The sequence below is a fragment of the Schistosoma haematobium genome, chromosome 3 (assembly GCF_000699445.3).
Source record: "Schistosoma haematobium chromosome 3, whole genome shotgun sequence".
Taxonomy (NCBI): domain Eukaryota; kingdom Metazoa; phylum Platyhelminthes; class Trematoda; order Strigeidida; family Schistosomatidae; genus Schistosoma; species Schistosoma haematobium.
Window position 1 is genome coordinate 48166659 of NC_067198.1, and position 144179 is coordinate 48310837.

Consider the following 144179-nt stretch of genomic DNA (forward strand, 5'->3'; position numbering starts at 1 on the left):
AACTGATTCATACGCCATTTGTTCCCTCAGGATATTGGAGCCCACGTGCACCATTGATTTGGAATCCGATTAAAGCGCCGGACATTCGCTTTTCGTCCTCTAATTTTCGTAAACAACACCTCCGCTGAGAGAAGGCAGTGAGTAGGACTTCCCTGGCAGAGGCTGTATACGCGTGGCCGTGTGAGAGTATTTCGAGAGGGAGGGCGGGCCCACCCCACTCTCGGCCATACCAGGGCATTCGGGGGCATGAACTCATATGTGTTTGTGAGAATATTTCATATATATATGATAACACTTCATGTCGTTAGCTCATTTTTTTTACCGGTAATAATCCAAATTTATACACAACTTTATCATTTAATTTGATTTTTCTTTACTGAAAGAAATTTACTTACGATGCCCTAACTTTTAAGTTTACATCCCAATTGTGTTATTGAGTTTGAATATGATTAGACCATTGGTTTAAGAAAATGACATTAAATAGCCTTAATATAAGTTTACTAACTTAAATCAATTACATAATATCCATATCTTCTCCATAATATAGATATATAGGTCAGAATGAGGAAAAGTAGGTAATTACAAGAAATATTGTATTAAAGAAAGATATTTGATTCCTTACACTTTGATTGAAAGTAGATAAGATTACAGAGTTTGTACAATAGTGTATCCAGGGGGAATTTCTAGCTGAAACAATGTGCATAAGAGTAATTGATGTGTAATTCTATTCCATTCAAAATGTATTTCATTAAGAATCAAGCAGTATCTGCGACTAGACTACATAAATATGACAATAGTCATCATTTAATTATCAATCAATTACAAATATCTAAGTCCTGAAGCGGGCTAGTCGCGATCTGAATAACTCAAGTTATGAAACACAATGACATGAGTTCAGATCCACTAAAGAGCATCAGTTCACTCGAAATTACAAGTACACCTCGTTGTGGATGAATGCCAACCAGTGAAACACTGTAAACCAAGGTTTTCTTTCATCTGCTTCAACTTTTTTGACTAAACGTGTTGCATAAACCTTAATAACCCAGTATGAAACATTAGATTCCGTTTCTTTTTGCTTTTGAAATAACATGATCGTTAACAGACCTATAGATTTTTAGTTGACTCCCTGTAAAATTTGTCCGTGTGTACTACTCTGAATTCCAATACGAGAATCAAATAACTATTCAGAGCTCACTATTCATCAGTCATTTATTAGTTTTAAAAATATTTCAAAGTATAGTGTAAATGATTTTCAATGGACGTTGTAATCCTTCTGTAAGCAAAATATCTAACTATATCAAACTAGAAAATTTCGACTCAGATCTTAATTGAATACTTCATGAAAATAATTACTTACTTACTTACTTACTTACTTACGCCTGTTACTCACAATGGAGCATAGGACGCCGACCAGCATTCTACAACCCACTCTGTCCTCCGCCTTCTTTTCTAGTTCTATCCAATTCTTGTTCATTCTTCTCATGTCTATCTCCATTTCCCGGAGTAATGTGTTCTTTACTCTTCCCTCTCCTCCTTTGTTTAGCCTTGAGGATTTCATTTGAGGTCTTGTCTTGTGGTGCAGTTGGGTGCTTTCTTCAATGTGTGTCCTATCCACTTCCAGCGATTCTTCCTAATTTCTTCCTCCGCTGGGATGTGGTTTGTTCTTTCCCACAGTTGGTTGTTGCTAATAGTGTCTGGTCAACGGATCCGAAGTATTTTGCATAGACGACAGTTAACAAACACTTATATCTTCTGGATGATGGCTTTCGTAGTTCTCCAACTTTCCGCTCCACACAATAGAACCGTTTTGATATTTGTATTGAAAACCTTGACCTTGGTGTTGGTTGACAGTTGTTTTGAGTTCCAGATGTTTTTAATTGTAAATTTACTGCTTTTGCTTTACCGATCTGCGCTTTCACATCTGCATCAGACCCACCATGTTCATCAATGATACTGCCCAGATATGTAAAGGTGTTTACATCTTCCAAATCTTCTCCGTCAATTGTGATTGGATTGGTGCATGCTGTGTTGTATCGGAGAATCTTGCTTTTCCCTTTGTGTATATTGAGACCTACTGCTGCTGAGGCTGCTGTTGCACTGGCATGAAAACATTATCGTAGTCTTATTAGTTCTATTCGATTATTAGAAGTATCCATGATATACAGTTTCTTATGTATAAACCATCATTGTTTCATATAAGTTAACCTTAAACTTTACACTAGTAGTTTTCATAAAATACAAAACGAGTTTTTCGTGTATTTCACTAAGAAAACTTTCCTGTCTTATCTAAACAGATTTAAGATTCATTCAATAAACTGAATTGCTAATCTATGTACTTTCATTATTCTGTCAGATTGTTGCTGTAAATGAATAAATTACTACTTTATATATGTAATATGTATTGTATAAGATGATTGTGATTAGAATAAAAGTCGTACAAAGTCAACTAGTAAATGACGGTTGATTTGTCTAGTTGATTCTCGAGTTTATGCTAGAAAAAAATGTTGTTTTTGTTTTCTCTCTCTCTCTCCTTTTCTTGCTGATTGTTGTTGATTGTAGACTAACTCATTTAAATAATTAATGATATCCTGATTAGATATACAACTCAAAAGTTGTTGTTGTTGATCACAGTTATCATTATTCATTTTCGAGTCAATTACATTATCCAATCAGAGTGTCCACATTGTTGCACACAAACGATTGTGGACTCTAAATAATATCACTGATCAAAATATATGTGTACATGTTTATGTATGTGTGTGTGTATGCTTAAGTCTGCAAGTGTGCACATATCATAAACACATTCTGAGTACACACATAGTGCTGGAAATTAGTAATATATATAAACATTAATTCTGTTATTATGATTAATATTTTTGTTATCCTAGTAACAGTGCCCGGCGATTATCAGCATTAAATATACTGATAATTTACATTTTCTTCATAGAGAAATCTATATTCATCAAATACCAAAACTTACGTATCTTTTAATCATCGAAATTGTATTCCAACATGACATCCACTGAGACCAAATCCATTTCACCAACGAATTCTTTAAATCTTGGACAAAATTTTAAATATCAAGTATTTAGTGATAACACCGAAGGTATTTCTATTGTCAATACACCTCAAACAACCATGGATAAAAAACATTATCTATGGGAACGTGTAAATAATATGAAAACATCATTGGTTGATTCAGTACAACGTAAAATACCCGTACATCATAGTAATCAACTAAATGATATATTTAAACGTTTTCAATATTTCTTTTCAATTATTGGACCAATCTTATTACTTATTATGTTCATATTAGTATTAGTTTATTGGAAACGTGAACAGAATGAATTATGGAAAAGTCGAAATCAATGCTACACAAAAGAATGTTTAATATCTTCCAGTTCAATTGTTGCACATATGAATAAAACAATATCACCATGTGAAAATTTTTTTCAATTTGCATGCGGTTCTTATTATTCTCCATTTCATCCAGATCAAGATGCTGAACAACCAGCTGTACAAGCTCATCGTGTTGTTGCAAGCGCTTTTGGTAAAGATACCATACAAGATTATTTTAAAAGTGGTCGAAGTCGACGAATGTTAAGATTTGACAGACCTATGATTGAACATTTAACTGAAATTAATGTACATGCAATTATTAACTCATTACGTAATATTTATAGTAATTCATATGGACAATATAATTCGGCCAAATATAAGGTTGCCCAATTTTATGATTCATGTTCTTCTACTTCATTAAGAAATTGGCTTGGTGCACATCCATTAATGAGAAAAGTAGCACCACTTCTAAATGGTATATGGCTACTAGATAGAAATGCATCGAATGAAACCGGTGCTAATATAGTTAATCAAACATCAGCATGGCCAAAACGTTTATTTTCGGATTCATATTTAACCCAACAATTTTATATGGCAAAAAACTGGTCATGGATGGATTCGATCAAACATTTACAAGTTCAACTTAATGTGCCGACATTTGCTGATTTTTACATATACACAAGTCCAATTAATAAACCACGATTATATGTAAGTTTAAAGAGTACAGTTTTATCATTGAAAATATGATATAAATATATCCGAATCGGTTTTGTGGAGATTTTAAGAAATTTCACTGGTTGAAATCATGAGTCAATTGAAGCTAGACCACCAAGAAAAACCTGGAAGCACTGGAAGCCGTTTCGTCTTAGTATGGGACTCCTCAGCAGTGCGCATCCATGATACCGTACTCCGCGAGATTCGAACCCAGGACCTACTGGTTTCGTGCGCGAGCACTTCACCACTAGACCACTGAGCCAGCATCCAATGATGTTAATATCTAACTTCAACCAATCCACGGGTTGCGAGATCGTGGATGCGCACTGCTGAGGAGTCCCATACTAAGACGAAACTGCCGTCCAGTGCTTCCAGGTTTTCCATGATGGTCTAGCTTCAACTGACTCATGATTTCAATCTGTGATATAAATATATTATTTAAAATAGCGTACCCGTTATGTTGACTCTATCAAATCAACAGCTGGCATATTTTAAAGAATGTTTATTAGAAAAAAACGTTTGATTTCCAGAGCATTTATTGATTCCCTCGTTTCAATCATCTTACCCTAAAGTTCTTATTAATTGACATAAGTATATTATGGAATTGAAAACTGATAGAATCACATATTTCTTTTATTATTGATAATTCTGTCACCCGCTAGCTTCATTGTACAAGTCTGTATTCCAGTTTTTTTACTGACTTTATTTGTATAGAAGAAATTTCCTCTCAAATGACTATAGAATTAGATTCCGTGTTTGTTTGGCATTAAATTACACCTACTTTTGTGATGTATCACACTTTGAAAATCGAATCCAATTGTTTTGTCTGTTCAATCCTTATTTGCTTCTAAACACTTGATAAACGTTTTTTAGAAGTAACCGTAGTGGATTTGTTTTACCGGAATCACAAATATTGTGTTGTAGACAAACATTGATAAACTGATTAGTATTAGTGAACTAAATAATCATCATCTAACCTAATTACAAGCAAATGAAATCTGCCCTCGGGAAAAAAGAATCCAAAATCTTCACAATAATTAATCTGAAATAAGAAATTGGCGATAAAACATTAGTGGGGGAGGGGGTGAGATTAAACTAGAGACATTGAAATTACCATTTTTTTATAACTGTCAAGACATGTTATATTTTATGGTAACATTTCACTCATATGAATCGATCATATGGTATTGCATAGTATGATAACGACTGTTCATATAAATCCACATTGATTAGAGATCAGATCATGATGCAATTCACAATGAGTAAAATCTCAGATAAAATTGTTTTCAGTTTCATAGCCAATCTTAGATTAAATTGTAAATATGACAATGAAATAGACAATCAAAATGAGTAGAGGATCACTGAACAGTAGGGTTAGCGAGGTCATGGATGTTCACTGCTGAGGAGTCCTACAATAGGGCGAAACAGCCATCCAGTGCTTCCAGGTTTTCCATGGTGGTCTAACTTCAATTGACACATGATCTTAACCATTGAAATAAATTTTATTGTTAAGTTGACATATGCATAAAATTTAAATAAATAAATAAATCCTAAATCACATGTTAAAATGAAATATGAATGTGTAACGGCATCAAAATAGATGGAAATACATTCAGTTACATTAGAAATTACATTAGGTTAGAGGATATTTGTAGAAATTTTAGGAAAAAACTCTCCGACTAATATGTTAATGTGTAATTGAGTTAAAACTGATATCAATAATTTCGGTAGTTCGTTCTGAGTAGATGATGAATATCCACTCAAAGATAATCAGAAGAGTGGCATATATAGAGTTGAATTCATAAGTTGATCTAAGCTAGATCATCATAGACTGATCAACTCCGTGTGAAGTTAATGAGTTCTACTGACTAACTCAATTGTTTCTTATCTTTGATAAAATCTTACTGATTTGTTCTAGATGTTCACAAATTTGTCAAAAATGATACATAAAAAAGTTATAGGCTACTGGAATTATTAATTGTGGAAATTTAGTTTTGATCGATTAGTAAATTATCTACACTTATTCGAATCTAGCTTATATGCAATGCTTATATACAGCCTGTTATCTCGGCGAATCTTTCCTCCTAGTATGGTAATTCCCATCAATGCTGATATTCAATGTCTTATACTTCAAATTTAAGTCATGATTTCTCATCAGAAACTTGGAAATTCTTCTTGAAGTTCTTTACATAATTATTGTTCAACATCACTTTAATTTTGTGAATAAACTTTAAATTAGTGTTTACTTCTTGTGAATTGAATTGATCACAAAAACGATATTCATTAACTATTCTTTTCTTACTTAGTTACTTACTTACGCCTGTTACTCCTCGTGAATGAGCATAGGCCGCTCACCAGCATTCTCCATACAACCCTGTCCTGGGCAATCCTTTCTAGCTCCTTCCAGTTGTCAGACATCCTTTTCATATCTGCTTCTAGTTCACAACGTAATGTGTTCTATGGCCTTCCTCTTTTCCTCTTCCATTCGGGATTCCAAGTTAGGGCTTGTCTCGTGATGCAGTTTGATGATTTGAGTAATGTATGTCCTATCCATTTCCATCGTCTTTTCCTAATTTCTTCTTCAGCTGGATTCTGGTTTGTTCTCTCCCACAGTAGGTTGTTTCTGATGGTATCCGGCCAATGGATGTTGAGTATCTTGCGTAGACAGCTATTTATAAATACTTGTACCTTCTTGATGATGGTTGTTGTATTTCTCCAAGTTTCAGCTCCATACAGTAGAACTGCCTTGACGTTGGTAATTGGAAACAACATACTAATATAAATAATTCACTCACACCATGAGAACTACTGAACCGATCAACTAAACACATGTTGCTGATGATATATTTGACAAAAAACTTTTTTAAGAAAAGATAACTAAAATACAATAATTCACATGTGAACATCCTATACAGATAATAATCATGATACATTTATGGTGAATTAACCTTATTCATTTAACTAAAAGTACATTATACAATCGTCTAACAAAGAGTATGTTATTTTAATTAGTCAAATTCAGAAAATTCTTTCTGATATGCTTACTTACTTACTTACTTACTTACTTACTTACTTACTTACTTACTTACTCACTTCCTTCCTTACTTACTTACTTGCACTTGTTACTCCCAATGGAGCATAGACGCCGACCAGCATTCTCCAGTATTCTAAGTAGCAATACCAAGGTCCGACTTGATAGTTTCAAATAAATTGAGACTTGGTTAGAAAGTTAATAATAGTCATTGGGATACCACAAACATATATATTAGTAATATTATAAGTTGGTTGATGTAGTAATATCAAGAGTTGAACAACATATCCTATTCAAATAACTACACTGTATCCAAATCTATGTAAGCAGTTTCATTAAGGAATTATATATTTTTTTAATAAGCTTAGTCTTGTTATCTGATGTTCAGATGAATGATAACTACAAAATATGAATGTATTAACTAATTAAATAGATTATCATCATATACTTTACAAGTCCTATGATCATATTCATTGAAATACCTCTGAGGCTTATATCAATTAAATATGAAATGAAAACGTTTCAATGGGTAAAACCTGCATAAAGACATATGTAGCAAAATCTAATGTAATGCCGATGAATATACCATTTGATGTACACTATGATTTATCTTATTCACATTTTAGTTTCATTATTCGCATGAGAAGTTCCTTTTAATTGTGTACTGTGCGGATGAATATAACTTTCAGCTACCTACATTTTAATTTTAGTCACTAATGACAAAAATCACAGACGAATGGAATGTTTAAATCTAAGTTGATTTTAACGTATCATTACCCTGTCTGGCAGAGTAACGAACATTAAGCCCTAAGTATTTCGACAAGTATCTTCAGTTCATTAATTAAATTTCAAAGTGCATCTGTACACAAATCAAAACAAAAAATCTTTATCAGAAGGGGTTTCTGGAGGTTTTAGAAATTTCACAGATTGAAATCATGAGTCAATTGAAGCTAGACCACCATAGAAAACCTGAAAGCACTGGATGGCCGTTTCGTCCTAGTATGAGACTCCTCAGCAGTGCGCATCCATGATCCCCCACCCCGCGAGATTCGAACCCAGGACCTACCAGTTTCGCGCCAGGAACTTAACCAACTAGACTACTGAGCTGGCCGGCGTCCGATTGTGTTAATGTCTAACTTCAACTAATCCACAAAGTTGCGCCACCGTACACCATTGTCTTCAGTGAGTTCCCATTCCACAACAGACCTGGTTGAGCTCCACTGGTAACGGCTTCTTACTAGAACTCGAGGAGTATCTCTTGAAGTCAGTCACTAGTGAGCAGATGATTATTATCAGAAGGGGTTTGTGGAGATTTTAGAAATTTCACAGATTGTAAAACTTTTCACAGTAATTATTAATTTTCTATTTTTGATCACAAACGTTTATGGTTAATCATGCTCCTACATCATTTTTATAGCATAATGTGTTATAAATTAGGGACTATGAAAAAATTTACATCAAAATACAGATATCGGGATCATAATCGTGTAAGATGAATGCCCCGGTAATTTACATAAATATTAAGAATTTTTTATGATCTAAACCGAGATGAAGAACCTATTTATCAGTATCCATATTTATTCAGTGGTCAATAGAAAAGCTTGGCATTGGTGCCTTTCAGAGTGAAACTAAGTGATATGGTTTCGAATCAGTGAATAACTATACACTGGAGTAAAGAACGTCAGACCGGTGCTTACAAGGATGAACTGTTGGCTCAAGAAGTTGGCACTGAATGAAATTCTATGTCTAAAAATCCTATCTTAAATCAATTATTAATGTAGTGTTTGATTACAAATCTCCAATCAGCACTGTGATGTTTTCTATGTAGCCGTTAGTTAAAAAACGCAACTTATCTGGATAACGTGTTGCCATATTTACATAAAGTAGTGTAAAGGTGGCTTCAATGTCAGATTTATATATTTAAATGTAAATGTTCAGGATGCAAAATCCCTAAATGCAACTTAAGAGGGATAAAGTCAGATTAAGGATTTGTTTATTGTGAATTCTGTTCCTGAAATTTCAATATATTTTTTAATATAATTTGTGTTAATTGAGAACTAACCGGTTCCTACACTGTGATATTTTGCATACTGCTGGATTCTGTTAATAAAGCTTCTATACAACAACTAAACTTACTACTCTGGTTAGCTGGATAACAATGATGACGTTAGCAGTAGTCTCTTGAATCGTAGTGAAGTTAAAGGAGAGCAAAAGTAAATTAGCTTATGATCATATCAATAAATGACAATAAAGTACCCTATTCATGGAGCGCTTAGCAAAATAATTTCCTTAATCAATAGTTATAACATTTAAAGAGATATTTCTTATTGTGTTATCAGGTATAAAACTGAATGTCTTATTGCATTTCCATAGCTTATTACCCTTCTAATCTTATAAAACTGTGTTCAGTTGAACACGATTATATTTAGAACTAGTATTTTTATATATTTTCACCTTATTAATTTCTTAGTTCACAATGATGAAGTGATGTATGGCATCGTTGATTCATATCGATTGTCATCAAGTCCTACAGGAGTAACTTACAACTGATTAATAGACATTGTATAATAATTCACTTGGTATTGTTTTACTTGAATCTTCCCATTGATGTTTTAGGACTGAAATTGATCAGTCTCTTATTGGCATATGTGCATACTGTGCGTATGCCTCGATATTCCCTTAATTTACAAGCATTACAAGCAAAGATGGATAGTGGCTAGCAGTGGAATCCAGGACGAGCGTTTCGTCCTGGATGTATCTGCATCTCAGAGAGTTGATGTTCACTCTGGGACAGTAAGAACTCGTTAAAAGTAATAATTTACTATACATTACTTTACGCATTTACAAGTTATAAATACTTAATCGCGCTTAACTTTACTGTCTCAACAAATTATGTAATGTACTATGTTTACCAACATCAAACTTACGTTTAACTAGTTCGAATAATTAACCACACACACATATAGAGAGGTGTTAATATCATTAGATAAATGTGTAAATAGGTAAATTTGCATAAAATTTACTATCAACCATTGCTCATACCAATGAATAACATTATCATAATCATTATTATTATCATCATCATCATCATCTACAAACTTAATTACTAAGTAATTATTATGTTTAAGTAAAATTCCTTACTTCTCTTCTTTCTCTGTCTCTCTCACTCTCTCACTCTCTCTAATTTTACCTTTTTCATTGAATCATGTTCATGTCGTTTTGATCTATTTTGAATAGTAAACTATACTAATCATCATAGACAAACAACAACAAAAAATACTAATTATGTATTCAGAATTTGTGTGTGGTGTATGTCGAGTCCATTTGTTTCTATGTTGGGGTTTTCATTTGTTTAATTCTGTTTTGTTTTTTTATCTTCTTCTGTTTATTTGTTCGTAAATACAACTAACTATCTGGAGTGAATTATATATTTACTGAGAAATAAATGTTCATCATGAAATAAACACAAACATATTTCATAGCAAATGTTCTACATGTATACAATGCTGTTTTGATTGTGTATATGTGTACATTTGCACACCCATATATACATGTAAATGTGTTTAAGTATTCTATACTTAACACTAAGCAATCATTACAAGACCGATAAGTATTTGGTGCATAATATTTAGCATAAATTTAGAAATTCATGAATTATTTTGTTGTTTTCTTACTGAGTTCTATTTATGTCCAGATGTATATACATCTGCTTGTGATAAAATAGTAGTGTACTCATGGTATGGACGTTTGTCAACAAAGACTAGTGCAAATTCAGTTCTGAATATCAGCAATCAGACACTTCAAGTTTGAACTAATAGCGATATAAACATCATATTTGTTGAATAAGTCAAAGGCTGTCTGCATTCAAAACATCACTAAATAGCGCGTTCGGTGTCTTAAACATAAGGTACTGGATTGACGTTCTAGTGTGAACATAAACACGTATCCAGGTATATCCATCTGACCAGCTCGACGCATGGTAAAACGTGAGTCCAGGATTCCACTGCTAACCGTCACTCATCTATTCTATAAAACTCGTTACAATATAGCCATATTAAGACTATCCATACAGTATACACAGGCCAACAAAAAGCGACCAAAATTTAATATTAAATATCCGCAACACGCTATTTTAAACACTTACTATAAAGTATATTAGTTAGGTGCTTATTTTCAGCTTAAGAACGTTCCAGCTCTTACGAAATTTAGTGGGAAATCAATCAGCATCTTAACCATGACGCTAGTCCTTTGTCCTAAACCAATTCACTAGTTATTTCTTCAGGTACCTTTATCATTCACCAAGATTGACTTTTCATTTAGAAACTTTGAATGCCAAATCACAGCTTACATTCAGTAGACTGAAATTCACATCTAATTGCTGAGCATATAATAAGGAATATTTTATTGGAATAAACATAATAAGAGTAGTCGATTTCTCCCCTTGGTACCATTTGAAGTTCTCCGGACTTATAATTAATGAATATCCTTTGCCTACAAGGCATATTTTAAAAAAAACATGATAATTTAGCACATTACCAGTATTTCTACTTGGATTCATTTTAGTTACAACTGTTATAAACATGATTTTATATCAAACTTTTGAACTCAAATTCAAAATACAAGAGAATTAGCTACTCATATCATGTTTTATGTGGCTGATAAGCATACAATAGAATACAATTTATTCGTTGTATCCTACAAACGCTGTTATTCTTTACTTAAACCTATGAAGGGAAACAATGATAGAAGAAGAAAAAAAGGAATTCATTTATTGTTTAGGTTTTGATCAGTTTTCAAAATAGAGTTATTATACTTGACCCACTAATATCCTTCATGATTGTTTCCGTTCACTGTTCCTCTTTTAATTCATTCATTTTCTTTCAATCTCTACTTATTGAATTTGTGTATGTTGAATGTGAATTCCTAAAAGTTCCCATTTACCAGTTTGTATAAAGTGAAATATGAACTAAGTTAAGTTGTAGTCGAAATTCTGATGTGTATAATTGAGTTTTAAGTGAAAAAAAGAAGCGAATCAGTCAAAACAATTAATCATAATTAATTGACCATTAACACAGCAACCAAAAATAGAAATGAGGTTTTACCAGGTCATTAACATTTTTCATTGTGATTTGTTTGTTTGTTTATATAAAGAAAGAAAGAAGGAAAAAAAGACCGAAACCTATCTTAATTCAATAAAGATAATTCAACGTTGACCTTAAGAAAATCTAGTTCTTTATTTTTTTCCTCAAATGGAATTTCTGAATTTTGGATTTCTGTTCCCCCCCCCGTAGGTACTATGCCAAAATACTTAGGTTTAATTACATTGTTTTTCAATTGTGAGAACAAAAATACAACAATGTGTCGGTAAATAAACGAACAAGCATAAAATAATAAAATAATTCAATTAGGTATTGGTTAAAAAGTAGTATGAAGCTTTCAATTTTGGATTCATCATTAATCCCAATAGATTGATTGAAAATATCACTACTAATTTATATAGATTTCACAGATTGAAATCATGAGTCAATTGAAGCTAGACTACCATGAAAACCTTGAAGCACTAAACAGCCGTATCGTCCTATTGTGGGACTCCTCAGCAGTGCGCATCCACGATCCTCCACCTCGCGACATTCGAACCCAGGACATATCAGTTTCGTGCCAGGAGCTTAACCAATTAAACCACTGAGTTGGCCGGCATCCAACGGTGTTAATGTCTAACTTCAACCAATCCACGAAGTTGGGCTACCGTATACCATTGTCTTTAGTGAGCTGATATCTCACAACAGACCTGGTTGAACTCCAGTGGTAACGGCTTCTCACTAGAACTGCAGGAGTATCTCTTGAAGTCAGTCACTAGTGAGCAGATTATATATATTTATCAAGAAATGGATATCTAATTGTCTGAGAATAATAAAAAACAAACTTGGAAATAGTTAAAGCAAATTTATACTCATGCCATCGATTCAACAATGAATCATTATAGGTCAACATTTTACAGAAGAATCTTTAAAAAAAATCGGGAATTAACGAACCAGTAAGTCAGTGGTCTTGTTTGCTGTTAGAGGTATGAGGGCGGTTATCACTTCCCGGTTGCCCACACTGTGGAAGAGTTCTTCTGGAGGTGCCTGAAAAGGAAATTGGATTAAAGGTGGTCTTAGTGACCTGGGAACATGACCGCAGTGCTCAAGGGACAACTACTTGAGGTCGGTCAAACACGACATTTTTATGGGTAATTATTGTGTTAGCTCCGTACTTGTTGAGACCTCACCGCCGGAGACGGATATCCGTGGGATAAGGCAAGGTGTGAATTTTTAAGGTCGACCTTTTCTAACCCCACCCCTCCTTGTGGGAAGGCAGCATCGCTGTCATGCTGGTTGTCTGAAGGAAACACCTTACTGCTGTCACAGCTCTGTACAGTCAGCAGTACGACTTCGCTTTCGGACCTTTGGTTTGTTGCTTTTAGTCTTACCGCTCTTCAACCGACCTGTCAGACATGGTAGGACCTTGAGGAACGGTTGTTCCAGCCAGTATAGCTCGGTTGCTTCATTACGATAGGCAACCCCGACCACCACGTCAAGGTAGCAACAACGGTCGGGTAAATATAACATTTAATACAACTACCTAGGGGGTTGAAAATAAAAATTGTCTATTAAATCCCAGATTAGATTTCATCACAAACTAATACCAGAAATATAAGAAGAACAACAACAATCGAAACCAGTCACCGCTAGTTAGTTGTTCCGAACTAGTTTGTAAATCCACAGCAATGATTACCTTCTGTCTAGATAAAACTAAAACTAGGGCATTCATATCTGAGCAAATAGTTTTAGGTTAGTTATTAAGGTTCAAGAGGAATCAGTTTTCAATGTTAGTTAACTTAAAATATAATGCCATTATCATTTAAAGTTACTGGTGAAATCTGTCTCCATTCGGTCATGGTTAAATTTCGTCCATCATGATCTATCAATAAAATGTTGAAAATTCCTCTTGTAGCTTATTATTAATGAACACATTATTGTTATTTAGAGTAAGATTTATGAAGCTTGTTCAGTATGACTGTTGTTTAGGCTTTGTAACCAAAGTAACAAGTCTGTTTTATAACTTTATTATACATTCGCCTCGAAATGCATAAGGAGGCACACTTAAATTCATTCTAAATCTGCAAGATCCTAATTAAATAATAAATAAATACTCTTTAATTAACTGAACACTGATTTTCCTTAAGCTCCATAATGACTCAGTCTTATTCTATTCATTTTAAAGTGTGGTACAATTCTGATGGTCATATTTAAAGTTTACTTATCTAAGCACTAAGGTGAACTATTTCATTTGTCATGCCTCTATTCCATGCTTACACGAATATTCTACCTAGCAAAAGTATGTAAAACAAATAAGCAATTCATTATTCAGGGACACCTGCTATGAGTTGAGTAATGTGAAAATATTCATTAAAGGTCATTATTTGATGATATATTAGTGCAAAATGACAAATATTCCTAGACTTTCAGTCTAGTTTTATCTACCGCCTGTATGCTTCACAACTGTGCCTTACAATTTCAAACTTCACATTGTCTATTAAACGGTAAATCAACACTGTACAGTTTATTAAATGATCTGAAGTACTAGAGAATTCATTAGATAAATTATTATCATAAACTAGGAGATTTCATTCATCAATAACATTTCACAACTAAAGAACGTCTAGTGTAATAATTAATTCATAAAAAAATTCAATAATTTGATAAGATTATATAAACTTTTATTATCCACCAACTGAGTTCGATCTAAACCTTCTCAGATTTTGAAATTGTTAGCTCGAATGAGTTCAAATCTACTAAGACAACATACAATTAGTTAGTAGATTTGAAAGTGTTTTCAGAAAAGTTGATATTATTAAAATTAACACATATGAAAACTGGATTAAAGTTTCGATATTTGAGTTAGGGAGCGAATTTGAAAAAAAAACATTAAATCACTATGTATTCCTGAAAAATTTGGAGATCTAACTATTCGATAACTACAAATCGATTCATATAAAGAACACTAGATAAAAGTAAATCTCAGTATAGTGGTTAGGGAGATTATTAAGTTTTTGATTAAGATCATGAACCGATTGATGTTAGACCACCATTGAAAACTTGGAAGCACTGGACAGCCGTTTCGTCCTATTGTGAGATTCGTCAGCACTGCGCATCCACAATCCCGCTCACGGGATTGGAACCAAGGGCCTTCAGTCTCGCGCGCGAACGCTTAACCTACTGAACGACTAAGCCAGCATTCAATGTTGTTGATGTCTAACCTCAATTAATCCACGAAATTGCGCGACCATCTTCCATTGTAGACACCTGTTTCTACCCGACACGGATTAGCTCCACTGGTCACGGCTTCCCACCAGAACTCTGAGAATTTTCTCACGAAGCAAGTCACTATTGAGTAAATCTATTGAAAATTTGAAATTATGCATTTTCATAAACGAATCTATGGTATAATTCATGTTTTTAGAAGTGTATTTTTTTATAGTTTATCATCAAACCACAACCATCTAATTTCTACCATAATTTCAAACAATATACAAGTTGATCTAGTGAACAATCAAATAACTAATGATAAACTACCTACATTAATTAAATAGAATTTTAACTTCTTATGACCCAAACATTTCAACAATCTCAGATGGGTTTTGTGGATATTATAGTAATTTCAATGATTAAGATCATGAGTCAGTTGAAGCTAGACTCTGTGAGATTCGAACCCAGGACCTACTGGTTAGACCACCATGGAATAATTGTCAATTAGACCAGTTACATGTGTTCAATGAACATTACTGACCAGTTTAACTAACTAATAGCTTATAAACATTCATGCTCAATAGTTGACTAGAAATAAATCATTTGGTTTATTTACATAAAAAATCTTTGCATTTATCCATTCTATTACTATATATCTCTAATGTTTAAAATCAACAAAACATTCCTATCTGACACTTGACAGTTATGAAAAAAGAATTTTTAGTTTTATAAACAACTACTAACTGATAGACGGATACAATCCTATTATGTATGACTGGATACAAAATATCATGATCGATAAGTGGGAATTTGGATGAAATTGAATTTAGTTCAACTATAAATAATTAAAACAAAAGAAAGAAGTTGAAATTGAAAACTGAAATGACTAAATTAACCATTTATTAAACTGCTATTCATTTTTTATGGCATTTCAATAAAGCGTTATCGATATATACATATGGGTGGATGAAGCAGATAAGAGACTGATCAATCGCAGTCCTAAACAGCGGTAGGAAGATACAAGTAAACAACACTAAGTGAATTTAAGATGAATGGTTTACATATAATTCCAGTAATGAAAAAAAATGACAAGATGGGTTGAGTAACAAATGAACAGGTTCTGAAAAGTTTAAATAAGTGAAGAGAATTGAATGAATGAAGGAGTGGTTTTAGTGCAGAGAAAATAAGAGTTCGGTAAGCGAAGACCACATAACAACACGAACACTAACAAAATAAAGATGATGACAAAAATGATCTACCAGTGTATTGATAGGTTTATGACCGTCCCTTTTTGGATACATAAATCAGGTTTGAGTTTTTTTATCGCTACTGCTTCAGCAAACGATTACTGGTTTAAGTCATCCTACATCTCAGTTCACTTTTAATTCCATATTAAATGGTTGAAGCGGAGTAAGCAGAAACCTTTAGACTTGGGGTTTACGTTGGTTACTACAAACCAATTGTCTTGCCTACTCGCCTCAAGCATTTTTTAAATTAAATGAAGTACTCATTACTTTCAAACCACTTATAGTAGGATTTACATTAAAGATGATTCATTCATTACATTCTATAACTGAACACTTTATATTTCCATCACTTACTTAGTTACGCCTGTTATTCCTAATGGAGCATAGGCCGCCGACCAGCATTCTCCAACCCACTCTGTCCTCCGCCTTCTTTTCTAATTCCATCCAATTCTTGTTCATTTTTCGCATGTTCATCTCCATTTCCCGGAGTAATGTGTTCTTGGTCTTCCTCTTCACCCCCAATGGCCTTGAGGATTCCATGTGAGGGCTTGTCTTGTGACACAGTTGGGTGCTTTTCTCAATGTGTGTCCTATCCACTTCCAGCACTTCTTCCTGATTTCTTCCTCCGCTGGGATGTGGTTTGTTCTTTCCCACAGTCGGTTGTTGCTATTAGTGTCCGGCCAACGGATCCGAAGTATTTTGTGTAGACAACTGTTAATAAACACCTGTATGTTTTGTATGATGGCTTTCGTAGGTCTGCAGATTTCCGCCCCAGTAGACAGTATAACTGTCTTGACATTTGTATTGAAAATCCTGACTTTGGTGTTGGTTGACAGTTGTTTTGGGTTTCAGATGTTCTTCAATTGTAAATATTCTGCTCTTGCTTTACCAATCCGCTCTTTCACATCAACATCTCAATAATTTATTTCGAAAAATCTTTCAGGCACAAATTTGAGTACTGTACACAAGCATTGGCATAAAATCAAATTTCTGGTCAAATTCACCGAAATATAGTTTAGGTTTCTCATTCTACTCTATTTAATTATTGATTCACTTAAATTAGCATTAGTTGTCAAATTTAACCTAACTTTGCTATGTATCAATACATTACAATAATCAATGATGTATACTCGTAATGTGAGTATTGTGTTTTCTGTTTGGTGTATATCACCGGGACATAGACTACTTTTAGTCACAGCAAATTTGTTACTGTGGTTTGTAGTGGAATTTATTGGACGTATTTCGGTCTGTTTGAGATCCTACAGTTGTATATACTTGGATCACACTTGTGATATTTACATCGGGACTCGAACTATGCACCTTTCACTTCGAATGCCAACAATAATATCCACTGAGCTGCTAAATCATTAACTTTTTCACCGGATTTTCTTATTTGTAATTGTTAAGATTTTGCAGTTGTCGATATTCAAAACTGAATAGAGACTGACTAAAACTCACTTGTAAAAACCAACAACTGGAAATTACAATTACTTGTGAACACATTAAAACTGTTCTGAATATTTGACAGTGATTAAATCAACTTTACCGGATTTTTATTAACTGACTAGAGATTCTTTTGCTTTTACTACTTGTTCAATTAAAATTTTTGTTGTTAAGTTTCTAAAACCTAGACATTGAAATATTTTTTCAACTGGATGAGCACCCTGTGGAATTGTGTTAGAATTTAACATATGTCATCTTAGGGATAAATCACGGGTTGTATGATTTCCTAAAAGGTGTTCAACTGTCTCCACTGAGTTAAACAATTATCAGTGACTCCTGTCACACATTTATTTGACATCTCTTAACTTTCACCTTGAAGCATAACTTGTGATTCAATCATCTCCGCCGTTACATGGTCAAGAATACGCAAAGTGACCTGTTTTATTCTTGATTATACTTTTAAACTCAGCACTCACACTGCTGTTCTGATGTCATTTACAGAAACTATGCAAACATCCATAAACTACTTATGTCCACAAGTTTCAAAAACTTAAGTGAACAACTGTGGACCACTGGTTTGCATGATCTCATGTTTTTATCGTAAATCTTACTATCATCTTTGATGTTATACATTGGCGTAATCCACACCAGTGATCATTCTTTTATCATTAACAAAAAGGCTTATGGAATTTGTCAAATATATGAAGTGACGTACTAGTTCAGTTGACTCAACTTTTTCTAAATACGGATAATCCAAACGTATTGTCACATAAATGTTAAGTGTCGATAAAATATTAACGACAGTTTGTTTGAAAGAAGCTTCATTTTAGTCAGCAAAAAATTTTTTGAACAGAACTGCGCTGTTTATATCCACATGGTCAATCACAAGAAACTTAATCGGGAGAACGAACTAAGGAAATCAGAGGTTAAACAGTATCGTGGTTATCAGTACACACATGATCATACCAGATATCATTATCAGAGGTCATTTAATGTGACTACAATTTCTATTAAAATATTTTCTTATGAGAAAATCTTTTCAATCATTTGGAAATGAATGAACTTTCAGAAAGGGAGTTTAATTGGAAGCATGTGATATCTTATGATATGCAATACATGGTAATAAGGCATTCTGTAGAAAGATATATGGTTGAATAAAATCTTGTAAACCAATCAAGATTATTGAAAAATACAATAATAATAATAATAATAATAATAATAATAATGATAAACATAAATAAATCAATAAACAGAGTAAAGATAATAATGTTCATTGATGAACATAGTCAATGATAAACTGATTAACAAGATAAATACCATGGTACATGTTTCATTTGAGAGATTTTTAGTTTTATTGAATTGTATTCTAAACAATGTCAAACTTATTGATTTACAAAATAACAACATGATTGGTTTATCTAATTGAATTCACATTTTGAGATGGTAGAGAAGATTTGTAGCTCAGATGGATGAGTTGGGTGGAGTTTTGTTCTTTGAGCTGGATTGTTGGGTTGTGTTTCACTAGCTTGTTTAAAATCTTTGAGATTTGGTTGTCTAATTTTTTGACGGGATTTGTATCCATCAGTTTGTATGTGCTCTTATCTTTAAGTAGTTCTTCAGCTTTTTCGACGTATTCTTCTTTGTTCATGACTACTGTGGTGCGTCCTGGTATTATGACAATATCCTTTCTATTTTTGAGTTCCTTCAAAGCCTTTTGTTCTTGTGGAGTCAGTTGGTTGTTTTCCTTCACCTGTTGAGTTAGGTGTACTATAGTTTGTCTTATTTCCTGTTGTGTTTCTCCACTGATTACGGAAGTTTTGAGTGATGACTCTAGTGCTGCAAAGAATTCCAGCTTTGTGGCGTCGCTTGTATTGTAGTTTAATCTTTTTTGGAGTAGGTGTTCTTCCGTATTTGTTAGTGGTTGTTTTGACAGATTGATCACGCAGTTGTTTGTATTTTCTTCCATGGGTGATTTTGAGATCTTGATTAGTTTTTTCTTTAGCTCAGAGAACAAAACTCCACCTAAATCCACATTTTTAAAATGAATATTTGAATATAAAGAATTTCTGTGAAAGGATCATTATTTTCAGCTACTTGTTCTTCAAGTCCCATAGTTAAAAAGTCATAAATATTGTACTTCAAACCGGTTAGTGTTACTCAAACACAATGGAAAATTTTCCAAATGGCTCTCACTTGGTTACCTGTAAAGTATGTGAATGACAATCATTAAAAGTAAATTAAAGAATGAATGTGTTAAGAGATTATAAATTAGGGATTCAATTCATTAGATGTTTCAAAACTTTGACAAATCTTTACGTATCTGTGTCTGTTAGGTTAGTTAAGCTTGGATGATACTACTGATTCGGCTTATTCGGAACGGAATGAAGGCTGAGAATTCACAGACTCAATAGGCTATTCTGGTCTGCTGTCCCCAACTCAGCTAACTCGATCAAGAAGTCTTGGTAAGGCGTAGAAAGTATATTCTACAGGCAACCAACAGAGTGTCACAAAAGAATAAGATAATCCATTATTCAGTCAGGAATTAACATTATGATGATGATAATAATAATAATGAGTTCAACTGAGTTGTGAACTATGGGTACTTTTAGTTACCTTAAAACTATCCAAAACGATATGACCTGTTTGTCATGATTTTTATATCTGAAGTAGTTTAATCAATAGTTTTATAATTTCTGATTTAAATTTGTGGTGACTATCTCGATAACCACTACAATTTATAAAACTTGAGTATTATTTTAAAAAGGATATGTAATTACACTTTGACGATTTCGCTTATTTTCTTTTTTGATATTTTGTTTTTCAGTTGTTCCCTGACTCAGGAGCTATGGGACATTTATCTGATTATAAGGTGAGTTATTGTTAAACGATGAAACAAAATAAAACTAATTCACTTGGTATTGTTTGGCTTGTATTTTCCATTGAGGTTTAAGACTGCAATTGATCAATCTGTTATTGGCATATGTGCATACTGTGCGTATGCAAGTTGGCTATCAGGACTCAGTAGCTGAGTGGCTAACGTGATGGCGTTTGAAGCGAATGGTACTGGGTTCGAGTTTCAGAGTGAACATCAACTCTGAGATGTAGGTACATCCAGCTGACGAGTCCCAAATAGGACGAAACGTGCGTCCTGGATTCCACTGCTAGCGACTATCCATCATTGCTTAAAAATAAAACAAAGTTCTACTTCTAACTTGTACCACATATCTGCTAATACTAATCGACTATAGAATACGAAGAATAATGATGAGCAGTATTTGTTTAAATCCAGTGTAAATCTGATACAATCTGTATGACACTTCAAAAATTAGAGTTATTACCATTGAGTTATTTGAAACATGGCCAACCTCTCATAGGATGTTTTAATTTGTAAACTTAAATAAGACAAGAATAATAGTATGTACACGATGTGATAAATTCATTATACCACATTGTTGTCTGATAAACTGATTACAAGATAACTATAATGTAAATAAATTTCAGCAGAAAAGAATGATAATGTTTATCTAGCACTATGAATGCACTTATTTTATCCTGCTCATATTTAGTAAGGAGAGTGTAGTCGCCATACTACATTGTTCACTGAGGAAGTATAGTACGTCATATGAATGTGCTTTAAAATATATGCATATAAATATCTTCAGGGCTGGTGGAGAGAATCTGTAGCACAGAAACTGCTGACATATGAATAGAGTGATAATTAAAGATCTAAAACTACATTTTACAATGCATAGGACATAACACCTTCAAAAACCAATTCGTCCGGTCCTAAAGCTTTAAAGATTTCTTGATAGGTTTTAAGCTCCATAACATTCGAATTATCTGGTGATGATATGTTCTCTGAGCCGGATGGTTTAATTAAAGAGCTTTCACCGTTATTCTGAATAACATCTTCGCAGTCCCATTCATGCAGAAGTGGGTTTGCTAGGTATTAAACAAACGTTATTTTAGTTGTTTCGGACGGTCTTCTTTCCTAATAGCTGTCTTTGTATATTTTGTGGTTTACCTCAGCCCTTCAAATATATGCCGTACTATCCAATAATTTGAAAACCTCTTATTATGCAATACTGATGGTTTTTGACGAATATTATTTCAGTGTCTATTTTTACAGTCGTTGACACACTTCCTATTAAGAATCATTTGTTCAAGCCTTTACTACTCTTATCATAACTAGAACACCGGTTATCATACTATCAATTTGAAGCTTTCACTTATTGTTTATTTATGTAATTTATTCCATTGTTATCACTGACTTATAAGCAACTTTAATTGATTGAGTATTTTCATTTATGTATATACATATTACTGCATATTAGAGTAGAGACTGATGAGGATCTGGTTAAAAACATAGTTGTATATACCTTGTTTTCATTTGTCCTTAAACTCACGATGAATGTCTTTGTCTGGTGACCTCTGGCCATATGACTGATTCACTGCTTCCAAATGGGTTTATAGTTTGGGTCATCGTTGATGTGCTTGTTTATTTCTAATTGGTGTGAGTGCCTTTCTCCTATAAATTCTCTCGGACTCTGAGAATCTTCTTGTTGTGGATGCGGAGGAATAGACCAATAATTATCATGTTAAGTCCAATGGTGTCCTTGGACTTTAAATGGATATTTTCTATTGGTCGATATCTGTTCACTTGTTGTATATTGTACAAAATGTTGTTTTCCATTTTATGGTGCGATGTGGTGTGCTTGATTGGTATATAAACAAAGTATGTTTGAAATATAATGATTCATATCTCCGAGGCTGTGACTTGTGTTCTGGACTCAACTGACTGGGCTAGACAGGGAAGCGAGACCAATCGAGACTCTAGGCCGTCCGTTCGTGTATACGTGTCACTGTAATCGATCGCAACCTAAAGCCATAACACTTCTTTATTCAGAATCCCACTGTATTTCCAATCGAACTTACGTTCATAGTTGTCTGCATTCATAAATATACCATATTATATCGCTTCACTTGTAATCTATATCCGTGTGTGCGTAGGTAAGAAGGTCTCTAATTTTTCCTGTGTAACATTCCTCGCAGCTGATGCAACGTATTATGTAGATGATGTTAGATCTGTCTTCGTTTGCTGTTGCATCTTTTCATTTCTATTGAATGCAATGGTGTGATTGTATTGGTTTGTAAGAGACGCCGATTCTAAATGGCATCAAGATCCTTGTATTTTGCTTTTTGAGGTGTTTTCACGTGGGATAGGATGATTTGTTCCTTAGTTTCTAGAGTTACCTTTCTAATAATATGTTTATTCACTGAACATCTCTTGATGAATTTGTCAGGATAACCGTTCTTACGTGAGATAAACTGAAAACCCATTTCTTCAATTTTCCATGTGATGATTGTATTACAGTGGCTTTTGGCTATTGTGAGTAATTTCTGAGGGCAAGTCTTTTCATTATTCTGAGTTGTTACTACTGTAGTTAAATATTTTATTCATGTGATGCGGTTTCTTGTTTACTCATATTTTAAAGTTGTCAATCAACGTTTGAGTGTTTTTGAGTTCATCTCACTTCAAGATAACGAATGTGTCATTTACATAACGTATCCAAATCTTTGACTATTGATAGAGCCGTAGCCTTTAGTCTTCGCATTACATCTTCTTTGACTAATCCTGATATGAGGGGTCACATTGAGGTTCTGTCAGTCTCTTTATAAATCTAACTGTTGAGTTGTATATATATCGACTTTTCCTGATTTTAAACTAGTTAGTTTAGATGAAATACTACCTTGAATTCTAGCTATAATTTGTTCTAGTTCATGAAACCGACAAGACATATTCACTAGATATACGCAACTAACAAATAAATAATATAGAAGTAACTGATAGGTCTTCATAAACATCAAGGTATTATGTCATAAATAACTCGTGAAACATGCATTCATCAATAATCGCATAAATTTTGCACAAGATATACATTTGGATGTTAATGCAATTTACAGTTCGCTGTATAAAACCTCAGGGTGAGACTATAATATATGGAAGACCATTGAGCAACGCTAAAGTGACCTTGAGAGTGTATATCTACTCACTAGGGTTTTAAAGCAGTTTTAAGAATAAAGATTATGATTTATGGTTGATGGTTAGGGTTAGGAATTAGATTTAGGGTTTTCATCACGAACTGACATCAACTATAATGCCAAGACTCTATTTAACCCAATGGGTGAATGAATTCCACTCTAAAATCTAAGACCTGTTATCTTAAATCTGATTGTCTCATCCATATATTATAGTCTCGTCAACCTCAGATTACGTAGAGTTTTAAAATGGATATAGGAGAAACCGACTAAGTTGTGAATCTTTTGAAGTATACTTCTATGCTAGGTCTTAAATCTATCTCTGTGTTTGTGCAGAGTTACTATTACTTTATTATATAATAATGTATAAACTTACCATTCGTTCATCAGTACAAAGATATACACTAATTATCATCACAATTAATTGATCACTGGGTGGTGATCAATGTCATGCTTGTCAAGTCCTTATTTAGTCCAGATAGCTCAGTGGTAACGTCTCTGACTGTGAAGCTGGGTGAAGCCGGGCTCGAATCCTCCAGGGAGCACCAGTTCCTTCAAAGATTACAGGTACACCTTGCTGACAAGTGCCAAATAGCACAAAACCCGGGTCCAGGGTCTCCTGTCGACTACCTCCAACCACTATGTAAACTAATTATCATGTTTTACAAAAAAAATTCATCCATTCACCATTTGGTTTGACATTCAAAAATGAATAAAAAGAGAAACAGTTAAACTTAATTTATTGTAACGTACAAAGTTCAAACTAAGGACATTAGTTACACAGATTTGTTTTAAATAAAAAAAGCAGTATATAAAACTAACATGCATTTCTCAACTGATCTATCCGCATGATAACATCATTTCAATCATTTTTACTTCCACAATAATCATATTCACTCATTCATTCATTCATTCATTCACTCCATATAGCCATGGATACTGTTTTCTTACTGATTTATCTCAATATAAAATACAAGTCAACATGAATTATATTTAGTTAATTCAATTAGTACAATTACAATTTAATTCAATAAATGAGTGAATTTCTGTCATTCAATAGCATATACTAGTTTACACAATTGGTTTACTTGACTGAATTTCCACATTAGCACAAAACAATTTAATTTAAATCATGTAAAAGTTGAATGTCATTTCCATCTATTTTGTTGATCTAATTGTTTTGTTCAAATATATATCATCAGAATATTTTATCGAAGTTAGGGGGATGTTGCGAAGTCAAACTTTAGCTTATCCATGTTATTTTCTAATCAATAAAAAGATAAATTGATTGAATTCCTTGTTTGAATGAGATAAAATTATCGTTTTGACTTATTTAGACTAATCGTCAACAAGTTCAATATTGTTGAAGAAATAAGAACCAAGATTTTAACAGAATAATATATTTTCAATGGTTAAGACCATGAGTCAGTCGATGATAGATCACCATGAAAAACCTGAAAGCACTGTATGACCGTTTCGTCCAATTGTGGGACTCCTCAGCAGTGCGCATCCATGACCTCGCCTCTTCCGAGATTCGAACCCATGACCTACTGGTTTTGGCCGCGAGCACTTAACCAACTAGACCACTGAGTTGGCCGACATCCAACGGTGTTAATGTCTAACTTCAACTAATCCATCAAATTGAGCGACACAATAGGACGAAACAGCCGCCCAGTGCTTCCTGGTTTACAAAGGTGTTGGTCTAACACCAATCGGTTCATGATCTCAATCAAAAACAATAATTCATGTGCATAGTATCGATTTATGATAAATTCAATGTGACCGGATTGATTATAAAATGATTGCTAATAGGGGTATATATATTAACCGTACTGAAATAACTCAATTTTCTTTTCTAGATGTATGAGATAACATTCCCCGAATTTATTGTTACAGTTTCTGTTTCACCTATAGGACAAAATTCTATACTTTATGATTCATATTTTAGAAAATAACGTCAAGCTGGAAATGTTACACACCCCGAGTCTTCGACCTACAGGTCTGACCCAAAAGGCAGTAGATCATCGTAAGGAGGTGCAATCTTGTGGTAGCCCGTGACCAACAATTGGTTCATACGCCATTTTTTCCCGCAGGATACTGGAGCCCATGTGCACCATTGGTTTGGGATCCGGTTAAAGCTCCGGACATTCGCTTTCTGTGTTCTCAATTTCGTGAACAACACCCGTGGTTTGAGAAGGCAGTGAGTAGGACTTCCCTGACGTAGGCTATATACGCGTGGTCATGTGAGAGCATTTGGAGAGAGAGAGAGAGCGGACTCTACCCACTCTCGGCCGTACCAGGGCAACTGTAAGGGACTGAAATATTATAACTTAACGCTGATTATTTCTATGACCGTTATTGAACATGTTTATGAAAGTATGGTTAAAACAACAGTAAAATTATTCGAATTTTGTCTTTAGATTTATTATATTGAAGTAGATTTTTAAAGATAAACGATTGTTTAATCATATTGAGAATAGACGTTTAAGTACAATTGATATTAAATAAATTATGTTTATGTTGATAAAATGTCACGTAGAAATTCTTCTTCTAATAATCACAATCAGAATTAGGATGCATTGAACATCATGTGATTTCACTGTTTTCAAGCGAAAATGTCACACAACCTACAATAACCGAGATTTGTAGCAATGAATGAGCATGAATTTCATTTGATGTTCTTAGGGCTTTGATATTTCAATTTGGACATTTCATCACAATGGTTAAAAGTCTGTTTATCCTTGACCTCTTAAAAATGTGAGAAGTGCTGAAATGATACATATGTTTGGACGATGATTCTTTCTTCCGACTTCTAAAATTATTAAACTGTAATTGTTAGACATGGATTTTGCACAAATCAACCTTTTATACACATAGATCCCTCTGTCATCTTGAAGAGATAAAGAACAAAGATTTAAACAAAATAACATGGTGATTTATTTTATGTTAGATTTGAATCAGCTCCTTATAACGTTTAATATTTTAAAGTCAAAATTATGGAGTAGTTTGAAAACGTCTACACAAATGAATGTTGTTGGAATTTGTTGGGACCACACGTCAGCACAGTGGATGTCAATAGATAAAAAGTTTAAAGTATATATGAAATACATAAGAGAACATTTTACAATTTCCGTAGTATGAAAAGAAGATCAATGGATGGGTTATAAAAATTTGGTTACTTAATGAGTAAAGGCAAATGATAAGTAATAATAAAATGTGAAACATTCAGTTAGAAATTATCATTATTAATTCAGAAAAAGTATCAATAAAACGTACCTCGATAATTGCCCGTGAGTGGGTAGAGTCCGCTCTCTCTCTCTCTCCAAATGCTCTCACATGACCACGCGTATATAGCCTACGTCAGGGAAGTCCTACTCACTGCCTTCTCAAACCACGGGTGTTGTTTACGAAATTGAGAACACAGAAAGCGAATGTCCGGAGCTTTAACCGGATCCCAAACCAATGGTGCACATGGGCTCCAGTATCCTGCGGGAAAAAATGGCGTATGAACCAATTGTTGGTCACGGGCTACCACAAGATTGCACCTCCTTACGATGATCTACTGCCTTTTGGGTCAGACCTGTAGGTCGAAGACTCGGGGTGTGTAACATTTCCAGCTTGACGTTATTTTCTAAAATATGAATCATAAAGTATAGAATTTTGTCCTATAGGTGAAACAGAAACTGTAACAATAAATTCGGGGAATGTTATCTCATACATCTAGAAAAGAAAATTGAGTTATTTCAGTACGGTTAATATATATACCCCTATTAGCAATCATTTTATAATCAATCCGGTCACATTGAATTTATCATAAATCGATACTATGCACATGAATTATTGTTTTTGATTGAGATCATGAACCGATTGGTGTTAGACCAACACCTTTGTAAACCAGGAAGCACTGGGCGGCTGTTTCTTCCTATTGTAGGATTCCTCAGTAGTGCGCATCCACGATCCCGCTCACAGGATTCGAACCCGGGGCTTTCGGTCTCCCGGGTGAACGCCTAACCTGCTGCACCACTGAGCCGGCATCCAATGGTGATAATGTCTAACATCAACCAATCCACGAAATTGCACGACCAAATTTCGTTTTACTGAGGTAGATACCTGTCTCTACCCGACATGAATTAGCTCCACTGGTCACGGCTTCTCACTAGAACTAGAATTATTGTTATTTTACCAATAGATTATCGATAACGTTTTAAATAGACATTCGTATTTCACATCGTGTATTGATTTTGCACTATATCTCTATTAATTCGATCAATGAAAACAAACTAATGATTTGTTTTGCTAATTACAACTTCTGACCTTAGAAAAACATTAGCTCGAGCCCAAAAACTAACTCACACACATAAATATGATCATTTTTATTTTGTACTGATGTAACACTGTAGCAGTATTCACAGCTCATTTTTAAGTAGCTTTAAATCAGAAGAATAAAAGGCACTGATTAGTTTAATCCCACTAAACTATTAAATTTTACTAAAATCTCCATAAAACCCTCTTCTGATAAATATGTTAGTGTTTAAGCGATTCGAACTAATTATTGAGAAAATTGTTTCAAATAACTAGTCATTCACAAAGTAAGCAGGGTAATATATGACAACATTTATTTCTACTCTTTGTAAAACCTTATTTGAAAAGAACAACAACATATTACTACAGCTAAACTTACAACGGTCCTACATGTTTTTACTGGAGATTGTCAACGACGAAATACACATTAAGTATCTTTCGCCTATGTATGACTTGTTAAATTGACGTTCTCATATCCTAATCAATGCTGATATTCTCATATACTTTTATCCATGTGATGAGCGCAAATCGATATTACAATATAGAAACATATTCATGTTGTGTACGAGTGAGTTAAAATTAAAATTTACCATGGCGTAAATAAATCCAATTAACAAGAGTTGAGTTAAAAAGCGGAAATCCAAATATTTTACTATCATTCACTTCCTAGTAAAACAACGAAAATATAATCAGTGTTAATATTCAATAAAACCATTATATGAACCAAATTCAAATCCATTTACTACTACACATTACAAATCTTACTTCTTCTTGCAACATCACTTACTGGTAAATGCTGTTTCCATACTGTAGTGAACAAGAACACGAGGTCATCCATTTTTTTAATGAATGTAAAAGTACAGTTACTTGTTAAAATAGAAAACCATATAGTGAATCGTTATTTTGCAAAATATTAATCCATCATATCAAACCGGACTGTTCTTGTTGTAATCATCAATCCATTATCTCACATTTCATTGTTCATGCGGTTTCTTACAAATTGCATTGTGTTTTTGCGCTTCCTTTCTTGATCTTCTCCCATCTTTTGCTGCCAGACATTACGTTCGTCAACTCACGTTGTATACTACTGATATCAATATAAGTAGCACGCACCACAATACTACTTATAGAAGGTTCCAAAACAAAAACGTTTTTAATGATAAAGCCTGTAACGGATTAGATGACTGATATATCCGAATATTCAAAACTTGAAAACCATTTCTTCTCCTTTTTTTATTTATTTCATAAAATGTTTTTCTTTTTTGAAACCAGTAAAGAAACAGAAATTTAAAAAGTATGGTAACCATTGGAAGTAACTTCCGTTTTATTTTGTAAAAAATAAATGTCTTCAAATCATATCGAATGTTGAATACAAAAAAAAAAGTTTTGTTGTTGTTGTTGTTGTTGATGTTACCAACCAATATCGATCAAGTAAAATATATATGATAAGGATAAAATAACATATACAGTCTAGATACATAAAGCCTCCCCCTCCGCCATAAAAGTGAATGGCACATTTATAGTGTTAAGCCTGATATTTTTTTAGTGATCAGCGTATCTATGAAGCTGTTTAAAAATTACACAATACTAACTACTCATAATTAAATAATCACTAAACTTGATATATCTTATTGTCAACTTTTAAATACACATTTTTTATAGATAGAAGCAATTTTTCTATTTGAATGAAAGAGATTACTTCCTGTCAGATGTTGTTTGAGCCCATGTTCTAATGTTGTTTTTAATGACTTTTCTTCATTGAAAAGATCAAACAAATTTGAGGTAAAGTAATCTACAATATGATTCTAAAATGACTTATCCATTCATTAACAGAAAAGTGAGGAACAGTATTATAGAAACAACTGTTCCCTAGTGACAAAGAAATAAGAAAAGAGTGATAAAAGCCAAGATCTTTCATCAGTAGTAAAGCAAATAGATGGATAACAACATACTAAAAATGTATCAATGAATTTTGGCTTTAGGGGACAAAACACATTGTACAGTTTCATAGAACGCTACCTGATGAACAAGTAACACTGTTTAAATAAAATTAAATCATTGGTAAGTAACAATAATCTTGCCTAATGAAAATTCACATAGCACAACTCATAATCTTAACTCTGTATTCAAAAAGAGCCACCATTTAATTACCTTGGTAATTGAAATCAATCCAATTTTTATTCTTGTTCAAAATGAATGTTTGCTTCCTAATTTATCTTTCAAAATTAATCATAAATCTTTTTCTTATTCTTGTTATAACACCATTGGATGCCGGCTCAGTGGTTCAGTAGGTTAGGCGTTCGCGCGCGAGACTGAAAGCCCTCGGTTCGAATCCCGTGAGCGGGATCGTGGGTGCGCACTGTTGAGGAGCCCCACAATAGGACGAAACGGCCGTTCAGTGTTTCCAGGTTTTCAATGGTGGTCTAACACCAATCGGTTCATGATCTCAATCAAAAACGTAACAATCTCCACAACCATTATACTGATATAACATTATTATTTGCTAATATTCTAGAAATATCAGTCATAATCCATCGAAAAGTCATTAGAGCTTTAGTTTCAAAATCCATTAGTTTTATCCATCATTGAGATTACTGTTTGTTTTTTTTCACTGATAGTTAATTTGATAATATAAACTATGCTAATACTTTGAATAAAGTATTATATTGTTTAGATGGTGGTTGGAGGTAGTCAACAAGAAACCCTGGACCCGGACTTCGTGCTACTTGGCACTCGTCAGCATGGTGTACCTTTAATCTTGAGGGAACTGGTGCTCCCTGGCCGAATCGATCTCGTGTCACCCAGCTTCACAGTCAGAGACGTTACCACTGACCTATCCGAGCCGCGACTAACCTCCTGTCGGACTGAGATGTAATCACAATTGACTGATCACTGGGTGGTGATCAATGTCATGCATTCGATCTGCACTAATAAGGACTAGACACACATGACATTGATCACCACCCAGTGATCAATCAATTGTGAGTATTGCATTCTGCTTAACTGAACAGAAAAGCATAAAATCACAGTGAATTCATTGAATTTCACAAACATTGACATTCATACTAAATTTCAATAGTATAGTATTGTGAAATGTACTTTACATATATATTTTTCCTATATGTTTCTTTATTCAAGATTAAAACATATGTGAGTGGTGTGCTAGAAGTATTAGCTAGAGACGCTGGTATCCCATATGGAAATGAAGAGTACAAAGAACGAACAAGAATATTTACAAATGATCTCAAACTAGTAACTAGTGAGTTACAAAAGGTATGTAACATGTTAGTCTAATTTTGTAAAGATATTCTTATATATTGAGATTTCCATTCTTTATATAAGATAGAATTAGCCCCATTCGTAACAATCTTTTTTAAAAATCAATAACAATAAACTGTATAGGATGGAGTTACTTCCTTAGTTTGACATCACAGACTATCCTCAGTTAGACAACGATTGAAGACCAAGAAACAATCGATAGCTGTTTCAATTTAGTACAGGAATGCTCAGCAATATGTATCCACACCCATAGTAGATATTGAGCCTAAGTGAATGGTTAAGCTTAAGACCTTACATCTAGTGATTTACATTTCTAACAAGAGTCATTTAGCGATATTGTACTAGTATCATTCATTGACATCTGTCTAACAACATTTCACAAGAAATGAATTCATTTTCTTATTTCGTAGCCTCTAAAGTTCCCATATACACATTAATTATGTAAATAAAATTCCATAGTGTTAAGTAATAATAACCCTAATTCTGACAGTAAAAATAAAGTGGAAATTGAAACTTGACAAAGATAAACAGTGTGAACCTTCGTACAATAAAAATCAAAGATGATAAGAAAAAATGAAGAATCATTAGAACAGTTATAGGTCAGAAAATGTAATGAAAACAGGGTCGAAAGTAACAGTAAACCGAATGGAAGTGAAAATTGTGATTAAGAACAAGTCACTTCTTTTTTTTAAATTGAAATAATTAATTTGTTGTTCCTTTTATGTACTTATTACACAAAATATAAATTACTTACTTACTTACTTACTTACTTACTTACTTACTTACTTACTTACTTACTTACTTACTTACTTACTTACTTACGCCTGTTACTCCTCGTGAAGGAGCATAGGCCGCTCACCAGTATTCTTTATACAACCCTGCCCTGGGCAATCCTTTCCAGCTCCTCACAGTTGTTATTCATCCTTTTCATATCTCTTTCTATTTTCCGACGTAATGTGTTCTTTGACCTTCCTCTTTTCCGCTTCCCTTCAGGATTCCAAGTTAGGGCTTGTCTCGTGATGCAGTTTGACGATATGCGTAATGTATGTCCTATTCATTTCCATCGTCTTTTCCTAATTTCCTCTTCAGCTAGAAGCTGGTTTGTTCTCTCCCAGAGGAGGTTGTTGCTGATGGTATCCGGCCAATAGTTGTTGAGTATCTTGCGTAGTGTAAATGGATCTACTAAATTATCTAGGCTCATAATATATCTGCATGTGAAACTGTCGGGTAATCTAGCGTTATTAACTCACATATTACTTCGTACGTACTCGTGAATTCTTTTAGATAAAATCTTATGAGTATTAGTTCGTCCTCCAATCAAGTGATTCGGATTTAATAATGAAAATGAGTAATCAACTTCAGCGTTTCAGTAGTTACATAAAATTCTTCTAACTTGTGATGTAATATGGTTTGATATACTTTTTATTATGTTATACTAGTCGACATAAATAATTATAAAGAAGAAGAATAAGAAGAATGAACTCATGTTATCAAGTTGATTTCAAAGTATTACACCAGAAAATATTAAATGTTTACACAATAAACTCTAAACAATTAACTAAAATGATGTGTTTCATATCAGAAAGGTTTTGTGGATATTATAGTAATCTCAATAGTTGAGATCATGAGTCAACCAGATCTGTTGTGAGATAGTAACTCACTGAAGACATTGTATCTCTCAATTTCGTGGATTGGTCGAAGTTAGGCATTAACACCGTTGGATGTCGGACAACTCAGTGGTCTAGTGGTGAAGCGCTCGCACGCGAGACTGATAGGTCCTGGGTTCGAATCTCGCAGGGGGCGAAGTCGTGGATGCACACTGCTGAGGAGTCCCACAATATGATTAAACGGCCGTCCGGTTCTTCCAGGTTTCCCATAGTTATCTAGCTTCAGTTAACTCATGATCTCAACCATTGAAATTAAAATTATGCATATTTGTTAAGATAAAAAAAGAACGATATTCAACTGAAAAGGTAGGTGTATATTACATAGATGAGGAACATATTTGTCTGATTTATGATCTTTTTTTAAAATAATGACAATAAATGTTTATTTCTATCAAGTTATATGATACCTGTCCAAATATGATCTAATCTATATATTACGTCAAATTTAACTATGTAATTTAAGAATAACTTATATATTAAAACGTTGTATAATAATGAAATGCAATATTTTCAACCAATTTCAAACATACTTTATTGATATATATATATAATGAGCTAATACTAAAATTCTGTCTGTAGCTCTTCTAGGGCTATTACCGGTCCCAAACCCGGGTAAAGGAGGAGGGTTGAGTGTGAGTTCCATAACCGCATCTTGCTAAAAAAACACCGACCAGAATAAACAAATTAAACCACTTAAACTCTCTCCTTTGAGTTGAAGAGAGTATTATGATGCCTCAGGATAAAAGCCCCTTCTAACAACTAGGGCAAAAACTTTTATACGTAAGTGGAACATCCGGACAATCTAGGAGACTGGAAGGACCAGTCGAATAGCTAACGAAATGAGGAGATAAAGCTTGGCAGCATTCGCAATCAGCGAAACTCATTTAACCTAAGATGGACAGAAAAGGTTAGGTAGGGCAGAGATGCTGCAGTACACCGGTCACGAAGAGGAAAATGCTCCACAGACTCGAAGAGTTTCTCTGATGCTGTCCAAAGAAGCACGAAATGCACTTATAGGATGGGAATCTCATGGATCTAAGATCATCAAAGCACCACTCAAAACAAAGACAGAGGCAATTACAATGAGTTTTACCCAATGTAATGCACCCACCAGTTATAGCAATGACGACAATGAAGATCAGTTCTGTTTGTAGCTACAATCAATAATCGCGAATTGCTCATGAATTCACATGTCAAGGAAAAAGAAGGCAAGACGATCAGTGAGATTCAAGGACAGAGGAACAGATCAGTGGAACAGTTCGAAGATCTCTTGAATAAATCACCTTGATCGAATCACCTGGACATCGAAGCCGTACACATAGACCTTCCTATGGATATCAATCAACCAACGATTAAACAAATCAGGATGGTCATCAGACAAATAAAGAGTGAGAAAGCAGAAGGACCTGACAGAATACCAACTGAAGCATTCAAGTCGGACATAGAAAAAAATGTAAACATATTCCACGTTCTATTCAAGAAGATCTAGGAGGAAGAACAAGTGGCGATGAACTGGAAAGAATGATACCTCATCAAGATACCAAAGAAAGGAGATCTGAGCAGATGTGAGAACTACAGAAGCCAGGGGCATCACACTACTGTCAGTATCAGGAAAGGTTTTCGACAGAGTGTTTCTCAACCGGATGAAAGATCAAGTAGACGCCCAAGATCCAGATCAACACACCGGAGTTCGTAAACATCAGTCGTGTACAGACCAAATCACGACACTACGAATAATTGTTGAGCAATGAATTGAATGAAACTCATCACTATACATCAACTTCATTGACTATGAGAAGCATTTGACGGTGTGGACAGTGAGGACTTTATGTAACCTTATTCGATACTATCATATAGATGAGAAGATTGCCAAAATCATCCGGAATTCATACGACGGATTACAGTGCTAGGTGGTGCATGGAGGACAGGTGATGGATGAATTGCAATTGAGGACCGGAGTCAGACAAGGCTGCTTACTCTCTCCCTACCTCTTTCATCTGATGATCGACTGGATTATGAAAACCTCGACATCTGAGAGAAAGCGCAGAATACAGTAGACATCTTGGAAACAATTAGAAGATTTGGACTTCGCAGATGACCTGGCCGTTCTATCCCATACACATCAACAAATTCAGGTCTATACAACCAGTGTAGCAGAAGACTGCAGCAGTGGGGCTCAACCTGCACAAGGAAAGAATCAAGATTCTCAAATACAACACAAAGAACATACTTGATGAATAAACTCTGGAAGAGATGGAAGCACTCACGTACCTCGACAGCATCGCTGATAAACATGGAGGATCTGATGCAGATTTGAAGGCGGAGATTGACAAAGCTATGGCCACATTCCTACGGTTGAAGGACATATGGATCTCAAAACAACTATCAATCAATAACGAAGTCAGAATCTTCAATACAAACTCAAAGACAGTTAATTCTATTGTATGGAGATAAAACTTGGAGAACTATCACAACCATAATCGAAAATGTACAGATATTTTAAAACAATTGTATACGAAAGATACCCAATTTCTGTTGACCGGGTACCATCAACAGTCTACTGTAGGAGAGAACAAACGGGCTCCTAGTTGAAGAGATTCTGGAATGGATAAAACATAAATGAGGAAATCATCAAACTGCATCACGAAGCAAGCGCTAACTTGGAATCCTGAAGGAAAACGGAAGAGATGAACATCAAAGAATACACCGTATGGGGAATTTAAAGCAGATATCAAAAGAATGAATAGAATTTGGAAAGGATTGGAAAGGATTTCTCAGGAAAGAGTTGGATAGGGAATGCTGGTGGCCTGCCTGTGCTCCTCCATAAGGAGTAACCGGTGTTAGTAAGTCAATAAGTTCCACCCCCGTACATCCATGAAGAACACCACTCAGATACACATAGGCGACGGATGACTTGGGACAAATAAGCATCACACAAGTTGGCGTATTCTACATCACTGCAGTGAGAAAGACAGTTTACAATACAAGAAGTGAAACAGAAAAATCTAATACCGTTTGAAGTGTGAAAATCGAAAAAAAACGTCAAATAGATCTCTAGAAGAATGGATCAAGTTAGACAATGAAAAGTAAAAGAAGCCCTACGATAGACAAAACAACAGAAATTTGGCTAAAATCTAACTTGAATTTGGTTATAAGAGAAATACTATGACTTTTCGCTATGTACCATTCAAAATAGATTTTTTCTTAATCAAATAATTTGCTTTATTACATACAATACATGTCGAGTATCACAAAATAATTGAACTCGATACACTTTCAAATGTAACAGAATAATCTGACTGCATTAAGACACCATGAGAAAAAAATTAATAACCAAACACCTGTTATGTTCTTACAAAATGTTGTTCACATATTTGTCTTTCCCTTTTGCAAACTAACAACTACCTAGAAGAATTACTTCACTTCCATTCATTGAACAGTACCATTAGACCAGTTTCTAGACAATCTAGCAAAAGTTCTCCGGAGGAAATAAAATCAATAAGCATGTTATAATATAATCTATTATATTCATCAATTACAAATATTGGTCGTGAACAAAGACCCTAGTTACAATAATATTCCTCTAACTAAAGTATTTCACAGAATACTAATGTTGACTTAATATTGTTTGATGAGATCATACTGGATGATAAAAGTTTGGAAGCTTCACATCTACTCAGAGTTCGCTTTGGTAATACGTTTAGAAGGGAAACTAAGATATTTACTATCAGACTACCTATGTTATCGAATTGCTAGCTCTTAGATCCAAGTGCATATACATTAGTTACTAAATGATTTTGAAAACCTACAAAAGATTATTTCCGTCATTGAGTAAATTGGACAATATATTCCGTTATTTTTCCTTAAATTCTGTTTTTACTCTTAGATTTATCGACGTACAACTCCGTCAAAATGGTCACAAAAATCTAAGCTTGGTGATTTAAATATCAATGGAAATGCTTACGATTGGTCAGGCTTGTTAGGTGCCTATTTTGATGAGACTTATGTGGTTTTTGATTCGGACTATCCAATTTATACCCGATATTTAGACTATTTACAAAAATTCCCAATACTTATTGGCACATTGGAAAGAAATTTCACAAAATCTGTAGCTGATCGGTAAGTAAATATTTGTTAGATATTAACACCGTTGGATGTCGGCCAACTCAGTGGTCTAGTGGTAAAGCGCTCGCACGCGAGACTGATAGGTCCTGGGTTCGAATCTCGCAGGGGGCGAAGTCGTGGATGGGCACTGCTGAGGAGTCCCACAATGGGACGAAACGGCCGTCCAGTGCTTCCAGGTTTTCCATGGTGGTCTAGCTTCAACTGACCCATGATCTTAACCATTGATTTTTATTTCGAATTAGTCAGATGAGACATTTTAAAACCATAAAGAGAAACATTTTTATCAAAAGACTTATTAATACTAATTCTAATGTTGCTGAATACTTTTCATTGATCTTAATATGGTTTGAAACATAATAAACTGAGGTAACCATTTATATTTCTTCCTTCTAATATAATATCTTCGTTAATCAATTTGTTCCATACAAACGATGTATGGTATTTAGAATGTTTTTTATAAGGTATCTTTTCAATTGTATATTGACCTATTAAATGTGGAAAAGATTATTTTTAGGTATCCTTTGCATTCCTTTCAGGGTGAATTCAGTAGTTGTTCAGTTAGTGAACATAATCAATTTGATGGAAAACCATTCAATTTAGAATTTCAGTGTATATGCACAATAGTGTTTTTTTTGTGGTATTTACCGTAGTATAACAAAACCCCCCAAAATCAACATAGAAGTAAACAAACCATAGCAAAAGGGGAGAAATGATTTGGAAATACAAATAGTTTATTAATGGAAATTTATTAATGGAAATGTAGATGAAATATTTAACACTTGATATATGATTATACATATATATGTATTAGCAAATAAAAAGGTTATTGCTAAAGGAAATGTTACTAACACCAAGTAGAATATGTTTTTTATTTGTTAGTTGGTACATTTTAGATGAACATCTATTTGACCTATGTACGTAATGATTATGATTGACTTATAAACTTAGAAATGTTGAGTTTGTTTGATGAGTGCACTGTTGTTGTAACTGTGGACTGCAGATTAGACGGCAGCAATTTATCGATCGGACCAAAGACGTGTAAAACACGTAAGAACGACCTAGAGTCCTGATTCGTCCTGCTTTCTGCCTAGCCTAACCAACCAAGCCCAGAACACAAGTCTCAGCCTCTGAGATATGAATCATTATATTTCAAACATACTGAGTTTATATACCAATCAAACCGACCACAACGTACCAATGAAATATGAAACAACATTTGTACAAGAATTAGCCAGATGCGGCTGTGAATGAAGGAGGTAGCGATTAACAAACAGGGAATTGTTCATGAATGGTAAATCGTATAATACTAGTTCATAGATCAAAATAAAGCTCATAATAAGAGGGAGATGAATATGAATAGTTTAGTTATTTAACAATTACACGATAAAAACATACTCATAATATTGGTCCATAAATGGATCCCAAAAATTACCATTCATTATTCCTATCGGGATACAACAACTGTCATAAATAAATATGATCTTGCGTCATTGTTAATGAAGCATATCGAAAGCCATTATGTAAGAAAAGTCTCTTATTTTCATATTTTTCTAATGAAAAAGTAGCCAAATTTCTATGTCTTTTTGATGATTTTACATTTTCTGAGCTGAATAGTTCAATAAAGGAACATTGTTTAGCCAGCATCTTCCTCTCGGGCTATAAATAGTCTCCTCTTGAGCTTACACATTTATAGGCTACAATTACCTTCCATATTATGTGAGACACCTGGTAAAATAAAGAATACACATGTAATACAATCATGCATAGTAATTCCATGCTCACAAAGTTTCAATGTTTCCGCACATATTGTTATTTTTAACAAAAACTCAAAATCGTTTGAAGATAAGCGTCTCATCACATAGTCACTTAACAATTATTTCTAGTTTAGTCTCTTGTTCAAGGCATATGGAATGATTTAAAAACACTAATTACCGTGTAGAAAATAAATAAATAGGTCAGTTTGACAAGGTAACAACATAGGATTTTGTAAGTTGTTTAATAAAATAAAGAATAATAATCCATGTTTATATTTCCCTCTGTTGTGACTTCAAAGACAAACCTACAGCATATGTAAACTGATTACTATATAAGATCACTTCAACCAAGACGCCAATTATTGTTAAGTCTGAACACTTAATGTGGTGACAACATCACTCTTTATTTACTGATTTTAGTCCCGTAAATAGTTTATTCATGTTTCTAAACAAATGTGTTAATATCAGAAGGGGTTTCTGGAGATCTTAGAAATTTCACAGATTGAAATTATGAGTCAATCTATGAAATTTCTAAAATCTCCACAAACCCCTTCTGATAATAATCATCTGCTCACTAGTGACTGACTTTGAGAGATATTCCTGGAGTTCTAGTAGGAAGCCGTTACCAGTGGAGTTCAACCAGGTCTATTGTGAGATATCAGCTCATTGAAGACAATGATGTACAGTGGCGCAACTTTGTGGATTGGTTGAAGTTAGACATTAACATCCATTGGATGCCGACTCAGTGGTCCAGTTGGTTAAGCGTCCGGCGCGAAACCAGTAGGTCCTGGGTTCGGATCCCACGGGGTGCGGGATCGCAGATGCGCACTGCTGATGAGTCCTACAAAATGATGAAACGGCCATCCAGATTTTCCATGGTGGTCTAGCTTCAATTGACTCATGATTTCAATCTGTCAAATGTGTTAATAACTAACATTTAAACGAAACACAAATTGTCATCACACTTTTATTGAAATAAATATCCGTGATTGTTTTATAGATTAAAAACGATATGATAAACATCTGATTAAAAAGTCAGTTAAATTATTTTTATTCAATTCATGAGACACTATTCTGTGTATTTCACATTGAACCCATCGATATTTTTCGGTTTTATAAAAAGCTATATTGATTTCATATAACAAATAGCGTGTTATGTAAATCATTGTCCAGATTGTTAGTTTCATAGAGCTCATATCATTAGCAATTAAATTTCCGCTATGATGTGTACATATATGACTGCTTATGTTTCCTTCGGTTGATAGGAAGATTGTATATTGATAAATGAGATTTGAAGAAATACATGAGTTTACGTTAAACACAAATATTTCTGGGATACTCATATAACTGTTCATCTACAAATCTGTTAAGTCTTGCTGACTGGACGCTATATTCGTTCCTAAGCTATTCTGATAACCCTCACGCTAGAACTATACAGTGACCTGAACACCAGAAAGAAGACGCAACGTATGAGAGAGACACTTTACGCCAAGGTTCGTTTTTGTACAGAAAACATGGGTATTTTTAGATGTTAACGTTTGTTAAATCGACATCATATTTCGGCTAATCCGTTAACGACGTATTATGCTACTGACCAATAGTAGCACGCCACGTTGGAATTCTAGAATGCTCCATCATGCTCTGATTAGCTAGGACTCTTCGGCTCCCTCTGGGCTTCTGGAGGCTCCGTAGGAGTACTCCGAAAGCCGACTCGACAAAATCGTATCAAAATTTCACAATCAGACCCTATACAAAAAAACACTATCGTTGAAGAAAGAGAAAGTTTCATCCAAAATACTCATATTTAATAATTAAAGGTCCCACAGAAAGCGCTAATCTGTTGTGAAGTGCATACAGCTTTGAACTAATAATAAACCAAATGTTTTCATCATTCGATGTAAAATTATCCTTTTAACAATGATTCATTGAGTAATTTTCGAAAGTTAGTTACTCAGATATTCAAGGAACGAATAATCTATGAAAAATAAAACTAACTACTAGTTAGTTCCTACAGTGTTGTCAACATCATGCCAATCGATCTTCAGTCCTGAATAATGTCAGTAATAAGTTAATAATCAATCGTAATAATTATGCTGTAGAAGACTTTGAAATCTTCTTGAGTTTTTTAGATATATTTTAATTCAACCTAACAAACCACGGATTTATTCAAGCTTCTCACATACTAAACAAATGTAAAGCTGTTATTTGGTATTCCTCCTTTTCTAAAGACCAAATGTTACTAACGTAAAATAAAACTTCAATATAAATTTTACTACTCATTATTAGTTCATTCATATGTGTTTTCAGGAAAAAAATTACTTTGGACAAGCTATAATTCGCCAAACATCAACACCCAACTTAAAAATGATTAATTATAGATTTTAAAATAATTTTTAGTTTCAGACATTTCCTTCCGTATATTGACGGCCAAAACTTTCAGCTTTCGGTAAACACTATAGTTAGCTCCCAAATGCCCTGGTATGGCCGAGAGTGAGGAGACTCCGCTCTCCCTCTCGAAATGCTCTTACACGGCCACGCGTATACACCCTCTACCAGGGAAATCCTATTCACTGCCTTCTCTCAGCGGAGGTGTTGTTTACGAAATCGAGAGAACGAAAAGCAAATGTACGGTGCTTTAACCGTATTCCAAACCAATGGTGCACATGGGCTCCAGTATCCTACGGGATCAAATGGCGTATGAACCAATTGTCGGTCACTGGCTTCCATGGGACTACATCTCCTTACGATGTTCCACTGCCTTGTGGATCAGACCTGTCGGTCGAAGGCTTGGGGTGTGGCCCCCTAATGAAAACCACCTGCTTCGGTTTGGGCACCCGGGGCAGTATCACAGCTCTAACACATATCGAATGAGATTTGTGTGGCGCATATGTATTTCGTGCCCCCATGTACCAACATCTATGTGTTAAATAAATAAATATTTTGAAATGATTAACTTCAAATCCAACAGTTTAGACATTCCCTTTTTATTGATTCAATTTTCATAAGCTACTCTGTTTAACCAAATCATTTAGATAAAGATCAGTTGTTTAGTTGGTTATCAATGTCTATTAAATTAGAACAAAAAGAATTTCAAATAATCAGTATGATAGTTTATTCAGTTACTAAAAAGTACTGAGTTTAACCAAAGGTGAATTAAATGGCAATTGTGACGACGGATCACGTGTGAACTCGAGGAGACTGTAAGAGGCTCAGAAGGAGCCGAAGACGTTCCATCCAATCACCTTGCGAAAAAATATTCTAGAATTCCTACGTGTAGCTTCCCGATTGGATAATGCTAATACCCCCCTGTATGCGGATCGGAGGAATGTAATGATGATTTCGTTCTCACTAATAACTATAAATACCTGACAATTTTGTACTATGATTGACACTGTTTGGAATAATATTCCTTTCATCAGTCTTCTGTCTTCTTATTGCGACTTGGAAGGGTTTTGGTGTTTTAGTGCTCTGTTATACGCGGTTTATCAATAAATCAATTTTCAAGATATAACAGTAATAAATAAGTGCTTTAGAACGCTAATAAAAGTAAATATTTCAATTTGCTGTATCGGTAAAATAACTCTATTTTCAAGAGTCTTAGGATAATGTGGCTGCCATTCAGGCCCCTGCCCCTGTGCTATATAGTACAACAAATTAGTTGACAAAATAATGATCTACCTTAATAAATAATTCGGTAAAACAATTCAGTTTAAATGTTTGTAATTCACAATATACATCCCTGAATGACCTTAGTTAAATGATCACTGTATTCTAGTAATTGATGGACAGTTGTTTCAGTTCTAATATGGGATTTTTCAATAGTGTAAATCCTGGATTGCATGATGGACTGAACACAGGACCTTAAGGTTACTGGGGAAAAACCCACTAGTGTATGTACATATCCTCAACCAGTTCGCGATATAAGACAGCTATTTTCCATTATCTTAGGTATTTGTAAGGACTGTTGAATGTTCCTGATTTCAATAACATCCCATAGTCTCCACCCCCAATACCAGTGGTTCTGGATAGGACTAATAGAGACGAAATCATCTGTCGTTAGAAAACATACTTCTGTAGAGTTATAAACATTTTTCCCAAATTTATTCCTTTCATCAAGCATGTGGCTGTGTGGTTGCAAACAGTGAATAACATGTACCCTAAGGTACTTGAAGCTACCACCAACCTTTTACAAGTGGTTTATTATGTGTGTTTTAAATAGTGATTAACCAGAAAACCGCACAATTTTGTCTAATTTAAATTAACTACTATAACAATATAAACAATATAAGACGATAATACCAAGTGAATTACTATAACAATAATTAAGTAGTATATTAAATTTTGCAACAATCGTTGGGCTCATTCTCGGCATGATTTTACGTCATATCGTTTTCATGATATTGTCGTGACTTTTACCTCAAGTACTGATTTTGACCTATCAATTAAACGGACCTCATTTCGATTATGAGCCAGTTATTTTAATGGTCACATCAAGATCATTTACGACAATACGCGGTTAACAAAAGTCATTGGAAAATACGATGTTGTTTAAACTCTGATAACTGATTTACAACAAAACAACCATCGAAGCTACAAAATTTCCTAGATTATTTTTGTCTATATGATACAATTATGACACCACTATGCATCTTATTAAACATGGTCATAAGCCATGTCTACCTTACGAATTCTACAGATACAAACTGAATCATCCAAGTGAAATAGTTGTTTGTGTGATGAGAGTTTTGGAGCGATGAGTTTCAGTTCTTGACTCTAGTAAACAACAATTCGACAATAAATCATGCTAACAGTTACCAGTGTATGTTTCATTTTATCCATGAATATAAATATTATTCTATTTCTCATCTTCAATTTACCAAAATCTTGTTTATCTTCACCATTTGACGACACCTGTTACAGAAATTTCAGATAAATTATTCACATCAACAATAAATGCCTATGTGTTTTCATCCAGTATAAACAATAAACATTTATTATTATTTATTTATTCAAACACATAGATACTGATACAAGAAGGCACGAAATACATATGCGCCACACAAATCTCATTCGATATGTGTTAGGGCTGTGATACTGCCCCGGGTGCCCAAACCGAAGCAGGTGGTTTTCATTAGGGGGCCACACCCCAAGCCTTCGACCGACAGGTCTGATCCACAAGGCAGTGGAACATCGTAAGGAGATGTAGTCCCATGGAAGCCAGTGACCGACAATTGGTTCATATGCCATTTGATCCCGTAGGATACTGGAGCCCATGTGCACCATTGGTTTGGAATACGGTTAAAGCACCGTACATTTGCTTTTCGTTCTCTCGATTTCGTAAACAACACCTTCGCTGAGAGAAGGCATTGAGTAAGACTTCCGTGGCAGAGGCTATATACGCGTGGTCATGTGAGAGGATTTCGAGAGGGAGAGCGGACTCTGCCCACTCTCGGCCGTACCAAGGCATTTGGGGGCATTAATTGGAACGATTATAATAAGAAAAATAATGTTCTTATATAATATTTATTTTCATCGTAATGATGAGGTGTAGTGAAAATCGTAAAGAAGGCTGTTAAGTACATTTTTCGTACTTATAATATTTTATCCTGTAGCTCAAATGCTTTACCAGTATTCTTTCAAAGTCTACATATCCTACAATATCCTTATCAAGAAATTGCATTGAAATATTGGTGATTATATATGCAAATAAATGATCAATAATAGAGTAAATATCTACCATATATTCATCATAACGGTTATATTATATAGCTTGACAACATAAAAAATAATCGATTTACTTATAGTCATCTCAAAATGTATAACTTTTTGAGTTTTGTATTACAAATACAGAAAACTGATGCAAGTAAAATACATTTTAGATATTTGATTCTTATTTGACTGATAATGTAACTATAAACTGTCACAGTTAACCTTAAATAGTATAAATTTACATAAATATGTATGTTCAAACAACTCAAATCTTACTTTCAATTGATAATATATATTCTATACTCATTGTCTAATCTCAGTATGATCTGATTGTTAATGATGTAGATGAAATATAGATCCTAATAATTCATAGGTTCTGTCGATGGAGCCGGTTGATAACAAGTTGGATTTGAAAAAGTAAAATACTGATGTTTCGGATGTTTATCATCTCATATACCTATTTTGGCAAGTAAACGAAGAAATAAGAAGTGTGGATGTGTCTACTCAAAATATTACCAATATAATATTAATTAGAATAGATAATCCATAGTACGATAAAGGGGCAGTCACTGAATAAAATAATAGATGTACAACAACCAAGAATACATTAGAAGTATAAGTGTAAATGTGTAAGGACATGAATATAAGAGGTATATATGTACTGAAGGTCACAATTTCCAATCAAGAGAATAGAGTCATTAGGATGGCAAAAACGACTCAATAGTTAGATGTTGTCAGATTTGCCTAAGTCTGTTCAAAAATTTGGTTAATTCGTGTAATTTTGTAATAATAAGAAAGCTAACACAACACTATAACATTTTTTCCTACTGTTAATTTTATTTTAACTGAGTCTTATTTCATTTGATTATTGGCATCTGTGCATTAAGTAACTACTTGCCGAATCTGTGACCTGGAGATTAAGCGTTCAAACACGAGATTAAAGATTACCGGTTCGATCTCCTTTGGCGAAACCGTGAATACGAACTCCCAAAGAATCAAGTATTGGAAAGAACAGGTCTTCAATGCTTCTTGATTTTTACTGGGAGTCTAGATGAGATTAGCATGTGATTTATGTCAAAAAATTTCTACAATCTCCACAAACCCCCTTTGCTGATGAAAATAACCATACTCATGTTATCCAAACCTTTTTCACCCAGTATCGTAGTTTCAGAAATTAACATTGAAACAGTCAACTAGTGACTGACGTCTTATATACGTGAATAATTTACATTGGCTAACTAATTAATGTTAACTTATGCCATGTTATATTTTCCTCAGTTGATTCGTATTTCGGTCCCTTCATGACTTCATGTACACCTTGAGAACAAGTGGAGATTAGTAAAGAAACTAGACTCTTTTAGGTAGATTACTACATCCTAACACTGATTCATCAGTCAACTAATCAGGTTTCCTTAACTGACTTGTTTTATTTTTATTAATTTTTTGTAAAATGTATTCATAGTTAACATCAGAATATAAAAACCACATTATTCAAAAGAGTTTACATGATATCTTTTGTTTAATTTACAGAATCATGAATAACTACATGTTGTGGAATGTTCTAGATACGTACACATGGCATTTGTCATATGAATATTACATGTTACATTTATCATACAATTATCAAACTGAACATATCATGGATCTGGAGTGTTTTTTTGTAACACATGAACTATTTGATACTGTATTAGGAGCAATTTATGCTGAAAAACATGTACATAACGAAACAGAAAACGAGGTAAACATAACATTGTGAATTCATTAGTTTTTTTTTTAATTTTCATTTGAGCATATTGAAATCATTATTCATTATGAGTAATATGAGTAATTGGATCAGATCACTCTAACACTTCATTCAGATTACTGAGAAATTCTAAGTTGCTTCAATATTCAACACTTATCTTATAAACCAAGATAAATGAACCACGATATTTACAAAGTGAGCAATAGTTAGACGAAACTACATTTAAAATACTTACATCTTGTAATACACTGAATTCCCGAACAGAAACTTACCTGTTATGTTGTTCACTTTGGTATAGAGTTATACCATGAATAATCAATAAAAGTGAATTGAGTGTATCACTTCTAAACTTCAGTTTTTCTATTCTCTTAAATTTGAAATTCACAATGACACATGCAAGTCAATATAGGCGCATTCCTCCTAAGGAATAATTTTTTACCATAATATTAAATCTCTTTGTATGAATAAACTGATCTTGAGTTTTTATGACAATCCACCATCCTTTGGTGTTTCAATAGTAATTAAATGTTAAAATATATTTCATATTATTATTAACCTATAGACCTATATCAGAAGGGGTTTTGTAGATATTATAGTAATTTCAGCAGTTGAGATCATGGGTCAGTTGAAGCTAGACCACCATGGAAAACCTGAAAGCACTGGACGGCCGTTTCGTCCTATTGTGGCACTCATCACCAGTGCGCATCCACGACTTTGCCCACTGCGAGATTCGAACCCAGGACCTACTGGTTTCGCGCGCTAGCACTTAACCAACTAGACCACTGAGTTGGCCGACATTCAACGGTGTTAATGTCTAACTTTAACTAATCCACGAAATTGAGCGACATACTCACCATTGTCTTCAGTGAGTTACTATCTCACAACAGATCTGGTTGAACTCCACTGGTCACTAATTCTCACTAGAACTCAAGGATATATCTCTTGAAGTCAGTCACTAGTGAGCATATGTTAATTAGTATCAGAAGGGGTTTTGTGGAGATTTTGGTAATTTCAACAGTTGAGATCATGAGCCAATTGAAGCTAGACCACCATGGGAAACCTGGAAACCTGTCTCGAAACTGATAGGTCCTGGGTTCAAATCCCGCGAGGTGGGGTCGTAGATGCGTACTGCTACTGAGGAGTCCCACAATAGGATGAAACGGCCGTCCAATGCTTCCATCTTTTCCATGGTGGTCTAGCTTCAATTGGCCCATAGACAATTGTCATCATTTTCAAATGAATGAAGTTATCTAGTAGTGTTTTGGTGAGTTTTAAAACTCACATACATGTACAAATGTTTTGTTTGTTTGTTTTCAGGTTAAACAAATGACAACATATTTAAGAACTAGTTTAAAAAATCATTTAAAACAAATACAATGGATGGATGAACAGACTAAAAAAGATGTGAATGAAAGAGTAAGCAAGTTATTCTTTTTGATTTTAAACCCCTTTATTATATTTCATAAAATGAGGGATGTTTTGAAGTATTAATAAAATGAATACCACAATTGATTGATCACTGGGCGGCGATCAATGTCATGAGTGTCTAGTCCTTATTAGTTCGGATCGACTGCTATCGATCACTAATAAGGACTAGACACGCATGACATTGATCACCAACCAGTGATCAGTCAATTGTGATCACATCTCATTCCGACAGGAGGTCGGTCGCGGCTCGGATAGGTCAGTGGTAACGTCTCTGACTGTGCAGCTGGGTGACACGAGATCGAATCGGCCAGGGAGCACCAGTTCCCTCAAGATTACAGGTACACCTTGCTGACGAGTGCCAAGTAGCACGAAACCGAGGTTCAGGGTTTCCTGTCGACTACCTCCAACCACCATCTAATCTCAAAATGAATACCATATTGCCATTTGAAGATTTAAACTACAAAATATTTCAATTAATTAAATTATATTAATAATTACAGGAATTTTGTGAAGATTCTTACAATTTATTCTTTACACCATGAATTGATATCAGTGAAACAACCACTGAAAAGCAGAAAGTGCTGCATATCTATTCTGTCTCAGTACGGGACTTCTGAGTAGTACACATGAACGGCTTTAACCGGAACGTTCGTTAGGGTTATAGAAGTATCCTATACAAAACTTAAATAGCTTTCTGATGCTTCCCGGTTTTCAAATGTTGTTAAACTGGGGTTAGTCAAAAATATAATCCATAAAATTAACATATATGCCAAAATATAAATAGATCTCTGTTTTTACACACATTAGTTAACCATACCTTGATTTTACCAGATACACGAGGATAGATCATGATTATTATTATTCAAATTCAGTAGTTTACCACCTTGTTCAAAACTCATTTCTCATTGGGGATGAGATAACTTTTTTTCTAAAAATCATTATCCAAACATTTGGTAAAAAAAAACTACTTCAGTTTGTGAACCAAGGGAAGGGATTGTAAACGTACAAATTTTCGACTGAATAATTACTTTATAACTGTAAAGTGAGGTTGAGATGTCGAAAGTATTTCATTAGAATAGAAGAGCTGAATGTGGAACGGGTTCCTTTCTAATAAACCATTCACTTAACTACTAATAGTCTGTTTACCAATTACACTTTTATTTTACAACCCAATCAACATTTCTCAAAATAAAAAAATGTAAACCCAACATAGTATTTACTTTATAAATAACTTTGTGAAGGATATCTTTATTCATACCAATCAGTTTGTTACTTTGAGTGGCGGGCTAACGTATCTTAATAAACGGTTCTGTAAGGTCTCTAGAAATCAAAATCAAACTTCTCTAGATCCATGTTCATTTTGTATACTTCTTCGAATACTCCCATTTCATAATGAAATACATCTGACTATACGAAATCAAAATATCCGATACGAAGTGCTTTGGAGATGAATGTTTTTAGACACACTATATCACAGTAGACTAAATACTTAAGATAAAACGAGTGTAGTATGTGAATACGTGAATTATATGAACATATGTTTACAATGAAATATTCAAACAGACACACAAGCAGTCATGTGTATGTAAAATATGTACATACATAAAAGTTGTTAATTAGTCAGGCCTTAAGCGTCCACGTATGAGACTGAATGTTCTTGACTTAATTCCCAGACGCAGCGTTCTGGATGCATACTGATGAGAAGACCCATACTAGGTTTCCAATATTGGTCTAGTTAAGGTTACTTCATGATTCGATCTTTAAAAAAATATAGAATAACTAAAATGCTGAAAAGTATCACATTGAATCATTATGTTTTTGTTTAACTTTTAATCTGTTTTACATCAAAAAAGGCTGGCACAAACTGCTCATTCAAATTTATTTACAATATACTGGTAAGTTTAATTTTAGGGAGATGCTCAAAAAGAATAAGATGGATCTGTTTCGAACTTAAATCACTTAAAATTCAGTTGGTATTGTTTGGCTTGCATCTTACAATTGAGGTTTAAGACTGCAATTGATCAGTCTGTTATTGGCATATGTGGCATGCTGTGTGTATGCCTCGATATTACCTTAATTCACAAACTATTTGTAAGCAATGATGGATAGTGGGTTCGAGTCCTGGAGTGAACACCAACTCTCTGAGATGCAGGTACATCCAGCTGACGAAACGTGCGTCTTGGATTCCACTGCTAGCCACTATACATTAAATCACTTAAGATTAAAAGAATACATTTTTATAATACAGTGAATATAACATAGTATCCAAGTAAATTACATGAAACGTTTACTCTTTCTGAAGTAGATTCTATCTGATACAAAATTTTCCCATTTTTTCATAGTCAATATCAAATTATATGATTACAGACATACGGAATAAACTGGACAACAACAAGTACTAAGATAAATAGAATGTGAAAAGTAGTATTCATTTTTATTATAATTATATATTAAAATAATATGCCAGAAATTCTTTGAAAGTGTCTATTCCTACCTTAATAACTATGCTAAAATTGAATTCATCAATGTTTATCTTTATCTAGATTAATAAAATGAAAATTTTATTCAAAGTTCCGGAAATTATGCGCGATAATAAGAAATTAAATTATGCCTATCGAACGGTAAGCTTAATATAATCTTCTAATGAAGATTACTTGAAATGTATGAACTAGTTTAATGCAAAATAAACTGTGTTGATCTAGAAAAGATTCATAACAAATGTGGTCATTGATAACAGGAATGAAATAAATATTATAGAAGATATTACATAAACGTCTCGCTCTCTTGAGAATGAACTGAAACTAAAAATTTCTGTGTCCAAAACACTAACTGTAACTAATATATTTCCATATAGGCACCCAAATGCCTTGGTACGACCGAGAGTGGGCAGAGTCCGCTCTCCCTCTCGAAATCCTCTCACATGACCACGCGTATATAGCCTCTGCCATGGAAGTCTTACTCAATGCCTTCTCTCAGCGAAGGTGTTGTTTACAAAAATGGGAGGACGAAAAGTGAATGTCCGGCACTTTAACCGTATTCCAAACTAATGGTGCAAATGGGCTTCAGTATCCTACGGGAACAAATGGCGTATGAACCAATTGTTGGTCACTGGCTTCCATGGGCCTGAATCTCTTTACGATGCTCCACTGCCTTGTGGATCAGACCTGTAGATCGAAGGCTTAGGGAGTGGCCCCCTAATTAAACCACTTGCTTCGGTTTGGGCACCCGTGCAGTATCACAACCCTCACACATATCGAATGAGATTTGTGTGGCGCATATGTATTTGGTGCCTCTTTGTACCAATATCTATTTGCTGAAATAAATAAGTAAAAACAGACATTGTTATTACTCAAGCTCAGTAGTCAAACTATACTGCACTGACTACGAGATATTAGAGATCTTTCTACATTTCATTTCAACTTGAATAATTTCCATGCATGCATTAAAAAATTGTTTATTATTTCTTATTCATCAGTGGCTCTTCATATGATGTCTATCTGTACTTTAAACTATCTTTCACACACAAAGCTGTAACAGACTGAAAACTCCTAAATGTTTATGAGAGGTGCATTCGGAATTCAATCATTCTTACTTTTGACTTAAGTAATTTAGGCACAGTAATTATTAATGATAAGATTACTATATATTATAGGCAGGTTAGTCTATTAAAATGCATAAAATAATATTGTAGATGGTTGCGTTGATTAATTACTGATTATCAACCAATGTTGTGTTCGTCTAGTCCTTAGTGCTAATAGAATTCAAGAGCTCATTTTTGCAGTGTCGTCAACGGGATAAGTGATTCAAAATGCATTATCTTTCGGGTAGAGGTAGTCTGCAGGATGAGTCTCCTCAAGACTCCAGTCATGTCTTGCTTGAGGGCGCCGACTAAAATGGAACCTGGGTCAAGAGAAGTTTTCTGTTTATCATTTAGAATCACCTAACAATTTTGATAGTGCACAGTTCTTTAAGTTGTATAGTTTAGTTGAAAAGCTGCAAATATCTTCCTGAAGTTCATCGTAATCATCTGCTTAGAATAGAAGAGAAATTCTTGTTGAGTTATTCCATAAGAAAAATCGTGTATAATTAGTTTTGTTCATAGCTCCGCTTTACCCATACCTGTGAACTTCGTAGACTGTCTAGTTGACCCATAATCATGTTATGAATTAGATCAACATCTAGTAACTGACCGAAATATGGTGGTTCTAGAAGTTCTACCGTCTTTTTAGTTATTTTCTAAAATCTTGTTATTTCTCATTGTGAAGCTTTCCATCCACATTTAAATTATTGAGCTCGGATAGTGGAACGCTAGCCGAAATAATAACTTCAAATGTCAAGGTTCCATTTGTTTCAAGTTAGAATAATTGAAATGCCTAATACACAGACGTTTACCATTCGGAAAAAACTGAATTCAACGAGTTAACAATCTCTCCATAGTTTGAATATTTCATCATTATATCTTCATATAACCTAACTAGTCATTCATTATCATACCATTTATGGTATTCGCACAGTACTTCGTTGATTCTCTATTTCAAACATATACTTTAAGGACTAAGTATAAGTAGCAATTCTATTATGTATCCTAACTATTATTACAAATATCTTTGGATTTTACCATTTAATCACTTCGAAACACTAACTAGATGGAATACTTAGATTTACTGAATAAAGTGTTACATGTCTCATTCCAAATAAACAGAACTATTTCATAAAATTCAGAGGCAAATAATTTCCATTAAATTAGTGTTAAAAGTGATGTAACAAACTTACTTACGTCTGTTACCTCTTGTGGAGGAGTACAGGCAGCCCAACAGCATTCTCCATCCAAATCTGTTCTGAGCGATCCTTTCCAGTTGTTTCCAAATTCTGTTCATTTGTTTGATGTCTGCTTCCAATTCCCGACATAGTGTGTTCTTTAGTCTTCCTCTCTACCGATCCCCCATAGGATTCCAAGTTACCGCTTGCCTCGTGATGCAGCTTGATAATTTTCTCAATGTGTGTCTTATCCAAACTCGGCCTGTGACTCTTCTAGTTACTGCCGGTCCCAAGACCGGAAAAAGGAGAAGGGCTGAGCATGGAGCCTGCAACCCCATCCCGTGGAAAAAAATCTTGCTTCCCCTCACGTGTCAAGGTCTTTGCAATACAGTCAACCACCAAAAGAAAGAGGAAGGGAGAGATTAAGCAGCCTTGTCTGACTCCGGTCCTCAATTGCAATTCATCCATCACCTGTCCTCCATGCACCACCTAGCACTGTAATCCATCGTATGAATTCCGGATGATTTTGGCAATCTTCTCATCTATATGATAATGTCGAATAAGGTTACATAAAGTCCTCACTGTCCACACCGTCAAATGCTTCTCATAGTCAATGAAGTTGATGTATAGTGATGAGTTTCATTCAATTCATTGCTCAACAATTATTCGTAGTGTCGTGATTTGGTCTGTACACGACTGATGTTTACGAACTCCGGTGTGTTGATCTGGATCTTGGGCGTCTACTTGATCTTTCATCCGGTTGAGAAACACTCTGTCGAAAACATTTTCTGATACTGACAGTAGTGTAATGCCTCTGGTTTCCGTAGTTCTCACATCTGCTCAGATCTCCTTTCTTTGGTATCTTGATGAGGTATCGTTCTTTCCAGTTCATCGCCACTTGTTCTTCCTCCTAAATCTTCTTGAATAGAATGTGGAGCATGTTTACAGTTGCCTCTATGTCCGACTTGAATGCTTCAGTTGGTATGCTGTCAGTGATAAATCTTGCTAATTGAACGCTATATTCGGTTCCTATGCTATTCTCGTAACCCTTAAGCTAGAACTACACAGCGACCTGGACACGAGAGAAAAGGGGCAATATATGCGAGAAGCACTTTTCCCCAAAGGTTCGTTCTAGTACATAAAATATAGGGTTTTGATAGTATTTTAGATGTTCTCGGGTTTCCCGAAAATTATGGAATGCTACTAAACGTAGTAGCAGTATAGTAATCAACCAATCAGAAACTCTACATGTGACTTTTCACTTTCTTGATGTTTCTAGTGAACGCTGACTGGATAAAGTGCTTCTTAGTGTTTACTGGGCCCTTCTTGGCTTTTGCGAGTTTTCTGGACCACATCAATAGTCAGGTCCTTCTGATTTCCAACTCTTGATTTGTTTGATCGTTGGTGGAGTGATATCCATGGAAAGGTCTGTGAGTGCTGCTTAGATATCCAGGTGATTCGATCGAGATGCCTATTCAAGAGTTCTTCGAACTTTTCCACTCATCTGTTTCTCTGTTCTTGAATCTCATTGATCGTCTCGCCTTCTTTTTCCTTGACTGGTCTCTTTGGTTTATTGTATTTCTTTACCAGTTTTCTCGTTATGTCATATAGTTGTCTCACATTTACTTCTCTTGCGGTCTTTTCCACCGTCGTTGCTAGGTCTTCCACGTATTTCTGCTTGTTAATCTTCACTTGCTTAGTTTCTTCTGTATATTCAGCCTTGAATTTCTCTGTTCTTGTCCAGCTGTTGTTAATTGCTGTCTCCTTATCTTTTTTTCTTGAATCTTTTACTGCTGTTTCCCCAGCTGTTCAGTGTTTCTTTAGCTTCAGTTTCATCTTGGCCACAACCAGGTGGTAATCTGAAACTATGTCAGCAAACTCTCTTGGTTCTCACGTCTTCCATTAACCTTGCAAATTTTTCCTGATGCAAATATTATTTATCTGGTTCTTCGTGGTGTGATCCAGTGAGACCCATGTAGCTTTGTATATGTATTTGTGTAGGAATAGTGTAACCATTTTGTTGAATGCACATGAGTTTGCAAATCTGTCACCATTCTCGTTCCTTTGTCCTAGCCACATGACATCTTAATACCCGGTGTTGTCCATTACGACTTTGGCGTAAAGTGGTATAACAGTATACAATTATAAGACGATTATTTTTATAGTTCTTTTCATATTATTCAAATATTTCACTAATTTTTGCATAAATAATTATAGAGAATGTATCTTTTACTAATTTTTCTAGCTGAGAACTTCATATAATTACTTAAACAATCTATTCTCAGCTATTCAGTATATTCGCGGAGTGTATAATCGTCTACTTTCTGGTGTTACGGAAACAAGTGAAGAAAATTGGAGTTCACGAGATGTTATGGTGTATGATTCACATGTAGCTTTATATTTACAGTTAGATGAAGTATTTATTCCGCCTGGAATGCTTCAGTTACCAATATTTCATCATAATTTACCAGCCGCTTTTAATTTTGGTGGTTTAGGATCTTTGATTGGTACTGCTATTGGTATATTAGTTGGAGAATATGGTTAGTTCCATAAAATTTATTAATGCTATAACACATAAAATTGTATCGTTTCGTGAATTCCCAATTCAGACAGACCCACATCTTATTTGCATGCCTCAACTCTCATAATAAGTAAAGAAACCAAGAGATGATTGTAATTGGCAAGTCAAATAAAGTGCGTATGGTTCATTAGCATTTGAGCCAAGAACTTGATTATTTTCATAATTGACTCCTAAAAACGCGTCTTGTTTACCATATCAATCTTCCTTGAGATGCCCTATGAGTACAAGCATATGATATGTTTCGACTCTCCCAAACAATTAAAAGTAGATACTTCTTTTCATTTAGCTATTCTTATCATAAAATTTCTAATTGAATATCAAACTAATACCAATTTATTAGTTTTGAGTCAGTTAACAAAACTTATCAACTTATAGTGTCAAATAAAAATGCTGTTGAGTTAATGCAAAATACTGATTGTGTAGTGTGGCGTCGAGTCACGTTTGACTATGATCACCACTATAGGAAGACTACGTGCCAGTTAACCGATAAGATCCCCCCCTTACACCAAATATCAGAAGGCAGTTGATGGCTGTGGTCGAGATGTATTTGTTGGCGACCTCGTGATATCGAAAGAATACCGAGATCGTGCCACGTTACAAGTGTGATTACTGAGCGTAACCGAATTCGTGCAAGGTCACAATCAACGGAAGGAAGAATGTCTTTAGTACAGTTAAACGAACAAGTACGGTAAAACAATCCCTGGTACAATTGGTTATAATAATAATTGTTTCCATTACACCGATCGCGTTCTCTTGATAAAAGAAGGTCACTACAATTGATTGATTGATTACTCACTCAGTACTAGATGCTACTACATGAGTAAATATGGGTTTTATAATAGATTAAGAATTAAGTTGTTTAGACTACTAACTGTAGACAGTATATTATCATACTAGATCATATGATACATTAGACCCAAATATCTAACCTAAGATCAACCTATAAATAGACCAGAATTCAGTTTACTGACAGCAAAAAGCATTCAACAAGTGAACTCAAATTAGGATACAGATAGAATTAATAACAACATAAAATTGTCTCGTGTTTAGTTTAGCCTAATATTTCTGTCTTTTATTATTGATCAGTAATGGCTTACTGCCACCAGGCATATTATTAAGAATAAACATCTAACAAATTAAGTTCTATTTCATAGTTATTTGATTCAGCAGGAGACCGTGGAAAAGTCACAGCGGTACAAAAATTCTTCCAAATTCAGAGGTTAGGTCTGTTAAAGTTAATTCCCACAGCTTTTATTGTTTTAAAAAATGTTATTTTACAAGATGGATGTATAAGATGACTATATAGGTTACCTCTACTTGAATTTGATGTTCAGTATCAAATAAATGTGTTTTTACCTTCCACTCAGCCGTACAGGCTGATGATGAGCTTCTCTAGTATTATTCTCGTTGTGATAAACACACGTTAAGGAGATGAAAGAAGTCAACTGATATCCGCTTTTTAAACTCACTTTCGTCTGACTAAATAACGAAAATATCCTATTCGGTCCAGTGTTCTTTAAAATGTCCCTTCTGACTTACAGATATAATTTTTACCAGGTAGTTGACCTTTGAATTATGATTTTAGGACAATCAGGTTTCCGGGTCCTGTTACCGTTTGCAGATGTAGTCTAACACAAATATGTATAAACTACTCAGTCAAGCGATTAATCAACATTCTTTTCATCACAGGTGAATTCGATTAAGGCTTAAAATGTAAATAGACTATTCATTTTCGAAGATGCATAATCTTCCTTTATACCAGTCGTTATTATGATCTGTGATCCGATACAGTTTCTATTCAACTCCCTTAACTCATTCTCTATCAAAATAGGCCAAGGAAGAAGATAAAAACTGCAGAGAAACCGTACATCCAGAAACAAAATCAGATTACTTATATTTCAGGTGTATTCTCAGATACTCCAAGGTTGACCAAGGCAGAAATGTCAGTGGAAGTGACCTTGAGTTGATGAATTGGTTTGTTCATTCATATTAGCTCACACATACTTGCATGTGATTTACCGTTCTGTCTTGAATCTTAAAGCGGCTTATTTAGTTTTGCCTTTTATATAAGCTTTTCGTCACTCATAGGTTAAACTTTATTGAGACTCCAAATAAGAAAAAGACTTCACGGGATTTATGAAGGAACTTTAGCCATATTGTAGTGAATAAGAACACGTGTGGTGACAACCGAATGTATTTAGCACAAAATTACAGAGTTACTCAATAGAATAGAAAAACCACATAGTAAATCGTTAGTTTGCAAAATATTAATGCATAATATCAACCTGGACTGTTCCTGTTGCAAACATCAATCCATTGTCTCACATTTCATTGTTCATGCGGTTCCTTACAAATTACATTGTGTTTACGCTCTTCCTTTCTTGATCTTCCCCATCGTCTGTTGCCAGACATTGCGTTTTTAACTCACGTGATATACTACTTACATCGATATAAGTAGCACGCATCACAATATAACTTTCATCATTGTTTCTGAAAAATACAACAATCAGTAAAATCATCATCAATTTTAAAAGTTTAATCTTGATTTTTCTTTTCCCTACAATTTATTTCATTTGCACTATTTGAAAAATCTATGGATGAAAAAAAGGATCCGTTATGCTGAAAGGAGGTGAAATTCAGTCAGTTTGGACATCTGAAACTACTCGTAAGTATCAAGAACAAAAGAAATGCGTTCAAGATCAGATTTACAATGCATCAAGAAATTATTTTAATTTCTCCGACTATGTAAGTTGATAATAAATTGGATTCATCCATACAATATTTTTGGCATAGTTTATGTTATATTAAACCAATCTTACTTGAAATAACTTTGAAAGCTTTTTGTATGGGGAAATAAACATTTCTGTTTTTTTAAATTGATTCATGATCTCAACTGTTGAAATTACTACAATCTCCACAAAACCCCTTCTGATACTAATTAATATATGCTCACTAGTGACTGGCTTCAAGAGAAATATCCTGGAGTTCTAGTGAGAATTAGTGACCAGTGGAGTTCAACCGGGTCAGTTGTGAGGTAGTAACTCACTGAAGACAATGGTGTACGGTGGCGCAACTTCGTGGATTGGTTGAAGTTAGACATTAACACCGTTGGATGCCGGCCAACTCAGCGGTCTAATTGGTTAAACGACTGGCGCGAGACTGATATGTCCTGGGTTCGAGTCACGCGAGGCGGGGTCGTGGATGCGCACTGCTGATGAATCCCTTAATAGGACGAAACGGCCGCCCAGTGCTTCCGGGTTTTCCATGATGGTCTAGCATCAATTGACTCATGATCTCAACTGTTGAAATTTTCTTAAATAGTTTGATTAATTTTTACAATTTACATAAATATACAATTATCAAGTAAATATCCTTCAGAGTTCAGTGTTAATCGATTGTTGAGGATTTTTAAGGTTTGTGCTTTATGAGCTGGATGGTTTATTCGTGAAGCTCTTATTGTCCTCCTGAACAGTATCCTCATTCTGAGCTAAAGGCATTCTCCATCATTTCAAAATACTTGAGGCTTCAATTTCTTTAATTCATTTGCGATTGGAAATAAGGTAAAAAGTAGGTTTGTTGCTTTTGAAGTGAGACATGTAACTATTATTTACAGGGAAATGATTGAGTTTGTATTGATTCTGGTCATTCTTGAAATCAGGATTATTGACATTGTTATAACGAACATAACACTATTTAGTGCATAAAATTTCAGATAGGTAATCGTTTGATAGATAAATAATACCTCAGTTCACAAGCTAGTTTATATTTTGAAGCCACTGAATAAACGAAAGCGGTCCTCTTTTTCGCGTTCTCATCAGCTGCTAACAAATTAAGCTAGTGAATCTCAGACGGATGTTTTAAACGGAACTGAAATTACGTAATAAGACGTAATCGATATAATATTTAGCATTCAATACAATTAATATTGACTCATGTTTATATACCGATCTAATCTTATTGAAGAAAAGCTAAACAAAAGATGTAACTTAACACTTAACTTTGTTCTCAAGTTACTCATTTTTTCAGATTACTAACCTATTAATAACAAATATTTATTTATTTATTTCAACACTTAGATATTGGTACAAAGAGGCACCAAATACATATGCGCCACACAAATCTCATTCGATATGTGTGAGGGTTGTGATACTGCACGGGTGCCCAAACCGAAGCAAGTGGTTTAATTAGGGGGCCACTCCCTAAGCCTTCGATCTACAGGTCTGATCCACAAGGCAGTGGAGCATCGTAAGGAGATTCAGGCCCATGGAAGCTAGTGACCAACAATTGGTTCATACGCCATTTGTTCCCGTAGGATACTGAAGCCCATTTGCACCATTAGTTTGGAATCCGGTTAAAGTGCCGGACATTCACTTTTCGTCCTCTCAATTCCTTAAACAACAGTAATGCCACGAGAAGGCAGTGAGTAGGACTTCCCTGGTAGAGGCTATATACGCGTGGTCATGTGAGAGGATTTCGAGAGGGAGAGCGGACTCTGACCACTCTCGGTCATACCAGGGCATTTGGGGGCAATAGCAAATACTGTTACCTCTATTTGCTATTGTATCTTTCAACTTTTCATATTAAAATTTTATTCAATAAATAAAACACGAGATAATAAAGAAATTACTGGGACTAGATGTTAAAATAAGAGTGTATCACTTTGTTTTTACAATAATTAGCTTATCTATTTTATAGATTATGTCATCAATCAATGATGACATCAAGAAAGTCACACATGCAGTTATTCATGAAGCATCTGGATTAGACATTGCTAGATCTGTAAGTACCTTTATTTTTTATAGTGTTTTTTCGATACCAAATAAAAATATTTGGTAAACGAAATAAACCAGAACTTGTACGACAACATTTCTCTATGACTTCTCTGAAATAAAGAAACTAATTAATCACTAAGTATTTCATAATAACGTCTTTTTAACTACGTCATTTGGTCTTCTTATTACACTATCGAGATTTATCAAAGGGATTAATTGCTTCAAACTCAACAAAGTCGAAGAGCTATACTACAATAGTTAATAAACGAAATTTCACGATCAATAAATTGCAGATCTGAACTTCATTTCATCCATTTTGTCACAGAGAACTACATCATATCATCAACCTTCATACAAAAATGGTGTACCTCCAAAGCCGAGTAACTAAATTTATGCTCAGCGAGGTAGAATATATTGTATCATAAAGTGATTCGAGATTTCAGATATCAAAAGTGTTATATCTTAGTGAAGATCAAATTAAGCGTAACTTTTGAGAACTATTATTAAACTAGTATTACATATATATATATATATATATATATATATATATATATATATATATATATATATATATATATATTCTTATTGTACAACTATTCAGTAACTAGATTATGTATATCTGTACATTCCTCTTATTATAAGCTTCATTTTGACCTATAGACAATTATGATACGATTTACTATTCTTAAATGATACTCACTTTATTGATTACAGTCTTCCACGTTCACATTCACTTCTGGAGTTGAACTTGTATTAATGTTATTTCCTATTTTATGGGTGAAATGGTCTGTTTGGCTAGTATATAAACCAAGTATGCTTGAACCAAATGATTCTTATATTGAAAGCTGTCATTGATGTTCTGGACTCGGTTGGACGGACTAATTTAACCAAGGATCAATAAGGACGCTCGGCTGCTCAGATCGGTCGAACATCATTGGTTTGGCACACTGCTAAGGTTTTGTAAGCCTTGTTTCAATTGGTGAGTAAGTCACGTGATAATTAGCCGGGCTTGAAGTCACTATCAGGGGATTAAAGAAGAGGAGGATGAAAATAATTTACGGATCAGAATTATAAGAGATAATTGTCCATTTGACGGATATGACGAAAATGAAAAACCCATAGGTCATAATAAACACTGCATAACATTCATGAAAAATTGTTAGAGGATAATCGCAACTGCTTACGGTTTAAAATTCCAAAGTAATAATAAAAACAAAACAGGACCAAAATATACTGAAAAGGGGGATTTGAGCTAAGGAAGGATGAGAGGTCGGAAGTGAAACCCATTCAAAAGGAATATTATTTAAATTATTTCATTTTAGTTGAGCTGTAACTAGCTCTCTTTTTACTAATTATATGTCGGGATTGTTGTAGTAGATATCGAATGGGCTATTGTTATGTTCGAACGAAGAATAAATGAGTGGTAACTTCCAGGTTTTATGTATACATTCTTATTGCATAATTATTAAGTAAATAAATCGTATATATTAATATTCCTTTTATCTTAATTTTTCATTTGACTTATTAACTGCTCTTCTACGATTTCCTGTTCTTAATTTATTTCCAATCTAATAGTTACGGTCTTCAATACTCATAGCCACTTTTGACTTGATCTTATACACTTAATACTTTTCATTTTATGGTGTGATGCGGTTTTGTCTGTTTGTATATAAATTACGTATTCTGAAATATAAGATTCATATAGCGGAGGCTGATAATTGTATTCTCAACTGAACGGTCTGAGCTAGGCGAGAGGCTACTATACAGAGGACCGATATGGGTTCAGGCTTGACTCAAGGGTGCTAGTGATGGGTGACGTATTATTTAGTTTATCACAGAGACAAGGTCATATAAGTCGGTATTCAACTTAGCGATTCTGTCACATGATATTTGACGGGTCATAGAACATTGTAGTTATGTTAACAAAAATGCATTAAAAACTCTCACTATGTAAGCAAATACTCAAAATAAATTAAAGGAGTAATGAAGTTCAAAAACGTATTTCGTCAAATATACAGAAATACGTTTGTATCATAAACGGAAAAAATATGATTTTATTGTTGATTTCCTTTAACAACCTCTCTTATTTCAGTCAAAGAGACTTCACAGATTAATCTTATAACATTTTAATATAAACCACTTCATGTAAACACTGCCCATAAGTAGGATTATAAAACTTCAGGAAATAATATCGTGGGGAAGAAAATTTTTTTCACTGAAACACCTTTATTCTATTCGATAAATCAATGGACTCCTTTCATTTATAGTGGTTTGAATTTTCTCTAACTGTAACTTACTTACTTACTTACTTACGCCTGTTACTCCTAATGGAGCATAGGCCGCCAACCAGCATTCTCCAACCCGCCTGGAGTCCTTCCAGGGGCTACTGCCGGTCCCAAGCCCGGATAAAGGAGGAGGTTCGGGCATGGGGTTAGCGACCCCATCCCGTGGAAAACTAACTCGCTAAAAAAACGCTAACCAGAAAAAACTATTCTAACCGTAACAGGAAGATTCAAACCCTTACAAATACAATAAAACTCATCTTCGTTGCACAAGCACGTAGCTATCTGATCACAGTAGACCAGTGGATAATGAGCCTTGTGTTTGAATATTAAGACACCGAATCCAAGCGTTAGTGTGAGGATCAACACTAGGCTGCAAGTATATTGAACTAATGAGAAAGTGCTCATCTTGCATTCCACTGCTAGTCACTATCAAAACTGCTTGAAAATGCTTATGACTTAGTGGCAATATTAAAGCAAAGTACTCATGATGCATGTTTGCTAAAAGAGGCTGACCAATTGTAGTCCTTGATATAAACAACGGGAAGGTTCAGACCCATAAAAACACTTACTAATTATTGTGTTATTTTTATTTTTTAATTCTGGAATTTTTTCGAGTTTCACACGGGATCTACCTTACATTTTTTCGGAGTTTGGAGACTCCATTTTCTATCTAGCTTTAAACTCTAGTTCCGAGGTGATTGTAAATATATTTGTATACATGTGTTACTTGTTTACATCAACTTTCTACAGTATCAATCTTGATTGAAAGATTCGTCTTTTGGAGTAGTTAGGGTTGGAAGAAAAATAAAGTTTGTGATATTCAGGTATCAATGTGAAGCGAGTTATTGGCAATATCTTGAGATATATGATTAAGAAATAGGTTCGAAGAAAATGCGGCTAGATAGTCATGTTACTGTTCAACTTTAGCTGTGATTTATTGAATACTAAACTTAAAATTCAATTAGCGCTATCTTCCCTCGATATTTTGCCTATATTTTTCGCAATAGGCATTCGAAGATTGGATCAATGATTCCCCGGGAGAAAAATATTTACGACATTTACCTGGTGTTGTATTTGATTCCAAACAATTATTCTACTTGATATATGCACAAGTAAGTAATCATAAAAATGTAAATTTATGTGATTGATTCAATTCTTCTACGTAAAACTGAAGACAACGCTATTCTCCAAAAAAAACCTGTAAACATTCATATAATATTGTTGAATTAACGTTATTATTAGTAGTATACGTTATATTTTGTTAGTCATAAATCATCAGTCAAGAAGTTCCCAAAGAGTAATGACTGCAGAATATCGAAACAAAACCATTCAGTCAGTAATAACACCGGCCTTGATGCAAGTTTTGATCAGTTAAATTAGACACATCAAGATAATGAAAGGAAATTTATAAAGTCAAGAGTAAATATGTTGAAATAACAGAAATGTCAATAATGATGATGACTATTGCTAACTTATTCAACTAATATATAAGATTTATGAAATAATAATTCAAACCACTGATAATAGTATGCCAAAATGGCATAAAGCCAGTTCCTATTTTCACTTCCCAGTACTTCTATACTATGATAATACACTTTCACAATATTCTTGTCTGAGTTTTCTGTTGGGTAACATGACATGAATGATAAACTTTTAATAATTTTGTGATGTGATTTGTGGAGATGATTGAATTTCCATGGTTTATATAACGGACTGGTCTTGATCTGGCAAACATTAAAAAACCGGAAAGCTCTGAACAGCTCCTTGATTCTAGCATGGAATTTCTCATTCGAATGCATTCACAAATCAAGAGGAGATCGAACCCAGAAGCGTCCAACCTCCAGACCACTGACCCTACATCAAATGTCATGCACATCTAATCTTAATCAATTTGCAATATTGTGAGACCGTCTCTTAACCCAATCGATATCGTGGATGCCCATTGTTGAGGGGTTCCATACTAAAACGAGAGATGCTTAGTGTTGATCTAACTAAAAACAGCCCACAATGCAATCTATGAAGATTATATGGTAGCTTACTTACTTACTTACGCCTGTTACTCCCAGTGGAGCAAAGGCCGCCGACCAGCATTCTCAAACCCACTCTGTCCTCCGCCTTCTTTTCTAGTTCCATCCAATTCTTGTTCATTTTTCTCATGTCTATCTCCATTTCCCGGCGTAATGTGTTCTTGGTCTTCCTCGTTTCCTTTGCTTGTCCTTGAGGATTCCATGTGAGGGCTTGTCTTTTGACACAGTTGGGTGCTTTCCTCAATGTGTGTCCTATCCACTTCCAGCGCTTCTTCCTGATTTCTTCCTCCGCTGGGATGTGGTTTGTTCTTTCCCACAGTACGTTGTTGCTAATAGTGTCTGGCCAATGGATCCAAAGTATTTTGTGTAGACAACTGTTAATAAGCACCTGTATTTCCTGGATGATGGTTTTCGTAGTTCTCCAGGTTTCCGCCCCATACAGTAGAACTGTCTTGACATTTGTATTGAAAATATGTGGTAGCTTAGGAAATATTAAACATTTATTACCATTATCGACAGTTTATGATGAAATATTTGAATAATATTCAACACTTTTTTATTTGTCTTCCCAGACATTTTGTCATGATATGGATTTATGGGATGAATATTACCAAATGATTATAAGAACACCCCAACCACCTTATGAAGTTTTGTAAGTAGTGTACATTTTAAAATAATCAAAGTATCAATTTTATGAAATTTAGACGTAAGAATGGGGAGAGGACTGTTGTAGTGTTCTCATGTAATCATAAATTGAATTATTATCAATTCAAATATCTTAACAACTGATTGGTAGATCTTTCTTGAAAATAGAAACGGTTCATTTCCAACGTAAGTTCAATTTTGAAAAATAGTCCGTTTGGGTGATAATGGGTCACAGTAAAGTTAGTTGACCTAAAGCGAGTCCCAATGAAAACAGATATACCTGGAAGTTGTGGTTCGTGGAGCTGTGTAACCACCTAATAAATTACAACTTCATATTTTAAGCGACAATTAAAAGATACGGCGTATATCGAGTACTGGAAATACAGGTTTGGAGATTTGTCCGGCTGACAAATAACTAACAGAAAGAAGTATATATACTTAAGTTTACAAACCAACCTTAACTTTCTCTCTATCTGTTTCTATGATGGCCAGTACTCTAAGTCAAAGTAGACGGTGACTGGATATGCACCTCATAAATCTAGTAATTTTAGTCGATGAAAGTGCACAACTGCACACTATGGAAACAGTTCAACATAAAAATTGATATTAAGCATATTAGCTCATTCATATTAACCATTTACATAATCGCTCGACTGATTAATTAACATCAGTTATAAGCTTGATTGTACTCATAGTCGAAGTTAATTGGAAAGTATATTTAAATGATAAACCTAAATACATTCAAAAGAACTCATCCATTATTGACGTACAACTAAACGTTAAGACAAAAACTATTACCAAATGCCATAATTTTGTAATAATGAAATTGCATAGAAATGGAAATCAGAAATAATGATACATTTTGCAATATAAGATTAAAGTAACATAAACATTTGGAAATAAAAAGTTTCATAATAAGTTTTAAAGTAAAATCAGTAAAACAGTATGAAAAGCTGTCAGGGTCAACTAGAGAGATATATGAAACACAACGACAGAATTTGAAAGATAAGAAACCAGGCAGTTTGACACTTCAGCTCTACTTTTCCCATTGTTTAAATATATAAAGAAAACTTAGTTCGGGGTTATTTGTTTGTTCAACTTAAATCCCATTTTTGTAGATCCAGTAGTTTTGCTTGTCAAACGTTTTCCAGTTACCACTACACAAGTTTTATGTTTAGTGTAATAAGAACTTGTAGTGTGGCGTCGAGTCGCGATTGACTATGATCACCACTACAGGAAGACTACGTGCCAGTTAACAGGTTAGATTGCCCCTTACACCAAATATCAGAAGGCAGTTGATGGCTGTAGTCGAGATGTATTTGTTGGCAATCTCGTGATATCGAAAGAATACCGAGATCGTGCCACATTACAAATGTGGTTACTGAGCGTAACCGAATTCGTGTAAGGTCACAATCAACGGAAGGAAGAATGTCTTTAGTACAGTTAAACGAACAAGTACGGTAAAACAATCCCTGGTACAATTGGTTATAATAATAATTGTTTCCATTACACCAATTGCGTTCTCTTGACAAAAGTAGGTCAGTACAAACTCATGATATTTAATATCAGTGATCAGAAAGTGTAGAACATTTTCATTGATTTTTTCCCAAGAAATTCACAAATGGATCACTGGTTTATTTAGAGATACGACTGAACAGTCACAACACCGATATATCATTGAGTATTGTGCAAAACCAGTATACTCAAGAAGGTAAATGAAATTATCACGAAAACTAGTATAATTCTCCGTAATATGGTAAAATTGTTTAGTGAAAGATCACCAGTGAGCAAATGATTTTACAAACGAGGTCGTATTAATAAGTATTACGGAATGAGGATTCCGCATGACTTCAATCAAAATAATGAAACGACCATTAAATTTTGGACAGTTAATTCTACGAACTCTCATATCGTTTAGAACTTATTAGGTAAGATATATCCAAATTAATTTGCAGGTTATGTTTACGTGTTACTGATTAGCGATTCCTTATTATTAACTGTGTGTAGTTTGACAATAAAACCTGACTTTCATCAATATTATCAGAATAGGTTTTGCGGAGATTTTTAGAAATTTCAGTTGTTGAAATCATGAGTCAATTGAAGCTAGACCATCATGGAAAACCTGGGATCACTGGACAGTCGTTTCGTCCTAGCATGGGACTCCTCAGCAGTGCGCATCCACGATCCCGCACCCCGCGAGATTCGAACCCAGGACCTATCAGTCTCGCGCCAGGCGCTTAACCAACTAAACCACTGAGTCGGCATCCATTGGTGTTAATGTCTAACTTCAACCAATCCACGAAGTTGAGCCACCGTACACCATTATCTCCAGTGAGTTGCTATTTCACAACAGACCTGGTTGAGCTCCACTGGTAATGACTTCTCACTAGAACTCCAGGAGTATCTCCTGAAGTCAGTCACTATTGAGCAGGTGATTATTATTATCAGAATGGGTTTTGTGGAGATTTTTAGAAATTTCAGTTATCAATATGAATGTAATAAACATTAAATTAAATAACATAAGCAATCGTCTAATATTTGCCTTTCTCTAATTAATTTTCCTGATTTGATAGAGTCAATCATATAATGAATGAGCTACCCGATTTCTCTGATACCTTTAATTGTCCAGTTGGAACACTGATGAATCCTAAAAACCGTTGTCGTGCAGCGCTCTAGTGGTATTTATCGATGAATCTATTTTTCACATAAAACAATTCTTGTTCTATTTTTTAATTCATACACACAAGGTTTTATGTTATAGTATCCATTCAAACTGAAAACGATTTGTATATCTACACATGATCCAAATGAAATGGTAATTCAGTCTGATTACTTTAAACTCTATTCACCAGAAATTGTTTACATAGACTTGTATTGATGAAATTTCTCTCCTTGTAATTTTATAAACATTCGTACTTTTCTTTTTAATATTATCTTATAATTAACAAGGGGGGGCTCCATAAGATGTTTAGATACTTGATTTACCGACAATATTTCACAGACCATAGCTTACCAAGCCCAATTCTTTTGTTTATTTTATAAAGTGAAAATATAATGCATCAAGTTGAAAATTTGAGTCGAGCTATATGAAATAGCAAACTATTTTAGTGATCCGTGAATATCTGATTCCAATTTGATCGTGTGATTATCATCATCGTCTTACACAAGTTGCCAATCTTCGCATATAATTATCGACTTAACTCGCGTTAGTAAATAACAGAATTAAGTCAAATACGAGAATGCAGTTTTGAATAAGTATATTTTGAACAATCGTTGATCAGAACAGACAATCAGAGGGGAGATGGAGTGAAGGAAGCGAAGAGAAACGGATTGGAGAAAGCATGTGAGCCAAATCACTTTAATTAAGTGTTACTCAATATTCATAGTCAGACAAAAATAAGTTAGACATGTGATGAGTAAGATGAGAAATGCACACACACGCTCACATAAAAAGTCAAGTTGACAGGCAAATAGTTAATAAGGTCAAAATGTGTCTCAAAAAGGATGAATAAATTGGTCTGTCCGGAAGGTAGAATAAGCTGTGTAGGCTTGACACAGAAACTGACACCACACTTTCATAAAATCACGTCATAGAGTGAAATTAATTGGAGAAATGATTGAAATCTATAGGGGCGTTGGACAATCGTTTTGTTCATTTTAGACTCCTCAGTGGCATATATCTACGACTCCACACAGGACTGAAGAACGAATCTTGAGATCACATAATATGCATCAAGCATTTAAACTGATGAGTCTGAATTGAATGGACCACATAAATGGCCTACTTATAAAAATTAGACGAGTAACAATACGTTTCGTGAAATACAGTGAAATAATTGAGCACGCTACCGTGTACTAGACATTGAAGAAATTCGGTTTATCGTTAAATCAGAACATCCGAGATGAAATTCGAATATATAACAGTCAAAAGGTTTAAAGACAGCACACAGGAAAGCAGTCAAGACACAAATCTAGCCACCATATTTCCATTTAGCAGGACCACCGGTTGTTGAGTCCACTTCAAGTCAAATAACACTGTTGACCTTCGTTTTATGCGTTATGCTCGATAAGTATACTGACGCTGATTAGCCCACAGAAATTATTTCTGCCCTCAACCTGCTTAATCATAAAACTAAGAAAACCAGCCGACTTTCTTCGATTATTGTTTTGTTACGACTAAAAAAGTAATAATAAACACCGACCGCAGGATCACAAACTCGCCATAAGTAGAAAATGACTAGGTCATTTCTAAAAGAAATCTAAGTAACAGGCACATAATTATATGTAATTTGTAGCTAGTAAAACATAAATCGACAGTTAGTGAGTTGTTTTAAAGCCTGCAGTGTGAGAGTATTAAGAGGTAACTTCTAATGTAAGATAAAAATGAATGATGACATAGTTAAGTAGAAATACTAATGAGTATTCATCGTCAGGGTGTAGCAAACTTTAGGGTTCGATTTTATCTCCTAACAGAAATGGCCTCTAAGAAGCAGAGTGTAGAACAGTCATATTGCCGAAGGATTACTGTTAAGGCACACACGACATCTAATTTATGAGCAAGACCGAGTCGATTATGAATGTTTACAATATTGATATTACATGGTTCACTCAGACAAATACATTTCTGGGCATACTGTGCAGAGTTTACTTTGATCAAAGCATTTTCAAGTATTGACAAAACACCACTTCAAGTTTTTTAATTAATTAGCACCTTCCCATCTTACTATAGAACACTATTTTAGCAAATAAAAATTGACTATAAATAAGATTTAATATTGGTTTTCGAGTATCTTGGTAACAAATGTTAAGTTGTGCAATCACCCTCCTTATGTAAACACCACGATTTCCCTACCAACATCTTTACTAAACTGAGTTTAGTGTATTCAACAAGACTACTACTTATTGTTTTTAGAGTTTACGAATGGACGATGAACTTTACAACGTTGAAGTAGGTTAGCATTTTAATTGTCATATATTAACTGACATATTACCACGGAAAAAGTAAGTACGATAAGTTGATGAAAACGCCCAATTCAAGTGAACTCTAATAATTGAATTGAACACTAAGCCGGATAGTATAAAGGCGAAAATTCCCGTTTTCAACTTATATATCATGAATCAAATAGCCCCAATGAACTTGAATGTGAACTGGTATCCTCGGTAACAGGTGTAATCGTTAGTTGATTTCTAATCATGTAACTGCCTAACATTACGCTTTTTGCTTGACAGTAAACGAACTATATTTTACCAGTATTTAGAACATAATTTTTATCATCAAACATTTTAATGTAAATAAATTACCAAGTACATGCTTATGTGATAAGTCTTTAGATTTGAAATGAGCCACAAACTCAATTTAAAATACCCAGTGTACAGATGAAATAAATCGGTAATATAAAACTATTATTGGAAAAATATACTTCGTTCATATAATTGTGTTTTAATATAATGGGAATTTTTCATTGATTAATATAAAACTGTTATGTTGCTTCATTAACGTTTATTGGACAATAACCAGTGACCAAATAGTTAACATAATACAACACTGATTAGTCGAAGGATTGTCAATTTAGTAGCGTTCACCTTTCAGGCGTAGAATCGAAATCCTGAGACTCCAAACAATCCTGAGCATCTGTTTGTATATTTAATTTGGTTCATACCTTAGCATTTTCACAATTAAAAACCCATATTCCAGTCACTTACTATTTTGGAAGCTTTTGTCATTCATAGATTACAGTTAAACGACTAAATACATTACCCAGATTTGTATTGCAGATGTCCCCGTAATGTACCTACTGAGATTTATTATTCGTGTTACGTTTATAATCAAGAAAAAACGGGGTAACATATTTTATATTATATGCATAACACCTGAATAATTAAACTCACTGTTTTTGGGTGCGTGAGCAAGTCAGAACAACACCCCTGAAGTTACTACAAGAGTCTACGACCACCCAAAATCAAATAGATAATCATCATAAAGAACATAGGACATAGGTATATCAGTCCAATCTACTGTTATCTCGTATAGTTCAAACAAACTATATTGTTCAGCTTCTCATTACCTATTGGAGCAACGTCCTACCTATCACTGCTTATGTAGCATTAGTACGGTTTACAAGCACGTAGTTATGGTGTTGTAGGTTCAGCATTTGAGGGGTAATTGTAATTTGGCAAGAAATGTGACAGCGAACAAGAAGTTAATGTAAAAATACCCCTCCTAGTTATTGTGTCATATATGTATTGAGTGTTATACAAACAGATAACTGATAAATATTACAGACTGACGAAAACGAAAACGAAGCATCACTATAAACGCTTAAGTCTGTAAACAAGTAAATCACACAAAAGAACAATGTAAATCATTTTTCGGAACAATATTTACTCTCTAAATAATGAAACAGAAGGATGAAGCGCAATAGCTTTAGCTAAGAATGTGTATATTCACCACTGTCAAAAATAAGAACCCAAACAATTAATCATCGCGAATTTGAAAATCAATACACCGCTCCTTAACTATTCTGCTTATCCTCATCTTCTTTTTCATCTTTTTTTGAACTTCTCTGTGACTGGGACTTAGTTAGAGCATCTATAGCTTTGCGAACATCTTCATTCTGAGTATCCACACCAGGCAAACTTTGTAAAACCGATTCCAAAAACTCAGCATCGTACATAACGTCCAAGTCAGCAGATGTAGGGACAGTTGACGAGTTGAAAGCTGATGTTGCAGCTGCCAATGTACCGGGATTAGGAGATAATTTCGGATTTTCAGTGACTTTAGTTGGAGTCTGATCTATATCCATAGCCACACCAGAGGGTTCAACAATAGTCTGTTGAAAGTGAGACATTGTAGAGCAATGATGAAAATTCAAAGAAATATAACCACACTAAAATAAACTAGATTGTTAACAAAAACTCAGACTGTTTATTTAAGCCTTTCTGATTAGTCCGCAGAAATACAACAATAAGCGAGTTATTCATAACCAATGTAGGATCTAACGTATATGGGTCTGCTCAAGACACACCACATTAGCACCGCAGGATAAGACTGCTAGATCTAAGAGTAGTAACAGTAGAAAAAGAAACAGGGTATACAATTTCGAGATTCAGTAGTGAATGGACCTGCGCCATTATGGACAATTTTGAGCCGTATCATTTAAAGTCTCTAACTATTGGTACAATAATCACATAGACCCTAAGTGGGCAATCTAATCGCCAGTTAATTCATAGACCGATGCCATGGTGTCGTTTGACCGCCCATAACTTTCCCCAAGCCTACTCCTGCACCAGAAGACATCCCCGTCGAGGTACGTAGTGGTTGAGCATACGTAACACATATCCCAACCACCTCAATTGATGAAGATTTATTACCTAATCAATCGACTTCCCATCTTTACATAGTACTCTATTCTTAACCCAGGCACTGCTTACTCCGTGGTCCCAAAATACACGAGTAATGCTTTGAAGACACCTATGGTAGGGTACCAGTAACCTACGAATATCATATAATCTTAATGGCCATGTTTCACTTCCATGAAGTAGAACGGAGCGAACTGTTGAACAGCAAACTAGCCCTTTATTTGGAAGACGGATATCTCGCCTACGCCACAAATGACGCAAGTTGGCAAACGCCGATCGAGCCTTCTGAACCCATACCGAGATTTCGTCAGACGCCAGACCATCAGGACTAATGAGACTGCCAAGATAAGTGAAGCAGTCGACGCGTTCAACTACTTCACTTCATATCATTAATTTAGGCGATGACACAAGCCAATGCTCAAGCAACATTTTACATTTGCAGGGAGAGAACTGTTAGCATTGATGCTTAAGGTGGTCATAAGATTCTACATTTTGTCAGTACCTGCTTCGGTTCGGGCACCCGGGCAGTATCACAGCCCTCACACATATCGAATGAGATTTGTGTGGCGCATATGTATTCGGTGCCTCCTTGTACCAATATCTATGTGTTAAAATAAATAAATAACATTTTGTCAGTAAATTCAGTAAACAGAACTACATAGTCTGTGTATTCAAAGTCAACAAGTGAATCTCTTGGTAGAAGATCAATCCCTGAGAAGTCAGACGACGAAAGTGTAATCTCTAAAAGCATATCTACAACAAAATTCAATAAGAATGGACAATACTAACGAATACCACTTGGAATAATCACGATGACAGTTTGTCATGAGCTCTGACTCGACTGGTAGTGTTTGAGTGGAGCCTGTAAAAATTGAACGTACTTCATTCGTACGCAACCATAGGAACTCACGATCAACGGGACCGAACTCCGCCTTGAGGTCAAGGAATATACAGCTGGACGTCAAAAAGTACGTTTATGTCCCAGAATCTCCTAGAGTGAATATTTTGTTTATACGTCTATGTCCAGGTCTGAAACTAGCCCGATTTTCTCGGATTTGGTCTTTAGAGCGTGGTTTCGGGAGACCAGGAATAACGTTTTATGAACTCGAATCATTAGCATTGGTGGCGCGTGGTGATCAAGATATACGAGGAGGGTTAGTTGTGGGGATGGGAGAATTATTAAGAGGTGAGGGAAGGGTTCAGTCTTCAGTAAGATGGTCCCGGGTGCCAATAGTTCTGAGTGTGATAATCACTTCCCGATTTTCCACACCGTCGAAGAATATTACTTCTTAGGGGACCTGAAGAAGTCGAATTAGTAACAGTTTTAGCGATCTAGGAGAGTGACCCCGGACTCCATGAGACAACCACTTGGAACCGGTAGCCCACGGTCTTTTATGGGAAGCTTTTGATGTGTTAGCTTATTATTTTAGGTTTTAGCGCTAGAGACGGAAACCCATGAGGTAAGGTGAGGTGTAAAATTTCTGTAGTCGATTTTTTCTAACCTCTCCCGGTGTGAGACAGCATCGCTGCAGATGCAGACTGTCTGGTGCAAACACTCTACTGCTATCACACTCCACTACAATCAGTAGTACGACTTTGCTGTCGGACCTCGGGCATGGTTATCGTGATAACTTAATTGAGCTATATTGGTTAGGCTATCAAATCAACTGGCTTATCGCTGTTACCTGGCACTTTACGCCCTGAATAAGGGATACCCACCTGCTGGTAATAATTTGCAGACACTGGCGAACTAATATTACGAAAATGACTGATTTTCTATTTTTGGTAATGGATGACGAAATTACATTAATCAGGAGTCTATTGAGTGATGAGATTCCAAGTGTCATTTAATTCGGTTTGGGTGACTGGGTAGTGATGCTGAATAAAGTGTAGTACAAAGCCCAGTACACAAATATTTACTTGATAAGTTGCATCACATCAAATTTAATGGATAGAAGCTAAAGAGCCAACAATATTTTTGTTTGAGTAGATTAAGATGTTCCCAAATCACTTGCCGACATATTACGTCAATATTGTTAATTTACAGGAAATCGCTTGTGCACATGATTCCAACATAATTTATGAAGTAGCCCCTAATCAATTGGATGAAGTTACTTCTCGAGGGAATATCTGCGACAAAGTTCAATAGAAATGGGAAGAATGGGTATTCTTGACATTAGTCGTTTGACATACTCGCACCAAATGGTAGCTTGTTGTTAGTTTTGGCCCGAGTACAGAGAAGTGAGGTTTGGTTACTTATCCTTTTCAGTGAGACATTATTACAGGACAGTGCCTAATTTATTTATTTATTTAAACACACAAACATTGGTACAAGGATGCACCAAATAGATATGCGCCACATAAATCATTCGATTTGTGTGGGGATTGGGATACTGCTCGGGTGCCCAAACCCAAACAAGTGGTTTTCTTAGGGGGGTACACCTGGAGCCTTTAACCTAAAGGTCTAACCCACAAGGCAGTGGGGCAACGTCAGGAGATGCAGTCCCATGGTAGCCAGTGATCAATAATTGGTCCATACGCCATTCGTTCCCTCAGGATCCTGAAGCCCATGTGCGCGAATGGTTTAGAGTCAGGGTTTTCCAACTTCCCTAAGTAGATCCTCCATATCCACCAACCCCGTTAAAGCGCCGGACATTCGCTTCCCGTCCTCTCATTTTCGTAAAGAACACCGCCGCCACGAGAAGGCAGTGAGTAGGACTTCTCTAGTAGTGGTTGTATGCACGTGACCAAGTGAGAGCATTTTGAGAGGGACAGCTGACTCCCCCCACTCTCGGCCGTACCAGGGCATTTGGAGGCCAGTGCTTAATAGGTGAATTCCGTTTTTATGGCAAGTAATATGGCTGTGATTCATGCATACATAAAATTGCCTTTGAGATGGTGGAGATTTATAGCTCAGGTGGATGATTTGGGTAAAGTTTTGTTCTCTGAGACGGATGGTTTGGTCGTGGACCTTCCATCAGTAGCACAAACTTCAGGTAGAAGTTAAGTGTTCTGATGTCCCCTCATATAGCTAACAGCTTGTCCTGTAGACATCGGTGCTGATTGGTTACTGTCATTGTTTACTTCATTATTTTGGCTGTATCTCCCATGGGTTTCATTTTTGGTCCTATATTTGTCTATAATTTTCTGATTGGTTGATAAACTGGATCGATTTGAATGTGTACGTTGGTTGCTTATTAGCCCGAGTGCCAAGCTTCTAAAAATTCTCTGGTTTTTAGAATTGCATCTATCAAGATCTCAACATTTTTACAGTCGAATGTGTCCACATGCATTGATATAAGTAAGGATATGTCATAGCGTTTGACCGCTAGTTGATGTTCATGCAGGCAAAGATGAAGAGGTAGTCTGCTTTGTCCGATGTAGTGTTTTTCGTAGTTGGAACAATTTATTTTGTAGATGATCTTCGGTTTTTCGTTTGTCATTTCGTCTTTTGGTTTGCATAGGATTGATCGCAGTGATTTTGTTGGTTTGTATGCAACACCTATTCCGAAGAGTTTCAGCAATCTCGTTGTAGTTTCTGATATGCTTTTTAAATATGATAGTTTATACTGATTATGTCGTTCAGAATAACGATGAAAGCTCCACGACTAAACCATCCACCTCAGAGAACAAAACCACCAAAATAAAGTTGCTTTTTACCCTAGATTATAAACCAACAAGGAAATAAGTGAAATCTTTTGACAAATTTCAAACTATCTTATGACTTATTGATATAACGGAAAGAAAAGTCAATTTTCGATTGATTTACTCATTATGAGTTTGGTTCAACATTACTTCCGTTTTGATTCAATGTAATGATTACCCAATGCAGTATTTCTTTTCTTTTCTCGTATGATATTTTATCCTGTATAATATACGATATTCTTGTGTTCCATTGACATGAACTATGCTCAGTATGTGCTTTCCTATAACTCGAAGTATTTTTCATATATGAGATTTCATCCTAATTATTAATCAATATGGGTGTACAATCAATATATGAGTGTATTTTCTACTAGATTCGTCGTCGTCTTTTGGGGTTAACAAATCATCACTTATACCAGTCTTGTGTTCTTACTTTCGCGTCGTGGAAATCGCAGAGGTCCCTCGTTCCGAGTATAAGTGATAAGCGTTTCCGACATAACAATCAGTGACGACCAGATACAAAAAGTAGCATTAAAAGAGTCAAGACAGTATGCATTCAAACGACAAGTTATAGCACTTATGCTACTGATAAAACGGCGTCACTCAGTTGTTTATGCAATATTAATCGAATACATTAATCTGATTTAAGCTAAGCTCGAAAGCTCATTAAACCACAAAACCTCCAGTCACTGAGTAACAGTTGGGGTCACACTGCATGTACCTTACTAGAAACCGCGTAGCACCACTAGAATCTAAAGGAAATGAATGTGAAGCTGAAATACAAGGACTTGTGATGTGTTCACTACATGTTATTTAAACATACAAAAACAATAAACTAACCTGGTTGGACTCCGATGTAGTGGTAGTAGGTTGAGTCGTTTCCTCCCCCATCTGTTGTAAAGACATGCGCAGTGCGTATGCTATCTGATCTTCTTCTGACATAGCTGCCAGGTCGATATCCATAGGCAAGGATGAAGATCCAGTATTATTCATTTGCATTGACATAGCCAAAGCCTGCTGAAGCATAGCTTCTTCGGATGTTCCTGACCCAGCTGGTAAAACATAAGCAAACTAAAATTCAAGACCAGATTACAAAAAGTGAGGTGAAGCAATGTTGAGTCCAAAGCGACGTCGACGGTCTACATTTAGATCTTAAGATGAAAATAATAGGATCACACAAAAAATATTTTGCAAAAAGTATTTCTGTTGAATTACACCTTTCTTGATTATTAGTTTATTTGCTGCTTCAGTCTTACTTAAAATAAGATAGCGTTAATATTCCAGTCGATTGGTTAGGGTGCATTTACATAGCCAGGTAAATAAAAAACTCCACTACAGACAGGCAATACACTTCTAGCTAATGCAAGTAAGTGGAAGCGTTTTTATGTGCAGAACACAAGTTAGTAGAATCTAGTTATACGGTAGACAAATAGGAAAAAACGGTGTGAACAGTAATGGGACCATTTTTAAATAACTAGGGAAATGGACACACTTCAATGAAACCAACATTCCCTTGGGATACTTTCTGGACCCTACCCATGAAGATTTATCTGTAAAACAAAACGCATTTTTTAATTACCTGGTAACGATGTTGCTACGACTGAAGTATTACTACCATCTCCATTAACCTCATGTTCTTGACGCATGCGCTGGTCTTCCATTGATACTCTGAGGGCATAGAGTAGATCAGGATCCTCTGCCCCATCTAATCCAAACTCCAAGCCTAACCCAGCACCAGCCATCCCAGAACCATCCTCACCAGCAACAACGGGGCTGGTCATCAAAGTATCATGTAAGACTGTCCCCGGGGCAACAGATATGAGGTGAGAACCTGTCCCATCCTTTCCATTCAGTGTGTCGATGAATTCTGATAACTTTTGCTCATTTGTTTCATTCTCACCAAAATTAATAATATCGACATTAACTTTCTCTTTTTTGAGACGCTTGGCAAGCCTAGTTAACTAAACACATATGTTGTCAGTCTAAGGAATGACCTCACTTCTTTTTCATCCTCTAATATAGGACTACCGATGAAACATACGATTCTCATTTTCTGATGTCTCAATTGACGATGACGAAGTGCGAGGTGGGCTATCCTTATTGATGAGCAGAAGATGATGCTGCCTTTTGGCTCCACGAGGTGTAGACGATTGTATATCTTACTCACATCATTTGTTAGCGTACAGAGTACCTCGGTATTTGCAAGGGACAACAAACCAATGGTATTCTCTGGATTGCGTTGGCGTTTGCTCTGGCAGATCAAACCAACAGCATCATTTTGCGCCTGCAGACGTGTTGGGAAGAAGTCCCCATTTCGCATGTAATCACTATTATCAACTCTGAATTTCGAAAATATTAAATAAAGAGAGCCAATTTACGCTATGATTGTAGCTTCTTGAGACATTAGGCAGACAATCTAAACTTGGCTCTTTGAATTCAATCCCCAATGTCTGCGTTCAATCACGACTGTAAAAAAGTAACTAAACAACGCCAAAAATAAAATTTTCTAAACTTAAGACCTGTAACACTGTAAAGCATCAACAACAAAATGGTTATAAACTTTAACAAACTCATTGAATGTCTTGTAAAAGTCACTTTTTACCACGGTGCATTACTTCGAAACTCCTCCTGTAGTTCATCTAGGGCTTATTCATTTGTTATTCACCTGAACACATGAGTGTTGGTATATAATAGGAACCAAATACATGTGCCCCACATAATAACAACGAGAATTTTAAGGGGTAGAGAATGTAAAGTGAGTATAAGAAAAACGAGAACGACAATCAACAGAAATTAGTGTATGAGAGTGAAATAATTATAATAGGAAAAGCAGTTCAGTTAACAGAAGTACAAACAGATAGAATTATTCCGTGTGGAACATTTGTCTTCATTTTGTATTAAGAAAGTTGCAGAAGGATCACCACTGACGTTAAATCTGAGCCATATCTGATAACGTCTTGAGCCACTGAGTTGCACAATCTCGAGGACCCCAACCAGGAAGACGTGGGGGACCAACAGAGACAATCCATGTATAGCTTTCTTTCATAACGATATGTCATACACTTACCATCCCTCTTCTTTTTCCAATTAGTTCCGACGTCAGCAAATGGTGCACAATGAAGAATTCTCTGGAACGACACTCGTAGAAAATGCCGGAGTCGATGTTTCAAGATAGTGAAACTAACTGAATCATCGTCACTGTGACCGAACCCACAATACCGAATCTCTGCATTCTTAACATGGTGTTGCCACTGGATATCAGCAACCCTTCAGAGACAACGATCAAACACAGAGTCGTCTAACATCCTCAACTCGGAGAAACCAGGTTTCACAAGAATGAACCGTAACTGCTCTCACGTTGCAGATCCGACTTCTGCGACCTGATTAGCATCATAAAGGTGCCAAAGATGGCCCAGATTGAAATAAGTCTCTCTGGCTTTCACTATACGTGAATTGATCTCATCACTTACGCCACCATCAGCACTTATGCAGCTACCTAGATACACGAACTTCTCAACTACTTCTGTCTGCTCACTATCCAGGGTGAGTGCAGGAATGTTGCCCTGTCAATCTTTTAAAAGTACTTTGCGCTTCGAAAGCGTGAAGCACATACCACACATACGGACATTGATTGCCAACTGATTGAGTGCGGATTGCATGCCTTGGGTATCGTCATACATCAAGACGACATCATCCGCATACTCAAGGTCGAGAAGTCTTTCTCCAGGCAACAGATCAACACCGCCATTACTTACATCCATCAGAGCTGTTTCCAGAATATCATCGATGGCAAAGTTGAAGAGGAGTGGTGAGATTGGCCACAGCTTGGATGAAGCATTGGCGAGAGGTGGTTGTATAACCTCACTCTAATCGAGGTGCTTGTTTATAGGGATTTGAAGGTGATAATAAACTCAGGTACGCCCTCCTTCAATAGACAAATCCAAAGAATAGTCCTGTCCAACGAATCGAAGACAGCCCTATTGACACGTAACACTACGATTGTTGGCCTGTGATAAGTATGACGGTGTTCTAACATTTGGTGGAGGTTGACAATATGATCAATACGTCCCCAACCAGAAACAAAACCAGCCTGCTCCTCGCGAGTTAACCTTTCTCAGTTTTTGAACAATCTGAGAAATATGACGGAAGCCAAAGATTTGGTCGCGTTTGAAAAAAGGCGTAACCCCGGACAGTTGTAACAGAAATATGGGAACAACTATCAGTACAGTCCAAGACGTTGGAATACTCTCTAGTCGCCAGACATTTGTAAACAATGCAGTCAGTTCCATAACCAGTACGTCATCACCATCTGAAAAATTGGCTGAAGATAAGCCGTCTAGACATCGATACCGAGGTTAGAAATTGTACACCTACCATCACAGAAGAAAGACGTGTGGCGGAGGTGTTAAATAACTAACTCAACTATTGTACAATTTAATATTTTCTGCTATATGCTTTATTTCGCTATAGTATAGCAGTACAGCCTCATTTACCCCACTTTATACGGGAATTCATGATTGTGACTTGCCGAATTTTTAGCTTATTGGGAATTTTTAGCAACTTACAACAATCAGTTTCATTTTAGAAGGGACAGGAAGCTAGGTGGCCTGTGTTAGTCCTGGTGATGGTGACCTCTCGCTTGATCAAACGTTTTTGGAAGCGTCGACAGATGGGGCTTCAATTGCGTGTTAGGGTGATGAATTCCATTCGTCGATGGTTCGATGGGAAAGTCGATAGTCAGTTGACAAGTTATTTGTCTTAGGCTTGTGAACGTCTTTGAAGTATCCTCGTAAGTTTTATTTTTTGAAAGACAAGAAAAATGAGGGAATATCAGATGCAAATTTATCACCAAGTAATCTGAAAACTATGGTCAAGTCACCTCTGGTTCTTCGATGTGACAATGGAAATAGGTCTAGTTTAGCCAGTCGAGCATTATCCTTGAGTTTCACTATACCAGGAATCAACTTAACTGCTGTCCTCTGAACATTTCCCAGAGGCTCACTGTCTTTTTAAGAAAAGGCTAGTCGCTTGTATGTAGTGCTCGAGTTAAGGACTCGCAAATACCGTATACAAAGTCAAGGAAGTTTTGGCATGGACGTGGCTAAAGGCCCTACGTATTAACCATAGGGTTCTAAAACCGTTGGTGGCTATCGCACTGAGGTGTGCAGCAGTTTTTGGTCTTGGATAACGATGACTACCAAGTCATTGTGTGTCTGGACAACAGATAGCTCAACGTTATTCATCGTGTATGTATCTGTACCCTGATGACCAATATAAGTCACAATACACTTGAAAGTATTTATCGGTAACTGCCGATTTTGAGACCATTCAAATAGCTTAGAGCTTCAAAATAACCTGAAGAAATTATCACGTCTACTTTCTGTTACTCCCTATATCAGCATATAGCATATAGTAAGACCGATGATGACAGAAGACTTGGAAGGCCATTTACATACAAGGGGAACAACACTGGCCCTAAAACTGTACCGTAATGCACTCTGCTAAGTACAATCTCCCAGTTAGGTAACTTGAGGTTCACCTGTACATTTTGTTGATGCCCAACTAGGAAGTTTTTGTCCAAATTAATAAATGGCCTTCAACCCCAATGTTACTTAACTTATATAACAGTCGGTTGTGGGAATCTTTGTTAAAAGCTTAGCTGAAATTAATGTAGGCTGCATCTTTATGTAACTTTTGGTTTTTAAGAGCTCATATGCTGCTGGCAAATTAATGAGACATGTAAAACTCGTTCTTTATTCATGCTGCCTTTAAGAAAGAATCTGGTTTACGTCGAGATACTGTAGAGTGGTGTCGAGTCGAGATTGACTATGAACGCCACTACAAGGAAACGCGTACCAAACAAATCAGAAGGCGAAGGTTGAACGTAACCAGATTTATTTCGTTGGCGATCTCATGGTATCGAACGAATACCAAGATCGTGCCAAGAAATGGTACAAGCGAAAACAGGAGAATGGAGTACGTGCGAACAAAACCAAAAACCGCGGAACATTGATGAAAGGTAATGGAAGCACAAAATAGCTGTCATTAGCACAGTCAAACAAAAGCACATTAAAACAAGCACTGGTACAGTTGGTTATATTAGTAATTGTTTTCATTAAACCAGTCGTGTTCTCATGATAAAAGTGAGTCACTACAATACTTATACAACTCCTTTCCAACAGTCTTTTCCAAAATGTTAACAAGTAGGTTGGCTAGGCTTACCTGTCGATATTTTTCAGTTTTATATCTCATATCTGCTTTGAAGACAGGACTTACTAAATCATTCTTACAGTCTTTTGGTAATCAAGCATCAGTTACAGTTAGGTTAGAACATATAATTAGCGGATTCGCGACAAAATTTACTAATTCCTTTAGCAACCTAGGATGCATTCCATCGTATCCCATGAATTTGCCTATGTTAAGTTCATTTGGCAGACCAAGGACATCGAGTACTTTAATGGTCACAGTGTCCAGTGGGGGGTTTGTACAAACTGAAGGTAAGTGCATCTCTTTGTTATGTGCACTGCTAATGTAATTTGAAGATACCTGAGATTTACAGTAGTCACCCTCCACCAATGATAAAGTACTGGCGTCTCCCCATAATACTAGAATATTTCCTTTTCCCTTAGTTCTTTGGTTTATGTACGAAAATAAGCCTTAAGGGTATGCTACAGAGTCTTCAGTAATTTTTTCTTCATGCAACCTCGATGCTTAAATTTTGTTTCGTTAGTATCCAACGACCTAAATTCTGCCCTACTGAACCACAATGAGGAGATTCTCGGGTCCCTTGGTACAACTCATGGAATGTGAGGTGCAGCAATTTCTAAGTACAAATCTCCAGATACATTCCAGGCCGTTTCAATCAAGCACTTTGGATCTATTTTCCAATTTGCTTAGGGTGCTTAGTGTATAATATTTTGTATATTTGCTTTCAAGAGGTTAGGTCTGGATTGGGCTGACACATGCTGATTTTTGAAAGCAATGTGGAAATCAAAGATCATAAGTGTATGGTCACTTTTACTCAAGAATGGCATGTAATCGAGGTTTGTGACGTCATCATTATAATGGGTCAATATGAGACCTAGTAAGGACGATTCAGAGTCCGGGTCGTACCTAGTTGTTTCTTCCACATGTCACACTAGGGCACATGTGATAACCGCATCAGCCGGTTTCTGTTCAAAGAAATTTTCTAACGACTCAATTCTCAGATTTTTTCCGTCCATTGTGAATGCATTAAAGTCTCCTAGGATTAGACATCGACCACTTTGTGAACAAGTATTAAGACTATCTAGCATGACCTCATTTACTCCACAGCTTGGACTTCGGTAGACCAAAACAATCATCAGCTATTGTCCCCTGTATTTCAAGCTTCAACTGACGTATTCGCATGTCGCACTCTCATGGGATACATTATCGATAATGTTAAATGGGATAATATTCTTTATGAATAGTAAAACCATAGAATTTGGGAAACCATACTTATATGCTGATGATCTCAAAATAGTATACAGCTATAAGCCTGAGGCACTAAGCGAAAGTGTATCTCAGATCCAAAAGGACCTCAATAACTTAACCATATGGAGTGAAAAATGGCAATTACCATTTAACCTCAACAACTTCACTTAAATAAAAGTAGAGTCCAAACACTCGAATCAGTACACGATTTAGGAATTAAATACACAGGAAGCCTGAACTTTGAAGAACATGCTTCCTCTATTATTTCTAAATCTAGACGGCTAATTGGTTTCAAAATGAGAAACTTTTTCACAACAGAGGCTAAGCTTACTCTCTACAAAATATGTGTACGGCCATCCCTTGAATACTGCTCTTTTGTCTTCTCTAATATGAATATCACAGACAAGATAAGAGTAGAAGATTTTCAAAGAAGTTTCACACGTCAACTGCTAGGATCTAACTCGAGTCTCGATTACACAGATGGATGTAAGCACCTCTCTTTAGAACCTTTATGGCACCGTAGGCTAAAGAACAATTTAATTTTTCTCTACAAAGCGATGTATGGGCTCTCCTTTCTAACCTCCTGTCCGACTGTGACCCACGACCCAGCCTATAGACTTAGAAACAACGCATATACACTACTTACCGTAAAACACTAAAAACAAATGCGTTGTAAGTTTTTTACAGTACGGTATAGTTTATTGTGGAACAGGCTGCCAATACCTATCCGTAACTGTGATACGTTTACCAGATTCAAAAAGCTAATAACCCTATTTCTAGACTCTAAAGAGCTTCAACATTTCCTTGAACTCCCACCCACCGATGAGGCACTTTATTACGGACCGCCTAGTATCTAGAAAGAACAAGAGTATAACAAGCCCGACTGTTATTAATATGAATATAATCAAATCACAGAATATAAGGCTTATCCTTTCCTATTATTCATTGTTTATTAATCATGGCCTTATGCTCCTAACCCCAACTTTTAGTTCCTAAATCTCTCTACAGGTTAAATGTACATTATTCTTCCCAAAACTCATGCCTTTTTTTCTATTACAAGTAGACAGATAACCCACCAATCTTATGGATGCCGATCTACCAAGGCCGATCATACAAAGCTCAAAATTTGGCCACAAAGTCTTGTGAGTTTCTCAATGTTTTATCTTTTTTACTCTGAGATCCTTTTTTTTCTACAATTTTATACCCTCCCATACCTTTTGATTTGCTATTAGTCCTTACTTCTTTAAACCATTAGTTATCTTCATAGCAGTGTGATATACTATGTGGACATCTTGTAACAGCTCAGGTTGGTTGGTTAAGAGTTGACCCCAAACAACCAAGCTTATGCCAAAACAGTATTGTTCAAGTATTCATTCACTTCCTTATTTTTTATAAGCGTTATATTCCCTATTATCTTGAATGTTGAGAGCCTTTGTTTGTCTGAACAGATAATCCCACGCTCCACTGTGACTGCGCGAAGATCGAAATAAAGACCTATTCACTACTTGTCTGGTTTCTTCTATCAATAGCACGAGGGTTACTTCAAGGCCCGAAATTGGTGAGCCCGACGTGATGTTGATAGAAGAAACCAGACAAGTAGTGAATAGGCCTCACCTACAACTCCCCAGACCTTTTGCCTTTGATATATAAGTGTTATGTTAAATTTTTTTTAAATACTGGACACATAAGCTAGGTATTCCGAAACGATGGCTGCGGATTTTAATCAAACTCATACAACTAACACTGGCAAATACAACGAATTCAAAAAGCAACCCAGGCGAGTTTTATAATTTCTTTTTCTGGTTAATTAACTATGTTGGCTGTACTTCTTATATATCTATATACATTTTTCACGTAGACTGGCTATACATATATACCATATGAACTAATTCTAAAAGTTTTCGGTCGAAGATGTGTTTAGTAGCTTGATACGCTTAATACTACTATTAATAAGTGGTTTTCTAGACAAAACATTTTGGATTAAACCATGGTCAAATACTTATTAAAGTTCTCATCATTTTTTTTTCATGTTTAGGAAACTTACATAATGACTTAACCAGTTTTCCTGCAGCATGCTTTTTAGTGTGATCATATAACCCATCTTTATTGGCAATATTCAGATTTTTTTAATTTCTGACATTTAAGAATCAATAACCGTGAAGATATAGTACAGTGCGTTACTGTAAGGTTACTATGTTAGCCGCATTGATTCCACATACCTAATTTTAAACACAACTTATAAGGGAACTGTTAAGTAATCACAACATTGAACTAATATGAATATCACAGCTATGCTAACGTTAAACCAATTATTATTAGTGGTCCATACAAAATCCTGGAACTTAACACTAGCGTTATAAAAAAACATGTTATGTCAATAACTTATATATATATATAAACCTTTTTTTTCTCGTTGGTTTAATTATAACGTAAAATGGAAATCTACCACACTTGTAGTTTTTTTTTCTATAGCATTATTATTAATAAAAACAAAGAACTTGTACTATTCCAATATGGCACTTTGACATATCAATCCGTCCTCCTGTTATCTTTCATATCTGAGCAACATATGGCCAACAAACATCGTATTGAAGGGGGTTTTGGTGAACGAAAACGCTAGCCCCACACGCACTCGAACCTCTGCCCTCCTGGATGCTAGACCGTGTGCCTAGCCATTAGACCACATCAAACCACGGGCGAATGACTACAATCTTTCCTTTTACCGATTAATCATATATAATACTAATGAGTAATAGGACTTACACATTTCTAAGGTGCAGACAAATTCGTTACTTGGATGAATTGACGAAATATTGCTTCAATATATCATACATACTTAGATCAAACCAGAAAAGAGTATTTGACACAATTGTACTTAATCCTCATAATCTACACAATTTTTTCTCCTCCTTAACCGTATATTCTTTTCCGTTTTGTGGAGTACAACTATGCACCCTTGGTTACGTACCTGATTATAAAAGGCGGTCGTCATAGGCCCAAGGTCATACATTTGATCGGGTTTGACAGTGAGTCCAACTTCTAGCAAGTTTACACTTTTACATATATGCATTATAAAAAAGTATTTTTTTTTGTGTTCATACCTTCTCGTACATAAGATGGCTACACTATGTCTATTTTCTTCCAGAATACCAATCCTTTCTGGAGGCCAATCACTTACATGGAACCGAACAATTATGAATTATATTTTTGTATTTCCATTTTGTATCTTATTATTTTTATGCAGGCAGTGGAGCAGTTCTTCAGTTGTGATTGGTTTTCACCATTACCTTTGAAGTAGATTCTTCTTTACTTTTTACTTGAGGGCGACTAAAGAGGCAGGTGAGTAAACACCTGATAGCCGGTCTGAGCATGGAAAAATCGTACCTCACCGACATGGTGTTGGGTAGCCCGCTCGCGGCACTTCCTCAGATATTCTTATTCCACATTCTCACACTCTTTCTCTTGAAAGCACGCAGTAAACCGTCAGCGATAGTTGTAGAATAGATCACATGCTACAAAATAAGATGACAAGCTAGTAAATGAGGAGACATCCATGGACTATCGTTGACAGCGTTAGTCGTCACTGATTGTAAGTCAAATAGTGAGCGAGTTGATAATTTTCCCTTGGGATAAGAAATAGAACTAAGGTGTTTTCGATAGATAGGTTAATCGAACCGACGTTCCTACGGAAGTCGATTCTAGGGGGAAGCTAATGTAACAGCTCAGGTTGGTTGGTTAAGAGTTGACCCCAAACAACCAAGCTTATGCCAAAACAGTATTGTTCAAGTATTCATTCACTTCCTTATTTTTTATAAGCGTTATATTCCCTATTATCTTGAATGTTGAGAGCCTTTGTTTGTCTGAACAGATAATCCCACGCTCCACTGTGACTGCGCGAAGATCGAAATAAAGACCTATTCACTACTTGTCTGGTTTCTTCTATCAATAGCACGAGGGTTACTTCAAGGCCCGAAAATCTAACCCATAAAACAAACTTTTTAACTACCTGATTTGCTTGTAACAAGGACCTAGTAGCGACAGTGTATTCCAACCATGGGCTTTGATTAAAGCAGTATTCATACTTACCACAAACGTAAGAGAGCCTAACATCACAAAAGGAGGGAGGGTGGCGTTACTGACCAGCAAACATGATGGTGGGGAGATAACTTCAATCCACCCATGTCTGTATGGTAGAACAATTTGTTTAATTACGGCTCCTTATGGTTTAGTGGGATGTCACGAGCTTAAGTTTCAGTTTCAGTTTCAGTTTGGGAAGGACAGGAAGCCTGATGGCCTGTGTTAGTCCTGGCAGTGGTGGTCCCTCAGTTAATTCAACTTTCTTTTGAAATAATCGACGGATGGAACTTAAACCACGTGCTGAGGTAATGAGTTCCACTCGTTGATGATTCGATGGGAAAGTCGATAGTCAGCTGACAAGTAATTTGTTCTTGGCTTGTGAAATTTTTTGAAGTGTCCTCGTAAATTCTCTGTTTTGGAAGACAAGAAAAATGAGGGCATATCAGGTGCAAATTTGGCACTAAGCAATTTGAAAACTGTAATCAAGTCGCCTCTAGCTCTGCGATATGACAACGGGACAAGGTTCAGCTTGGTCAGTCGAGCTCCATATGGGAGCTTCGCTATCCCGGGAATCAGCTTAGTTACCGTCCTCTGAACCTTTTCCAGAAGCTCACTGTCTTTTTTTAAGCAGGGGCTGGCCGCTTGTATGCAGTACTCAAGTTTAGGACGTACGAACACTGTATACAAACTCGAAAACGTCTTAGCGTCGATGTGACTAAAAGCCCTAGGTATTGACCATAAGGTTCTAAAACCTTTGGCGGTTATTGCACGGCAGTGTGCAGTGGTCTTTAAGTCTTGGCTAACAATTACTTTTAAGTCATTATATGACTGGACGAAAGCTAGCTCAGTGTTGTTCATCGTGTATGTATCTGTACCTTGTTGACCGATATGCATCACAACACACTTGGGAGTATTTATCGGCAACTGCCGAGTTCGAGACCGTTCAGATAATTTCTTCAGGTCATTTTGGAGTTCTAAGCTATCGCCCTCACATTGTATCGTTCTCCATATCTTGACATATAGCAAGACCGATGATGATAGGAGACGAGGAAGGTCATTTACATACAAGAGGAACAGCACTGGCCCCAAAACTGTACCCTGGGGCACTCCACTAAGCACAGTTCCCCAGCTAGATAACTTTGAGTTCACCCAAACTCTTTGTTGACGCCCAACTAAGAAGTCTTTTATCCACATCAATAGATTGCCTCCAATCCCGACTTTTCTTAACTTATATAACAGCCTGTTGTGCGGAACGTTGTCAAAAGCTTTGCTGAAATCAATGAAGGCTATGTCTACAAGTAACTTTTGGTCCTAAAGAGCGCACCAGCTTTCACAAGCCACTTATAAGTTAGTGAGACAAGAATAACCTATTCTGAAACCGTGCTGCTTCTCCGAGAGGATCCGATTTTTATCGAGATACTTAAACAGCTCCTTCCGAATAATCTTTTCTAAGATTTTAACAACCACACTAGTTAGGCTAACGGGGCGGTAATTCTCAGGTTTGTGTTTCGTACCTGTTTTGAAGACGGGACTTACTATGGCATTTTTCCAGTCTTTGTGTAAACGACCCTGCGTCACGGATAGGTTAAATCATATACTTAAAGGGTTCGCAACAAAGTTAGATAATTCCTTCAGTAGTCTAGGATGTAATTCATCGGGCCTCGTGGATTTACCTATGTCAAGCTTATTTAGTAGACCAAAGACATCGAGTTCTTTAATGGTCACGCTATCCAGTGTGTGTGGGGGGATCTGTATGCGCTGATGGGAAGGGTGCTTCCATGGTGTATACATTGCTAAAGTAGTTTGAGTACACTTGAGCCCTACCAAAGTCGTCCTCCACTAGTGACGCGGCAGTACTGTCTCCCCATAGAGCAGGAATATTTCCTCTTCTCTTTGTCCTTTGGTTTATATGAGAATACAAACGTTTAAGACATTCTATGGATTCCTTAGCAATCTTTTCTTCGTACAATTTTCTGGACTTACGGAGGGTCGAGGCACAGGTATTCCAGCTTTTCTATGCTGGGATTTAGTTTCATCAGTCCCCAGTAACCTAAATCTATCCCACATTTTTCTTCTCTTACGGAGAAGGATGCGGACCTCCCTACTGAACCATGGTGGGGAGTTTCTCGGTCCCCTCGGTATAGTCCAAGGGATGTGGGGTGTGGTAACTTTTAAGTATGAATTTCGAAATGCGTCCCAGGCCATTTCAACTGAGGACTCTGGGTCTATTGTCCAATCTACTAACGATGCTGAGTGCATGATATCTGGTATATTTGCTTTCCAGACGTTAGGTCTGGATTGGGCTGACGCTTTCTCGTGACTGACAGTTATATGGAAATCGAAAATTAAAACTGAGTGATCACTTTTACCTAGGGGTGGCATATAATGGAGGTTCGCAACGTCATCCACATAGTGAGTATCAGATCTAGTAGGGATGATTCAGTGTCCGAGTCGTACCTAGTCGCTTCTTTCACATGTTGTACTAGAGCACACGTGATAACCGCATCAACTAGTTCCTGCTCGAAGGAATTTTCTGACGATTCAGTTCGCAGATTTTCCCAGTCTACCATAGGTGCATTAAAGTCCCCTAGGATTAGACATCGACCACTTTGTGACCAAGTATTGAGACTGCAGGGCCTCATTTACCTCACAGCTTGGACTGCGATAGACCGAACCAATCAGCAGCCCTTGTCCCTTGCATCTCAAGCGGAGACTAACTAATTCACACGTCCCACTCTCATGGGATACACTATCGATAATGGAGAATGGGATAGCATTCCTAATGAATAGAGCTACTCCCTCTCCCTTACGCTTTTGTATTCTGTCGGCCCTTACTAACGTTAAACCCTCGAAATCAAGTTCCATACTATCTATAGCCTGTGTCAGCCAGTTTTCTGTAACCGCGATTATGTCTGGCTTTGTAGAGTCAATCTGTACACCTAGTTCCGGTCGCTTATTAAGTAAGAACCGGGCATTAGTGTAGCAGAACTGAAGCCTATTTAAGTGGCTTCGGCATCATTCAATGTCGACGCCTTACAAACCGGAAATTTTCAATTTTTAGGTCCTTTTCACCAGCGTCTAACCTAAGTTGTAGTTCTTTTTCGGCTTCCCGTCATTTTACACGGTCTGCCAACGGTAAGTTCTTTCGTATAAAGACTCCTGAACCCTTTAATTTGTGTCCATTCTGTAAAATGAGGTTACGTTCGTTCGAAGAGTTGAATACTACTTTAAGCAGTCTGGGATGATTTGGTTTCAAGTCCGCTAGGCTCCCTAGTCTGTACACCTTTAGCAAGGTGACCCCGGTGATATTTTGAGGCATGAGTTGATTAAGCAGCCGCTTAATCAGTGCAATGTCATGCTCAAAACGAGCTTTAGGTTCAGAGCTCTCGCTCTCCTTGATTCTATGAAAAAACTGATTTGTCGCTATGATCAGCTTTCGATTTTACGACTACTTTCGCGGGGGTAGGATCACTTTTTATATCGCTACTTTTTTTCTTCCTTACAACCTGTACCGACTCGTCAAATGGGCTGGGAGAAGCGACAGCAGTAGCGTCAAACCTAGTGTTGGATTCTGGATGGTTGTCGACGACCTGAATGTCAGGTTATATTTACCGCTTGAAACCGATCGAGCCTTGCGATTGAGGCTTCTAGGTGTTTCCTGTTGGATCCCATCTGGAAGACGGGGAACAGAAGACCCTACTTTTCTTGAGCTTTTGTTTAAGGCAGGCCTCTTTGGGACTGCTTTTCCTTCTGTGACCGGCGTGAGTCATTACTATCGAACTAACCTTAGTTTGCTTCATGTCGATTTGTGTGTCGACAGATCGAGTGCTGTTTGACGTGTTCCGACTACACCTGCTAAAACACTTCTTTGCAGCATCAACCAGTGAGGTGGCCTCGGTCAACAGGCTGTTTGCATCCGAACAGCACTGTTGACAAAGCCGTACGCAACCCTTTTTACTGAACCGTTTGAAAGCCGCAGGCGTTAAGTTCGTGCAAACTCCGTGGTACCAGCTTTTGCACTCGTCGCACTGCATGCCGCTTTCAAAGGGATAACGACAACCCGGACGTTGGCAACTGCTTTTTTTACACTGTCTGGTCATTAAAAAGGAGTCCTTTTCAAAAAGGAACGAGATGCGATGATACTCAGAAACGAAAAACATAGTCAATGACCAAAAAGTGAAGAACTGTAGATTGTTAAGACCAAAAGTACTAGCAGATACAATTGAAAATGAGGTACTCAAGAGTACCAACGACAAAACTAATTGAGAGAACGGTAAAAACGGTACTCTAATCGAATACTTTAACTGAAATGAATTCAATTAAAGTGAAAACAGTAGTCTTAATACGTAATAAACGATCAAAACAATGAAATTTACTCAGCGAGGAAAATTACCACTGCCCTTTTTAAATAGCGCGCGCTGATTCAACATCTAAGATAATTCTTGCCCGAGATCCACATAAATACGGACTTCGAAAAAAAGTATCTAAGGCCAAAGTCCAAAAATACAGATCAAAAACTCGGGAAAACTTCTTCCTCACCAAGTATGCAATAATATGGAACAGTCTCCCCTCCGAACGAACACATCTGCGCCCCACTCAGACATCATAGGCTCTCTCCATGTCTAGACCAAAATGGACTTCAAGTTCAGTTTGCCTTATTTTTCCCACTTTGCAGTTGTATTAATTACTTTTTCCACTCTATTTCTTCACTTGAAGTAGACAGGTAACTCACTGGACCTATCATTACTGTTAAACTAAACTCGGTCGATAAGGGACACTCACTACCACCCTAAATAGTCAAGAGGACCGCACAATCGGCTGCCTACTACCAGTGGTCTTGCATCTATGGAACCTGTTACCAATCAACTGGTTAAGACAACAGAAAATAACATCAGCACCAAGTTACTGTGAGTTCCTTCCTGTTTATCCTGTATTAACTTTTTACTCTTCTGTACACTATGTTGACTAGCAATTAATATTATTTCTCCACTCGTTCCCTTATCCACAACTCATACTTCTATACTTTTTCCGCCTGCTTAAATAAACAACTACCCTACAATATACCCTTCTTAACGCTTATACTCTGATTGGCAAACTATACTTTATACTATAGTCAACAAAAGCACTGCATCGACGCCTTACCCACAGTCCATAGCTTGTAACTGCCTGATAAGCTTGTAAAATGGTGCTTATAGAAATAGTGCTTTCCAACAGGTTGTGAAACAGAGGATTGTGTGAGGTGTGACGCATATACAAAAATAAGCTTAAATGAGCCTAACATCACAAAAGGGGGGGAGGGGGGAGTTACTGACCAGCAAGCATTGATGGTGAGGGCGATAACTTCAATCCACCCGTGTTTGTGGGGACAGAACATTTTGTATGTATCAGGCTCCTCATGATTGAGAATAAGTCAACCAATCTGTGATATAAATTGTCTTCCTACGCTCACCACTCAGACTCATGTTTCCAATATTATGCTGGATTAGCTATTCTACTAAGACAACCTATAACATGCTAACTCGGACTTTTACACCAGGATTGTGTGGCTGGCATCGGATAGACAAAAAAGGAAAAGAATTAGATAACAAAAGATATAGTCATTAGTATTCTTAACACATCACCCTCTATATACACACCCTTCTAATAAACCGCTTCCTTTGTACCAACCTTGGCTTCCCTTCCTTCATGTGAGCTTACTCCAACTTGTTAAGCATCACAACTCATTGTTCTTTATTAGTACATTCTCTAATATGGAGCCTCTGACTTCATTTCACTCTAACAAGACATAATATGAATTTATTCTAATTTATTATACCTCTGCCCGTTCTACTAAACAATGTTAAGCAACGTTTGGCGTTCATATCCAAATGCCTTGGTGCTCTTCTGTTTCTCTTTTCTTCTTCTTCAGAATCTTGCTCTGAGAGCACAGCTATGAAATTTCTGACGTTTGGAACAAACTTGACGTACGCGTCCTCTCAAGGTCATAGTTTACAGCAAGCGCTCTACGATTTCACTTTATAACAACTATAAACTTAATAAGTTGGGAAGCGTTTTGTGAACCAACAAATGTTGTAATTTATAGATTATGCCTGTAAAAACGGTGTGTACATGCACATGCAGAAATATATTATTATTATATTACAAATGACCTGACACGATGATTAGTCTTCCAGTTCTCAGCTACTTTTTGAGGAACTTATTCTCTAGTAACATTAAGTCGTTTCTTACTCTTGATCTGTACCTATTCATCAAATTTTATTGGAGTGGCAATCATAGTCGCGTCGCACACACTATGGGGTCCTGGATGATTGTCGATTACTTGGGTGGTCAGGCTTTTGTTTATCCTGCTAGACGCAGACCTAGCATACGATTACGTTTTCTAGGCGTTTCCTGCTGGACGACATTTGGAGGACGGCGGACAGAATTAACTGTTCTCTTCTAGAGCTTTTATTTCTGACAGAACTAATTGAATTTGGTTCTATCATTTTTGGCCTATGTGAGTCTATCGATTCTGAGTTTATCAATTATGTATTGACCAAGCAAGTTTTATCCCGTGTGTCTTGACTACGCTTGCTAATACTCCTTCAAGCAATACTCACTATTACAATTGCTTCGGATGTGTTTGCGTCCGAGTAGCATCGCTGATACAACCACAAGCAACCATTTTCGCTAAGTCGTTTGAAAGCAAAAGGCGTTAGTTTTATGCAAACTTTGTGGTACCATGCCTTACGATCAACTCACTGTATGCTACTTTACGCAACATGGACGCTGGCAACTGCATTTTCACATTGTCCAAGTGACATAAGAAACTGATGACCAGAAAAAGTGGAAAGCTGTAGTTTGTTAAAACCAATGTGCAAAAAATGCAAAGAACCAATGTTCTTAAAAATACCTGGGATAAATTACTTTCTAAGAAAACACTACGTTCTTGGGAAATACTTTTACTGAAATAAATTCAACTAAGTCGAAAACAGTAGTTTTGATGCGTAGTTTACAATCAAAGCAACAAAATTAACTCAACGAGGAAAATTACCACCGTTCTTTCTAAATTGCGTGAAACCCACTGGACCCAAGTTGGACAGCAAAGGTTAAGTACAAGAAAGATGCTGCTGTACACCGTTCACGAAGACGAAAATGCTACACGCACTGAAGGAGGTGCTTTGATGCTGTTCAAAGGAGCAAGAAACACATCTATAGGATGGGAATCTCATAGACCCAGGATCATAAAAGCATCACTCATAACAAAGAAGGAAGGAATCATGATAAATATTATCTAATGTTATGCACCCATCAATGACAGCAACGACGATAATAAAGATCAGTTCTAATCGTGTCTGCAATCGATCATAGCTGAGTGCACAGGAAAGGGCTCGACCATTATGATGGGAGAGAGATCGGTAGCGGTGAATGCAAGGATAACTGATTGAAGTGACAGGGCTCGGCCTTGTGGGCGTGGCCACTTTACTTAACCTCCTGTTTTTGTATTGAGTAGATTACCCACATTTCTAGCCCGAATATGATGCTCAGAAGTACTGCTGATTATCACGATAGGACAGGCAAGTGTAGACTGTGATTCGACTTCCACATAAGATCTCATAGATTAGGCAATCTCACAACGGCCAATCTATAATTTCGAGACTAAATGGTTCAAAAGGAACAGGAGAAGATCTCGTTTCATGGTGGCAGTGGATCACCGAAGCCGCCAGGCAGGAATCTATAATGATAAAAGAGAAAATTTGTTGGTAAATTCTAGCGAGACACTATCCCCAGGCCTTGAGGATATGTTACGTTTTCTCTTAAACGATTCTCAGGAAGTTGCTTGTACCAGCTCAGCCGGCAGCAAATTCCAACATTTGATTACTCCTAAGGAGTAGACGTTGTGTCTACAGTCCGTCTGCTGTGTAGTGTTTCCAGTCTATGGGTTTTCTCCCTTAGTTTTGTGTTTGAGCTAAACTTAGGAAGATGTTTAAGGGGATGTGCAAAAGTGTTAAGGGTGCTGTAAGCCGCTAACAGATCACTTCTGATATGCCTATACTCTGGTGTGTAGGAGTTCTGTGAGTTGAAGTGTTCTTCATAAGGTTTGAATTTGAGTCCCAGAACTGACTTCATGGCTCGATGTTAGAGAGGTCCCAAAGTGTCCTAATCCTTTTGAAGTGAAAGGTAATTCTATGCCTCCGTACCCTAAGTGAAGGCGAATGAAACTGTTAAAGATTATGTGGAAGTTTTCCTGTCGAACTGGCCGGAAGTGAGCTCAAACTTTACCAGTACAAGATTTACTCGGAAGGCATTTTTGTCACAGTTAATGTAAGACTTCAAACCGTGAGGTACCATCACTCCTAAATCTTTTTCAACTTGGAGTACCTCTAGGGACTAGTTATCTAAGCTGTAGTTGTCGTTTACAGCGTATTTCAGATGAGCTACTTCACAATTTGAAGTGCTAAGGGTAAGTCCGTTGTCATCTGCCCAACTCTTAAATCGAATCAGATGCTCCTGAAGTGCTGGCTTATCATCTCGGTTGAAAAATTCTCTCTAGAGCTTCACGTAATCTTAGAAAAGTATTAAATTACACGATACCTGCTGAGGCAGGTCATCTGCATAGAGGAAAGATAAGAAGAGGTCCTAGTCCCTAACCCTGGGGGACCCCACAAAGACGCGCCGTAGCCTGATGAAAAGTGAAGTTCACTTTGACCTGGTAAAGTTGATTATTTATTTATAAAGCGAGGCAATCAATCACCTGTGACTTGATACTTGGTTGTTTGAGCTTATTAACAGGACATATATGACTGACCCTATCAAGAGCTTTTGAGAAGTTAAAGTACGTGACATCAACCCTCCCTCTGTGATCAAGAATAGTTGTCCATCCGTCTACCGTGGCCATCAGGTTGGTTATACAAGAATGACCCTTCCTGTTTGGGTGAAAATAGGTTTACAGATGTTAATTAGTCATGTAGGCAGTCACACATCTGGGACGCCATAATACTTGAGGCTATTGAGTGAAGTGATGCACGCTGGTAGCTTGAAGGTTTGCCTTTTCGACCTCCTTCGAAAATTGGTGGGATGCGAGTCAGCTTCCAGTTTTCTGGTAACGTGCATTGGCTTAGCGAATGTGAGAACATCACGCTAAGTGGTGTTACCAATATTGAAGCCACTTCCCTCAGCATAACGGAAAAGACAATATCCGCGCCAGGAGACGTGTCCTTGTTCAGGTGCTGCAGTTTCCGGCACACTGAGTCAGAGCTCAGGTTCACTTCTGATAGTTCAGTCGAGGTGCAGGTGGAATATTTGGATATACTGTTGTTACGGGAGAACTGAAGACATTTGTCTGATTAAAATCTTTTTATTGTATGTTAATAATTTTTCTGTGTTTTTGGATGTATTTGTTTTACTTAACTTTTGAACTTGTTTGTCTACACCATTAATTTCGGAATTTTTTATTCCTCCTTGTCATTGGTTTGGTATTTGGGAGTTTTTGCTCCGGGAACCTACAAAACTGAAGAACGACATTTGGGTCGACTATTTGTAAATTGCGAATAAACTTTGGTACATAAATTGGAGTTTGGTTCTATTGTTAATTTGTGTTCGTAAATTGCAAACAGATCGGTAAACCGTACTTCAATAACGGGAAGGAGCAAAAACGTGGACGTAACATTGTTCCCCCAGAAGATCAACGATGTCGCCGTCGTCGTTAGTTGGACAATTGCAACTAGAACTTTGAGACTCCGTTTTTTGACTTGTCGAAGTCAGGCTGTGTCATATCTTGAGACTGCCGATTAGAAGGCATCGACTTATCGATCGGACCAAGGACGCGCAAAACACGTGCGAGCAGCCTAGAATCCTGATTGGTCCTGCTTTCCGCCTAGCCCAGCCAGTTAAGTCCAGAACGCCAGTCTCAGCCTCTGCAATATGAATCCTTATATTTCAAACATACTGAGTTTATATATCAACCAAACAGACCATAAAATAGGAAAAAAACATTTGAACAAAATTTGGTCAAATGTGGCTGTGAATGTGGGAGGCAGTGACTACTAGACAGGGCATAATTCAAGAATTGTAAAACGTATAATAATGGTCCATAGGTCAGAATAAATTTTATAATAAGAGGAATGAGTATGAACATGGGAGTCCCACAATAGGACGAAACGGCCATCCACTGCTTCGAGGTTTTCATGGTGGTCTAGCTTCAACTGACTCATGATCTTAACTATTGAAATTACTATATTATCCACAAAACCCCTTCTGATACGAATATGAATAGTTTGGTTATTTAACAACTATACGATAGAAATGTACGTTTAGTATTGGTCCATAAAAAGATCCCAAAAGTTACCATTCATTATGTTTCTCGGGACCTAACAGGCTGTATAATAGAATAAGCTTTTCGGACCGGAGTGAAATTTATCGATTTTTCGTGTCGGTTACTGAAGCCTGTCTTCTTGTATTGCTTCTGTGAATTGGTTACTTACTTGTTTGAAATACCTATATGTGAGGTTGTCAATAGTTCGTTTATATTCCATTCAGTAGTGCCTATCGCGTCTTAGCAATCTAAAGGTGCTATTCCTTAAGACTGTAGGTTCTATTTAGTTTGTAGAGACCGTTTCCGAAACACTATCACGTAGCATGTAGGATCGCGTACGGTAGGAAATTCCAATCAGCGTATACCTCACGTTGAGGATGGGTCTCTCCATACACCTGCCGTAGATTGACCTGTATGACTGACATGTCTAACCATTTGAAACTCCTACGTTCAATGTTTGTAGAGTGCTTTAGCTCAGTTTTGCTGATAAAATTGATCACTTTTACCCAGGGATTAAGAATTCGGAGTTTGTCAATTAGGAATTCTCCGTTTGTAAATATGCTGTCTAGGCGTGACAGCGTCTGACTATTTTTCCACCAGGTCTTCAATGAACTTGAATAACCGAGCTTCAGTTGTCACCTCCAGTGTACGTTTCGAGGTGTTAGACAATCCTACTAAGCATCAAGCAAATTCATCAAGTTTGATAAACTCTTGAGTGTATACTTCATGTGCTACCAAGCAAGATTGTAGGTACAGAGCTACTCTGCTCCCCGTTCCTGTTTTTATGTCATTGCGAAGCAAAAATATGTCGGGTATTGCTAGCTCCTATTCACTTACTTCAGATAATCTTCATGTTTCAGGTACACCTCTCTGATGGGTATTATTGCCTTCACTTAGTTCGTTCAACTCATTCATTTCGTTAGGTAAACTCTCAGCGTTCGTAAATATGGCAGTTTATGATTTCAATTTGAAACACGTGAGCTTCCTCATCCTGTTTGCATGAATGAGCCTTATGTGAATGGACAAGCAACTTACCTACACAAGGTTTTCCGAGTTGCTATTCCCTGTCCACATGTGGGATTGTTAATTCCAATATGCTTTAGTGCTTGTGCCTTGCATCATGTGGCCTGTTCGGTTGCATGTGGAATCCAGTTGGTAAACGGCGACTACCGTTTAAGTGTATGAGGAGGTTATCCTCATTAACCAAAGTCTAGAATTCCCGTTCTTCCTGACTAATCGCACCACTTACTTGAGCGATATGTTCTAAGGCCGCATACCTAGGAACGCAATCTTCAGATTCTGGATACAAACCACTCTGGTGTATTATGCCAACTCAAGCAACAAATACAGCACATAGCTCCTGGTACCGTTCTCCGAAAAAAACATTCGTTGGCAACTCGACGATCAACGATCGCTTTCCTGATCCGCCAATTCTTCTGTCCTACAATCGCTCGTCAGCCGATCAGTCCCAGGATTTAAACCGCTATTTATCGAAAGTGTAAACCCTTTCTAGCGGAGGGCTCCTGTAGTGACCCACATTTATCACGAGAACACGACTGGTTGATTAAAAACAATTATTATTATAACCAACTGTACCAGTGCGTGTTTTAATGTGCTTTTGTTTGACTGTGCTGATGACAGCTATTTTGTGCTTCCATTACCTTTCATCAATGTTCCGCGGTTTTTGGCTTTGTTCGCACGTACTCCATTCTCCTGTTTTCGCTTGTACCATTTCTTGGCACGATCTTGGTATTCGTTCGATACCATGAGATCGCCAACGAAATAAATCTGGTTACGTTCAACCTTCGCCTTCTGATTTGTTTGGTACGCGTTTCCTTGTAGTGGCGTTCATAGTCAATCTCGACTCGACACCACTCTACAGTATCTCGACGTAAACCAGATTCTTTCTTAAAGGCAGCATGAATAAAGAACGAGTTTTACATGTCTCATTAATTTGCCAGCAGCATATGAGCTCTTAAAAACCAAAAGTTACATAAAGATGCAGCCTACATTAATTTCAGCTAAGCTTTTAACAAAGATTCCCACAACCGACTGTTATATAAGTTAAGTAACATTGGGGTTGAAGGCCATTTATTAATTTGGACAAAAACTTCCTAGTTGGGCATCAACAAAATGTACAGGTGAACCTCAAGTTACCTAACTGGGAGATTGTACTTAGCAGAGTGCATTACGGTACAGTTTTAGGGCCAGTGTTGTTCCCCTTGTATGTAAATGGCCTTCCAAGTCTTCTGTCATCATCGGTCTTACTATATGCTATATGCTGATATAGGGAGTAACAGAAAGTAGACGTGATAATTTCTTCAGGTTATTTTGAAGCTCTAAGCTATTTGAATGGTCTCAAAATCGGCAGTTACCGATAAATACTTTCAAGTGTATTGTGACTTATATTGGTCATCAGGGTACAGATACATACACGATGAATAACGTTGAGCTATCTGTTGTCCAGACACACAATGACTTGGTAGTCATCGTTATCCAAGACCAAAAAACTGCTGCACACCTCAGTGCGATAGCCACCAACGGTTTTAGAACCCTATGGTTAATACGTAGGGCCTTTAGCCACGTCCATGCCAAAACTTCCTTGACTTTGTATACGGTATTTGCGAGTCCTTAACTCGAGCACTACATACAAGCGACTAGCCTTTTCTTAAAAAGACAGTGAGCCTCTGGGAAATGTTCAGAGGACAGCAGTTAAGTTGATTCCTGGTATAGTGAAACTCAAGGATAATGCTCGACTGGCTAAACTAGACCTATTTCCATTGTCACATCGAAGAACCAGAGGTGACTTGACCATAGTTTTCAGATTACTTGGTGATAAATTTGCATCTGATATTCCCTCATTTTTCTTGTCTTTCAAAAAATAAAACTTACGAGGATACTTCAAAGACGTTCACAAGCCTAAGACAAATAACTTGTCAACTGACTATCGACTTTCCCATCGAACCATCGACGAATGGAATTCATCACCCTAACACGCAATTGAAGCCCCATCTGTCGACGCTTCCAAAAACGTTTGATCAAGCGAGAGGTCACCATCACCAGGACTAACACAGGCCACCTAGCTTCCTGTCCCTTCTAAAATGAAACTGATTGTTGTAAGTTGCTAAAAATTCCCAATAAGCTAAAAATTCGGCAAGTCACAATCATGAATTCCCGTATAAAGTGGGGTAAATGAGGCTGTACTGCTATACTATAGCGAAATAAAGCATATAGCAGAAAATATTAAATTGTACAATAGTTGAGTTAGTTATTTAACACCTCCGCCACACGTCTTTCTTCTGTGTTGGTAGGTGTACATTTTCCAACGTAAGTATAGGTTTCTGAACTTTCCATTCATACACTCAGTTATCCGTCTTTCCTAAATACTAAGTGATGGTGCTATCCAATGAAAAGAAAGTTTTTTTTCATGGAATTAGAACTCTGATTTCACTTGAGTAATTTAATATGCCTTGTGTTGTGTTCGTACCCAGTCTATGGACTCTTTTAGGAAGAAAATTTGTCGATGACTTACTTTTCTGAAAGGCCAAAGTTGGTGAGTACTGGGATCTCTCTGCTTTGGCTCTACAGGACTATAATTGATGAACTAACTAAGCAGATAACAGAAAGCAACTCTTGAAATTTGTCACAGAATTTATTCATCTATATGGCTGTATATTTTGACGTTGTAGCTCACAAAACTTCGTGGTGCCAAAGTCGACTTTATTTTGCAGTTTTAATCCTTAAACTCTTGATCTTACATCATTCTTTAGTAATCAGGATCAGTGGACTATCGACCTACATTAATCATTGCAGTTTGTAACACTGGAGGTACAATCTCGTTTTGAATATATCAACAGAAGGTGCTGATATTACGTATTTTGGTAGAGAGTTCCAGTAATCCAGTACTCGGTGCGAGAGACGAAACTCCAGACGTAGACGATTTGATCTCGGTTTTTGAACTTTCCTTGAATGTCCTCTCAAATGACCAGTCCTAGACGAAACTAAAAGATAAGACAAATCAATACCAAGGTTATCGTTCAGTATACGATAAGCCAATATTAGATCATCCCGTATTCTACGGTAAGATAACGGAAATAAGTTAAGGTGTCTCAGCCTGTCTTCATAAGATAGGCCAGAAAGACCTTTTACCATCTTAGTACCTCGTCATTGGACTCTTTCCAGCATATCTGCTTCATACTTGAAACAGGGACTCACTGCTTGAATCCCATATTCTAAATGTGGTCTCACGTAAATCGGGTATAAAAATTTAAACATTTCGTCATCTAAATACTGGAAAGACCTACAAATAGACCATCATGCCCTATAGCTTTTCGCAACATCAGCCCTACAGTGACTATTAGTTTTAAGATCACTGCTTAATATGACTCCTAAATCTATAGTTTCTTACTTTGTGTGCACGGACCCACATATTGTGTAGTGATACGATTCATCATGGTTATTTAATTGCATCACCACACTCTTATTAGGATTCACTTCTAGTGACCACCTGTCCAACCATACCACCAATGAGCTAAGGTCATCCTGTAATACTATTCTACCCGATATACTGTGTATTGGTCTCCAAATTTTTATGCCATCGGCGAAAAGTAGAACGGATGATTTTGCTACAGTTTGTAATTCATTTACATAAAGGGAAAAGAGAGGAAGACCGAGGATTGTACCTTGGGGAACTCCACTTTTTACAGGTACCCACAATGAGAGGGCTCCATTAACTCTTACCTTTTGTCCTCTGTCATGGAGAAAGTCGCTCATCTAGTCTATGACCTTATAATGGATTTCAAAACTTTCCAGTCCTAATTTAAGACCAGAATGGGAGACCTTATCGAAGGCCTTACTTAGAACTATGAAAATCACATCTACATTAATATCCCGATATTTAGCCGCAGCCCAGTCTTCTCTTGCAATGAGATGTGTCAAACATGATAGGCCTCCCCGAAAACCATATTGCTCTCTGGAGAAAAGATTATGCCCTTGCACATAGTTTATAACAGATATACTGAAATGTCTTGCGAATAGCACACAAGACACTGAAGCCCGTGGCAATGGCAGTCTTGCAGTTACTCGTAGTTTTGTGGTTGTTTATTATGAATCCTAGATTTTTATAGTCCATTACTTAGGGTAACACAACTTCACGTATTGTGTAGTAATACGAGTCGTGGCAGTCATTTAATTGCGTTACCACACTCTCGTTAGAGTTGACTTCTAATGACCTATCTATTCATTTAACCATTGAATTTAGATTATCCTGCACTATAATTCTATCTGATATTGTGTTTGGGTCTCCAAATATTTGTCATCTGCAAAGAGTAAGACTAGTAAATTTACTACAGTTTTTAAGTCGCAAGTGGTTGAGGCATCTGAAGACCACTTGGATATCTCTCGGAAATTGTTCATATATAATAGTCTTTGCTGTGCTGATATGAATACAGTGGTCTTGAGTGCTGTTAGAGATATGAGGGCGGTTATCACTTCCCGGTTGACAACACCGTGGAAGGATTCTTCTGAAGGTACCTGAAAAGGAAAGCGTGACCGCAGTGCCCAAGGGACAGCTGCTTGAGGTCGGTCACACACGACATTTTTGTGAGTACTTTTTCGTGTTAGCTCTGTACTTGTTGAGACCTTACCGCCGGAGACGGATATCTGTGGGATAAGGCGAGGTGTGTGTTTTTAGCGTCGACGTTTTCTAACCCCACTCTTCTTTGTGGGAAGGCAGCAACACTGTTATACTGGTTGTCTGAAGGAAACACCGTACTGCAGTCGCATCTCTGTACAGTGAGCAGTACAACTTGGCCGTCGGACCTTGGGTTTGTTGCTTTTAGTTTTACCGTTCTTCAACAGACCTGTCTGGCATGGTAGGACCTTGAGGAACGATTGTTTCAGTCAGTATAGCTCGGTCGGTTCATCACGATAGGCAAGCCCGACCACCACGCCAAGGTAGCAACAACGGTCGGTCAGAATGGATCACAATCGCTTAGGTGTATACACTCTTTGTCTTCTCTTAAACTATGAGACTAAAATCGCTTCATTTCTTTCTACGAACTAATCCTTTCTTTCTGTACTATGTCCTTACACAAAATCTTTCCTGTATGTATTACACCATTGAGTTAACTGCTTCTATGAATCTGGTGTATATCTTGCTGTGCTAATGAGGTATGGAAACTTGGACCGATGCATATATGTGCCTGGTCCTACGTTGTTACTGACTGACTGCTGTGTTGATATAGGGTCCTAAAGCTTTATCTGGTGAATCAGTTAGTCAGCTGCAACGTAGGACCAGGTTGACTGACTATATATGCATCGGTCCAAGTTGCCTTACCTCATTAGCACAATAAATTCATGGTAGTCACTTCATTAATAGTAATGTACAAAATAAAGACATAATACAGAAAGAATTAGTTCGCGGAAAGAAAGATATAAAGCAGTTCTAATCTCACAGTTTAAAGGAAGACAAAGAGTGTATACACCGACGCCATTGTGATCGATTCTGAGCCATGTCTGGCGAATCATGCCGTTTTTTAGTGTTCCTTGTATTTCGTGCTTTCTCCAAGGGTTTGGAATTTTAATATGAAGTTTTTTGTTAATCGATTTCTTCAACGTCTGTTGTGTTATGGGGGTTCTCCATTATTCAGATCAGTTGCTGGGTTGACGATTATGCTCAATGCGTCATCAAGACCTTTGAGTTGCTCCATGTTATACACAACTTACTATTAGCCTTTCGGAAGTTTTCAGGGTATGTTCAGCACCTGAATTATCCTAAATATCGATAGAGGCCTTGTGGAACGGCATGCATTGTACAGCCAGTGTGTTTGTTGCTTGAAACATCTGTTATATGCAGCCGGAGTAAGTTCGGTGCTCATGTCATGGTACCACTTGTTACAGCTATTGCGTCCGATTCTTGATCGGGAAGAAACGTATAAGAGTGATGTTTTGTCTAGGTCATTTAACTTAATTAGTGGACTCAGTAAAACGTATTCTAAACCCAAGTGTTTTTCAGAACTAATGAAATAGTAAACACTAAAGATCGAAAAGTTTATATACTAAAACATTACGAGAGAATTTTCCCAAGTGAGTCATTTGATTCAAAAAGTGCAAATCACTCGATAAGTTTTCTCTCCGCTCCCAAAAGGAATATAGTTTTGTGAACTGAGGTAAAACAGATACTTACACAAAACTGATACTTTTATAATATTTTGAATGAAAATGTAAGTCAATTAAAATAAAATCGACTTTTACGCGTTTAAACTTATCAAAGCTATAAGGTATACCCAGTAAGCGAAAATGCCACAGGCATTTTTGAGCTATTTTAAAGTAGATTTCCATAATACTGTGTATCACTAAATGTTGAATTAAGGACTCCCCTAGAAAAGTAGCAAATCCAGAGTATATGCTGTATGTTATTCTATCTTAAGACCAATATTTTAGTTATCACAAATTACTGCTCATCTGACTCAGTCACATTCATCTTGAATCCTTTCTCGGATGATATATCTTCAAATACTGTACACTGTCTGCTTATATCAAGGGAAAAACGTAATTAAAAACAGCAGCTATTTTACTTACGATATGGTAGAGCTTATTATCTACTATGTAAGTAATAACGATTCGTTTGAGAGGGTTGGGGTTTGGGGCACCACTCCTCGTATTCGTAAGCGTTGAAAATTAATTACTCGGTTAGAAAACCTATACGTCATAGAAATTTTGTTCGTTCTTGGCTTTTGAACTCATTTGCTACGTATTATGAGTTGTTATAATTGAAAAAAGGAATATATCTGGTTCAAAATCATCCTTAACATCCCATATATCAAAACTTGATCACCTTTTGATTTTCAGTAACAGAGTAAAGAGGTTTAATTTCTAGGCCAACTGTGTATGACAAGCCTCAGGATTCCGACATATTTCTCAAAGTTCTTATGTCAAGCAAACCTTCTGAATTCTCCCCAAAACATAAAAGTCGATGTGGAAAAACTATCTGATTCGCAGCTTGGTTTCCTAATGCCTGTGGTGGATTTTGTGATGATTGGAAGATACTGATAATTGTGAAACATGTATCCTATTTATCTTCATATATATTTTGATTTAACACGTTTAGAATAGTGCGATGCTCTCAAATGCCCTGGTACGGCCGAGGGTGGGGAGAGTTCACCCTTCCTCTCGAAATACTCTTATATGACCACGCGCACACAGCCACTGTCAGGGCAGTTCTACTCACTATCTTTTCGCGGTGGGGTTGTTGTTTACGAAATTGAGAGGATGAAAAGCGAATATCCGACGCTTTAACCGGATTCGTGGATATGGAGGGTTCACTTAGAGAAGTTGGAAAACCCTGAATCCAAACCAATAGCGCACATGGGCTCCAGTATCCTGAAGGAGCAAATGGTGTACGAACCAATTGTTAGTCACCGGATACCATGGGACTGTGTCTCCTAATGTTACCTCACTGCCTTATGGGTCTGATCTTTAGGTTAAAGGTTCTGGATGTATTTATTTATTTATTTCAACACACAAATATTAGTAGAAGAGGGCACCAAATATATATGCGCCACACCATATTTGTGTGTGTGGGCTGTGACACTGCTCGGGTGCCCAAGCCGAAGCAGGTGGTTTTCTTAGGGGGCCACACTGAGCCTTTGACCTAAAGGTCTGATCCACAAAGCAGCGGAGCATCGTGAGGAGATGCATTCCCATGGTAGCCGTTGACCAACGATTGGTTCATACGCCCGCAGGATACTGGAGCCCATGTGCACCATTGGTTTGGGATCCGGTTAAAGCGCCGGACATTCGCTTTTCGTCCTCTCATTTTCGTAAACAACACCTCCGATGAGAGAAGGCAATGAGTAGGACTTCCCTGGCAGAGGCTGTATACGCGTGGCCGTGTGAGAGTATTTCGAGAGGGAGAGCGGACTCTCCCCACTCTCGGTCATACCAGGGCATTTGGGGGCATGATCTTACGTAAAAGTTCATGGTACGCTCAAAGTTTGTATTGTATGGTGTTTTTCAGGATTGTTATGTTATTGGCTCATCAACCTTTCTACCAATTCATTTTGATGATCAGCATGTAAGCGTGTCTTCAATTTACTCCGAGACAGCGTTATGAGTGTGCTCACCTTATATTCAATTACTATACATGAAACATTTTAACGATGGTTTTCTAAAGTATATAAGAACTTTCGTCCAAATTTAATGTAATAGTTTCACCGTATTTGGGCTCCGAGTTGATATGAGACATTAAGGAGAGAAAATGTATTTCTAAAATCTCGAATTCATTTGCTGAGATTTTACAAATACATCCTTCCTCCTTAAGGTTCTCTAAAGTGTTTGTGTTGGTAGGATAGTTGTTGGGACCCGAGAAACATAATGAGTGGTAAATTTGGGATCCTTTATGGACCGATACTAACCGTATATTTCTATTGTATAATTATTAAATAACTAAGCTATTTATATTCATGTTCCTCTTACTATAAGCTTTATTTTGACCTATGATTCATTAATATGCATTTTACTTTTCTTGAGTTATACCCAGTATATTGATTACTACCTCCCTCATTCACAGCCACATCTGGCTAATTCTTGTACAAATGTTGTTTCATATTTCATTGGTACGTTGTGGTCGGTTTGATTGGTATATAAACTCACTATGCTTGAAATATAATGATTCCTATCTCAGAGACTGGGACTTGCGTTCTGGACTTAACTGGCTAAGCTAGGCGGAAAGCAGGACCAACTAGAACTCTAGGCTGTTCTCACTTGTTTTACACGTCTTTGGTCCAATCGATAATTCACTGCTCTCTAATCTGCAGTCACAAGTTATAACAGTAGTTTATTTAGTTTTTTTGTATGTATATTTTGATTTTAACCACAATTTTTAATTATACAGGTACAGAAGACAATGCAGTCGATAAAAAGAGTAAGACCATTTTTGGATTAAAATTTCAGATTTCTAATTTCAGAGTACTCTATTAACCGGATTGCCAGTTTCAAAAAATCCTCATATTGTAAATGCCTTGAGAATTTAACAAATCTCCCAATTTTAGATTCTAACATCACTTTACAAGCGTATAATCAAAGTGCTTGCTCTGATGCCTGAAGAATCCAGTTATCGTAGGCACACAAACGAAATAGTACAGTCCAGACTGAACGCTGTACAAAAAGTGACTTATTTAGTTGATGTTAATGCTTTCTGTTCTTAATAAAAGATTTCGGATATTCCCACTCTTGAATCTACCATTGATTGTGGTCAAATTGAAGAAGTTATCGTACAGGTAGGTATCGTTTAATGCTTCATTACTTTCACGATTAGTATTTGTAACGTTTTGTATCTCGACCGTATACGCTTATTGGTGTAGTGATACTAACGAATAATTCAAGTGGCTTCCAGTAACCTCTCAGTTACCCACTATCTCCGAACAACTTTATTAAGAAATTAACACAAGTTCCCAACTCTTAGTTGTGTTGAAAAGGCTGTAACTAATCTAAAATGAGGTAGACAAGCATCGCATAATGTATTAAATCCTTAAATGTTTGAGGATGATGGTTCATTTTTGGCTGTTACATTGACTAAGATATTAGCTGGAATCGGACGTAAACCCATCTGATTGGAGTCCATCTCTAATCGTCTCAGTTCGCAAGAAAGGAAAATAATTCTTGTGTGTCAGGCACAGAGGTATCAGTTTGGCTGAAATAGTGTTTGAAATATTGACCTCAATAACCGTCTGACATTTAACTGGGTTTCGTGAACAGCAAACCCAGGAAAACCTTATTGATTTCAAATGTGGTTGAAAATGTGTAGATCAAATATTTACCCTTTGTTGGGGGCGATAGATCCACAAAACTCATATTTTGTAATTTTATCTTATCGATTAACTTATCGATCATATGTTTGAATATTTGAATAGCAGTCAATTGATAAACCTATCGATTAAATGCTTAAAAATATCGATTATATATATTTGTATGAATACGCTTGATTTGTGTGCTTGACCTGGTGTTTTCTGGTTGCCTGTAGAATACAATTTCTACGCCTTACCAAGACTTCTTGATCGCGTTAGCTGAGTTGGGGACAACGGACCAGAATAGCCTATCGAGATTCTGAATTCCTTGATCCGATCGATAAGTCACTGCCCTCTAATCGGCGGCCCTTGAGATATAACACCCTTCGCCAGGCAAACCTACCAATGCTGGACTATAATGGTATTTCTTGGCATTAGGGCAGCGTTCGACTCTGTTGATCGAGATTTTCTGTGGTAGGGTCTTTCATTAAAGTATATACTAAGGAAGTTCGTAGTATATATATATATATACCCAGTGTGTAATTCTGAGTTTAAGCATATGGTGCTATATAAAGGTAGCCAGTCAGTTAATACTGTAGTGAATCTTCATCAACTGAAGTGTTTGTGATATGTAATACATTCTCCCAACCATTCCCTACCTCGACCTGCACCTCCATACAGACACCTTGCAAATCAACAAGATCCCTACAACCGATCCACTACCTTCTTATCCCAAGCGTCAGCGGCAGCAGAGAGAGCGCTAACCGGCCATCCGCGTAGCTCCATCTAGATTATCGGAGACACGCTTTCACTGGCAGCAATGTCCGCCAGCCTCTAGTCCTTGTCGTCTTTACCAAACCGACCGAGCCTCTCAAAGACCCACATTAAGCCGGTGGATCGATCCAGTTACGACAGGTACCTCTCGAGTGCACGTGTTACTATGAGGTTGACTTCACACGCCTAAGTGGACGGGATAAAACCAACGTAAGCTAAGCCTCTCCATCACACTAATCTTGAATGGCTGATGCAGATGGGTAGAAGTCGGATGTGGTTGAGCGCAACCATACATATCGCTATGCCGAGCACCTTATCGGACGCACAACGGTCTCGACTCTACTCCGCACGTATATTCGTGTCACATGGGATGGGTACTCTAACGAAGTCCGTAGCTACTCAATCAAATACCAGACATCCATCACTTAAGACGCCCCATAGGCATCGTAACATATCAATGAACCGATAATGGTCTGTTCTCATAGCCAAGATGCAGCCTGCTTTCTCACTCCCATTTCTAGCAATACACCCTCAGAACGCCTATCTAGTAGGCCACACATCGTTATTACAATGGGTAGGTGACACGCCACGCTCGTATTCAGAAGGAAGATCTTACGAAACTTTGCATTCAACTCTCTTGTGTTATACTTTCATGTTTTAACATTCCACGATGTTCTCAGCCGATCATAACTACATACAATGCGACATATATTTCACCTCTTTTACACATAGGTTTTCCCATTGCGTATGTGAGGTTCTCGGGTCACCGAAAACGCTGAACGTCTCAGCGAATCTTCCAACTTCTCAATCACTCAATTATGCCTAGCGATACGCAATCGCTGGGCATTTTTACAGTTTTAGAGGATATGTGTCGAGGATCCTACTTTATTACACCGACCTTTGCACCTCAGATTACCAGGATCTCTACCAATTCTGCATCCTCTTACCTTAGTACTTAGGGTATGACCTCTGAGTTGAATAGTTTTCCTATACATCCAGGGAAACATCTACGTGGCCCATAAGGCAATGATGTACTCTGACTTGAGACTTAAAGACGTCCACCCTTTTGAGTTCCATATAATCGCGTTTTCAACGCTGCAAACATGTCATCTGTGTTTGATACCAACATGTCGCCAAGAGTCACAACACCGATAAATTTTTTTCAATCTGTTTATAGGCCTTTGATTACCAGATGGCATGCAGTAACTCACAGCTTCATAAATACAAGTTGAATCGTTAAGAATGTCGGATTGGTACCGTAGTGTATAGAGGTTCGACCCCGATTCTGCCATCACTAACTCGAGCATGAAAATGGGAAGGATTTGAACTGATGTACGTACGTACGAAGTTCTACGTTGTTACTGACTGACTGACTGCATACAAATAGCTTTTAACTGTATCGTGGGGTAACTTCAGTCACTGTCTCACTCGCTTGTGGACTTAAATATCCACCTTTTCAAGATCTGCTTTACCTGCTAAACCTATTTGTACCATGTAACGTAACTTAAGTATTGCATACTACTTTAGTGCCATCATCCGTTGGATCGCCGGCAATGGAGAGTTCGTGATCTCCAATAACATATCCTGTTTCATAATAAGTATTGGTTGGTGCACAATCCTACGGTAGTCAAAACATATACCCAGATACTTGAATTGGTATATATATATAATTTCACGTATTGATAGAGATTTCGATAGACAGAATTATCTAATATCCAAATAATCGTGTATCAATAGACTCACAAGGTAATTTGCCCATAACTTTTCTTTTCTACACTCTGTGTTGTTAATTTTTTTCTTGACATGTTAATATAGGCCCAAAGAGAATACGATTTAGCTCGTAATATGCTCAAATGGAAGCCTTGGGAACCGCTCATTGAAGAGGCTCCTCGCGATCAGTGGAAATGGCCACTTTAAATAACCTTATTTAATATTTTAGTATACAAAGTACAATGTATTGTAGATATACATTTTATTGTACTACATATTAATTTTTCTTTTCTTCATCTCAGTGGGCAACATTGCTATGTTTTCAGCGATTACGAGTTCACCTAGTCTGCGAACGGAACAAACACTCTTTGACCAAAGACCAATGAGCTAGCTATTCTGATGCGTCCCAGCCCCGCTAACTAGAGAGGGAAGCCCGTGTTCGAGACGGAAATATATTCCGCAAGCAGCCAGAAGCACGAGCAATAACAACAGGCACAAGTTAAACATATATATACAGCATAAAATTATCATCACGAAGCGTTACAAAATAGCATACTAAAAGATATAACGAACCAATAGCGTTTAAGATTCTCCCAAGTGGGAAATACGACACGAAGGTGGAAATGAGCGCTTTTGGCGAGGAAATAAGAAATTCTATTTTTAAAATAAATAAGGTATTTTCCAATTGAGTTTTGGGGATCTAATATCCTCAACACCCCCTTCTAATAACGTTCGTTCCTGGGGTCCACTTGCGTCTTGACCATCTGTCGCCGTTGTCTGAGTGACCTCCATCTGGATCGTACGTCGACCTGTCAATGTGCTTCTTCCTGTGTTGGGACTACGAGTGGATTAAAGGCATCTATTAGGATGTCCAGCGGGAGACTTCCTTCTGTCGATGGGCGAACTGGAGCTAGCCGCTTACGTAGCTGGTTCCGATATCGAGTTCATCTGTCTCTCCCCACCTCTACCTCGTACATGGCCTAGTTTTCCGACCACATGTGCTTCTGTCCAGGGACCATGATTCGGTATGTAGTCCCTAGCGAACACCGGACATCCAATTTCGCACGTTGGCAGCTTCTGGGACTTGGTCTGTGATGGCGATGTTTTGGTTCTCGGAAGCATCAGATTGTGGATCGTTCACAATTTTTTTCCCATGAGGATCTCTGCCGGAGACTTCTGCTCTGGTAACATATCACTAGATGTTCGGTAGACGAATAAGAAGTTCTGGAGTATTTCCACTGGCATCCCCTCCCCTTTTGACTTGATTAGAGCTTTCTTGAATATATCCACTAATCTTTCTGCTTGGCCGTTTGAGTGTGGGTGGTAAGGTGGAGAGGGGAGATGCTTAGTGGATAGCCGTTGATAAAAATGTTGGAACTGAGTTGAGGTGAACTGCGAACCATTGTCTGGTACAATTACGTCCGGTAATCCGTCGCGTCAGAACATTCCGTCAAGAGTTGTATCGTCTCGGTAGTCGTTGGTGGCTTGGTGGAAACGATTTCTAGCCATTTTGAAAAGGCGTCGATCATGACTAGATAGACGGTTCCATTGATTGGACCGGCGGAACTGACATGTATCCTGAACCAGGGATACTCAGGCTGTGGCCACGGGACCGGCGGCTTGCATTTGCCTGGTAAATCCACGATGTGTTGGTCCATGAGGGGCCAATAAGCATAGCTTTTGGCGATGGATTTCATTCATTTTATAACAGGTTGAACAATGTGGAACTGCTTTAGCACCCTTGATCGTAGAGACTCTGGTACCACCACTCTATCTCCAAACACCAAGCATTCATTCACGACACAATGAGTCCTGATGGTAGTGAAGCTGCTTCGTGTCGCCATCCAATCCAGTTGACGGTCAGCCGTTGGTGATGTAGTTAATCGTTCTCTTAATGTTGGGGTCATTTCTCGGAGGTGGGTTGTATCTCATATGCTGAAACTGACAAGGCACGAACAGCAGTTGCCAGGTAACAATGCGCCTGGTCTTCTGTCATAAGGGAGGCAATAATTGCATCTTCATCGGCCGTAAGGTGTTCGCTGATAAGTCGTGACAAGGCGTCTGCCTGATCAAACTGTTGGGTGAGCCGATACCGATTGTCAAAATCATAACCCAAAAGTATCAAGGACCATCGCTGGAGACGGTTTGTAGAGTGGGCTGGAACACCAGATTTCGAACCGGAAATTGTGGAAAGAGGCTTGTGATCAGTTAGAAGAGTAAATCTTCGACCGTACTGGAATTTGTGGAGACGGCGTACTGCGAACACAAGGGCGAGAGCATCTTTATCTATCTGGCTGTACTTCCTTTCTTCTGGAGTTAATGTGCGAGATGCATGCATAATAGCTTTCACTGTCGTGTCCGAGAACTGGTGTGAGATGACAACACTGAGTCCAACAGCTGAAGCATCTGCAGCCACAACGATCGGCATGGATGGATCGTACTGTGTCAATAATAGTTCAGAGCTAATGAGTATTTTCAGTTTGCAAAAGACAGCTTCACACTCTTTTTCCCATTTCCAACTAGTATTCCTATTCAAAAGATAATTTAGTGGAGTGCGTACGTCATGCAACGACGGAACGGAAGCTGAGTTGTAGCTGACTAATCCCAGAAATGAGCGGAGATGTTGGTAGGAGTGGGCATCGCTCTTATGGCTCGGATATTTTCAGGGTCTGGTCTGTGACCTGCAACATCAAAGATGAATCTCAAATATTTTACTGACTTCAAGGAAAGCTGGTATTTTTCTGAGCGTAACCGGTATCCGTTATCGCAGATGCTTTGTAGTACAGCTGTCGTGCGTTCTTGTAGCTGTTCTGACCATGTGGCAACAATTAAGATGTCATCGAGATAAGTTGTCACCCCCGGACTACCCGATAGGATGGTATCCATTAGTCTCTGGAAAATAGATGAAACGGTCTTAACTCCAAACGGTAGGCGATTATACTGAAACAAGCCACTATGAGCATTAATAGTAAGTAGCTCTTTCGATTCTTCAGCCACTTCCATTTGTAAATTGGTATCAGCAAGATCCAGCTTTGCAAAGAACTTTCCGCCATTTAGCATAGTGAACAAATCTGCAGGGCCTGGCAGTGGGTAATGATGCTGCTTGAGAGCTGCGTGGAAAAATCTGCGCATATTCGGGTTGTGCCATTAGCCTTCTTAATAACTAGAATGGATGCTGCCCAAACATAATATGTAACATGTGTGATAACTCCCTGTAGTTGAAGACGATCAAGTTCTTAATCAACTTTTGATAATGCTGAGTATGGCACTGTGTTTTTTGGACGGAAAGCAGGTTTAGCTCAAGGTTTCAACCGAAGTGTTGCTTTCATAGCAGAGCACCGAACCAAAACAGGCTGGGAAATGGTCGAAAACTCCGTCATTAGTTTCTTCGAATATGCTCCAGGTTCATGGGGTTGTTTCACCAAATGGCATACGGTGCTTAACAGAATGTCAGCTAAATGCAGCTGGTCAAATCAATCTAAATCAAGTAAATTAAGATCGGCTGGTGCTATGTAACATACCCCGGTGAACGTTGAATCTCGAGAAGACACTACAATCTAGATGTCCCAACAAACGTAGGGGATTACCGCATACAGTACGAGGTTTTGTATTGTTGGCAGCGCGTGTGGTCTGCCCATTTTGATCTAAGATTTTCGTGAGAGAATCGGCACGTCAAATGCAGTGTCTATCCGCAATCTAAGCGGATGCTCGTTAATATTAAGGGTAATAAATTTCCTCTAACCTGGGGTTGAGCTCTGATAGGTTGCTACTAGACTCAAAAAATTTGTGTTGCAGGATCTAGGAACAGCCTTTCTGGAGATATTCGGCCTTTATTTTGACATGATCCATCTTTATGGATCACGGCTTTACACTTCCTGCAACGATGTTGTTTACAAGGGGAGCTTCGATGGGGATGTTAGATCCCCAGAACTCAATTGGAAAATACCTTATTTATTTTAAAAATAGAATTTCTTATTTCCTCGCCAAAAGCGCTCATTTCCACCTTCGTGTCGTATTTCCCACTTGGGAGAATCTTAAACGCTATTGGTTCGTCATATCTTTTAGTATGCTATTTTGTAACGCTTCGTGATGATAATTTTATGCTGTATATATATGTTTAACTTGTGCCTGTTGTTATTGCTCGTGCTTCTGGCTGCTTGCGGAATATATTTCCGTCTCGAACACGGGCTTCCCTCTCTAGTTAGCGGGGCTGGGACGCATCAGAATAGCTAGCTCATTGGTCTTTGGTCAAAGAGTGTTTGTTCCGTTCGCAGACTAGGTGAACTCGTAATCGCTTAAAACATTGCGAATTTGGTGACAAGGTTTGCGCAAACATTGATCCGTCAAAAGTGGAATTATTGCTCGAGCAGCAGCTTAAACGTATCCAGATGTTAGCAGATACAAATCCTCAGCCTAACATTCAATCATTCACTTCTAATCCTACCACACTCATACAACATCCTTACAAAATATGCTCCACATCACCACTGATTTCGAAAGTGACCAGTGTTCAACCAGTAAATGAAAGGTGTAGTCGTTAAATTTCTGAGTCATTTTGCAAATGTATCAGTGCAACATCTTCAAAAAACTTTGTTCAGCTCGTTACACATTGTTTCACATTTCAAATTACAAATAGTCAACATTTACATTTACTATTAGAAGACTCAGTAATACACTTCAATCGATCAACATATACATTTTGACCAAATATTTAATGCGATTTTGTATATTCAGTCACAAAACACTGGATCCCACCTAATTGCTTACATTAAATGTTTGTCTTGAAACTTAGCTTTATCTTATCACAGCTCATGATTATGTCACTATGGCATGACGATTGAGCATTGTATAAAACAACTATCAGTTACAAGTACCACTCCTTTCTTTCTGTTTGACAAGAACAATTCCTTTTACATTGAGTAGTGATAAGATCAAGGACTTCAACTGTGGCTGGTCGTTTTGTGTGTGTGAGAGAGAGAGAGTGAGTACGCAGATGAGTGTATATCTAGTGTGCCGAATATTGTGGTTTTTATTATCTCTCTCTGAATCAGTTCATAGGTAAAACTATGTGTAAGCATTCTTCTCAAAAATCATATTCACGCATTTCAGTTATTTCACACGATTATACTCAACACTTCAATGACACTTCGAATCAACTGATCAATATAGACCGTAAAACAATTATATAACATCGCTTCGAGAGAAAACAACAAGACTGATAGGTCCTGGGTTCGAGTCCCGCTTGCGGGATCGTGGATACGCACTGCTGAGGTGTACCATACTAGGACGAAATGGCCGTCCAGTGCTTCCAGGTTTCCAACGGTGGTCTAACATCAATTGATTCATGATCTCAATCAAAAAAACTTAATAATCTCCACAAAACCTATACTGACAACAAATTACTATGTTGACATGTTCATAACCGAGTACCAATGGAAAATAATATAACGTTAACAGAAAGCTGTTGAGAGAGAGAGTTTACTATACATCAAACAATTAGCAACAATTGTTACCTTCCAAACTCAATTCACACTGAGTTACACCTTGAATCTTAGAGTACAGTTGTACTTCCCTAATTTCCGTAGGAATCTGAAAAGAAATATTGGAAATGTCAGACATTGATATTCAATAATATACACACTTTGAAATGATCTGCATTTTAAACACCTAATCACACACAATATTCAACAGTGAACTTTACGAACAGCTTATCTTTAGAAGACGAAATAAAGCTTGACAGAATATGACCGTTTCCGTACGGTAGTACATGAAACAAGGTTATATTTCCATTCAATTATGTAACTGACATTCTCCTAATAAAAAGATATCTTCGCATTTTGATGTATCATACTAGTTACCTTGGCTCCAAGATCTGAAAACACGAGACTATCGATATTTAAAATAATGAAGTAATAATAATGGGATGTTATTGCTAAATGTGACACTGTTATTTGTCTACTCAATAAAAGGATCAGATTTAAGCAACTATTTACTTTGTTATCTGAAATGTGTTGTCTCGTTGAATTAGTAATTAAGTTTATCAAGTGAACGTCGTTTAAATGAAAATATATACTCTGACCGCTCCAAAAACTTAATCGACTCTAAGAATACATAACAAGTGTAATGAATTATTCGTTTACAAATGAAACTTGAGAATTTAATTGCTCATTGAACAAAACGGTAAATCAAACCTAGTTCCATTCAAAGACAAGATGATCTCACTGTATCGCACTACTGTGATATGTGGTGATGAGTGGTTAAGCGACAGTGAGTGAGTGAGTGAGTGAGCGAGTGAGTAAGTGAATGAGAACGAGATGGTTTCAATCAGGTGTTAAGACTGTGTGAACTAATTCGATGTTGATAGTGCATATGGATGTGTGTATTGTGCGCATTGTATTGTTCGTAGAGAGTAGTGTTGACCGGAGTGGTGTAGTTTATTTGTGTGAGGGTGAAGCGAAATGTTGATAGTGGTGAATTAGTTTTGTGTATTTGCTATCACTGAACATTTTATGTAAGTGTATTAGATGGCTGCCATCTGTGTAGCTTTACCTGTATTTAATGCTGTAAAGTGTGAACTGTGGTTTGCACGCTCAGAAAGTTGTTTTGCTTTTTGTTGTTGGAAAGAGAATTACAAGAGAGAGCACTAAATTTAGTTAGACAAAGTGGTTGCTGCCGGACAACGTTATTGAATAAGTGCCTGAGGTTATTTTTAAGTAGGATGTTGACTCACCATACGAGTCGCACCCACATCATAGCTGTTGACAATGACTCGAGTCACACCATAACCACCAGCGTGAGCAGGGTCAGTGGAAAAAATAAGAGTGTAAACAGATGTAGGACAAGGATGGATATGAGGGAGATAAAGGGAGGTTAAAGTGAACAAAACCTTTGATACTCAATAATAAGTTTTGTGCATATCATATCAATTTTGTTGTGGCTGACTTGTGTAAGGCTTTGGATCTGTGCTGCGATGTTAATGTGTGGCATCGAGCGAATTCGGTTACGTTCTGTAACCAAGCTTGTATCCTGGCACGATCTCGATATCCTTTCGATACCACGAGATCGCCAGCAAATATATCTCGACTTGGTCCATTAACTGCCTTCTGTTGTTTGGCTTTTCGGGGATTTTATGGATTTATTTGGTTACGTTCAACCTTCGCCTTCTGATTTATTTGGCACGCGATCCTTTGTAGCGGTGTTCATAGTCAATCCCAACTCGACACCACGCTACAAATGGTGAGCCGTATTTTGGAACACGCCCCAGCCTCTGGTCAAATCTTCCAAAGAAGCCGATTCGGTGAGTCTATCGTTTATCTATCCACGTCCGTCGTATATTTTCATATTATCTTTTAATATATAATATACTCGACATGACGGATAACGACAAGAATAGTATTAATATAATAGACTCACATGTATGTGTACCGAATCCTTGTCACTTTTTATTCGCGTGACGGTAAATTCCACACTTTATTCGAGAGATTTTCCCCTATTAACTATTCTCCTCGCTGACCCGGCTGCTTGGTACGGAATGCATACGCATACGCATTACCGACTACCACCCAGCACCAAATGGTTAAGTTGAATGGTTTCACTGCCAACTTAAAAGTGTTCTACGAGCACACGAAAAGGAAAACTGGTACGAAACCTTACCGCTCGTTCTCTTAGGCATCAGAGCGAGCTTGAACGCAGATATCCAATGTTCCGCCGCTGAACATGTATACGGCACGACATTGTGCCTGCCCGGAGAATTCTTCACACCACGTAGCAGACCTAATTCCGGCAAATCAGACTACGTCCATTGACTGTCTTCATTTATGCGAACGCTGTCTCTGGTGTCAACTCGAATACAACATCGACAGGTCGCCCCCCTCGGGAGTTATCCACCTGCTCACATGTTTTCATACGAGTAGACTCGGCACGCAAACCCTTGCAACAACCTTATGAAGGTCCTTTTCGCGTGATAGTTCGTCACGAAAAGACCTTCAAGGTTGATAGACACGGCCACGTCGAAGTCGTCAGCATTGATCGTCTGAAACCAGCACACGTCGATGACAGTGCCCTATCTGATAACCTGAGATTCAATGCTAGACCTATCAAACCAACTAGCGAGATCCTCAAACCATCTTCAGGTCCCACGCTAGATATACCTGAGACCTCATTCTCACGTCCCAGTCAACAGCACGCGTCATCTGCACCGTCTACGGACGAGACGACAGTCTCACGTCCAGATCAGCAGACCACGCCGCCCTTGACGGATGAAATTGCAGGCTCGCGCGACGCGAGCGAGACTGCCGTCTCCCGTTCTGGTCGCCGAGTACGGTTACCCGTTCGCTTCCGTGAATAGTCGCACAGTCAACAACCAATACGGCGTAGGACTATTCCTATACTACACGCATGCTACACTCTTCTCTCTTTTTGAGTTTCTTTTTGTTTCCTGAGCCCACGCCTTCGACCATCCCCGTTTGGTTCTGTCGACTTCGGCGAAAGCTGGATTAACCACCAACGCTCTTGTCAACGCACTCAGTCGATATTTTGGTTTCGAATGTTTGGCATTCGCTCGGTCTCGAACTTGGTTGTTATGGTCGCTTCTGGTTCCTCGGCTCAACGTGGTTTCGTCCTACGTCTGCAGCGTTTTCTGGTCCGGATCCCTACGAACGCAATCTTCAGATCCTGGATACAAACCACTCTGGTGTAGTATGCCAACTCAAACAACAAATACAGCACATCGCTCTTAGTACCGTTCTCCGAAAAAACATTCGTTGGCAACTCGACGATCAACGATCGCTTTCCTGTTTCGCCAATCCTTCTGTCCTACAATCGCTCGTCAGCCGATCAGTCCCAGGATTTAAACCGCTACTTATAGAAAGTGTAAACCCTTTCTAGCGGAGGGCCCCTGTAGTGACCCACATCTATCACGAGAACACGACTAGTTTAATAAAGACAATTATTATTATAACCAACTGTACCAGTGTTTATTTTAATGTGCTTTTGTTTGACTGTGCTAATGACAGCTATTTTGTGCTTCCATTCTTTTACTTACACTTTTGATTGTGACTTCGCGCGAATTCGGTTACGTTCTGTAACCAAGCTTGTATCCTGGCACGATCTCGATATCCTTTCGATACCACGAGATCGCCAGCAAATATATCTCGACTTGGTCCATTAACTGCCTTCTGTTGTTTGGCTTTTCGGGGATTTTATGGATTTATTTGGTTACGTTCAACCTTCGCCTTCTGATTTATTTGGCACGCGATCCTTTGTAGCGGTGTTCATAGTCAATCCCAACTCGACACCACGCTACAAATGGTAGTAAGATCGAGTCGCATCCACATCATAGCTGTTGACAATGACTCGAGTCACACCATAACCACCAGCGTGAGCAGGGTCAGTGGAAAAAATAAGAGTAAATAGATGTAGGACAAAGATAGATGCGAGTGGGATAAATGGAGGTTAAAGTGAAAAAGAATGTTGATAGTTATGAGTTAGTTTTGTGCATTTGCTATCACATGTTGGCAGTCGCTTCTATGTTAATTTCTGAACAATTAGATGAGATCATTATCATTAAATTCTCTAACATACTATTATTGTATATTCATTTCAAAAGATGCTGACGGTTGACAAAATGAAATTTCATCTATAGCTAATGAATACAATGTAATATGAAACAACTGACCGGGCAATATTTCTGTGACTCCAGTGATGTATTCCCTTTCGTAACGATATTCCAATTTACCATTTAATTTGCGAGCGATTATGACGGTAAGAAAAATACCTGCCTGAAAACGCATTTTTGGTTTAAATTGACGAGCAATAACAACTAGTAGGCGCAGAATAGCAACCAAGCCTTTCTGATGAATACGTTCGGCAGTCCATCGTTGACTGGCCCAACTTTCTGATACATGAAGTACTTCGTTGACAGTTTGTAATACACCCTAAACCTCAGTTAGTTAGTATTGTTAAAGTTACACGTAAGCGTTGAAGCTGTCCAATTTTAGATAGCGTTAACTCAGGATGATCGAGCTTTATCTTCGTTATTTTTTCAACTAACGTTTGCAGAAGTTGACCGTCATATATGTCTTCTTGAATATCCCTCACGATAATTCGATGTTCTGATAGTTCGTTGTTAATCTATGTCAATAATTTGTCCACTAAATTCTTAACACTTTCAGAATTCTATGAAAGTTTTAGAATAATTGAAGTAAGACCATAAGCATACTTGCGACGACTTCTCAATAAAAGAACGCTCTTGTCCTTCACCCAATTGATATTGTTTGGGGTCGTCAGTTGTTAAAGCACTAACTGCCATTTCGATGGCTTGACGACTTTCTTTATTGAGTTCTTCAACTTCCAGGCGAGCTTTTCTCTTACGCTTGAAAGTGTCCAACTTTGAAAGAATAGAATCGTGACTTTTTAATCCTGCTATAATAGTCATTATAATTTAAGCTGAATTCACCAAAGCATAAAGCAAAATGATGAATAATTTTGATGAGCAACAGATTGACTGAAAATATTACTCCATTGCAAAAACGCAACAATTGTATGACCTAGGTAAAGAAAAATCTCTAGCACATCCTTTTTGCAATGATTCTTAAAAATTTAATATGTTAACGACACATCTCATAACACCTAACAGAGATAGAATAAAGGCTTTTGCAAAAGGCGTACTGAGAAGTAGTTGGTCATGCACGACATGGAACCTGCCACACTCCATTAGGCCTCTAAGGTAGCTACAGTATCAGAAGCAGAAAAACTGCGTTTATGTAAATTAGAGATTTTGGGACTTAGGTTCTAAATGACATGAAGAGTACACGCGCCCATGCCACTACAAACGAGCCTGATTAGCGTCACTCTGCGCCTTTAATCACTGGTTACGATAGTCGCGCAAACCACAGCCAGGTAGCCCACACCTATTTACATGGCTTTGTCTGTGTTCTCAAGCAGTTGTTCCTCGGGCTCTGCGGCTACGCCAACAGGTTCCGAAGTCCACTACTAATCCAGTCCCAATCTCCCAATTTTGGGGAATATATGACCCATTCTGGAAAAGCCATCATAGTAAGCTTTGAGGAAATGGCACGAAAACCCCAATATTTCGCCAGAATCTTATTACACTTTGGGGAAGTCGGCTTATATTTATTAATAAAACCCCGACATTTTTCACAATTTCGGGGAAATTTTGCGTCTTTCCCCGAAATTTCCCCTGACTTCAGGGATGCATTATTACAATTTCCCCAAAGTTGAGTGCTTGGGATGTATTATATCAGGATGTACGTTAACGTGCACTCTGATATATTAATTAACAAGCGCTGTTGTATCGCTAATAAAAATACTACCGGTGTATTCACGAAGCAGTAAGGCTTGAAACAAAAATGTAAAAACAGGGTTGAAGCAGCAGACTGACAATAAAAACATGATATATGTAACCCATTAAGTTCAGCTTTTCGTAAATTCGGATCTACTCTGAAAGCACTTTGTGAGTGGTAATGTGAAAATCTGGAACAGAAAAAAACTAAAAATAAGCTGCAAACTTGGCAATTACAACCAATCTAGTAACCAGGAATAGGTGGCATTAATATTTGAAATGGTCCAAATGGTTGTGGACGGAATGGAAGAAGCTTTCGCTTAACAGGCTTTCGTGTCTAGTAGCAGGGGATCACCAGATCCTCCAGGCAGGAATCTAGGTATGTTAACAATAAAACAGGAAAAGATATTAGTATATCATAGTGCGATACTATCTTTAGTCCTCAAGAATAGATCACGTTGCCTCTTAAAAGACTCCTGAGAAGTCGCTTGAACTAGTTCAGTTGGCAGCGAATTCCAGTCTTTACAACTCATAAGGAGTACAAGTTGTGTCTACAACCTCTTCAACAATATTGTGTCTCCAATTTCTGGGTGTTAACCCTCAGGTTTGTGTTGGAGCTAAACTTAAGTAGGTGTTTAAGGGGATGTCCAGAAGTGTTAAGGATACTGTAAGCCATCAGAAAGTCACCTCTAAGACCCCTATACTCTAATGGGTAAAGTTTGTAGCGGTAAATATATCCCCAAAATAAATGGCTCTGTAAGTTTTCGACATTGGATGCTGACCACTTTAGTTTTAATCGACTCACCTAGCTTAAGGCGCCCGGTCATGCATCCGCACCAGATCACGAGCTGGAACGTCGTGCTCAACATGCCCTGCAATCGCCAACCAGATTAGATCAGTCGATCCTCGATATATTGATAGGTCGTCAAATATATCTTCAAACCTCTTCGCTTCTGTCTTTTGATTTCACTTGGTGGGTACGCTTCATATAAAAGGTGTTACTGGTTAAAGCGTTGTCAAACTCTGAATACCTGTGGCATCTTCAAGGTCAAGTGATTGGAGGCGCTCTTCATAGGGTTCAAATTAGAGTCCCCGGACACATTTCGTGGCTCGCCGTTGGATACGCTGTAGGGTGTCCTTATCCCTAATGACAATTTGTATCTCATTTCCGTAGTTATTTGACTGTGCCTTCCAGTATTCCACATTATCCGGATATTCTACGCACCTATATTATTTAAGGCTCTGGTTGTTGAAAGGGGCATCAGCCTCGAGATTTTTGAAAAATCTCGGCTTTCACCATGAGGCGTAATAATTCTCCTAAATACAGATCCTTCAACTCTCAGGGCAGAGTATAAATGGTTTGAATTTTCTAATGATACGTGTATACTTAGAAAAGTTGTTTTTAGCGGGATGCGGTTGCTGATTCCATGTTAAACCCTCTTCACTTATCCCGTCTTGGGATTGGCAGTAGCTCATTGATTGCGTATCCCATGAGTGGGGCGTGTGAATTAGTTAGTTGTTGCTTAAAATGCTAAGAGCAAGAGCTGGTGATTGTTTTGGTCCTCCTCAGTTCAAGCTGTGAGGTGAATGAAGTCTTGCTAGATGGCCACGACACTTGGTCATAAAGTGATCGATGTTTAATCTTAGGAGACTTTAACGCCCCAACGATAGGCTGGAAAAATCTGAGGACTGAATCGTCAAAAAAGTCTTTGGAGCAGAAACTAGTTGACGTGGTTATCACATGTGCCCTAGTGCAACATGGGAAAGAAGCAACTAGATACGACCCAGACTCCGAATCATCCTTAATATATCTCATTTTGATCCATTACGAGGATGACGCCACAAACCTTGATTATATGCCGTACTCAGGTAAAAGTGATCATGCAGTTCTAATCTTTGATTTCCATATAGTTGTCAATAACGAGCATGTGTCAGCCCAACGTAGGCCTAACGTCTGGAAAGCAAATATAGGTATTAAACACTCAGCATCCACAATAGATTGGATAATAGAGCCAGAGTCCCCGATTGAAACGGCTTTCTATGTACTTGAGAATTTGTACTGTATCACACATTCCTTTTACTACATCAAGGGTTCCGAGAAAATTCTTATCGTCGTTCAATAATGAGATTTGAACTTTATTGCTTTAAAGAGGAAGAATATGGGCTAGATTTAAGTTGATGATACTGACGGGATAACGTACAATATCGCGAAATCGAAATATTTATGTCTTGACCCTTAGCAAGTTCAGAAGTTTGTACGAATGAAAACTTGTTAAAGAATCTATGGCATACCGTAAACGTCTAAACTCGCGCGTAAACCAAAGGGTTATGAGAAGAGGAATTATTCCAGCATTATGAGGAGACGGTAGCACTTCATAATAAGTGAAGAACGGCTGTGGTAAGGCCAGATATCCTCAAACTAATTTAGCAGTTTATAAGCCGTAGAGACGCCCTTTCCTTCAGTTCAAACGAGCTCCCTCATACACACATACACTGGAAACTGTGACCATCAAAGAACTCAATGTCTTTGATCTGTTAAACAAGCTTGACATTGACAAGTCCACGGGACCCGATGGGATGCATCATAGACAACCAAAAGAACTAGATAATTTCGTCTCAAATCCCTTAAGCATATGTATCAGTCGAATCCGTAACCCGGGGTCGATTACTAAAAAACTCCAGAAGAACAATGTACCAGGTCCTGTTCCGCTTCTCGGCACTCTGAGCTAAGATCACGTGTTAAAAACAGGTATGAAACATAAATATGAGACCTGATAGCCTAAACAGCGTTGTTGTTAAATTTTCGGAAAAGACCATTCGGAAGGAGCTGTTTAAGTATCTTGATGAAAACCGAATTTTTCAGAAAAGCAGAATGGTTATAGAACAAGTTATTTCTGTCTCACTAACTTATTAGCGGCTCATGAAAGTTGGTGCTATCTTAAAGACCAAAAGTTACCGATAGACGTAGCCTACATTGACTTCAGCAAAGCTTTTGTCAAAATTCCTCACAACCGGATGTTATATAAGTTAAGAAATGTTGTGGTTGGAGGCCAACCATTAATTTGGATAAAATACTTCCTAGTTAGACACCAACAAAGAGTATGGCTGAAATTGGGGTTTTCTTGCTGAGAAATTGTGCTTAACGGAGTACCTCAGGGTACAGTTTTGAGGCCAATGTTGTTCCTCTTCTGCGTAAATGACCTTCCCAGTATCTTATCATCATCGGTCTTGCTATATGCTGATGATGTCAAGATGTGAAGAACAATAAAAAGTAAAGGTGAAACCTTGAAGCTTCAGAATGACCTGCAGAAATTATCTGGACGGTCTCGAATCTGGCGGTTGCTGACAAATAATTCCAAGTGTATTGTGACTCCTATTGGTCATCAGGGTACAGATAAATGCATGATGAATAACATTGAGCTACCTGTTACCCAGACACAAAATGACTTAAAGGTCATCGTCAGCCAAGACTTAAAGACTACTGCACACTGCCGTGCAATAGCCGCCAAAGGTTTTACAACCCTACTGAGTCAATACGCAGGGCATTTACCCATGTCGACAATAAAACTTTCCTGACTTTGTACACAGTATCCGCGAGTCCTAAACTTGAGTACTGCATACAAGCGGCTAGCCCCTGTTTAAAAAATGACAGTGAGCTTTTGGAAAAGGTTCAGAGAACAGTAACTACGCTGATTCCTGGAATGGCAAATCTCCCGTAATATTTTCAACTGGCTTAACTAAACGTATTTCTATTATCATATCGAAGGACCAGAGGTGACTTGATTTCAATCTTCGAAATACTTAAAGGGAAATTTGGATCTGATATTGCTCACATTTTTCTTGACTTCCAAAATACGGAATTTACGAGGACACTCCAGAAACGTTCAAAAGCCCAGAACAAACTACATGTCAGCTGACCATCGGCCTTCCCATCGAATCATCAACTAGTGGAATTCGTTACCTCAACACGTGGTTGAAGCTTCTTCTGTCAACGCTTTAGAAAGAAAGTTGAACGAACTGCGACCACTATTAGGACTGACACTGGCCATCTAGTCCACTGTCTTTACGGACTGAAACTGAGGCCGAAAGGTGCGACAAGGCATTCCAATGTAATTCTCAAACAGTACTTAACAGTTTACGACGGAACAGCTAAAAGTGTGATGAATTAAGGGACTAAACTCACACTAGCCATCATCGCTAAAGTAAAATTCGGTTAAAGCCTTCACATAAAAGAACGCCGTAATAAAGAACGATTAGTTGTAGTGTTTAACAAGGTGAAGTGGGTTCAAATTATGCAAAGCAAGTCGGAGCTAAAATAAAGAAGTAGCAGGTGTAAGTAAGTAAGCACAGCTGCCTAGAAAATGTCTTATGACAGCGGACTCGACGGGATTCCTTCGTCATTTGTGAAATATGGTAGCAGAGAACTTTCACTATTTTGTTTGAAGCTTCTCAACCTATCTGTTTAATATAGGACGTACCCATCTGTATGGAAAACACGTCTTAACACCCCTAGATTCAAAACGGGATCGCGTAGTGATATTGTTAACTATAGGCTCATTAATTTGACATCCGTGCTATCAAGACTCATGGAAAAAATCATTCGCGAACAACTATTACCATTTTTCTTTCGGCTGGTCTGATTAGCCCATCTCAACAGAGGTTTGTGTCTAAACGCTTATGCTTCACGTTGCAACCGGAATTTTTAGATCAAATTACCCAGAGAAGAGATGTTGGTCAGTCATTGATAACTCTGTACCTCCATTTTAGTAGGGCTTTCGATAGTGTCTCATACAAGCATCCTCTCCTAAACTGTCTTCATTTGGAATACAGAATCCCCTTTTATCTTGACAGAAATGTTTTTTGGAAGAACGTAGCCAAATCGTCCGCTTGTGAATGTAACCAGTGGAGTTATTCAAGGAAGTGTGGTTGGTCCATTACTCTTTCTCGTTTTCATCAGTTAGGTGTGTTTCCTCTTTCAGTTTGGCAAACCTTTCCATTCTACCGATGACCTAAAGGTGGTTTGTTCATTTTCTTCTCGTACCGAAAAAGCTATATTTCAGCGGTAATCCAAGAAGAAATAAACAAGTTGCACGAATTGACTGTTTCGTGGAATTTGCCATTAAATGTTGATGAAATTGGATTTATTCACATTAGCCGATGCACTAACCTAAATCCAGCTATACACAAACATACACTGAAACCTCTCAACACTGTTTGTGACTTGGGTTTAAGATAGAGCGACATTCTGAAATTTTCTGAGCATCTCAAGTATTCAAGGCTAGAAAGCTCATCGGATTCGTAATGGTAAACTTCAATAATATCGAATCAAGATTGTTATAATGCAGGAAATGTATCTTACCTATTCTTGAATATTGTATTTTAGTTTACAGTAACTGCTATCATAATGACCTGACTAAAATTGAAGGTGTTGAAAGAAGGTTCATCAATGCTGTTCCAGGGTATTCCGACAACAAAGAATATCAACAAAGGTGTCAAAAACTCAAATTAAAACCTCTCTAGATCAGATGTATCAAATTAAACCTTGTCTTTATCTACCGGCCTAATAACGGTACTTTCTACTCTTCGGTATCCACCCTTGCATACTTTATGATATCATCCCACAATCCACGCAATAAGAAAAATATTGTGGCTATTCCAAGAACCTACACAAACTTACGCCAGACTTTTTTCCGTTATTCGCTACTCAACCATGTGGAAAGGACTGCCAGTGAACCTCCGTTGTAGTGAAACTAAAACCCCATTCAGAAGTCCCCTCGATGATTTTCTTTCTGAAAGTGGATTGTGTCACCTATTAAATATCAGCGTGTTTAATAATGATTTACACAAAAGCGTCATACATTTTGATATTTGGTTTTCTTTTGCACATAGTTGAGACTTTCATGGCATCACTCCAAACTATGGCTGCACAAACAATTATTCTAGCGTCATATCTTACTGCAATAACAAGTTATTTTTCTTAATTATTTTTTATTTTATTTTTGTTACTAATTCGGCGATACATGAATAGTCGTTAGTTCTTGTTCTGTGTATATTAAACTATCTACAGATTTCATGTCTCCTTTATTTCTTTTCCCTTTTATCCTCCCTTTCCTTCTTTAAAGTCAATTCAAAATTCTTCTCATTTACACAGAACCTGATTTATTATTACTGTTCTATTCCCATTATTTTCGTTTTTTCATTTTTTTCATATATGTCAAATGAATGCTAATATTACCGAAACTTATGTATTATCTCATTTTTGAAGAAACTCGATGTGGTTTCTTCATAGCATTTATGTACCCATAAGATGTTTGTGAATAATAATAAAAACTTCAATACATAACGAGCAAGCGAATGAACACTTGAGCTCTATTGTTTTGACACATACTTAGTTCTTTGAGGTCAGCCATTAACTAATCAACCCAAGTTGTTACACGTTTCGCAGTTCCATGAGGTTGGTCTGTTAAGTGTTTCATGATAGACGTGCAATTCAATATGAGCCGTCAATGGAAACTTACCAGGCCGTTAAACGTACGTAATCGCTTGACTGTGGTTGGTTCAGGGTAGTCCAGAATGGCCGCAGTTTGGCTTTTCAGACGGTGGATGCCTTTGGCATCAACGGTATGTCGGAGAAAATCTAGGTAGTTAGCTCTGATCGGACATTTCTGAATGTTGACAGTAATTTCGTGCTTTTAGAGTCGTTTAAGTGCAAGGCTCAGGTGCTGGAGATGAGATTCTCTGTCCGAAATTGCGATCAAGCAGTGATCGACGTATGCGTGTACGAAGCTGAGACATCTGAAGACATAATCGATAAATTTGTTAGGAGTCTATGAAACATTTCTCAAATCGAAAGGCATGAAAAAGATTCGTTGGGTCCGAAGGGGGTGACGATAGGCTTCTCAGAAATGTCATCAGCAGACATGGGAATTCGGCTATATGCTTTAACCAAGTCGATTTTCTCAAAAACAGTCGTGCCTTTTAAGGTGGCTGTCAAATCATGGGTGTAAGGTGACGGTCAACGATCAGGAGTGGCTTTAGTATCCAGTCACCGATAATCACCAGTCTGACACCAACCGTTGCTGATAGACGCTAATGAGCTGTTTGGCGGCGGGATAGTTCCCAAGTTTATCATGTTCTGGAATTCGAGGCTGATCAACCTTAGGTTTACGAGAGCTAGTGGGCGAGCCCTCGAAAATTCAGGTGATCATGTAGTCGCGGTGTGATGTGTGACATTACTGCGTATACGCGGTAATTTTGTTCGCGTTTGCAACAGTTCGATAATTTGCCGAGTATCCGTTGATAGTATAAATCGATCGTGTGCCTTGCTGTGACTAGAGATAATCTACAACCGGAGAGACAAGTTACACAAACAGATAGTTTAGTATTTCCTTCTAATATTCTCCGCTTGTACATGTTGACGAGATTATGGTGTTTTGGTAGGTCTATACCATTGATTGGTATAGAAACATCTGTAGCAACGAAGATCCAGTACATGAGTTTGCATAAACCCGTGTTAGAGTACACATATCTTCTACTGTATATGGCGATCGGTTTCTCATTTACAACCTGTAAGTTGAAAACTGGTTCGTACAGTCGGTCGTTACGATTTATAGGAACAACACTTAATTCTGCGCTTGTCAACCAGATAGCTAACGTTCGTCAACATATCTGATACACGTTGTCTGGAGACAGACCTCCTTGTCGAATTCCTTCGGGTTTGGGGGTGTCTACGAGTATAATGGATACTAAGGTAACGGACCAGAGTGTGACAGAGGACTGTGACGTCGTTTTCTGCTGTTACAGGCTTTTGTTTGACTGAATGAATCCTGGCAACGGAGGTTCTGGTGATCTCTAAAATCCGGTCAGTAGATGCAGGTAGTTCGTCAACAGCGTTGCTTCGAAAGAAGACAAGCACTGCTTGCACTCACTGGAGAATTTTAGAAGGGCCGTCTGAGCAGGCCTTCGTCAAAGATCCAGTAACGAATGTCCTCTTGCATTCGTAGCAACATGTTTTCCGCTGAGCTATGTTTCAGCCCAGTGTTGTGGAAAAAATGGTGTAACCAATTTCGGTCGGTTAGGTCTCCGCGCTTAAGAATAGCCTTCTTCAAAATGGCGTAAGGTTCCGAAACATCACTAGTGAACATACTAGGTATAGCGTACCAGATGGACTCGCTCGATAGTGCCTTCATCACTGTGTGGAACTGTGCACGTTTGTCTGTCACTATGTTCACGTGGAGGTCAGTATTTGCGTAGAGGTACCAGGCTTCTATATTATCGGATCAGAATGGAATTAGCTGAAATGCGGAAGACGAAAGCGTCCTGATCTTAAATAATTTAAGAGTCTGTTCGTAATGACGAATATAAAGTATAGCAGCGAACGAGAAAAAGTATCCAAAAATATGAAATCACAATATATGATATATAAAGTTTCAAAAAGGAATAGACTCACAGTTTATTGTTTAGTGTACCAGATCACGTCGCCTGGCCACTAAAGATCCCACAAGTCTCTGGACTTTGACAACACCTTAACCAATAACACCTTTTATAATCGAAATGGGACAACCCAAGTGAAATCAGAAGCGAAGAGACCAGATGATATATTTGATAGAATATAGACATATCAAGAAGTGAATAATCTAAGCTGACTAGCGGCTGTAGGAAAAATGAACCACAGCGTACTCATTCGTGATCTGATGTGGATACATGACCGAACGTCTTCAGCTAGGTGAGTCTATTAAAAGTAATTAGGTCAGCATTAGTGAAGATTTACAGGACTATTTTTTTAGGGAACTTATTTACCACTACACCTTTGCAACGAGCTATCATGATGGTACTTCCTTTTCGCCTTTTAAGTGAAGGCTCAATTTTCGCTTCACCTTCTTCGGTAGTAAGAGCGACAACATAATTGACTTTTAAATCACTTCCCGTAGAATTAATCATTTTTTTGTCTATCAACATTAGGAAAGGAATGATAGCCTTGTTTTTTGTTATAGGACCGAAACAAATAAAGTCTAAACCATTCGTCTTATCATTTATAGTTACCGGAATTGTCTGTTATTGATTTGTTTAGCTACAGCAGGAGACATGCACTGGTTTGTGCAGACTTTCGTATTTGGCGAAATTACCAGGATGAACATAGGCGTTCAAATGGCTCATCACACAATTTTCATCGTTGCAGTGCTGCTTTGTAAGTCCCTTGAACGGATCCGTAATCGATTTTCAACTGAATTCTGTCTCCCCTCTCACGTTTGAGTTATATGGTTATGATGTCAAACGACACATTTTGAAGATCGAATTCTTATATTCCATGAAACCCTGCTATAGTTATCTTTAATTGTTTGATTTTGCTCTGCATCTTGTAAATGTACGACTTTTTGCAAGGAATTAAAGATTATAGTGATTTTATCCGTGTGATCAAAGAACGTTTTTAATTACTGTTTATTCATTGCATATGTATATGTATATATACATATTCATGGAGGTGCGCACTTGCCAACACAATTAAAGAAATGTCCTGAAACTTTCTTAGCGTGCCTATTACGTCGTTGGTGTTTAATAATCATGGTTTTACACTTATGATTTGTTGTATGTTGGAAGTTACGTTATTTACACAAGTATACTCGTCTGGTCAAGTCACTTCTTTGGCTGTATACAGTCTAACAAGCTTGGCAGACGAAACAGAAGCGCACACGATATTTCCTTTGGCCAGGTCAGTCAAATTCATACAAAGTCGTTCTGTGTTTTCGCAATCTACAGGCGTGCACATGTTGCAATTCAACAATGCTTGTGACTGTCAGCAAACATACGATAAATGTTTTCAGGGAAAAGAAGTTAGCGAACAGCTTCTGCATGCGAAACAACAGGAAATTTCGCTCTAGTTCATCAGAAAATTCAAATGTCGGCCAGCGTTGTGAAGTTTATTTCAGAGATTCCAGACCTTCACAAACTGATAATGAGTACAGCCAGCCTACATATGATCTTCATGGTAGAACAGATAGTGAAGGTTTTTCCAACGCTTCTGGTGCATTCACAATGTCAAATCTCCCCTACCTCATCGAGGTGTCGCCGTTTATATTTTCTTAGGAATCCTTACTCAAGCAGCACTATTGCTCACTGACTTCACGTACTAATGCCATAGCTCAAACCCTAAATCTATTTCTCACATATCGCTGCTACGTCTAGTTGAGCTATTCTGCTGTGCACAAGTAAAAAACTCAATCTCTTTATCCAGTAAACGTTAGGCCTACATATGTAGTTTCGATCACCTTTGATGACATTATACAGTTGTGTCCCAGTTTGAAATTATATCGCTTTTTGCACTTAGTTCTTTCCATGTAGCTCTTCGATTTTAATGAACGGAAGTTAATGCTCTTTATTCTTAGTATTGTGAAGATCTTGTATTTCTTTGAATGTATCAAAATAGGATTAAGATGCTACGTTTTATGATTGAGGACCTTAGTAGTTCACTACATAGTGCTAGAAAGTCAACTTCAAAAGTGAACGATTCGACCTTAGTTTTTGAACTGTTAGAAGGTGTCCTCTTAGATAATCGTTCACATTATGTAAATTCGCAGTACTGTTTAAACTTTTCAATACTTAAAGTAAGTAGTAAGTATCTGAAATCTGCTAACCATTATTTACTAAGTAGAGTTACGTTAAAATACTTGTTTCAGCTTCTGGGATTCGTTTGGCATATACTATTATGAGAAACTTTGTGTTTCCTTTTTATGAGAAAGGCAGCTAAATGACGTGGCTTGTAGATAATTTATGAAATAGATGACTAAGTTGAGTAATAGTCTATTGAAAAATTTCATTCCAGTTAAACCCGCACGAGACATTGTGTGACAAGACTAAGTTCTTGAAAATAGTTTGGACAGTCACTATCGGACTACAGATTTTCTCAATAATCTATATAAGATCTTGTACGAATAATATAATAATAAATCCTTCAATGAGTTATGTGAAACCGATGCTTTGATAGGTATTCCCCCCATAACATTTTTTGCTTACCTCTTTGGTTCAAATTAATTCCCAACTTTCATTTTTCATCTAATAATATTTCATTCTAATCATTTGAACCGTTATAATCTTTTACTAAGTAATTCGTTCACAAAGGATACTTGAGCAACTTTTGATAACCTATTCTGTCATAATCTATCTTTTAGAAAGTCTATATGTAATTATGGCTTTAGGTGTACCGAAATGTTTTTCACATGTTTTTTTATTTCCACCCGGACTAGCCAAAAGTTCATTTAATACATTTAAGTGTATTGCGTATTTCTATGTGTAAACAAAAAAATGTTCCAATTTATGTCCTAGTTTAATATTGAAAATAGTTTACCAGACTTATGTCATTTTGAATAACACATCTCATATGATTTATATGAAAAAAACTTCTATTCATCATTTATCATGTAAGATTGACTAACCACCATTGTGAGTCTGATTACTGGTTAACAATGCCCGTTACTCTAAAGCAAGTAGGCAGTCACAGGGATATGTTCTATTATTTTTACTCCGTTTGATTTTTTCATGATTGCTTACAATTAGATCTATAGGTAAAGTGCTGAAATTTTATCTATTCTAATTTTGTAATAGTTACTACTGTTTAACAATATTATGTGTTTTCACATTTATGTACATGGATAAGGTTACTAACAAGAGTCCCTTAGAGTGTTCTGAGTTGTGTCTGTATGTTCAACTCGTGAATGAATATCTGAAACTGAATTTGGTCTCGAAGTCTAGTATATGTCTTTAGGTTATTCCCTGACTGTGCTTACTTGTTTTGATAGTTACGAAGGTCAGTGGTCACCGCATAAATTGCCTTTATGGTTTTCTCATTGCAGTTGACAAACCACAGCTCTAAAATTAAAATTCTAATCAACTCATAAAATGGGAAAATAATTACTAAATGCGCTTGTTACCTATTTGCTTTTAATAAGTCAAGCAAATCAGATAGAAGGCTTGGTTGACCATGAAACCTAATATGTGGATGGAAAAGCTGTAATAATCCAATTATTGAGGTTTTAAGGTTTCATAAAATTGATTGGCTAGTATTTACAAAACATGTACTTAACATTGCGTAAATTAGTTTGCGGTGCTCAGTTGAATATGAACTGGTGGAAGGTGACCAAACAAAAACATAACATCTGCTCATGAAGTATTCCCTTGACTTTCCGAGATGTGTTGACAATCGTGAACCGTCATATTAGAAGAAAAAAATTAACTTCTAATCAGAAATTTTTTTGATATGGCTCAAAGTTGCAGTCATGCAAACTTACTTATTTTTTCTATTTCTCCATATTTTGAGTTTTAGTCTCATTTCATGCCTGCTGGTCGTTTTAATTGTTTCTTCTAAAGATTTATTTTCCATGTTTTTCCTGAAATGTCACTAAAAGTATGATTGCTTAAACCCTTATTTTTCATTTTGTTTATTTATCGCCTCTGAATTGATGCAGATTGTGGTAATTTAGGTAGATGCACATTTTGTATTAAATGTTGATCAACTTATAACTGACTGGCTGACTAGCTTAGACAGTCAAAGTGAAGAGAACTTAACAATAAGTGAGGCTTTCTAACTTTTGATTCTGGTTTGTTGTAAGTTTTTACATAGAAAAGATTACATTTGTGGTAGTCATATTGCATACAAATAGCCACTTTCACTGATGTGCCTAATTTCTCTAAGTGTTACCTAATTATGATTGTAATATGTTAGTATTTTCTTGAAGCGCTTAGGCGATATATAATGCATTCGATCTGAGTAACTCACTTTACTTACTATTTACTCTTAGTACTTGGATTTAGTGCTGTCATCATTTTAACTGCATAACTATCGTCCTGTAAATTTCCCTAAATCATCTATTTTTCAATACACATTAAAAAGTAGTAGTAATCTTAACTATTTAAGATTGTATGATTATAGGCTTATAAACATGTCATATCACTGTATTTTATGCTGGTTTTTGAATACCATGTAAGAATGATAGATTTTTTTTAATCGACTATGAATAGAGATACTGTTGTTGTTATCATATATTGTCAACAATATGTGCTTAAGAATGTTTTCACTGGCTAATAAAATATCTAGAACAAGCGCGTGATTTATATTGTTATGTTTGTAGTAATTTGACACATTATTACGTGATTTAATCCAACCAAATCGTTTTATAGATTATAATTTGTATTTAGCAACAGATCATCAGTTGTTTTTCTAGTTAAGATATTTTTGTGTATGTGTAAGTCTATTAACATTGAAATAGCAGAATATATCTAGTCAAGTGACGTAACAATTCGGAAGTCGCGTTTCCTATATTCTGATACTGAGAGAATCTTATTTTGACCTGAATCATTGTTGAAGCATACAAAAACTAACCCTACTACAACGAGCATGGTCTTGATGTAATCGATATTAATGAAAGTAAAATTAAAATCACACAATGCTACATCAGTTATTCTTAAGGCATTCTAATCAAATGTGTAGTTTTTTTGAGTCACGTAGTACGTAGTTATCAATCGGTAGTTAACTGTTATGTGATTGTTATCATAGTGTTCAGAGAATGTAAGGAATATTTTACCTACAAGATGATAAGTTTAAAGAACCTGTTCAGCCCTGTTTCTGTTGATAAGTCTATATATATTTTTTAAAGCTTTCATTTGTATCTTCTATAAACAATAATTTTGATATGCATGGTTGCTATTTGGATAAACCATTAACTTGGTGATTTTACTGAAATATAGCTTATTGTTTGACACTTTATGTTATTCATTATCTTTCGTATTTAGATAACTTTATTAAGGCTCACCAAGTCGCTCATTCTCTCGTCAGTTACTCAAGGTTTATTAATGTCTTAATTTTACGGAATTCGAAACTATTAAAAAGGATGAGAAACGAAATTAAAATTAACGTAACATGATTAAGTAGCTAACTGTGAAATAAGTGAAGTCAAAGGGCAATTAAATGGACAGAAAAATAAGATATTTGATGTGTCGTGTTCTCAACAAAGAATTTATTCTTAAATTCATATATTAGCAAGCGGAATTTGTGGATAAGTTATGAATGCACATTTGTTTTTACTTAATTGGGCAGACATTAAAGTAGAACTAATGTCGTCCTGCAATTACAAGTGGATAAGTGTTAAGATATGGAAATATCAATTAAATTATACGTCCCTTATCTGCTCTGAAAGTTCCGTCAGCTCTTAAGACAAAACAGTTTATGATCGATTAATGATCAGTGACTATTTTTAAAACCAGACTAGTCTTAACGGGTAATTTTTGTTCTCGAATTCCTGATTGTCGATTGAGTAACGGACGTTTGGGTTACTAAAAAGCAACCCCTTTTTATTCCTTGGTATTGAGATTTCAGACTCAGTTTAATAACAAACATAACATTTAGTTTTATAGGTTTCTGCTAACTACCTCTAAAATTTGAACAACTTTTCTACTACTAGCTATAGTTTTTGTCAAAGTATTTTCCTTGAACGTTTTGTTTCCAATAATTCTTCTCTTGCTTGTACAGTTCACCTTATTTAATTCGGATGGTGAAGTCACATGTAGTTAATTTTATATTCAGTGGTCTAGTTTACCGAATATCTACAGAAAAATATAATCTCTCGAACAGTTTTTCTCGACTATTTTTTAAAATGAAATGGTTCACTTAATTATCTTTGATTTAAAATTCATTGTCTTGAGTAAGTGTTTAAATTACTAAATGGTTAAGAAGTTTTATATCGGCCGACTGATTAAATTTTAAATTGATTTATTGAGTTCCATAATTTGGCAGCTACAACATCAACGATTGCTTTATTTACAAAGTTGAAAATTCCATAGTTATGTTACACAGGTAGTAGTTTTTACCCTTAAGTTTTAGCTCAAATTTGTGATTTACCTGTTACATGATATAAACAGAATGATTTCGAACATAAATAAGTCTTTAAAATAAATAGAACGATGATCGAGACTTACATGAGTGTTGGTAATTTTATTCTGTAAGTAATATGGTTTCTAAATAAATGTCAAGTTCGATTCCCATGAAACACGGAAAAATGACAGGTTTTTCCCACCTTTTTCCCAAGATGAATACTGATTTATATGATATCTGCGTTGGTTTGCTCATTATTGGAACTTTTTGTGAGACCTGACAGTTTACTGTGTATGATAACACGTATTTGTTATAACTTGTGACTGTGGATTAGACGGCAGCAAATTATCGGTCGGACCAAAGACGCGTAAACACGTAAAAACGGCCCAGAGTTCTAATTGGTCCCACCTCCCTGTCTAGCCCAGCCAGTTGAGTCTAGAACGCAAGTCTCAGCCTCTGAGATATGAATCACTATATTTCAAGCATACTGAGTTTATATGCCAAACAAACCGACCATAACGTACCAATAAAATATGAAACAACATTTGTACAAGAGTTAGCCAGATGTTGCTGTGCATGAGGGAGGTAGCGATTAACAGACAGGGAATAATTCATGAATGGTAAATCGTATAATAATAATTCATAGGTCAAAATATAGCTCACAATAAGAGGGACATGAATATGAACAGTTCAGTTACATAACAATTATACGATAAAAATATACTAATAATATTGGTCCATATATGGATCCCAAAAATTAACGTTCATTATTCTTATCGGGATGCAGCAGTAATTATCTAAATGCAGTTATGAAAGATAGTTTTGTATCAACGTTAGTAAGTGTAGAAAATGATCGTGATGACACAAATTGGTTTGATTCAGTATTTTTGAGAGTCTTAAATGCAGTTATAATTCTAAGCTTGTGTTTGTCTGAATCGAAAACTTAGAATTGCGATATTTCAAGTAGATTGGTCTACATTTGGTTTGAAGATCATAATTTTAGGTCTGTAAGCTACCTAATGCGATTTTAAAGTGTTCTTAGTTTATGTTTGAAATATTTGTAGAATGTTTTGGGTTATACCGATAGAGAACTGATTGTTCTTCTTAACCTGGTCACTACTTAGACTTGGTTGCTAGAAAAACTATGCAAATAGCATTAAGCGTACAAAATTGATGATTTCCTAAGAATGAAACCCAGCCATGAAAGTAAAATTCAATATTTTATTGTGATATATTGTATTATTGAATTAAAATGACAAGTGACATATCCAGAATTCTCTTAACCTCTCTATCACTTATAAATGTAATTAGCTGATTAAGGAAAATTGGCAAATTAATTAATGTAGTTGGCATATTTGATATTTGACAAAAATAATCAAACATTATGCGTAGTAAAATGGGAGTAGGTTTTAGAAAGGCTAAGGGTAACTAGACCGGATGTTAATGATTGGTGAACACATTTACTGTTAGTTAGCATTGTTTCAGAATGTGTCAACTGACTATTTGAGGTCCATGAAGTAATTTCTTGATGAAGATTGACCGCATCAATGAAGATATATTAATTCTTTGTTTTTCCTTTGAAAACAGTATAATTGTCCATTGTTCGCTATTCATTTTGTGTCATTTACATGTTTCTAGATTTCAACCACTGTCGGTATTATCATTTTTTCTTCCATACTTTTCCTCTTGTTATTGTGTTGTCCTTATGCTAATGTGAAGTGTGGGAAGTTGAACTATTGTAGGCATTTATAAAGTCCTACTTTACTTTTATTTTTCTTTATCCAATTTTGTTTGAATGTAGACTGTCCTCTGAATATGTTGTGTTCTAAAATGTCGATGTTAGTTGTCTTTCAGTATATGTGTACCATACGTTATGATGATTTTTAATATGCATGCAGTTATCTTACGATTATTATTGTTGTATCTCACAGGTTGTGTCTGTTTGACAGTTTCATCAAATGGGAAAGTATCCGTCATTGATCTACCTTACGTTTCCGGAGTATGGTATTGGAAACTGCGTTTCTTTTATCCAGTCAGTGAAAGCGTGAGCATCTGTTTTTTTAAAATGATACCGTCAAAATTATTTTATTGTAAATGTAGGTGGATGGAAATGTTGGTGAACTACAGAACTATACGTTTATTCCGAAAACAACCTCATCTTATGTACATACAAATGAAACTATAAAATCAGATAACCAACTAATTAGTATTAATTTGGTTATGTCCACAGAAGGTTCCAAACTACAGAAATGTGTTTTGTTGTTAACTGTAGAGCAGGATGAGGAATACTTTGCATGGACAAATATGACATTAATATATCAGTTTGCTGAGCGTTTATCCACTTTATCACAATCTGAATTACCTATTTCCGAAGCCAAAAGTATGTATCGAACAGTTAAATTGAACATAAGGTCTACTTAACCGATTCCTTTATTTTTCACAAATATAGTTTCCACTTCGTCTGATCAAAAATTTTTAACTCGTACTGATGAAGTGTATGTGTGTGATACAGAAATACCAATTAAATTTGGTCACAATGTTGAGATTATCTTTAATTCAATGACATTTCAAGCATTTAAAGCTGAAGAAACAATTAGACCAGATCGTAAGGATACTGTTATTCTTGTTATACGTCATTCAATTATATTCTAATATTTTCTAGGTTTACGAGAAGTTTGTCCACGTGACTTCAAGAGTAACATACCAATTACAGCGTTGACTGGCGTTTCATTGCTTGTTGTGGTAGTACTTATTGTTTCAGTATTTGGAATAAATGCTTATTTGGCTCATCGTAAACGGAAGCAGCACTAAACGAATTTGTTTTATTTATTGTACATGAGTAACTCATCTAAGTAAATATAAGCTTATTGTATCGTCTACAGAATCTTCATAAGATTCACTGCTTTTCAAATATCGAACTTTTATGCACGTTGTTTACACTTATTCTGTCGAGCATCACTGTTGTTAATAAATTTATTGTATGCGATGCTCTTTATTTGTGATTAGCAGTTTTAGTTCTTAATTTAAAAAAAATTTAATTATATATTCATTATTTGTTAATTTTTCTTGCCTTGGTGCATGTACATGATCTTCAATGTTTATTGTACATTAATTTGTTGTAACAGAAGTGAAATACCTTTAGTGTTCCCTTATTTTTACTCTCTCTCTCCATATATATATATATATATATATATATATATATATATATATATATATATATATAATTTAAAAATAAAAGATATGAGATGAAGTAAATGAATGACTATGAAGAGAATCAAATATTTTTATGGATTAATACTTTTTATTTATTTTTTTATTTTGTTCAACTACGAAAAATCAAACTTCTGTCATGTTTCATATTTATATCCATGTGAATTATTATTGTTAAAGTTGTTAGTATCTATGTGATTGTAAAGTTGTAATAAACTTGTTAAATTAATTATATTACAGTAATATTATTTATGAAAATAATAATTCAATAAATATTCGATTTTTTTAAAAAAAAGTTGTATAGTCTACTAAATGTTCAGTGGTTGTGCTTCGAATTGCTATCAAAGAGCATTGTATTACACTGGCCAATATAAACTAACATTTATAGACCTTTAAACGAATGCACATAAATATTATTGTTTTTTTTTTGATAATTTTGTCAGTGTTAGTATTCTTTTTTGTTATTTTTGCTTATCAATGATTACAGAATGATACTTCATCGTTATTAACTTCCTTTCTTCTAACATAATGTCTATTCCAGCCTAATACTGCATAGATGGCTTATGGGCTAAAATAGTTCAATTTTACCCAATAATTCTCAAGTTCGAACCCTACTCCGTCTTTTTTAACTTAAACAAGCGAGTAATATCACAGGCGGTCATAAAAGTGGTATGGTTCAAAAGGGATTACATATTCTCGGTAGAAAAATTACTTTTCAGTGCATTATTCTCATGGAGTGTAGGACTTTTGAGGCTATCTATTTTCATTTCACTTGAATATATTGCAGTACGCGGACTATCATTTAACGAAAAAGACTCTTACTCTGTTGAGTATTAAGAAATAAAAAAATATTTTCTTGGAAAATATCGCCGACTAATTATCAGTGTCATTATGGGCTACAATGTTTGTCCACCATTGAGAATAATAATTCGATATTTGGTTTATTCTATGTATTGGTAGAAATACGAAATCTTATATTTGATTAATGTGAAGTTTCAGACAGTTTCATTTCATATAACAAATTTCCTTGAAGATATCTGTGAACATAACTAAAACAATTGGTGTTTCATTGTCATCTGGAGGAGATTAATTTACAAAGGGAACCTAGATAAATTTATATATTTTATAAATCTTTAATCAAGTTACTGGCTATATGATATATGTGTGATTAACAGAAGAACTTGACAGATTATAATGCTCTGTCTACATATGTGTCAGTGATAGACTTATGAAATTGGATCCAAATTTCAATGCAAATGTTGTTTTCGACTGTTATTTTCAGCACGCAAAAAAAATTCAAAGTTTAAAAGTTTTAGTTTTACCATATTATTATAAACTGAGTTAGTATAAAATTACTGGGATAATGCACATTTCTATCTTGAATTTTCTCGTTTTAATAATCCATTGTCATATCTGAAAGTAGTCTTTTTAATTAAAGAAAAACTAGGTATATGATGTTAAGTATATTTGGAACTTTAAGATAATAGACAGTTGTTGTGTGTAGTGTATCACCATTACCATAATATAGTTATGAATGTTGAAGTATGGCTGATTAAATCAGTGATTTCTAATTTTCATTGAAAAGTCGTTAAAATAAAATGGTTTCACTTTATTTTTTTGTTACGGTTTTTTGTTAATGATCGTTTACAAAGTTAATAACCTAAATAATAAAGGGTTTTGATGATAGTTCCGTATTTATTTTAAACCATTTTAGGTGATCTTTACCGTCTACTGCTTCAGTCTAACTGTTCAAATGAAAAAATCAGCATCTTGAATTCATGTATCATTTAGCCAGGTCCTAAATAGTTTTTTTGTTTATCGTTATGTCACTTCATTGAAAATTAGGTTTGGACAAAAATTTTTCACATCAGAATTTTTTGCTTTATCAACTTTTTAACAAACAGTGCTTCCAAGTTTTCCATGGTGGTCTAGCTTTACTTGACTCATGAACTCAACTATTAAGTAGTTTTTTCTCTATGGTGAAGTGAACTATGTATTGATCAAGGTAATTCATTAACGAATTCGATTAGATTACATAATTTCCAATTTGTTTCAACTATAGTATATAATGATAAACTAGCGTTACTCATAGTTATTTACGACTTATTGAGATCAAGCTGAAGTTTTCAGGTGTTAATTGTTAGTGAATATGTGAGAAATCAGTTGGATTTGTATATTTTTGGTCACCGACTGATATTATTTGCGTTATCATAATAAACATTGCAATCACCATAATATATTACGAACTAATTGGAGTTGGATATATGGAATATCATATCTGACTTCTTAGTGTAAAGATGATCCACTCGTCTTAAGGTCTGAATGTTCTTAGGTTCGTTAGCATACACTGTGGTGATTCGTCTGTCTAGAGGTGCCTCATTTCCTTTATTTTTCTGGTATATATCAGTTCATGACAAATCTATCTTCGAGATAATTTTTAGCCTAAATATCCATACTTGCTTTAACTATATAAAAATCCTCCGTGTAACAGACTGAACTTTATGTATTATAATATTTGGTATTTTGGCATTATTTATGAGATAAATCAGCTAATAAATGAGGTATAATTATTCTTTAATCAAAATTAAGTATTTTTAGCCATTGAAGTAATTTGGATGTTTATAGATGAATCTTGTTATTTTCATTTGATGAAGACTATAACTTTTGTCTTATTTGTATTTAACATTTTATGGTGGGTATTTTTGGATAAGAATCTAATGAGATTTTTTTTATATGTTGTATACACAAGAGTATTTTTACTTTTAATTGACTTTTGAGTAGTCTGTAATTTTCTGTGGCTAGAAACATAACTGATGATATCAATATTTAGTGTTTGTAATCGGTCTACTTCAATTAAACCACACTGTTATGTTATAACACTTATCTTCGACCTAATATGAATTTATCATTTACTTGATATTTAAACAAGAGTTACTTATTCTGATTGAGGTTGAGTTTCATTAAGCACGTAGACTATTCTGAAAACGTTCGATATTAGGTTGGAAAAGTGCTTCAATCAAATTTGCCAATTCGAAAATTTGCTTGTCTATGGATAGTAGATATTTCAAATTTACTTCCCTTCACTTAGAGTTAGCTTTGGAATGCTCGTTCGAAGAGTAATTAGCCTTTAGTGCATATATTGATTTCCTCACGCGGACAATTTCTTGGGATTTTATCACACTGGGTCACATAATCTAGAAGCTATTCATGGAGAAGAATTGTTTCTATCACCATATTTTGATGAATACACGCACAATGATTAGTGTCACGTTAATAATGTTCAGTCGTAATCGAGAGAAAGCCTAATGGCAATGAATTCGAAGAATAAGCAATATATTGTTTAAACTTTTTATAAATAGTTTATTTTTTACTTACTCAGTTAAATCAACACTTCAGTATCAACAAGAGTTGAAGAACAATCAACAAAATACTGCAAAAGACTCAGACTCTTTTAATTCAGTTAATGTAACTGAGTGTATTGAATTGAAGGATGCTAATTTGAACATCAATAATCAACAAAGTGGAACAA

General features: G+C 36.5%; 6 protein-coding genes across 9 annotated transcripts in view; 4 read left to right on the forward strand and 2 right to left on the reverse strand.

Annotated features, from left to right (window-relative positions):
* Window positions 1-2440: 2440 nt before the first annotated feature.
* Window positions 2441-69820, forward strand: MS3_00005944 (uncharacterized protein; the record flags this gene model as incomplete). 3 transcript variants are annotated; one of them, XM_012939349.3, is made up of 13 exons in its annotated part: window positions 3013-4047; window positions 20887-20931; window positions 31542-31676; window positions 37236-37468; window positions 46468-46675; window positions 47999-48097; window positions 50653-50730; window positions 55113-55407; window positions 58057-58193; window positions 60144-60227; window positions 63513-63617; window positions 65105-65184; window positions 67751-69820. In XM_012939349.3, 13 exons carry the CDS (start codon window positions 3013-3015, stop codon window positions 67851-67853), a joined length of 2637 nt encoding a protein of 878 aa, XP_012794803.1. In that variant the 3' UTR covers window positions 67854-69820. The 3 variants fall into 3 exon arrangements, with proteins under 3 accessions (XP_051070065.1, XP_051070064.1, XP_012794803.1); XM_051214037.1 differs by having other exon boundaries at window positions 2441-4047; window positions 63513-69820; XM_051214036.1 differs by lacking the exons at window positions 63513-63617; window positions 65105-65184; window positions 67751-69820 and having other exon boundaries at window positions 2441-4047; window positions 58057-60729.
* A 208-nt stretch (window positions 69821-70028) lies between these two features.
* On the reverse strand, window positions 70029-78641 carry PSMD4_1 (26S proteasome non-ATPase regulatory subunit 4). 2 transcript variants are annotated; one of them, XM_051214038.1, is made up of 5 exons: window positions 78560-78641; window positions 78181-78520; window positions 77761-78142; window positions 77022-77233; window positions 70029-72007 (listed from the first exon to the last, which is right to left on the reverse strand). In XM_051214038.1, exons 1-5 carry the CDS (start codon window positions 78583-78585, stop codon window positions 71690-71692), a joined length of 1278 nt encoding a protein of 425 aa, XP_051070066.1. In that variant the 5' UTR covers window positions 78586-78641; the 3' UTR covers window positions 70029-71689. The 2 variants fall into 2 exon arrangements, with proteins under 2 accessions (XP_051070066.1, XP_051070067.1); XM_051214039.1 differs by having other exon boundaries at window positions 71540-72007; window positions 77761-78520.
* Window positions 78642-101064: 22423 nt separating this feature from the next.
* On the forward strand, window positions 101065-111553 carry NDUFA5 (ndufa5, NADH-ubiquinone oxidoreductase subunit). The gene is made up of 6 exons (XM_051214040.1): window positions 101065-101334; window positions 107903-107932; window positions 107976-108020; window positions 108060-108176; window positions 108222-108287; window positions 111384-111553. Exons 2-6 carry the CDS (start codon window positions 107915-107917, stop codon window positions 111483-111485), a joined length of 348 nt encoding a protein of 115 aa, XP_051070068.1. The 5' UTR covers window positions 101065-101334; window positions 107903-107914; the 3' UTR covers window positions 111486-111553.
* A 9309-nt stretch (window positions 111554-120862) lies between these two features.
* MS3_00005947 (uncharacterized protein) lies at window positions 120863-121713 on the reverse strand (the record flags this gene model as incomplete). The annotated part of the gene is made up of 3 exons (XM_035729542.1): window positions 120863-121213; window positions 121248-121409; window positions 121498-121713. The coding sequence occupies 3 exons, from the start codon at window positions 121711-121713 to the stop codon at window positions 120863-120865; spliced, it is 729 nt and encodes a 242-aa protein (XP_035586643.1).
* A 9951-nt stretch (window positions 121714-131664) lies between these two features.
* MS3_00010688 (uncharacterized protein) lies at window positions 131665-140251 on the forward strand (the record flags this gene model as incomplete). The annotated part of the gene is made up of 5 exons (XM_051219085.1): window positions 131665-131767; window positions 139372-139484; window positions 139541-139820; window positions 139890-140045; window positions 140103-140251. 5 exons carry the CDS (start codon window positions 131665-131667, stop codon window positions 140249-140251), a joined length of 801 nt encoding a protein of 266 aa, XP_051070069.1.
* A 3088-nt stretch (window positions 140252-143339) lies between these two features.
* Window positions 143340-144179, forward strand: part of MS3_00010689 (uncharacterized protein) — a gene marked incomplete at both ends in the record, with an annotated part of 16240 nt that continues 15400 nt past the window's right edge. The window contains 2 exons of the mRNA XM_051219086.1: window positions 143340-143346; window positions 144030-144179. The exon at window positions 144030-144179 is cut by the window's right edge and continues 143 nt beyond it. Of these exons, the coding sequence (XP_051070070.1) occupies window positions 143340-143346; window positions 144030-144179 (157 nt within the window). The remainder of the gene's footprint in view (window positions 143347-144029) is intronic.

Excerpts from the sequence above, each read along its gene's own strand:
- PSMD4_1 (XM_051214038.1), bottom strand. The coding sequence starts at position 78,585 with ATGTCTCAAGAAGCTACAATCATAGC. Across the intron at positions 77,234-77,760 it reads CGTAGCAACATCGTTACCAG|CTGGGTCAGGAACATCCGAA; the intron begins GTAATTAAAAAA and ends ATGTTTTACCAG. Across the intron at positions 72,008-77,021 it reads CTACATCGGAGTCCAACCAG|ACTATTGTTGAACCCTCTGG; the intron begins GTTAGTTTATTG and ends CACTTTCAACAG.
- NDUFA5 (XM_051214040.1), top strand. Across the intron at positions 108,177-108,221 it reads GACTGAACGCTGTACAAAAA|ATTTCGGATATTCCCACTCT; the intron begins GTGACTTATTTA and ends TCTTAATAAAAG. Across the intron at positions 108,288-111,383 it reads TTGAAGAAGTTATCGTACAG|GCCCAAAGAGAATACGATTT; the intron begins GTAGGTATCGTT and ends ATGTTAATATAG.